Source organism: Pelophylax lessonae (genome assembly GCF_965119305.1).
Source record: "Pelophylax lessonae genome assembly, chromosome: 5".
In the NCBI taxonomy this organism is placed as follows: Eukaryota; Metazoa; Chordata; class Amphibia; order Anura; family Ranidae; genus Pelophylax; species Pelophylax lessonae.
The window spans coordinates 85,986,630-86,130,808 of NC_138772.1; the positions used below are offsets into that span (position 1 = coordinate 85,986,630).

Consider the following 144,179-nt stretch of genomic DNA (forward strand, 5'->3'; position numbering starts at 1 on the left):
TGTGACCCATTTAAGTATTTGAGTGTTGGTAGCGTGGGACATCATATTTATTTTATTTGTACTTATGAATTGTTTGAACACAATTTTGTTCATGCAGCAACCCACTGATTACTATTATATCAATAGTATTATAGTTTTTATTTTATTTGTACTGATGAATTGTTTAAACACAATTTTGTGCATGCAGCAACCTACTGATTACTTTTGTAATAGTTTTTTATTTTATTTTTCTATGATATTTGATATGATTGGCGCACACTTGGTAGCACAGGAGTTATTCACTCACATACTTTCCTATCCAATCACTGTACAGCACTGCGGCAGTGTAATAAAGAGCAGCTGTCAATCAAGGACATTTCTAGGCAGGCAACATGAAAATCTGTGAGATTCTAATGATATCCCATAAATGTCAGAAAGATTTTTTCCTGAAGTCTGTGCTGTGTAACTTTCACTCTCTCTATCTATATTCCCCGCTCTCTCCTATTACATCATCTTATCACTCATCACTTAAGGCAGGTTTGAAACTGATTGGGGACTGGGAGAAACTAGTAAGTACCAACATGTTTTCCATCAGGTTTTCAGTTTAGGGGAAGACAGCGAGGAGCCTGCAGTGAATGTGTTTGGTTTTATATGCTGTATCTTACTTATCTTGCTTCTATCATATAATGTAATAATATCTATAAAGCAGTGTTCATTTTGTTAAAGAAAACATTTTGAAAACAAAACTAAAAGTACACCACATTTTTGTCCACGGACGAAAACTATGAAGAAAATCAATTCCCTTTTCATTAACGAACAGAAATGTGAGGGAGGGACGTTTACCCATGTGCACTTCTGGTTTCCTTGGAGCTCCGCCTGTGTAGAGCCTGTGAATGCTTCCGCTCCCAGCGAGCATGTTCGTGAGTAGCGACTATAGCGTGCTTAGCAGTTAGCACTGTGCAGCTTCACAGCACTCCTCAGACGACCATCTAGAAAACTTTACATTACAAGTCTTCTCAGACCGCCGTCTAGAGCACTGTGAGTGTGTACATTACAGGCCTCCTCTTACTACCGGCATCCAGAGCACTGTGCCTCATAGGCCTCCCCTCTGACCACCATCCAGAGCACTGTGCCTCATAGGCCTCCCCTCTGACCACCATCCAGAGCACTGTGCCTCATAGGCCTCCCCTCTGACCACCATCCAGAGCACTGTGCCTCATAGGCCTCCCCTCTGACCACCATCCAGAGCACTGTGCCTCATAGGCCTCACCTCTGACCACCATCCAGAGCACTGTGCATCATAGGCCTCCCCTCTGACCACCATCCAGAGCAGTGTGCAGCGTTACAGGCCTCTCAGACCACCGTCCCAGAGCACTGTGCATTACAGGCCTCCTCAGACCACTGTCCAAAGCACTGTGCATTACAGGCCTCCTCAGACCACTGTCCAAAGCACTGTGCATTACAGGCCTCCTCAGACCACTGTCCAGAGCACTGTGCATTACAGGCCTTCTCAGACCACTGTCCAGAGCACTGTGCAGAATTACAGGCCTCCTCAGACCACCGACCAAAGCACTATGCATTACAGGCCTCCTCAGACCACTGTTCAGAGCACTGTGCATCATAGGCCTCCCCTCTGACCACCATCCAGAGCAGTGTGCAGCGTTACAGGCATCTAAGGCCACCGTCCCAGAGCACTGTGCATTACAGGCCTCCTCAGACCACCATCCAGAGCACTGTGCAGCATTAAAGGCTTTCTCAGACCACCATCCACAGCACTGTGCATTATAGGCCTCCTCAGACCACTCTCCAGAACACTGTGCAGCATTAAAGGCTTTCTCAGACCACCATCCACAGCACTGTGCATTATAGGCCTCCTCAGACCACCATACAGAGTACTGTGCAGCATGACAGGCCTCTTCGGACCATCCAGAGTGGCTAAATCTGTATCTATGAATTTGTTGAAACCATAAGTATTATAATATTAGATTGTATTTAAACCAGGAATGTATAATGAATGAGTTTGGAAATTCTAGAGAAATGCTTAAACAATGCATTACAATTTAACTAAACACATTTGAATTTAGTAGACTAAAATTATTTTAATTGAGTAAAATGATTTTAATTTTAGTTGACTAAAATGCACTGCAGATTTTAGTTGACTAAATACGACTAAAACTAAAACAATTGCAGATGACTAAAATGGGACTAAAATTAAAATGGCATTTTAGTCAAAAGACTATGACCAAAACTAAAGCCCCGTACACACGTAGCGATTGTCGGCCGTAAATATTCGGCCGCTGAACGATCGGCCGATTGTCGGCTTGTTAGTATGATGCTTCCGACAACCGACTCCGACTTTTCGGCTGAACAGAATCGGGTGTGCAGGCATTAAAATTTTTGTTGGCCAACACCAGAACGACCGATTGTTCGCCAGTCAGTACAGAATTCGGCCGACAAGCAGCAGATTTGCAAGACTGGGCATGCTCAGAAAAGAAAAAAGACACAGAAAGTTAACCATCACATGACATCACTTCTGCAGTCGGCTGTTGTTGGCCGACAAAATTAGTGTGCAGTCTTTAGCACTTTTCAGCCGACAGGACAGCACCGGACAAAAGACGGCCGATCGTTCGGCCGACATTCGGTACGTGTGTACGGGGCTTTAATCGAAATTTGATGCCACAATTAACACTGCTATAATGTTTCCCCACTTATTTGACTGAACCCTGAATCTGTGCCATGTTTCTGCAAAAGTTATAATATTTAGTCTTATTTTGCTTATTTTAACCCTTTTAACAATATTTTCCCATTACCGGAGGACATGTTAATAAATGTCTTCCCACATGTTAGCCAGAAGCCAACACTCTAACAGCCAAGGTTCCCACTGATGATCAGAAACCACTCTGATTGGCTGTCAGCTCTAACACAATGATCACACGCAGGCTGCAGACTCCAAGGAGTAAAATGAAAGTGACATATACTTAATAATGTAACTGTCAGATACAGTTGTACCATTAAAAATAATAACATAATAATAAAATTAGAAAACATTTAAAAAAATAAAAATAAAAAAAACTTTTGCATATGTGTCAGCCTATGAAAAGAGCCCAGAAGTTTTGTTATCTAAACAGTGTACTCAATAAAAACCTTTTATTTTCTTAAAAAGGCATTGAGGACCTTTGGTGAAGATAGGGTTAATGTACACCACTTGGTAATAAATGAGAATATTGCTTAGGAAGAGGAAACACATGTACACATATAAGTTTAGATTAGTGTCAATCTTATTATTCAAGCATTGGAAGGTAAGATTTGTAAAAATCGACCGATATTTACAAACTGTCCATCAATGTAAAGACAGTTGGCAACCCTGCTTCTCAAGCTCAACAGTCCCTACCTTGAACTCAGTCTTCCCATGCACACAGCAGAATACAGTAGCTTTCCATTAAACAAAGGTGCTGACTTTTGACGGCAGAATGGAGTTTCTAGTGTATGCTCCAGTTCAGCCTCAGATCTTCCCCCCTCCCACTAGTAAAGATCTCCCCCCAGTACAGATCTGCCCCAGTACAAATTTCCCCTAGTACAGATCTCCCCTTATACATACCCTCACCCCATTGTGGATTATCTCCAACAATACAGATCTCCCCTCAAAACACCCCCCCCCCCCCAGTGCAGATCTAACCCCCTCTTCCCAGTATAGACCACCAGTTACCAGTATATAAGGTGCTACCAAGAGGTTATAGTTAAACAGTTTTCTCTTGCATTGTTCATGCTCTCCAGCTATGTAGGTCAGCCAGGTGCAAAGTATGATAATGTTTTAGTATTGCTCTATATCCCCAGGGTGACCTGCCAGGCTGGTGGTGTCCAGTTCGGAAGGGTTAAAACTTTTCCTGCTCTTTTTAGCTAGGTCACTATGCCATGCAGATCACACCATATAAAAAGGGCTCACTAAGTTCCCTGTGGGAGCTGTTGGGGAAAGACTGGGAAGATATAGCAGTTACTCTGCCAGAAGAAATCCCCCGTTTTGTAGGGGGGGGGGGAGCTAAGTCGTGGTTCCCAGTGGGGATTAGAGCCTGTGGACCCTCATGAACCGATAGCTGCCACTTACAGACTTTTCTGCCTCCATAGACTCTTGCCTTGAAAGGATTGTTTTTTGGACGTTGCCATCTGCCTAAGGTACAGTCACTTTATTGGGCTCTTTGAGAACTCTGTAGAGGAATGTGTGTGAAGATGTCATTTGAAAACTGTTTCTGTGTAATCCTTAACTTAGTCAGTAAATATCTTTTGTTATTCTGCCGGGTCTGAAGTCCTTTAAAAGGCTGCATGTACAGCTTATCAAAAGAACGGGGCTTACAGCAAGGAAACTGAAGTTAGAGAAAATACAGTACAGAGTCTATGAGCAGAAAGTTGCCCAGAGGAAGCTAGATTGCCATTGGCAATGACTACCATTTTTGTGTTTCTTGCTAATGCAACCAACCAGCCTGCCAGGAAACGGGTGACATAGCAAAAGTAAAGAAGGGGGAGGGGTTATGCTTGGCCCCTTCACTAGTGGCTGGCTCCCCACACACTGGGACTGACCTTGTGACACAGAGTAACTAGAGACGGAGCCTGGAGTCACAGGAAAATGCGGAGCCCCGGGAGAGAGAACAAGCATGGAGTTGAGAAAGAAGTGCATTTCCTGTATCCAGTTGCAACAGTGGGACCAGTCACTGGGAGTTAGGTGACAGAATTGCTTAGTTGGTGGGGACCGGTACATGACCTGCAGTATCAGCTCTCGATCCCAGTTATTTCCACCCTTATCTACACCCCTTTCCAGTGTCCCCTATCTCTGGTGTCCCCCACAGGAAATGCTTGGGTGAAGTCCCCCTCAGAAAATAGTAACATTCTGAGGCACTTACCCCCAAAGGCCGGAGCCTTTGGAACCTGGGCCACCTCCATTATTTCTACTCAGGTTAGAGCCTAAAGCTCAAATGAAAAGATTTTTCCCTGAAACTTGCTTAGCAAATTGATGACAATCTCTCCAGGGACTGGACAACCAACAAACAGGCAGAGTTATTCCATACTACGCTTAGCACTGCACCCTAGAGCCTACTCAACCGCGTCTGGCAGATAATATAACCTAGAAAACACAGCAATCTGATGGAGACTTTTACAAAACAGCAAAATAAAAAATGATTAAAGCAGGTTTTAGGGAACACATCTCTGCACAGACAGCAATATAATCCCATCTCTCAAAATTAATTTTACTTTTTTTAGGCTAAAGCCTAACTTGAGATTTTTGGGGGTTTTCTTTACAGGTTTTTTATTCCCCTCTGTGACTCCACTGGGGAGAATCTCCTTATTCTCTGTCTTTCTTGTGACACCTATACAATATATGTAATGAGCAGTTGTCATGTGAGCAAGAAGGTACAGATGGCAAAAAAACATTGTCAGAAGATCTACCCTTTATGCACCGTACTAAAAAAAAATATATATATATATATATATATATATACTGTACTGTATATATATATATATATACAGTATATATATATATTGTCTTTTGTCCCCTTTGAGAGATTTCCTATCACTTCCAGACTTGTCCCAAGAGAGTTCTGTCAGCTCCTCTATCTAAAGCCTGTTGGCACTATGAGAGTCTCTTTCAAGTTCAAATCTCAGCAGAAGTAGAATATAGTACCATATTAGCCACTGATTTTTTTGCAGAAGGTCTGGAGTTTAGGTGATGCCCTTTGGTCCCTTTAGATCTACACTATATTGCCTTTACACGCACATGAACTTTAATCCCAGTCTTAGTCTGCAGGGTACAATATTGAGTTGGCAGCTATATAAGCTTCAACTCTTCTGGGAAGGCTGTCCACAAGGTTTAGGAGTGTGTCTATGGGAATGTTTTTGACTCTGTGCAGGCCAGTCAAGTTCCTCCACCCCAAACTTGCTTATCCATGTCTCTATGGGCCTTGCTTTGTGCACTGGTTAAAATCATTTGATGGAGAGGGGATTATGGTGTGGGGTTGGCCCCTTAGTTCCAGTAAAGGGAACTCTTAGGGCATCAGCATACCAAGACCTTTTGGACAATTTCATGCTCCCAACTTTGGGAACCGTTTGGGGATGGTCCCTTCCTGTTCTAACATGACTGCGCACCAGTGCCCCCAATGACAAGCCTCCTGCTATGGGGGCACTAAAGCAAGCTCGCTCCTGAGCCCTGCTCCTGTTATTAGACATTGTCCATTCACACACAGAGCGTGGCTCAGCCCCGCCCCCACTCTTTCCTCATCGGCTCACTGGCTGTGATAGACAGCAGCAGGACCCAATGGCTCCCGCTTCTGTGTGAGCTAATGAGGAAAGAGGCACCTGGGAGAGACGCTGCTCTCATGCACATCACTGGATCAAGATGGGGCTCAGGTAGGTGTAAGGGGGGAGCTGCACCCAGAATATTTTTTTACCTTAATGCATAGAATGCATTAAGGTGAAAAAAAAAACCTTCTGCCTTTAGAACCACTTTAATTGGTTAGACAATAAGTTTTCATTCAAAGTGGAGTTCCACCCTGAAAAACATTTTTTAGCTAAAAATACCCCCAGGACAGTCAGGGCAAGTGCATTTCAGCAACGATAGCCTCTGAGCTGTCCCCTTTTTCACTTACCGTTTAGAAGAAATACTTACCTTGAAAATGTCTTGTCCAGCGCTGCCATCTCAGGTGTGGGCAGCTGGAGCCGGAGCGTCCTCTTCGGTGACGTCGGAGTCCCAGAATGCCCTGCACCGGCCCTGCTCGTCACTTCCGGGGCAGGCACGTCATCCCTGCACAGCTTCTGGGCATGACGAGCAGGGCCGGTGCAGGCGCATTGACTCCTGGGATTGATGACGCTCATCTCCCAGGAGTCAATGCAAGCAGGAAGAGACGGCGCGGGCCGCAGAGGGAAGAAGAGGAAGGAAGGTAAGTATATTTTCTTTAAAAACAAGGTAAGTAAATAAAAAAAAAAATCAAACTATCCAATTCTTTTTCAGGTAAAAAAAAGAAAGCAGATGGTGCAAAGTTGTTTTCGAGGCCGGAACTCCGCTTTAAGCTCAAAATTTCCTGCAAGTTCAAATCTCAAAAGGAGACACCAACAGCAATAACATTTTTTTGTCAGAATGGGGAAAGGTTAGAAGAACCCTTGGGAGATTCATTTTTTGTTGTTTATGAGGGTTCAGGATGGGTGGGTTAAGGGAGTTAGAGCATTTGATAAGATCCCTGACCCAACAAAATCCATCCAATATCATTGAATATTATTAATATTCATTAGTCTATTATTACTTTTATTATATTAATATTATGAATACTATTATTTTTTAGTGTAGTTGATTTCTACTGTGTTTATTATTTCATCTGAGATTTAGAAATACATTTTCCTTAAAATGTTTTATCCTGTCTAGTGTAGCAGTAAACGGTTGGTTCTTCGAGGAACAAGGCGAACATTGTAAATGAAAATGTTTTACGAGTTCGGGTTGGAAAATAAAGACGCTCTCGCAGACAGTGCCCAGGGCTGCCATGGGAAATAAGTCCTGGAGTGTAACTTCTGAACACCTCTTCTGCCAGATCCTCCATCACAGCTCTTAAGAAATGTCTGACATAGAAGAGAACCAGTCACTGGAGGGGTGTAACTGATTGAGTATTTGACAAATGAGTGTTTTAATGGTTGTGTCTGAAAGCAAGCTGTCTGCTACAGGTTCTAGAAGGAGCTGTCATTTTAAAAAAAGGCAAAAACGTAAGGTGGACATTTCAGTAATTTCACAATTCTTTTTTCCCCGACATGTCACATGGTAAGAAATACTCTAAAGCCCGTACACACGCTACGAATTTCCGCCGACCGTTTGTCCATCTTTTGTCCACAGTGCGTGTCCGTTGGTTGGAATGTGCCTAGACTGCACACGAATTTTCCCGTACAACAGAATTCTACTTCAGAAGCGATGTCATGTGTTGGTTTGCTTTCTATGTGTTCTTTCCTCTCTGAGCATGCCTAGTCTTGCTCATAAGATTTTTCCCCTTTTGAAATCTGTACTAATGAGACGAAAATCGGACGTGTGTTGACGGAGGACAAACATTTTAATGCCTGCACATCAGGATTTTGTCAGCCGAAAAGTCGGAGTCGGCTGTCGAAAGCACCATACTAACAATCCGAAAATCGGCAGATCGGTAGTCGGACGAAATTTCCCTTCCGAATTTCTTATCGTGTGTACAGGGCTTTATATTTCGAAAGAGCTGTACCTTTTATCAGTAAATGGTCATTGAGCAACAGTCCAGTGATGTTGTTTAGGTTGAGATGATATCAGTCTGCTGCAGGCAGGAGGAAGCTATGTCTTACAAGAGCTAAGCAATTTTGGATGGAGCTTGCACAGTCACGTTCATACCAGCTCCTATTTAAAAAATAAAATCTACCTGCCAACCTACCTACCGGGGGACATACAGTCACCTAGCAGAATATGTTTGGATTGTGGAAGGACACCTTTCATCTGAAGTAAATATTACATATGTACATAGGCTGAAAAAAGACACAAATCCATCTAGTTTAACCAACACATGGTGGATGTCTTCGATGAGACTTGAACCCAGGGCAAGAAGGCTGCAATGCAGGGTAACTCATCCCTTAGCCCAGTGCTTCCCAACCTTTTTTGAGTCAAGTCACCCTTTAAAATTGTGCACACCAATAAGGCACCCCATTCTAAAAATAAATAAATAAATAAATAAATAAATGTAAATATTGCAACAGCTTCCACACATGTGGAACACCCAACATTAAAGCTTATTTATTCTTCCAAAGCAAGCACACCTTTTCACACTGGTACTGACTAGTATTCCAATGTTTCTCTTCTCCTTAAGTTTCTCTCCCTCACTGAGCTAATGTGACCTGAGTGCTAATGGAGAGGGGCAGGGGCAAACAAGGATGCTATGCAGGTGTCCGACATCTTCTTCCGATTACAACATTGGTTGTTAGGATGTCAGCGACTAGAAGGTTGTAATGGTGCACAATGAAAACCTGTGGCTTTATATAACTTAAAGGCAGGCTTGATCCACCTACTTATATACATTTTTGGGTCAATTTATAGGCATTTGCCCAAGGCGCCCTTAAAAAAACCTGAAGGTACCCTGGTTGAAAAAGGCTGCCTTAGCCCACCTGAAAACAATTAGGCATATCTTCAGTTTAATCTTCCCATATACACAGATATAAATGCATGTATTCAGCGCTCCACCCACTTTTATCTTAAATCAGTGGTACTCCTTTGGGTTAAATGGGGCCCATCATCCAACCTCCTTCTTGTGAGCCCAGAGCAGCATGGATACACCTCCTGAGAGGCATCATCATATAACCTTGAGTTTATAGTTCAATGCCGTAAAGACTGGCACTGAGCTCATAATAATGCTTTTCTCTGCAGCATTACCACCCACCATCATAGAACAGGTAGACCATTCCCTTTTGTCACGCGACCACAAAAAAGACACCTGGAAAAAAGTATATATGTTGAATATTTTAAAAACATTATTTGTGGAGAGAGTTATGTTACTGGAGTTTATCTTTAACCAAGAAGAGGAGTCAGTAAAGTCCAGTGGCCTGTTCTTTGAGAATGAATTAATTCATAGTGCCTGCAGCTACAGAGATCAATGAGGGCTTATTGTAAAGCTCATTTACTGTTTGTTAAGAGTATGTAAATACTTCAATGCCCTACACACATATCAAACTTCAAGCATATGTGTATTGGAAATGGACCTTATTTATCTGCCAAAACATTTTTATTTCTGTCCTGCAATTCCTGAGATTTACAGTCCTGCCACAGAGTACAGCTGGTGACTTGAGTTTTCTCCACTACAGTTTCTGTATTAAAGCTAGGTCATTTATTTTCCACCCCCAGCCTGTGATTGGACAGTGAAGGAGAAGAAGCAATGGATGAGTGTTTCTTCTGTCTACCTGTCAACACATGAGCCCTGCAGCATACTTCATTGTTTTCTGTAGCCCCTATTTACCAGTTGTGCTAGACACGGGGTTGCAGGTTGAATCCAATTCATTATTAAGTATTACAATGGCTGCTTTATAAAATACACGTATCAGTGTTATTAATGAATATGCAGCTTTATAATCGATTGGCGCTATTTTAATTATTGCCTAAAGTTCTACATTAAGGGTGAATACTGAATATTGGGCATCATATTTGTCTTCTGGGCTTAGTGACAAGATTTTCCCAGGGAAATCCCTGACTACATTCTCAATTGCTGTGGAAACGTACAGCCTTTTTATATTATGAATCTGTTAAAACCCAAATATCTCTGGAGTCCTCGTATAACATAAATAGTTAGTTGCTGGTTACATTACCCAACATCTATCCATGGCTGGAATATCATTTTGGAGTAGGAGCTTTTTATAAGGGTTAAAACACTAAGGATCTCTGCTTTACCAGTCATTTGAAAAACAAAAACAAAAAAACACCATTAAACTGGAGTACTTTTAAAAATGTTTGAATTCTTTACAAATACAAATCTTTTTTTATTATTTAGAACATATTGGATGTCAGCATTGTATATGACATTTGGAGGAATCAGCTGATAATGTGTATAATTACCATTATCCTTATACAGCATTTTACATCTATATTTATCTTGGATTCTGACCTATGCCAGTGTGTAATTGTTCAGAAAATTATGAACAAAATGTCAAGTTATCCCTTCCTGCTGGGGTCCTGCAGTCCTCATAGTCACAGTACTGAATGTGACAAGGTGGTCTCGACTCCCACTGAATCATTAGGTGTATAAAACAGTCCATCTATTAATGTATGTATACAAGGAAATTGTTCAAGCAATAAATAATATACATATCTTATTTTTTTATGGTGTATTTTATTGTTTTTTGACATTATTTTCACCACAAGAAAAAAGACAGCAAATAAATAAATCATTTAAAAATCGAAATCAACATTATAGGAATAAAAAAACAGCCTAATTTTTCTCAGAATTATTCATAATGCAAAAATCCACATTTTATCATCCCTAAATAAGTAAAATTTGGATTAAGCTTCATGGTAAATTCAGTTAATGGTTCCCTTTATATGGATAGTTACTTTGGTTAGTTACAGTATTGTGACTCTGCGTTACCACAATACATGTACACAGAAGGGTGCAGGGCAGTGCTATTCCTTTTCACTGGTACCCCGAGCAGTGTCACAGTAATGGGCAACGTGTCTGCACTGCAGAATATCACAATGTACATGCCATGTGTTGCCTGGTTAAAAAAAAGAAAAAAGGTGAGTGTCCATGCAACCCATTAAAATTTAGTAAGTTGACTTATTGCAGTGCAATTGCATGTTCTTTAACTGGTGCATAACTACATGTGCAGGGGGCCATGTGAATCAATGTGACAACCAGGTGACTAACATTTTCAGCAATTCAGAATTCAGCAACATCAGCCTCCATACTTAATTTAGTGTTATGGGTTAAAGAGACCATGTCACCAACTTAAAACATTACAGTATGATAAATATGTAGCTTTTTTTCCTTTGCATAAACCATTTTTATTTGCAATAACATGCCCCCGAGTTTTCTAGAGAGTTCAACAACTACAGGAAGAGTCAAATCCCTAGCACAGCCAAAGTTCCCCCTCCCTCCATTCATTTCATAGCCCTCTCCTCTTCTATGAATCCTTAGTTACTGTCTGTGCTGGCCCAGCTTCTCCACCCCTCACTTCCCTATATAATCTTTTATGTAGCGATCAAGGGAGGATCAAATAGGAAAGTTCTAGATTAGAGCATCACTTGAGTTACAGTTCTGAGTTTGCTAGAATTATGGTACTCAGAAGCATTCTCAGGACTATTGGATGACCACACAAGAGAAACCTTTACAGGTAAAGATCAATGAAATACATTAAATGAATGTATAATATTATAGGAAGATTGTTGTTAAAATAAATGTTTTAGCAACAGGGTCTCTCTAAGTACTAAGGGTTAAGTGAAAGTGGTTCTAAGACTCCTTTCACACGGCCGCTCCGTGTGTCCGCAAATCATCCCATCAGTTTGCGGATGATTTGCGGACATAATGTAAGTGAATGGCACTGCGGGTGTCAGCGGAATACCATCCACTGACACCCGATTTTCCTCCTGTCAGTTCTGTTCCGTTTTTACGAATGGAACAGAACCCCATTTTTCCATCCGTGTAAAAAACGGAAAGGAAGGAAAATCGGATGTCAGCGGTGTCATCCGCTGACATCCGCAGTGCCATATACTTACATTATGTCCGCATATCATCCGCAAACGGATGGGATGATATGCGGGCACACGGAGCGGATGACAGAAATGTCATCCGCTCCGTGGAAAAAAAAAAAAAAAAGTCCCGCAGCGGACCTTTCACACGGAGCGGCCGTGTGAAAGGACCCTTAGGGATAGAGGTTTGTAGTGGAACTATAGGGAAACCTATTTTTTTTTCTCATTTAGGATAGAGTAAGGGAGGGTTATAACCCCTGAGAGGTTTATTTTTGCCATCTGTGTCCCATTGAGGAGATTTACATTCACTTCCTGTCCCATAGCCAAACAAGAAGGTAGAAGAAATCCCTGCAAGTTAAGGCAATCTCTTGGGGACCCCCAGATCACCAGAACTAGTATCTCCATTGGAAGATTTCCCCTCTATTACTTTTATGGGACAACCCAAAATTTGGGGTTTTCCTTTTAATTTCTCTTTCAATGATAATGGTAAACAGGACAAATAGAGTGTGGGAATCTCTCTAAGGGGAGTCCAGACAGTAATGAAGACCTAACAGGGGTTCTAACCTTCTCCATTCTAACTAACACTAAAAAAAAAGTCTTGCCTTTAGTTATACTTTAATGCATTCCCTGTATTAAGGTAAAAATCACCCCCCCCTTCCACCCCTTGTATAATCCTCACTCGATCCAGCGCTGTGCCTGTCTGTAGTGGCTTTCTCCTCTCTCTCTGCTCTCACAGGCTTTGCTGAGGCAGTGGGATCCATCGGCTCCTGCTGCTGTCAATCAAATCCTGTAAAGAGGGAGTGGGGGCGGGGCTAAGCCACCCTGCGTGTGTAAATGGAGGCACACAGCCTGGCTCGGGAGCAAGCACGCAGGTGACCATAGGAAGCAGCTTCCCATGGGGGTGCACAGAGAAAAGTAGGAGCAGAGAATATTGGCTGGGGGCCTTAGAAGAGGAGATTCAGGTCAGAATTGATGTGTACAATACCCTTGCACAGAGCAGGTACGTATAACATGCTTGTTATGGTATCCTGCCATGAAGGTCCATGTTTAGGCACTTTTGTCATTGTGCGATAACACGTTATCCCTGTTGCCTAATTGCTCTCTTGTGTGGTCACCTCTTCATATGCTCTGCTAATGGCTACTTCAAGCTGCCGTGCCAACACATTGCACAGCCATGGTCTGTTGTTGTCACCATCAGGAAGCGGATATGCGGCTGTAAAAGGAGTGAAGTGCATACAGACAGGAAGTGGCTGTAAAGATCAGCATCACTTTCTTGAAAGGATGAAAAAAGTAAAACTTTTTCAAAACAAAATAAAATGGTAATTGCTTTTGTTACCTAGTATATCATCCAATTAAGGTTTAAATATACTTTACATATCTGAGCATATGGATGTGTTTTTTTTTTGTATGTGTTTTTGGCACTGAAACCCCTGATTTCTTGGCATTAAAATGTAGTGATGTTTTGTGTATGCTGTATATCTCCGAGGTGTCTGTTTATATTTATATCTATATTATAATCCTTACAATAAAAAATTGAGTGTAAAATAGTGCATAAAAAATGCATAATGTATAAATATTTATTTATATTTATTTATTTACAATTTGCTGTAATTTATTTATTTGTGGAGCATTTTTAATGTAATTATTCATAAAGTTACAACATGTTTGGTATCCTTTACCCTTATCTCTATCCTTTTGGGGACCCTGCATATATTAATGCATTTCTGCCTCTACTGCTTTGTCTATCTGCAGAGCATAAAATCTCCCATGTGAAAAAGATCTGTGTCAGAAATAAGTTTTACAAATACATCATTATCAGGAAACCTTTTTTAGTTGAAAGTTGGGACTATATTGGTATAGCCACAATGTTTTTATTCCAGATAAAAATATATGAAGAAGGTGTCACATGAGATCATCACACAAAATCAATAAAACCAAATGCCATGTCTATACAATATCCCACTACCAGTGATATAATAGTGTGTCATAATATAATTTTCTCCTGGTTGAATCAGGGTTACGTGTTTTCATGGCGTATAGCCATTTATTCAGGACCCAATCTTTTTCTTCACTCTAAAGTTCACATCCACATTGTTACATACGCTCACCGGCCACTTTTTTAGGTAGTACTGGGTTGGACTCCCTATTTTCTTCAGAACGGCCTTAATTCTTCATGGCATAAATTCAACAAGGTGTTGGAAACATTCTTCAGAGATTTTGGTCCATAGTGACATGATAGCATCACACTTTTGCTGCAGATTTGTCAGCTGCATATCCATGATGCGAATCTTCCGTTCCACCACATCCCAAAGGTGCTCTATTGGACTGAGATCTGGTGAATGTGGAGGCCATTGAAGTAAAGTGACCTCATTGTCATGTTCAAGAAACCAGTGGTGAGATGATTTGAGCTTTGTGACATGGTGCATTATCCTGTTGGCAGGAGCCATCAGAAGATGGGTACACTGTAGTCATAAAGGGATGGACATGGTAAGCAACAATACTCAGGTAGGCCGCGGTGTTTAAACGATGCTCAATTGGTAATAAGAGGCCCAAAGTGTGCCAAGAAAATATCCCCCCCACACCATTACACCACCATCTTGAACCGTTGATACAAGGCAGGGTGGATCCATGATTTCATGTAGTTTATGCCAAATTCTGACTCTACCACCTGAATGTGGCAGCTGAAATCGAAACTCACCAGACCAGGCAATGTTTATCCAATCTTCTATTGTCCAATTTTGTTGTTGTGCGTTCAGAGTTGGTATTCTGCATACCTTGGTTGCAATGAGTGGTTATTGGAGTTACTGTTGCCTTTCTATCATCTCGAAACAAGTCTGCCCATTCTCCTCTGACTTCTGACATCAACAAGGCATTTTCATTCACACAACTGCTGCTCACTGGATATGTTCTCTCTAGAAATGGTTGTGCGTAAAAATCCCTGTAGATCATTAGTTTTTAAAATACTCAGACCAGCCCATCTGACACCAACAACCATGCCACATTTAAGGTCACTTAAATCCATTTTCTTCCCCATTCTGATGCTTGGTTTGAACTTCAGCAAGTCCCCTTCACCACATCTAGATGCCTAAATGCATTGAGTTGCTGCAATGTGAATGGCTGATTAGTAATTTGTGTTACCAAGCAATTGAACAGATGCACCTAATAAAGTGTATGTCAGCATTTTCCAAGCTGTTCCATTAAAAAACATATATACAATTTTTCCAAAGTTAATTTATACTTGATTACAACTTGAACATTATTTTCCTAGATTAATAATATTATTTTAGCTCCAAATCTATATCAACCCTTTTAGCTGTCCTTTAAAGCGTATCTCCACTTATGTTGAGAAAAAAACATTCCCCTCTGGAAAATCTCTTACATTGCAGGGATTTTAGCAAGCTTTGTTGCAGATTCCTACCTTTGGTTATTCTGAAGAAATCATTGTTTGTTCCTCTGTGCTGAGTGGTTCAAATGGGAGTGGTTTTATAATTATCTATCAGCTGTGGCAGTTGCAGGGCTCTAATGAAGAAAGCTGCTGGGTCTGTATCCCTTTAAACGTGTTCCTATTGGGAGTATCTCACCAAAAATTACATTTCTATTGCAGGAGATGCCAAAAATCTGACTTGCATCTTAGTGCAGACTTCTGGGAAAATTGGTGAGCCAATCACACAACAGGAAATGATGTTTCTGGGGTGTGGTCAGTATACATTCTGTGTACAGAACACCTCCAGGTAGCCATATTGCATTGCATTTTCAGAAAATACAACAGCTGCAGATTGAAAAGGAAAGGTAGTTTTTAATAACATTCAATTACAATATGATTTGTGTCGCAATTGTATACGCTACAGTAAACCCCCGTTATATCGCGGTTCAGTTTTCGCGGTCCTGGTATATTGTTTTTTTTTCTGTAATGTTATTTTACTAATTAAATCATTGATAATTAAATATTTTTGTGTTTTCCATAGCTCTTGCTCTGTCTCTCTGTATCTTTTATGTGTTTAAATGAGTTTCTATTGTTTTAAAAGTGTGTTTAAAGACCTTAAAATGCTTTTAAAAGTACAGTGAAAGTTATAAAAACATGCCTACAGTGTATTTAAAAAGGGTATTTCTATTTCGCGGATTTTCACTTTTCGCGGGTGGGTCCAGAACGTAACCCCCGCAATGGAGGGGGGTTTACTGTATATTGTTTTTATTCTTTATTTGCTATTTTTCTTTCCCCACGAAAGTGGAGTTACCCTTTAAGTGACAATCTATAGCAGCCATTCTCAACAATGGAACCACAGGGTTTCTTCAGAGGTTGCTAGAGGATTGACCTCCCATTTGGTGGAGCACACATAGCTCACGGGGGGCCAATGCCACCTGGGAGAGCCAGTAGCAAGACACCAATGATTTTATTTAGCTGTCTGTAAGGGTGCCATTCTGACTACCATTATAAGGAGAACAATGCACCAATGTAAGGTGCATTATCCACTAACCCTTGATTCATTTTTACACCTAGAAATTATTTTAAGGGCTCTCTTGAGTTAAAAGGCTTGAGAAAATTTGCTCTCTCTAGTATTACCTTTTCTCCACCCATGGTGCTACATAAAATTTGGAAATGAGGGGGGATACAGAGTTCCTAAAAATGTCTTACAATGATCCTTCACTAATGGCATCAAAATAGTTCAGTGAGTGTAAAAAAAGCATGGTGGTATCCAAAAGGTTCTTTTTTCCCCAAGCCTTTACTAGTTGTCCTGCAGTGTACCCACTGATCCTTCCCTAGAGGGGAGAGTAGGCAGACAACCCTATGAGATCCCTCTCTTGACAGCTCCCCGATCTCAAAGACCCGGAGACCAGCCCCTCCAACCATACAAAGGGCTGCACTGCGTCACCACTTCAAGCAGGGAGGAGTAACCCTTAAGTGGAACCTCTACCTGCCTACAGGTGGAGGAGCTGTACTAGCACAGAAAGTAATTGGACACTTCCAGAAGAGCTTTGACATGCAAGGATGGAGAGTGCTGTGTGCGGGAATTGACTCTTCCTTGAGTTGTCAAATTTTCCAGCCCATTCAAAGGCACATTGCAAGTGAATAAAAAATAATTTATGGAAAGAAAAACAAACTGCAAGTAAGCATTTAAAATACTTGATTTTTCTGTGCCTTTGCCAGCACAAAAAAGTCACCATACCAATAGCAACTAATTTCCATTTACAATGACAGTGCCAATCTAATGCCAATCTAATGCGGCTACTTTATAAAAACTGGAGAGGCAGAAAATGGATCCAAGCAAAAGTCTCCAATGAGACTGTGGCAGAAGATCTTTTGGTCCAGCTACTGCAGTGCAGTACTACTAACCTGTACCAGATTTTACCTAATGTTGTTAAGTAATAGTTCTTCCACATGCCTCCAGAGACCTATAAAAGGGAAGAGAAATGTATCACTACATCAGTAACAGAAAGTCCGCTGACACAAGAGCATCCTACCTTCCCTCCCATTGTCGTGAGTTTCATCCCTTCTATGAGAAGGGGACAGTTGTCTTTTTTTTAGTTCATTTAAAGTGTTACTAAACCCACAACAGTAAAATCATTATGTATAATCAGTAAAGCATGCTTGTTATACTCACTATGGAACCTAAGGGGTTAACCATTTGCATTGTGTATAAAGGCTGTTTGACCCTGTCTCTCTGATCCTCCTCTTCTTTCAGTGTCTCCAAAAAAATAAACCTGGTATATACAGAGCCAAGGGTTGGGCTGCATATGCTCAGTTTGGTATGTATTGCTAGAGAGTTATTTTTGATCAGCAGAGGGCCAATCAGCACTTTCCAGACATGTCTAGACAGAGGATCTTGGGAGAATGAAAACTCCTCCTACAAGCTTTACTAGGAACTGATAGAAGCCACAAGACTGCTATATACTGCTGATGAGAAAAGGTATTTAGCAGTTTATACTTATTAAAATAATTGCATTTCTGTGTTCTGTGTACTGTGAAAGACCAGATATAGTGAAAGCAGGGCCCTGGGTTTAGTAATACTTTAATGATTAAATGAGATGTTCTTTACTTATTACAAGCATTGTTTTAGCTCTGGTTTATGGTTCTCATAATATAGTTATGTAATGATTATTTAATTACCTTTCGTGCCACAAACTATTTTGAATCTAATATGTTGTACTGTAGATATATTTTGTAAACTTATATTTGAGTTCTGCCTAAGGTCCAGGCCCATGATTTCACTTATCAAAGCTTCAGAGTTGGGCAGTACATTTGCTCAAAGCACTCCTCCCCTCCAGGACTGGGGTAAGGTGGAGCATTAAAGGGCCCCGGGCAATGCAGTGCACTGGGGCCCGGGCTACACAATCACCCACGAGAATAAAAATGCAAATTTTTAGATAAGGCGATATTTATTGGTACAGCAGTGCCCGGCTAATGACAGCTTCCAAGTTTGGCGGCTGGGTCCGGTGAACACACACACGGACGGGAGTCAGACTCGGCTGTCCTGTGTGTGCCTGTTCCCGTAGAGGCAGACAGGCATTCCTGCAGTTGTGGGCTCCCCCTCCATGGCCCAAGTGGCATGACAGCAGCGCAGGGCCAACAGGCACTTGCCACCTGCTAAGTTCGGCGGCGGGATGCACACGGGAGTCGGGACTAATGCTTGGCTGGGGCTGAGTTGTTGCCCAGCGTGCCCATTCGGTAAGATGGCCCTGGGTTCATTTTACACCAACTCTGCTATCTGCATGGAGTGTGCAGCTTTAACCATGCTGCACACTGTTGAAGTGGCTTCTACCTTTGCTATGGGCTGAGTACAAATGTTTCAATGTGCTCTGAGCAGTGTTGTAGAATATATCAGCACTTCATTAATGAATTACATAAATCGCTGACGAATGGCTAGGACTCTATTGAATTTATTCAAAATTTCCTTGATTTGAAAGTTAGATCACCTTCCTCTTGAGTACACAGGGCTCACACTTTGCAGTGTTATTTCGGGTGCAAAGTATCAGAAAGAAAAACAAACAATGACTGAAAAGCATAAACAGTCAGCGTAATTACGGAGATTCAGCCATGGATAATTTTCACCACTGATTCTTCCATTTCAACACCTGGAAATTTTAATTGCCCTCTTTTGTCAATGCTAGCATTTTATTTTATTAGGAAAACCATAGAAACGCATGGCAACAAGCTGTGAAATAATCGCATCTCACACATCCACCCCACATGCACACACCTTCTTTTATCTGCTCACAATACATAGCCAGAAACTTCTGTGATTCTCTCATCGCCTCTTCCCCAAAGGAGAGAGAGCGTAGAGACAGCACACTGCTGAATGAATGCATTTGCTGTGAAGACCAGCCAGGCAGGGGGCACAGCTCTAAAAAACTGTGGATCCGTCTGTCCCTCTTTTTCAACAACTTTTCCTTCTTCCATTTCTAGAATTGTAAAAATAATTGTAAAACGTTCTAAAGAAATTATTTTTATTAATATTCTTTTCTTTTTTTTTTTTTTTGGATGGTCTAAATTCTTTCCCTGTTTGTTATCTGTATTCCAGTGGGGTCATTTCCCTTTACTCTTTCAGACAGTTGTCCTTATTGTACCATTGCCCCTCCATGTGTGCCTTCAAGTATGTTCACATATCTTTTTTAACTCCCTGTGTCCCCAAAGACTGAGATTTCCTAATATGCAAAGAGTGGCTTGAGTTCCTAAAATCACAGTTGATATTTCCCCTTAAAATTATTAACAGTTAGTGGGTCTATAGCAGAGGAAGGTAACTTTTAAGAGGTGCAGATCTACCTGGACAACATGGAAGAGATCAAAGATTATCAGGGTGTGTCACTCTTTTTTTTTTTTTTTTTTTTAAGAAGTTACAGTAACTAGCAAGCCCCCAATAAAACGTAAGGACAAGGATGGCATGGAGAAAACTTTGAAAACTCTAATAAAACTAATGTCACTGTAAAAATATAAACTTAGCCTAACCTAAAAGTTAGCTTCAGCAAGAAACTTAGCATTCACTTTCATTCACAATTTTTTCATGCCTGGGGAGGAATTGGTAAAGACAAGTTTGATGCAGGAGTCCATCATGAAGGCAGAACATCTGGTACTGCAGTCTGACTTGCTCCACTAGCTTCAGACTTGACTGGCCTCATTGCTAGACTGGCTGCCTGCTCTGCGTTTTAGTCTGTGTAAGTAGTATGTAGGACAGTGTCCGGGGGTCAGTAAAGGTCAGTAGTAGGTAGGGAAGTTTAAAGAGGTCAGTAGTGTGTAGGGCAGTGTACAGAGGTCAGTAAAGCTCAGTAGTAGGTAGGGAAGTGTACAGAGGTAATCAGTCTGTAGGGCAGTGTACAGAGGTCAGTAGTAGGTAGGGCAGTGGACAGAGGTCAGTAGTTGGTAGGGCAGTGTACAGAGGTCAGTAGTAGGTAGGGCAGTGTACAGAGGTCAGTAGTAGGTAGGGCAGTGGACAGAGGTCAGTAGTTGGTAGGGCAGTGTACAGAGGTCAGTAGTAGGTAGGGCAGTGTACAGAGGTCAGTAGTAGGTAGGGCAGTGTACAGAGGTCAGTAGTAGGTAGGGCAGTGTACAGAGGTCAGTAGTTGGTAGGGCAGTGTACAGAGATCAGTAGAGATTAGTAAAAGATAGGGCAGAGTACAGAGATCAGTAGTGGGTAGAGCAGTGTATAGAGGTGAGTAGTATGAAGAGCAGTATACAGAAAAAAGTAGGGCAGTGGACAGGGGTGAGAAACACAGGGGGTTAGCAGGGCAAAAGACAGGGGGTCAGAAGGCATGGTGCTGGGGGGTCAGGAAGACATGGTACAGGGGGTCAGGAAGGCACAGCACTAGGGACTCAGGGGGGCACGGTACAGGAGGGTCAGGAAGGCATAGTATACTGAGGGAAGCTGCTATAGCAGATCTACCTGTTCTAGTGCTGATCTCAGCCAGCCCTATTCTCTTGCCCATCCCACACGATGTCACCCAGAAGCACCTTGGATTGACTGAAGAGGAGGGTCAGTGGGGATCAGCACAGTACACTCCAGGGATGAGTTCAGGTGCATTCCGACAAGAGCCCGAACCCGCTTCAGTTATCCTGACTGAAAGCTGTCATAGGTGGCAGAGGCATTCCTGGCTGCGCAGATGCACATAAGCGAAGGGTGTGCTGAGGAATGCCTTTGCCAGCTAGGATTGACTTTAACAGTTTCCTGACAGCTCCCCGCTTTCCTGTGCAGCTCTGCCAGTTGAGGGTCAGCAAGGCTGGAACAAGAGTAGGATCTACCCATTACCTGCCTGCGGTCGACTGGTAGATCGTGATCAACAGATTGACGACCCCAGTCTATGGGGTAGGTCATGATGTGGCCTGTTGTAGTGTCCTGGGTTGACCACTATATGTCTCCATAGCTTGAGAGTGAAATGCAGTTTAGGAGCTGTTTGGATTAGGTGCCAGCACTGCCCCTGTTAGGAGAGGGGCAGCCTGGACAAGGGTATATTAGGAAGGCAGAGAGATTCCTAATGTTAGTTGCTATAAGGAAACTGATTACTAGTTGTCTCTGTGGGTGGACCAGACCAAATTAACATGTAGACAGTTTGGCCTTATTCATTTAGCTTCCCTTTCGGAGGGAAGCCTGGATTGGTTAAAAGACTTTATGCATTTATAGGCCTACTAGCATCCCACTATTGCCTCTCCTCTCGTGCCACATCTCTCTGAATTATACTGGATTGTTTGTATTCTGAGTGCTGCCACCTACAAAGGATAGCTGAAGTGTGTAAATATTTTTGCTTCTATTGATTCACAAAGCCTGAAATGAAACCTGTGCCCAAAGGGCAAAGTGGGGTCCATTTGTGTAACCATAACTCCCAACCTTTTGAGATGGGAATGAGGGAGACCTATTAGCACAGTATGCAGGCATAGGACACACCCCCTGCCATGCCCTTCTTAAAGAAGAATTATACAAAAAAAAAATTATTGGGTAAACCCACAAGTGCTCTAAATGCATAAAAAACTTTTGCACCTGAACTATTTTTATCTACATCCATTTCTATCTGTAACACTGGTGTGACCTTCACTTTGCCCTGAAGGGGGTCCTTCTTTCCTTGTACAGAAAGTTACGGAGTTGAGCAAATATCTATCTTAGAGGAAGCATTTTAGAGATTCTACCCTTAAGAGATATGAATCATGACACAGTACAGTGGGGTTGCTTTACTAAAGCTAAAGAGTGCAAAATCTGAAAGAACTAATCAGCTTCTAACTTCAGCTTAATCAATTAAGCTTTGACAACAAAAATAAATGGTTTCTATGCAGAGCTGCACCAGATTTTGCACTTTCAACTTTTAGTAAAACAACCCCACTGTGTGAATTCATACCATGTGATTAGCATGAAAATAATTATTGTAGTAGTGGCATGGCCAGGGGGACAATCATAGTTGATGTTTAGGCAGCACCAGCTTCGAGTCTAGAGTCTGCAATTATTATTAGAAGAATGTATATGTTGGTTTAGCAGCTTTATCTTCCGGCATGATTTTCATTGTTAAGACTGCTCTCTTGAAGAGAATAATTCTTTATACTTACCATCAAAGTTAATATGTACATAGAATGCAGAGCCAGATGGACAAAATACGATAATTACCCAAATGTGTGGAGACACTTGATCTGCTCTTTTTATACTTATTGGAACTTGTTGGGCATCCCATTTCAAAACATGAATGTAGGGTTGGCCTCCCTTTGCATCTATAACAGACTCAACTCTTTTGGAAAGGCTTGCCACAAGGATTTGGAATGTGTCTCTGGGAATCTTCGGATGCTCAACAAAAATATAATTTGTGAGGCCAAGTATTGGCATTGAAAGGAAAGATCTGGCTCATAATCAGCATTTCAATTGACCCCAAAACTGTTTAGTAAGGTTGCGGTCAGGCCTCTGTGTTGGCCATTCAAGTTTCTCCACACCAACGTCATGAAATGATGGGGTGCCCACATACCTTTGTCCATATAGTGTACATACAGTACTGAAGGAAACCTGTTTTTCCTTGTGGTGTTAGCCTTTATCCTTCAGAATAACAGTAGACTAGAGGGATTTTTTCCCATGTTGGCCCTTAAACTGAGAATGCATTACTGACTCTATCATTTTTTTTTTGTGCTAAAATTACCCCCTACACAGTGTTGGGGGTACCGAGTTACAAAGTAACGGATTACAGTAACTACATTACTTTTTTTGGTAACGAAGTAACGTAATTAGTTACAATACTAATATTGGTAACTACACTACTTTACTAGGCTATACACTGCTATAGGAGGTAACTACACTACTTTACTAGGCTATAGGAGGTAACTACACTACTTTACTAGGCTATAGGAGGTAACTACACTACTTTACTAGGCTATAGGAAGTAACTACACTACTTTACTAGGCTATAGGAAGTAACTACACTACTTTACTAGGCTATAGGAAGTAACTACACTACTTTACTAGGCTATAGAGGTAACTACACTACTTTACTAGGCTATAGGAGGTAACTACACTACTTTACTAGGCTATAGGAAGTAACTACACTACTTTACTAGGCTATAGGAGGTAACTACACTAAATTACTAGGCTATAGGAGCGCGCTTTCCTGCGTTACCCAAGCCGTGCGATACAATCGTTATTTCAAAGAATAGAGAGGGATGAAGTTTATGACTTTTTGTTGCACTTTATGTTTTATTCTGTTTTTTCAGGTTTTGTTCTCATGTTTCCCAAAGCCTGTGTTTATACAATAAACTCTATGCAGAAAGAGTGTCATGTATCTTCTTCTACACGGTCAATTAAGAAAGAGGAAAGTAAAGTAATAAGTAGTGAAGTTACTTTTCCAATGCAGTAACTAGTAAAGTAATCTCATTACAATTTACAGAAGTAACTAGTAATTAGTTACATTTTTTTGAGTAACTACCCCAACACTGCACCTACATTTTTTTTAGTTGGCACAGTAGAAAGTGGATGAAATGTTTTTTTTTTGTTATTGAAATCTGCATTCTAGTACAGAGACAACTGTAAAATCCATCAAAATATCCCCAATCCACAGCACTGCATGTGGTGCCTGAGGGCAGTGTATTTTTTTTGTGCTTTTTAAAATGTATGAGTTGGTGTTGCCTTAGTAGAACTATGGGCAAAATAAATGACATATATGATGCAGTTTGTCAATAATAGTAACACAGCAATTTTTGTTTTTCTCAGTTCCCCCTGTAACATCATTATATTACCTGTTGAACCTGCCAGTAAGTCTGTTTTTTTCCAGGTTCCTGTAACATACCAATCAGTTCACACTGATGCAATGTGAGAAACGCAGTTTCTGTGTGTTTCCTGCACTGCATTGAAATTGCATCCGTTCATACAACTAGTGAACACCCATGCCATCTGATTTAGGTGCGGCAAAAAAAGGTGCAGATGCAAACCGAACCGCACAGACATTGCATGTGATTTTCACAGGATGTGGTGTGATTGCTGTATGAAACCCAAACTCAGAGAGTTGAGACAAGCAATTTAAAGTGGAACTAAACCCATTGATTTCTCAAAATAGTTAGATTCAAGACATGCTGTAAATGATAATTGTCACAATTGCTTGTGCTCTCAATCGAACTGCCAAGCCATCAGTTGGCTGGTGTCAGAACTGATCACATGTGCAGCACCATGACAAATGCAGATCAAATGGAGGCTAAAGCCCCGTACACACGATCAGATTATCGAACGATCTGTCCGTTTTTTGTGGCATGCTAGTCTGATGTGGAAAGTGAAGAGGTTATTCTCATACGAATTTTCCCGTACGACAGAATTCTACTTCAGAAGTGATGTCATGTGTTGGATTGCTTTGTATGTGTTCTTTCCTCTCTGAGCATGCCTAGTCTTGCTCTTAAGATTTTTTTCCGTCAAAATCTGTACTAATGAGACGAAAATCGGACGTTGTTTTGACGGACGACAAAAATTTTATAGCCTGCACATCAGGATTTTGTCAGCCTAAAAGTCGGAGTTGGCTGTCGAAAGCACCATACTAACAATCCGAAAATCGACAGATCGGTCATTGGACGAATTTTCCCTACAGATTTTCTTATCGTGTGTACGGGGCCTTAAGGCAGCAGCTTCCTTGGTTATAAAGGATAGGAGGGTTTAGTTCCGATTTGACATTGACAGGGGTGCTTACAATGATCAGAATTTATTTAGTCAAAATCTTATCCCAAAAGGAAAAAAAAAACCTCTATCCCAGAACTTTAAAGAGTGGGGAAAAGTTAGAACCTCTGTAAGGTTTTTATTGTGGCCTCCTGCTCCGCTAGGAGGATTTTTCCTCTAACCTTCCCCTAATGCGGAGTTCCTCTTTACCACAAACCTGGCCTAATTCATTTACATTTTTCACCCAACTACAATTCCTTATTGCATTTTTTTCTCTTTGGATTCCAAAGACAACACTCTTTATTCCTGTGTATATAAAAATAAAATGTAGCAGTAATAATGTGAATGTCGGCTCAGTTTCTGTTGCATGACTTTGCAGCTCAGTCATTAACCTCCAAAATGCCTCTTAGAGTTTCCTGTAAGTAATAGATTTAAAATATTTTAAATGTGTCAGTAATAATGAGACACCTGGCAGAGGGGACAGCCTAAGTGTTCAAACAATGAGCATTGTGATTGAAGATTTTTAATGTTACCCGGAAAGTCGGTCCTGCTTGCAAGTAGAAGAAGACATTGTTTTAGTGTGTTAAAGAACAGCTCACAGTACGGACTAAACTGTATGAACATATACAGTAAATGATGTACCAGGATGCCTTTTATATTGTGGGAGAAAACCAGACTAATACCATGCAAAAAAAACAAAGAGTACACTCAAATTCAAGAGGGATGCCAGCTGTGCAAACCACAGTACTAATCATTTAGCAGGGGGTGTAGCGAGTTGATGGTGGGATAACCATGTATAATATTCCCTTCGCACACGTTCCTGGAAAAGACATGCAGTAAACAGGTGCTGCAGCAACTGTCAGCTGGAAATCGGTACCAGCAGGCAAAGTGTATATTGCCAGCACACCAAGATCATTAAAATAATGTTCAAGCCTTTATTCAGTGATCACATCACAGTGGTAAAGTATAACATTTCAGGGCCACAGAGGACCCCTTCGTCATTCCTGGTGTGATCACCGAATAAACATTTGGACATTATTTCAATGTTCCTTGGCATGCTTGTAGGCAGGTGCCTAAAATATTTTTATGTGTAGCATTTAGTAGTGACTGTTTAGTGATGCAAGGGTTAATATACTGTGGTGTTTGGCCTGTGGAGCTTCCTATAGCAGGATTATTTATTCGGAAGGGGAAAGAACCAGAGTTTGATTGGAGATTGGTCATGAGATTGAGAGGGACCTTATGCAGAGAGATGCAGTGTTGCTTCTTTGTGGGGTTCCTTGTGGTGGGACCCTGAAATGGGAATGGACAATGGCCAAATCAAGCACACAAAGGTATGAGACACCACAGCATATGTTAAAGAGGACCGCTATCACCTTGAAACTGGGGTAGGAGAAGAAAAGCAGCGCCACCTCAGTGTAGATTAAAAGGTTATTTATTACATAAAAACAACGTAGTAACTGTTGCAGAGTGTGATCACTGGGTGCAGCGAAGTCCATTCAGATCAGACATTGTGGAGTAAACAGGAACTGGCTTCTTTATTGGAACATAACACAGAAATCAAATATGTCACCTCATTGTAATAAGAACACAGACAGGAAGAGATAACCAACAAGTACAGTACAGTGTACAGGAAATACACATCATAGAAAATGCATAGCATATCACTTAGCATTAGCGACATCTACTGTCCTATTTGTGAACTGCAGTTTATCGGATAAGCTAAAAGCTGTTGTATCTCCAACACCCCTTCTCAACAGCTAAGGCTTAGTCTATTAAACCCATCTTCTTTGTAAGCCTTGAGTGTCTTTCAGCTGTCAGAGGCTTTGTAAGGATATCTGCTGTCATATCCTCAGTTGGGCAATAAAGTAACTCAAGAAGACCTTGCTCTTGAAGATCCCTAAGAAAGTGGAACTTCACATCAATGTGCTTGGTTCTTGAATTAACTCCTTCCATGCGCGCAAGTGCAAGGCATCCTTGATTGTCCTCATAGATTTCTGTTGGTCCCAACTGTGGTAGACCCAAATCTGTTAATAGCTGTCTCAGTCATATAACTTCTTGGCTTGCCTGCGCTGCAGCAAGGTATTCTGCTTCAGTAGAGGACAGTGAAACAGAGAGTTGCTTTTTACTAGTCCAACTGATGGCACCTCCTGACAGAAAAAATAAGTATCCACTGGTAGATTTCCTGTCACTGGTGTCTCCTGCCCAGTCAGCATCCACATATCCTGTCAAGGTGCTTTCATCACTCGCTGGTAACTTTAACTTGTAGTGCGAAGTCCCTTTTAGATAGCGAATGATTCGCTTTACAGCATTCCAGTCCTTTTGACTTGGCATTGAAACCTTTCTGCATAGGATTCCAACAGTTGCTGCAATGTCAGGCCTTGTAGCAGTGGTAAGATACAGCAATTTCCCTATTGCCTTCCTGTATTTAGTATTAGTAGGTAATGGGTTATCTTGGCAATTCATCTCCTTTAGGTAGTTGTTTTCCATAGGAGACTTTACTGGTTTGGCGTCTTCCATTCCAAATATTTCAATTATTTCTTGTATTTTGTGTCTTTGGTTCAGAAGAAAGCTGCCATCTTCCTCTCTCACGATCTGGATGCCGAGGTAATTCTTTATGTTGCCAAGATCTTTGGTGTTGAAGTTCTGATTTAGTTTTCTAGTATTTCTGCTTCATCCCCTTCTTACTCAAAGCAAATCAGGATACCATCCACATAAATAAGCATATAGACCCATCTGTCTGCCAATTTCTTTGTGTATAAGCAGGGGTCTGCTTTACTCCTCAGAAAGTCTTGATGTGTAAGCACTTCATTTATTTTTATATTCCACGCTCTGGCTGCTTGCTTTAAACCATATATACTTCTGCGAAGTATGCATACTAGGTCTGTTCATCTTTGAACCCTGGCGGCTGTTCCATGTAAATTTCTTCTGTTAGCTCGCCATGTAGAAACGCGGTTTTCACATAAAAATGTTTCACTTGCATTTTCCTTGTGACGGCTACTGTCAGTAAAGTCCTTATTGTAGTGTGCTTGACTACTGGTGCAAATGTCTCGTCATAGTCCTCTCCATATTTTTGAGAATAGCCCTTGGCTACTAGCCTTGCTTTGTATCGCTCAATTGTGCCATCTGCATTGTATTTCACTTTAAAAGTCCATTTACAGCCTATGGCTTTCCTTCCGGGTGGTAGCTCTGTAAGTGTCCATGTTTTAGTATCATGCATGGATTTTATCTCTTCATCAGCAGCCTTTATCCATTTACTTGCTTCTTGTTCTGAAAGCTGAGATATTTCTTCCCAAGTTGCAGGTTCATTGATACTGGCAGTACTTGCTTTGTATGAGAGACGTACAGGTGGTTTACCTCCGTTTTCTCTTGTTGAACGTCTCGGTTTTGTGTCTGAGCCTTCTTGTGTCTGCTCTTCAGTACTGGTAGAGTCTGCACTCACTTTAACTGTTTGTTCAGAAGTTACAGAGATGGGCTGGTCAATGTCAGTTTTCCCTTCTATTCTTTCTTCTACTGTTGTCATTACATTGTCTCTGAAATCTTCAACAAAAGTTACGCTGTTGCTAATGGTAACCTTGTCTGTTTTGGGATTAAGGATTCTGTAACCTTTGACATTGTCACTATATCCAACAAAGATACCTTCAAATGCTCTGTTTTGGAGTTTGGTGCGTTTTTCTTCAGGTATGTAGATGAATGCTTTGCATCCAAAAACTCTTAGGTGTTTTACATTTGGCTTCTCATTGTGCCAAAGTTGAACTATCCTGCATACCTCCTAAAAAGACTACCTACAGCCACAGTTGAAACTTTTTTCATAAGATCGAATGTACTTGACTCTTTCACTGGCACAGGTCGAACGTTGTGTATAATCACCTTGAAACTGTTTACACTTTGCACTGCCATGTAATTATTGGAACACTGTTGAAGAAGAGTTGTATGCCTATGCCAGCTAATCTCAGTAAATGGAGTTGCTGGTTAAATTTATCATCTGGTCTGATTTACTGGAAGTGCAAGGCAAGAGCAAAATTCTACAGTGTATGGGAATGGGGGACAAAGCGTACAGTATGTGCTCCAACTCAGGGGACTCACTATTATAGAGTGAGGACTGCAGTACATTGGGGTGTCATGATGTGGCTGCTGCAGTTTACACATATATCTGCAAATGTGTGCAAACTAAATCCCTTGTTTTTAATGTGAACTGTTAGACAGGGTTAATGTGGTTTGTTGCAGGCTGGCTGGTATGTGAGCTGGGAATTTATGTTTGTTGTTTTTTGTCAAATGTTGGGTTTTCCAGCACATCTCAGTGGTGACCTGCCCTTAATTGGGCCCAACACTGCACCAACAAACCAGTAACAATGCAAAGGGGTTTTCATCAGGGCCAAACCCTGCAAAAAAAAAAAAACAATTGTAACAGCCTCAGTGAGGCTGACATGTTATAAAATGTGAAGTAGAAAGTAATAAGGAGCACAGTAACACAAATAATATTTTTTTTGCCTTACATTGCCTATGAAGGGCCCAGCTGAAATCGCCATATTAAAGAAAAATGCTAATAGAAAGGTGGTCTGTATAGTACTTATTCCTTTTGCACACTACTGGCCAGTGGAAAAACATATATACATCTGCTGGTGGTGGCCCCCTAAACTGTAATTGGATTGGTCACTCTCAATATGGAAGTATTTGTAACCTACAGTAAATTAACCCTGTTGGTAGCAGTTAAATCCCCATAAAGGCAACAAGATGAAACTGTATAAGGGTGGGAATATGCCTTTCACCACTGGTGACCTCTGGTCAGCGGTCCATCCACATGTCCTCCCTGATGGCCAGGTGAGAGATTATGCCATACTGAGGGGTTTCCTTCTCAAGCCTGTGCTTTCTACCTTTATGGTGACTTCAATGCCACTCCTTGGCAGAATCTAAGGGTTTCTCTGCTTGCAGAGCTCAGCACAAACAAAGCCCTCTTCTTCCTCTTGGTCCCCCTCAACCCTATCTCCCCCTGTTTGCACTAGTTGGTGGGGCCAAAGCTCAATCTTATAAAGGTTGCCAATTACAGTCCTACTCTCCTCTGGTCTGCAGCAAAATGGCTGTCACTCTTCCCATACTGAAGACACTTCCACCTCGAGTCTGGTCCTGGGCAGGGCTATAATCCGGCTGAGCTACACATAGCTTCATCATATTATCTTACCGTATTGCAACAATTATGAGTATAGTTACTGGGGTGCTCAGCCAGAGAAATATATTTTACTGCTTTTTAGACAAAAAATACATACAGTACAATAAAAATTGGAATGATAGGAAAATGTTAGAGCGAAGGTAGATGCTTACCTTTGAACTGGACTTTAGCACCTCTCATACGCAATGTAGAGAATAAGGACAAAATCCGATTCTTGATTATAAACACATATGGACTTACATAAAGAGCTGTGCCCTAAAAAGCCAGGCAGTGGGCAAAGGACTACTCATTAGTATTACCTGTGGTCTCCCCGCATCTGATCACTCTCCATTATTGACTTGCCATTCCTTGTTCTGCACTGTAGCTCTGTATAGTGGTGGCCAACTTTGTAGATGTAGCACCCTCCTAGGTAGGTGCTAGAAGAGAGATTATAGTTTTTCAGTCTTTCTGCTTACCAGAGAGATTGCCAGGTAAATTTATATTGCTCTCTGCCTACCAGGGAGCAGGATCTGTGCTCAGGTGCAGCTCAGCTTATCTGAAGTGTTTCACGCTGGTCCAATAGGAAGGCATATTGGACAGTGGGAGGAAACCTGACAAATTATTGCACAGGCATTTAGTACAGCCCTGGGGATTGGCAGAGGATAGTGCCTCTGTGCATGCTGGGTTACTGTATAAATACCAAGGGCATTCAGCTGGAGATCAGGGTCCCGGAGGGAGGAGGCGGCTGCCCCTTCTTTGTAGAAGCTGCCATGTGGCCTCAGGTGGTCGACCTGAGGAACTGAGAGTCAGAGAGAAGCTGAACTGAGAGGTCTTGTAGAGCTGATTGGAAGAGAGACACTGAAAAGGATCTGATTCTGCCTACAGTGAGTACAGATCTGTGTCATGGGGCCTGTCCTGTGAAGGCCACCCCCTTCTACTAGAAGAGTCAGTGGATGGGTGTCAGTCAAGGGGATGCTAGAGAGTGTCCTGAAGATGATGAAGTTCCATCAAGTCTGCTGCTAGAGAGAGTAAGAGGACTTCATTATTCCATACAAGTGGCAGTATGGTTAAAGCAGTGGACTGCTTCCACAAATAACCTGGTGAGGTCAAGTGAGAGTTGTCCTTATCTACTGTGAGTAGTTCAAGTTGGAGTATCCCACTATTCCCTTCTCCCATCCAAGTTCCACAATAAATATAAAACCAAATCCCCCTGGACTGTTTATTGAGTAATGAGCAACTGGGAGTAAGGATGGATGAGTGACTGTCTGCAGGTAATCAGAAGAGACCTGAGAAGTCATCACACAGCAAGCCCTACGGAGACAGTGCTACATAAAGGCAGGGCTTTGATTGCTCATGTCAGAGTTCCAGCAAGCAGAACAGTGAGCAGCACAGTAGTGATGTCACCAATTCTTAGCCGAAATCACCTGGGTCTACCAATATAAAGCAGCAGTGCCTTCGGTCTGACAAAACAGATATCTAGCTATGAGCCTGCAAGCACAGGCGTGCCTAGGTACACTCACTTACTAGGAAATGCATGGCTATATTTCAATAGGAAATCAAAACAAAATGTACATTTTCAGGGTACTGCTTAGGGACATTTAAAGCTTAACTACAGCCAATGCTATTTTTTAAGATTTGGATAGAGTATTGATTGGTTAGAACCTCTATCAGGTCTTTATTTCTATCTGTGACCGTATTATTCTATTTTGTCCTTATCACCATTGAATGCTGTAATGAAAGTGTGGTTAAATCCAATTTTGAGTTGCCACCAGAGCAGGAATAGAAGGAAAATCTTCAAAAAGGGACACTTGTTCCAATGATCGCAGTCCAAGCAGAGAATTTTTCTCACATTGATATTCTCACACTCTCTGTCAAGTCTACAGGTCAGGAAGTGAAGGGAAATCTGCCTTATGAGACACAGATGGCAAACAAACAACAGTTTTAATCTTCCCTTACTCTATCCAAAATGAAAAATAAATGTTGGCTTCAGCCCCCATTCACATCGGTGTGATTTGACAAGTCAAATCCCATGCCAAATTACAGCCTATTGCTGGAAACAGCTCTGTCCCAATCGGTGTTATGCCAACTTTGCGGCGCCGATCCGATTTCCAAAAGTAGTTTCCGCACTACTTTTGGTGACTTTGAGGGCGATTTCAATAGACATCTGTGCATGAACCCAGACAAATGTCTTTTGAACTGCCCCGAACTCGCAATGAAATGCAGGTTTTTAAATTGTGTGAGTTCAGCTGAACTTGTAAGTTAGAAACCCGAGTTCAGTGTAAACGAGGGCTTAGATATACTATAAAGTGATTGCACAGTCTTGTTTTTTTTTTTTTAAATAACAAACATGTTATACTTACCTCCTCTGTGCAGTTGGTTTTGCACAGGGCAGCCTGGATCCTCCTCTTCTCTGGTCCCTCTTCACTGCTCCTGGCCCCTCCCTCCTATCGAGTGCCCCCATAGCAAGCAGCTTGCTATGGGGGCCCCCGAGCCTGAGCTGCAGCTCCGTGTATCCAAACATTCCTGATTGGCTCACTGACTTACTTTGTTTGACAGCCGTGGGACAACCTTCCTGCCTTTATGACTCCTTTAACATTTTAAATGTTTTATGGCACCCATTTTTTAATTCAGATTATTCCTTTTAATAAAGAGTTCTTCTTCAGTGCAGTAACTCTTAGTAACTCATCTGGGATCCATCATGCACCAGGGCCACTGATAGGGGGGGACCACCAGCCCTCTTGTAGGGGGCCCGAGCACACAGGGGGGCCCACACAGAGAGGGGGATTAGTGATGGACAACAAATACAGAAATTTTCCTCCAGCACCTGAATCTGATCTGTCCCTCTCCCTGCTATCAGCTTTTATCTGTTGAGAAAGAGACAGTTGTCCCTCACTAATCCCCCTCCCTTGTGTGGGCCCCCCTCCCAGCACTGGCTCTAATGTTATCTCTGCTCAGGAGTTTATTTGTAAATTGTAACTTTGTTTCTCTCTCTCTGTCTCTCTGATCACTGAGCTCCAACTGCCCAGCCTGTATATTTTTCTCATCTCATCTTCTTTTTTATTTAACATAGTTTTTTTTTTTTTTAGATTTAGCAGGAATTATGCGAGTTATGTTATATTTGTGTCTGATAACAGTGATTTTGTTGTAATTTTAGCTAAATATATCTTTAATATTTTCTTGGGGGGGCCCTGCAAGGTAGTCTGTACGGGGCCCCGCGATTTCTAACAGCAGCCCTGTCCTGCACAGTTCTGACTTCAGTAGAGCGTAGTATTTTTTAAAAATTTCTGCCTTCCTCTGGATTAACTGTGGGTAAATAGTTCTGTATATGGAGATTTCTATTTTCTATTTATTTTTATTTATTGATTGATCTAGCTGGTCATTTTTCAACCTGACAAACTATGTAACTATAATGCACAAATATTATATTACCACTGTAATAAAAGTGGAGTTACATTTAAAATGTTCTTACTTACTAGAGAAGCCGACTCGTTATTGTAGATTGTAGGCAGTCATGGAGAGGCCTGTGTTTACCTCATTATGCTCCATATATAATTTGTGACCTTTTACTTTTTCTGCTGTGCTGAGCCTTGGCGTTTTCTAAATGCTGTGTATTAATCTTAAATGCTGGAGGTAGATTCATCTTTCATGGTGTTGCATCTTGTTACTTGGCTATGCACATTCTCCGTATAATGACTCCCCATAGAGATACCTGCAGTCAGGGCTTGGTACATAAATCCACATTGTACTTGTGTCTAGGATGGAATCTAAGGAATGTCTTAGCAGCAAACCACATAACTGCCAAGAGGAAGATCATCAATAACAAATATAATGTTCCAAGAGGAAAAGTACAAACTATTCCTTGTGGAAGCAAACTTCAACATACAAGTTAAAACACACCTAAAACCAAACCTCTTATTTTGTTTTGGATAAGTGGGGAATGGCCAGAACGTTCGATGGTCTTTTACTCCTGTCTGTATCTTCGGTGTAAAGCTGGCCATGCATTGATCAAAGTTCACCTGGGACACCAGGGACCAGCTAAGTTTCGATCAGTGTGTGGTGACCCCTCCTTCCACTTGACAGAAGTCGATTGTGTCAACAATTCTGTCAAAGAGACATTTTAGAAAATTTTTGATTGATCATCAGCTGCAACTAAGTCTATTCTGACAGCTACATGCTCCACTGTCAGAGTACAATGCCTCAGCCCAGGGGAAATCTTCCATCCACCTCTTTTGTGTGGATGGAGGAATCTGTTGAGGATTTTTTCAGTCAGCCTGCTGACTAAATGACAAAGAAAACAAAACAAATTAACAGTACTTGGCCAGCTTACTTTCCTCACTTTCTCTTAATTATAATAGAGTCAGAATAGGAAATGAGAAAAAAAATCACCACAATGGGGACACAGAAACGATTATACAGAAGTAACCTGTCAGGGAACTAGCCGCATGAATACGCACGCACGTATTGCAAACGCACGTCCGCTAGGGCGAAGACGTGTGCGTGCTGGCCCACAAAGTGGATGTCCAATCCCAGCACCCTCTGGCCTTTAAAAGGATATCTGTGGCACATGAACATTGCTGACTGGTCTTCAGCTTCCTGTTTCCTGCTTCCTGTGTTTGTTGCTGCTTCTGATCACCTGTTGACAACCCGGCTTGTTCTTGGATTCCTCTTGTCTCGCTCCCAGCTCTGACCTCGGATTGTTCACGGATCTTCTCTTGTCATCTGCCCTGTGTATGACCCCGGCTTGCCTAACCACGACTCTGCTATCTGATCTGCTGACCTCTGGCTTACTGACCTCTGCTTCTGTCCCCGACTACGCCTTTGGCTGTGCCTTGTCTGCTGTGATCTGCCTTGGTGCCCACCTGCTGTACCCAGCCTGCAGAACCTGCTTCCAGTACTTACCTGTTGATCCTGCCAGCTGCACTCTCCATTACAAACTACTTCCAGCCGTGTGCAGTCTGCAACTACCACAGCACTCCTGGGTCCTAGTGCTCACCTCCTCTGGTGTTCACCTGCAGAGATATATTCCTACCATCAACCCTCATCTGGGGCACAGCTGGCAATCCCTGCTACTTTGGGCTTCGTGCTTCCTGTTACCACCTTCAGGGACACCAAGCACTCAGCCGCAAGGAGAGCCCTCTCGGCATTTCGGCTTCAGGACCAGGCACGTGACAGTACCAGTCAGCCATAAAATGTCTGAAGCCGACAGAGGTGCGTCTCCGCTAGAGGCTTTGTGCCAACAAGTTACAGCCCTCACACAAGCCGTACAGAATTTACAAGAAGGCTATATGCAACTAGAAGGTCGCCTGCACAGCATACCCTCTACGTCCTTTTCTGCTTGCCAGAATACCGCACATGAGGTCTCTGCTCCAGCCTCTGCTGTTTTTGAACGCACCGCTGTCATACCCACAGTAGTGGTACCTCCACCTGAACCAAGGGTCCCCATACCCGAACGTTTCTCTGGGGACCGAAGAAAATTCAGAGCGTTTAAAAATGCTTGTCAGTTATACCTAGCTCTGCAGCCACGGACTTTCTCCCTTGAAACTGTTAAAGTCGGTTTCATCATCTCCTTGCTGACAGAAGAACCTCAATCCTGGGCCCATCATCTTAAGGGAAGTAACACCAGAGCCTGGGGCCTGCTAAGGCCGTTACCAATTCCTGATTTGCCCTGGAAGATGTTGTCAATGGACTTTATAGTGGACCTGCCTCCGGCTGAGGGATTCACATCCATCTTTGTAGTCATTGATCGATTATCTAAGATGTCGCATTTTGTGCCTATGGTGGGCACACCTTCAGCCACAGACACGGCTCAGGCTTTTATTAAAGAAGTAGTGAGACTTCACGGCTTGCCCAAAAGCATTGTATCAGACAGAGGTGTGCAATTTACCTCCAAATTCTGGAGAACCCTTTGCAAAGCTTTAAATATTGATGTCTGCTTGTCCTCAGCCTACCACCCACAAAGCAATGGTCAGACAGAGAGGACCAACCAGACCTTAGAGCAGTATCTTCGGTGTTTCTCCACCTTTTCACAGGACAACTGGGTATCTCTGCTCCCCTGTGCTGAATTTGCCTACAATAACTCAGTGCACGCGGCCACCAACCAAACCCCATTCTGGGCTAACTATGGCTTTCATCCATGCTTTTTTCCAGATTCTCTGCCAGAAACTGATGTGCCCGCAGTACAAGATAGATTAACCTCCATCTTTACGAATTACCAGACCCTGCAGGAGGCAATACAAAAGGCCCAGGATGACTATAAAAGGAATTATGATAAGAAGAGAAGGGAGAACCCGGCCTTCAAGGTTGGTGACAGAGTGTGGCTGTCTACGGCCAACCTAAAACTCCCCTGTCCTTCTCGTAAGCTGGGACCAAGGTTCATCGGACCTTTCGGAATTAAAAGAATCATCAATCCTGTGGCTTTCGAACTTTCTCTTCCGCAATCTTACAAAATTCACCCAGTCTTCCATGTGTCTCTTCTTAAACCTGCTGTTCCAGATCGTTTCCCAGGAAGGGAGAACCCACCGCCACCTCCAATTACTATTGGCGAGGAAACTGAATTTGAGGTGGAAGCAATACTGGATTGCAGAAAGCGAGGAAGACACATTCAGTATCTTGTTAAGTGGAAGGGATATCCACCTGAAGAAAATTCATGGGAGCCTGAGGTAAATATTCATGCCCCCAGGTTACTGCAAGAATTCTTCAACAGAAACCCTGAGAAGGTGTCACGTTTGGGCATCCGGAGGCTGCCCATAAGGGGGGGGCACTGTCAGGGAACTAGCCGCATGAATACGCACGCACGTATTGCAAACGCACGTCCGCTAGGGCGAAGACGTGTGCGTGCTGGCCCACAAAGTGGATGTCCAATCCCAGCACCCTCTGGCCTTTAAAAGGATATCTGTGGCACATGAACATTGCTGACTGGTCTTCAGCTTCCTGTTTCCTGCTTCCTGTGTTTGTTGCTGCTTCTGATCACCTGTTGACAACCCGGCTTGTTCTTGGATTCCTCTTGTCTCGCTCCCAGCTCTGACCTCGGATTGTTCACGGATCTTCTCTTGTCATCTGCCCTGTGTATGACCCCGGCTTGCCTAACCACGACTCTGCTATCTGATCTGCTGACCTCTGGCTTACTGACCTCTGCTTCTGTCCCCGACTACGCCTTTGGCTGTGCCTTGTCTGCTGTGATCTGCCTTGGTGCCCACCTGCTGTACCCAGCCTGCAGAACCTGCTTCCAGTACTTACCTGTTGATCCTGCCAGCTGCACTCTCCATTACAAACTACTTCCAGCCGTGTGCAGTCTGCAACTACCACAGCACTCCTGGGTCCTAGTGCTCACCTCCTCTGGTGTTCACCTGCAGAGATATATTCCTACCATCAACCCTCATCTGGGGCACAGCTGGCAATCCCTGCTACTTTGGGCTTCGTGCTTCCTGTTACCACCTTCAGGGACACCAAGCACTCAGCCGCAAGGAGAGCCCTCTCGGCATTTCGGCTTCAGGACCAGGTACGTGACATAACCTTTAGAACACCAGTCAAGTTTTACTGCTGTCTGTGTCATCCTGTTCCTGTGATATCTGCTCTAAAATCCTGGTGTCACAAAAACAAGAAGTGAGGTGGAATCTTATATGGGGTCACATACAGCATTAAATCTGGCATTAGGCTCAATTCACAAAGCTAACACACCAGGATACTTATTTTGAAAAACGCAACCGTATTTGCAGTATTTATGCACCTGACTGATATAAGAAAAACAACCTGGTTGAATCATCACCAATCAATCATCATTTTGGGTGTGGAGTTTGTGTTAAATATAGGTGTGAGTTGGCCCCTTAAAGATTTGTGGTAGAAGATATATAGCCTTGTGGTGTGATGCTTTCTTTAATGGGATGTGGATCTGCTATTTTATTTAAACTATACATGTAGGCAGGGGCAGTTTGCTCTCCATCTAGTTGTTGTACAGATGGAGTGGAGGCTTAGAGGAACATTTCTCTTCCTGTGGCTCTGTAGGTGTCTCAGGGGAAGCAGCTGTCTGATTGAACACTGGAGTGGCCATCTGCGGTGGCCATCTTGCACGGGGCAGCCCTTTTCAATAATGGTGCCCAGCTGATTTGGTGTGCTTGGAGTAGAGTGGTTAGATCAGGGACAGATATCCAGCTTGTTTGGGAAAGCCTCAGTGGAGGGAGGGTTCCCATTTAAAAAGGGATAGTGCAGGGACAACTCTGGTTTTCTGGTGACTGGAGCAGCTGTTAGAAGACCCCTATACAGCACATAGAGATGCTATTTGGATATTTAGTCAGCCACCCGTCTTACAGAAGCTGGCTTGGTAAAGGCAGGCCTTGCCTAGAACAGTGCCACTGCTTAGTGTAATACTGCTGCTAAACTGAGCCACTGTGAGTTATCTGCTGATGCAATACTCTACTTTACTCATTATACTACCTCTGCAACATTGTGCCATTAATGACTGTTATCTCACAACTGTATGACACCCACAGTGTGTTACTTAGATCAGTGATACCAGTGCCTAAAACAACAACTTTCTTCGACTTCTGTTAATTGTATTACAATAAACAAGAATCTATGAAATTTCCTGGACTGTGTTTGGGATTTCTCCGAAGTAGTGGGTACCTTGGCCCCTGGTCCCACCTCCATACATGTGCAAATACTCGCAAGTGTGCCTATGGGAGAGCACACAATGGTTGGTCATAAGTTACTATAACCAGGCTGTTAGTGAACTCTTCATATTCTTCACAACTCACACACAGCATCAAATCTTACATGCAGCAATATTTCCAGGCATTGGGCCTGATGTGGGTCTGCCATGGTCACCGGAAACACCAGCAGCACATTTAAGCTGAATACCCAAGTGTGAGATCTGAGTCAAAGAACAGTCCGGCATCTTTGTTTTGTTTATTTTGTATGTGGATGGGAGAAGGGAATGAGTGAGATACTTCTCTGGCTCAACTAGGTACAAATTGGGACTCTTGAAGAAAAATGCCTACTGACGCTGCCTTGACGTTGGCTGAATGCCGGTCAACGCCCGTTGGTGCTTGTGAATCTGACTAGCTGTCTCTGAACTTGAGTTTAACTTCTGACACTTCTGGTTAGCTCAAAAGTCTAGCACTGCTCCCTCCAGTCCTTTCTGACTGAGGTAGCCTTTGTAAACTGCTTCTGCTGCAACTCTCAACACTGTACACTGCATGCTGTACACTTAACACTTCAGGGCCCAACCGCTGGCACCCCTTTTACTCTACTGTACACTGCACGCTGTACACTTAACACTTCAGGGCCTAACCGCTGGCACCTTCTCTACTCTTCAGGGTCCACACTGGCACCCCCTTTTACTCTTCAGGTTCAACACTGGTACCCCCTTTCCTTTTGCTCCTGCATCGGCTAGCTAGCTCCCGAATCCATCTAACCTTCTCCGGAGTGGTCCACTCTCACTAGGCAGACTCCCAGGGGCAGTTTGCAGTACTCACAACTGGGAATGCTTTCCTGAAACTCGACCCCTCTCAGCTCCGCTGGTCCTCTGAACACCGGATCCTCTCTGCAGCTCAGCTCAGCCCTCTGTCCCCTCAGGCTAGCCGCCTGGGACACCCGATTCCTCTTGTGCAGGAGGAGAGACAGCCGTGCTCTCCCTCCTGGGACTCTGCTTCCCACCAAAGACGCTGCGTCATGTGCTTCCCTCAAACTTATACCCACACCCAGAATGCTGTGCGGCAGAATCTGCCTTTCTGGGGTATATACAAGCCTGGGTGAGCCATTGGCTGGGTTTTCTCCACTGCCCAATGAGAAAGCCCTCATTGAGCACAGTGGGGAGACTCCCCAGTCTCAATAGCCACACCTAGGAACTATGACAGACCAGCTGAAAATCATGCCCCTGCCGATAAGCAGACAATACTTTACCTAGCACCTACCTTGTAGGGTGCTACATACAAAATGCCCAGAAAATTTCTCAATGCTCCCTTGGTGCTCCCCATGCTAACCCAAGGTGTTTCCAAGAATAAACCACTGGAGAAAAGGTCATTTTTAGTGGAACCTCAGCAGACCAGTAAAAAACCAACGGGCAGGGAGCAATTCTCTTTACCTTCTATTTGCTGAGTGGCCAGGAGCCTTCTGAATCCAGCAAGATCCCCCATATCCTGATCAGTGACATGCCCCTAGTTGACTGTGGAACATTCTAGCTCTTTGTTCTTGTTTGAAATTGTTTGTTGATTTTGGTGGATTCATTCACTGATCTCCACGTACATCCTTCTGGTGATACTGTATATTATTTTGACAGATATAAGCATGTTAAGTTTGAAAACCATGTCAGAATATTTTAAGGTAAAAGGCCCATTACCAAAACAAACTCACTACTGTGTAAATTCATGATTATTTTCCTTTAAATGCAAATAGCAGGATGAATTATATAGGTTAATGTATGCAAAGAGAAAATATAAATGCATTCAGAATATCCTTCATTTGTGTCCCAAGGACACGTCATGGTAATTTTCTTAACATGTTCTATTTAATTAACATGACTTGTAAAAAAAAAAAGGTGATAATTCTCCTTTAGGGTTACTGCAAATAACCATTGCACTGTTAATCCAAGATTACCCGTCGTTGCCCTTTCCTGAAAGAAGCCTGCTTCAGATAAACAGGCTCAAGTCCAGGATTGCCAATTGATGAGACAGGATTGAAAAAAGAAAAAAAAATCTGAATTAAAAGAAAAAATATGTCAAAGATGCAGTTTTATACTTGGGGAAATGTAATACTGGATTAGCTGTGCAGAAACTAATTTTCTAGAAGACAGAAGACAGAGAAGACTCTTCAAATCCTTGCTCGTTTGCAAATTAGATTACATTAAATACAATTAGCTTAATGGAATGAAGTTGCAAAGTGACAATCGCGCTTCTTCTTAGCCACCTTGGAAGTCACCTGTCTTGGCAAGAGTACCAAAGAGCCATTAGGGTGTTTAGTGTACTGCTTGGGTAATCAGGGTTATAAGCACAGCTGAGAAACAGCAAAATGTGCAATTTGTATGGCTAGAGGTACACAGCATATATTAGTAGCTAAATAGAGCTATAAAAATCTATGAATGAATTGCTAAAAGTAGCATCAACTTTAAAATTATATTGGCCCTAAAGTGGTTGTAACCCAAAAAAAAAAAAAAAAAAAAAGAAGTGGATCCTGTTGCTTTAAAGCATGAATAACAGCACAGTTATAACAGAACAGTGCTGTGTTATTTGGCCCCCTGTATCATATAAAATACCTGGCTGATCCTGTCTGGTTCTGCCCTCCTCTCCATCATCCTGCTGTCTCTCTTCTGACCTCCTCTCCCTCCCCTTCCTGCCTGTCAGCTCCGATCCACTCCTCAGCCCTCCCCTCCCCTCCTGCTGCTGCTATCATAACTGAGTCTTCTTACTACAATCTCCTCTGTTATATTAAATGATGTGCCCAATGTATGCGTTTTTAAAATTAAAAAAAGGCGCTGTATACCTTATTTTATAGCGCCGTTCGGTGCTCACCCGACCAGCTGCCTTTCTCCTCTTCGCCTCCTATCTGATATCTGAATTCTCAGCCACTCCCACTGTAGCTGTCAGATCGAGAGAAGAGAGAGGTGGGCGGGCTTGGCGGGAGCGCCAAGCAGCCGTTATAAAATAAGGTATACAGTGGCTTATTTAAAAAAAACACATACACTGGGGCACATAATTTAATATAACAGAGGAGATTGTAGCAAGAAGACTCAGTGGCTTAACAACCACTTTAGGTGTGGTCCACAACACTCCAAGAGGGCCCTACAATAGCATATTTTCTAATGAGGAGGTGAATTGCGTCAAGTTATGCTGCCCATTCAAATTTAATGGCCTGTAAGGCACTGCACTTTCAGTTCTGCTCCATTTCTTGCAATGTACTGCAACACACAGTGAAGAGAAATTAGGAGATAAATAAATCTAATCATAAGGGCTAGGGGCCACAATAATAACCCTTAGCTTTGGTGTCAGCGGCTGCAATAATAACCCTTAGCGATGGTGTCAATGGCTGCATTAATAACACTCAGCATTGGTGTCAGCGGCTGTAATAATAACCCTCAGCATTGGTCTCAGTGGCTGCAATAATAACTCTCAGCATTGGTGTCAGCGGCTGTAATAATAACCCTCAGCATTGGTCTCAGTGGCTGCAATAATAACTCTCAGCATTGGTGTCAGCGGCCGCAATTAAAAACCCTTAGTGTTGGTACCAGTGGCCGCAATAATAACCCTCAGCATTGGTGTTTGAAGCCACAATAATAACCCTCAGCACTGGTGCTAGTGGCTGCAATAATAACCCTCAGCATTGGTGCCAGTGGCAGCAATAATAACCTCAGCATTGGTGCTAGCGGCCGCAATAATAACCCTCAGCATTGGTGCTAGCGGCCGCAATAATAACCCTCAGCATTGGTGCTAGTGGCTGCAATAATAACCCTCAGCATTGGTGCCAGTGGCTTCAATAATAACCCTCAGCGTTGGTACAAGAGGCCGCAAAAATAACACTAAGTGTTGGTGCCAACGGCAGCAATAATAGCCCTCAGCGTTGGTGTCAGTGGCCACAATGATAACCTTCAGCGTTGGTCCAAGTAGCTGCAAAAATAACCCTCAGCATTGGTGTCAGTGTCAGCAATAATAACCCCTGTGCATTGGAGCTAGGGAATGCAATAATAGCCCTTATCAGTGGGGTTAGTGTCTGTAATAATCACCCGCAGCAATGTTGTTAGTGCCTGCAATATTAGCCAGCATTGGTGTTAGTGTATGCAATATTTCACCCCTCTATTTTTACTGGTGACCATTGCCACCGAGATAAAAAAAAAAGTGGGACAAAATCCAAAATTTTACAGTTGTCTCCAAAATAAGAAGTAAGGGCAAATCTTCCAATGGGGACACCTGTACCAGAAATCGATGGGAATTCCTCTCACTTTGCAAGCCTTTCTCTAACTTTTTGTTGTATCTTCATGCATCAACATTTCCCAATGGTACAAAGACAGCAAAAAAATTACTCAGGGGTTAAGTGGGGGTTAAACCTTCTCCACTATCCAAAACTTAAAAAAAAAAAAGGTTTGAGCTATGCATACACTTTAATGAAGGATCTCTGCATTGTATACCCATGAATTAAAAAAATCATATATTGTAGTTTTCTTGTCCTTGAGGGCTTACCGTGCTTCACAATGCATATTACCTAAGTCCACGATTCAAGGTGGGTGCTGAACCTCGGCTCGCCACCAGGAGAAGCATGAAAGAAGAAAATGGTCGCACATCACCACGGAACGGTAGTGAACAAGCACGTAGCAGTCGTGTGAATCTCGTCTACTGTCCTACCCTGCTGTACCTTGTACCACTTAACTTATGTGAATAAAGAACTTTTCTTCATTGGATTCCGTGGTGGTGTGCGACCATTTTCTTCTTTCATACCATAACACAGCAAAACATGTAACATGCAGTTATTCTCTCCCCTCTTTCTTCTCTCACAAGCTTTACTGAGCGCTGTCAGTCATATCATGTAAGGAAGGAGTAGGGGGCGGGGGCGGAGCCTTGCTCGTGTGTCTATTGCCTCAGACAGCCCGGCTCGGGAGTGAGCCTGTATGTCTGTCCCCATTGCAAGCTGCTTACTATAGGGGCAGCAAACAAAACTGCCTTTACAACCGCTTGAAAACTCATTCCATGTTATCAGATATCTTCTGTGAGCTACAAAATAAACTCCCTTCTATGTAATGGAGATAAAGAGAGGAGGGGTGAGTAAACAAGGGTGACAACCCACAACAGAATAGAATAGAACAGAGGTTATGGGTCTCACTAATGAGGAATATGAAGAGAGATGTGACACTGGGCTAGACTTGTGGTGGGGTCACCAGTGAGAATGTTATCTTATTTGGTGGAGGGTTTTGGATATCATGATTTTAGATTGTGTTTTTTACATATTTTGGATTAAAATGTAGCAAAACTTTTTCCACTGCATGGTGGCCCTGTTATGTCCTACTGGGCCATGACCATGCCTGAGGTCCATGGAAATTAGTATTTTGGAGAAGGCTCAGAACCACGAAAGCTAGTACAGAACACTACAACCAGGGAGCTAACAAACCCAACTGATATTTCCTGGTGAGCAAATTGGGTTAAAAACCAGATGAATCAGCAAACTGCAAATGTTTTAAATTGTTCTCAACCCATGTATGCAGATGTGTCCAGTCTGCAGATAATCGTAGAATTTATGAATCACAATTACCTGGACTCTTGAATTACACCGTTCTCTGCAGCTCTCACAGATCTATATGGAAATATTCAGGAGAATCAAAAAAGAGCTGAAATGGCTGAATTCATCATACCTGTACACGTTACATCAATTCCCCACACTGTCCACTGAAAGCCAATAAAATGCCTTGTTTACTTTAGTATTGGTTTGCTGACTAGACATCTATATATCAAAAGTAAGTATAGTAGACTTACAGTTGTGTTCAAAATTATTCAACCCCCAATGCTGTAAAGGGTTTTAGGGAATTTAGTGTACATTTGTAATTGTATTCAGAATGAAATCCTACAAGGACTTCTTAAAGAACCATATGCAACTAAAATGACATCAATTGGTTTTGTAATACAGTAGTAAATGTTTATTTTGTGAATTCTTCATTGACATAATTATTCAACCCCTTAAAGACTACCACTCTGAAGAACAGAGGTTCATTGAAGTGTTTTCAATCAGGTATTGAAAACACCTGTGGATGTCAGGGAGCAGCAATAAAGCCTAATAAGCACCAACTAGGCAGCTTTAAAATGACTGTGATACTCAGCTCCTTCTAGACATTTACTGGTGTGGTTACAAACATGGTGAAGTCAAGAGAATGGTCCAGGAAGACAAGAGAAGAGGTGATTACTCTTCACAGGAAGGACATATAAGAAGATTGCAAAGATGTTAAACATACCAAGAGACACCATAGGAAGCATCATTCGCAAATTCAAGGCAAAGGGCACTGTTGAAACGCTACCTGGTCGTGGCAGAAAGAAGATGCTGACTTTGATTGCTGTGCGCTATCTGAAGCGAAGAGTGGAGAAAAGTCCCCGTGTGACTGCTGAGGAACTGAGAAAAGATTTGTCAGATGTGGGTACTGAAGTTTCTGCTCAGACAATACGGCGCACACTGCGTAATGAAGGCCTCCATGCCAGAACTCCCAGGCGCACCCCCTTGCTGTCTCCAAAGAATAAGAAGAGTCGACTGCAGTATGCCAAAAGTCATGTGGACAAACCACAGAAGTTTTGGGATAGTGTTCTGTGGACTGATGAAACAAAATTAGAACTGTTTGGGCCCATGGATCAATGCTATGTTTGGAGGAGGAAGAACAAGGCCTATGAAGAAATAACACCTTGCATACTGTGAAGCATGGCGGGGGGTCAATCATGCTTTGGGGCTGTTTTGCTTCTGCAGGTACAGGGAAGCTTCAGCGTGTGCAAGGTACCATGAATTCTCTTCAGTACCAGGAGATATTGGATGACAATGTGATGCAGTCCGTCACAAACCTGAGGCTTGGGAGACGTTGGACCTTTCAACAGGACAATGATCCCAAGCATACCTCCAAGTCCACTAGAGCATGGTTGCAGATTAAAGGCTGGAACATTTTGGAGTGGCCATCACATTTACCAGACTTAAATCCGATTGAGAACCTCTGGTGAGACTTAAAGAAAGCAGTTGCAGTGCACACGCCTAAGAATGTGACTGAACTGGAGGCTTTTGCACATGACGAATGGGCGAAGATACCCGTAGATCACTACAAGACACTTGTGACAAGCTATGCTTCACGTTTAAAAGCTGTTATAACTGTAAAAGGATGTTGTACTAAGTACTAAGATTGAATGTCACTTGGGGGTTGAATAAAACTGATAATGATGTGAGCACAGAAAAGACATTTGTGGTTATATCATTATAAATGTTATGTTATATTTGTCTGACCTACATGTGCCTCTTTGATTTAATTGTAAGCAGGATGACTGAATGATCAAAATCAATGTCAAACTGGCCAAAACAATCAATTTCAGTGGGGGTTGAATAATTTTGAACACAACTGTATATCCCAGTGTATTCCCTCTATTCCTCAGACAGGATAATTCTGTTTATTCGTAGAATCCAGCTTCTTACACTCAGCCCATACACAGTGGAACTCACTGTGACTTTGAAGAGATCCTGTCTATCCATTTCAGCAGCAATTGTCCCATAATATATATATACACCCCCACACCCATCCATCCAATTGGTTTTATGCATGGTATGTACCTAGAAAAGCCTCCATTGTGTAGACATCCAAAAGCCCTGAGACTATTGCTGGAAGCCACCATCAAGGATATGATATCAACAGCTCCAACAAACTCAGAGCTGTCACTAAACGGATTTGCCTTTACTCCCTCGCCTAGCAGCTACATTAAAGGTTATATAGGGGAAGTACGGGTTTGCATCCTACGGTTCACGGATACCTATTTTGACCAATATGGCCCCCCTTTTCTGTTGGGTTGGCCTTTAACCACCATTTCTACCTATGACACTGTTGATCTATGATCACCATTTCTGCCCATGTTGCACAGTACTTCATTTTTTTTTTCTTTTGTGTACCCTTACGGTGATTTGAGACATGTTATAACTACTGTATATGCTTTGATACGCAACAAACTGCAGATGTTTATGGTTAACTTGTTTTTTTGTATCCTATATACAGTACATTTTTAATTAAAAATTGTATATTGAAAATAAATAAATATATATATATATATATATATATATATATATTTAACAAAAAGGGAAATACAGAGGGGCTGTTATAGGGAATTGACCCCTCCTGGAGGAGCCAAATTCCTTATCAAGTTCAAAGTCACATTGAATGTCAATAAAAAATAACTTATGGAAATGAAAAACACTGCAAGTAACTGTTTAACATTTTGCTGCATTATCATTAGGGCCAACCACACTTTGCATGCATATTGATTGGTAAGCCACATGCATAGGTATGAATTGACCCTCCTTCATGTATCTTGTGTTAAGGTATCCCCCTTTATTATGAAAGCAACCAATCAGATTTCATTTCCTTAAAGGTAAAGTATGATGTATGTTCCGTGAGCGCATATTTTGGCTTATTAGTACAGTGTTTATCTTAAAGTACTGTTTAAGCCTTATGCACACAGGATGTTTCTGCAGCTGCTTCTAGGGGCGTCAGGCTCCCCCCCCCCCCGCTTCTAAACTCCCCTCCATGTTAGCCTATATATCCATGCACACATAAGCTTTTAGCAGAATTCAGTGGCAGAAAAAAATCACTGCCAGTGTGTCCAGGAGCATCAGAGGCTTGGCAGAAAAAACACTTGACGCTTGTAGACATGTATAAATGCGTGTTAGAGCTAGGAGCGTTTAGTGCTTGAGCGTTAATTCAATTCAATGACAAAAATAAACTATTATTATGGCCAATTAAATGAATTAACCACTTACCACAAAGTGACGTAGGGCTACGTCGGCAAACTTTGCGGTGTTATACCAGGGTGATGCCTCTAGCTAGAGACATCACCCCGGTACCGTTGTTTAGAGCTGGCAGTCGGCTTTCCTATGGTAATGACCGATGCGGCCAGGGAGCCGCTCGGTCGTTACCCCGGCGAGCGGGAGGGGACGTCCCCCCCTCCTGCCTGCCTTCCGCGGCTTTGCCCGGGTCTCCCGTCCCACCGGGAGACCCGAGCACCCAGTAGGCACGTCCGCCGGCTGGATGGAGTCCCGATCAAAGCCGGAAGCGGCTTCGATCGGGTCTCCGTTGACGTAACCCGGAGGCGGCGTCCATGACGTCACGTCCGGGTTACTCTGCTGCTAAAGGCGGCAAATTTAAAAAAACGAATGTATTTAAAAATGCTGTTTGCAGCGTTTTTAATACATAAAAGTGTAGTGGAGGGGTATAGGGTCTTTTAGACCCTCGATCCCTCCATAAAGAGTACCTGTCACTGCATATTGCTGTCAAAAGGGATGTTTACATTGCTTGTGACAGCAATAAAAGTGATCAGATTTATTTTTTTTTAAAAACCTGTGATAAAGTTAAAAAAGAAATAAAATAAATAGGGAAAAATTTTTTTTTTAGCCGCCCCCATCGCCGTTAGCTCGCGCACTAAAGAAACCGCATATGGAAGTCGAGCCGCAAATGAAATTGCTGTTCAAACCACACATGTGAGGTATCACCGCGATTGCCAGAGAGTGAGCAATAATTTAAAAAAAAGAGCTACACTCTAACTCTAAACTGGTAACCGTTTAAAAAATTTTAAAAGCGTCGCCTATTGAGATTTCTATTGACCATAGTTTGTCGCCAACCCACGGGTGTGCGCAATTTTAAACCGTAACATGTTGAATATCTATTTACTTGGCGTGACATCATCTTTCACAATATACAAAAAATGGGCTAACTTTACTGTTTTTAGTATTTTCTAAATGCAGTAAAATGGGATTTTTCGTAATTTTTCCAACAAAAATGGCGTTTTAAAGACCGCTGCGCAAATACCGCGTGACAAAAAATATTGCAATGACCGCCATTTTATTCTCCAGAGTCTTTTCTAAAAAAATATATATAATGTTTGGGGGTTCTAAGTAGTTTTCTAGGAAAAAATACTGATTTTAACTTGTAAACAAAAAGTGTCCCAAATAGGCCTGGGGCTTAAGTGGTTAACGCCCAATCGCTTGACAGCCGTAAATGAGCCTAAACCCACCTAAACTTGTTACACACTTTTACAAGGGTCAGGTTTTTTTTCTGCCAAAACGCTGCTGCCAACAGGAAAGGCTTCTGGGAGAGTTTGCAAAACATCCTGTGTGCATGAGGCCTTAAAGCAGGGGTCTCAAACTGGCAGCCCTCCATCTGTTGCGGAACTACAAGTCCCATCATGCCTCTGCGTATGGGAGTCGTGCTTGTAACTGTCAGCCTTGCAATGCCTTATGGGAATCGTTGTTCTGCAACAGCTGGAGGGCCACCAGTTTGAGATCCATCCTTAAAGCCTTTGTTACCCCAACATTTTATTTTCCTGATATGTGCCTGCTGTATCCTATTCTCTTTGTATTGCTTCCTTTATGTAAAATCCCTGGTGTTCTTGCCAGTCACTCTACAGCTTTCCTAATAAAAACTGACCACACTAAGCAGGAGAACACATCGTGGTCAGGTCTCTAGCTGTGCTGGGAACTTAGCCTGCTCTCCTCCAATGATCAGAATTGTCCTGACACGCCCCCGCTGCGCAGCCATTCAGTGGGAATCTTAGTGTGCTGCTGTTTCTCCCTCCCCCCCCCCCACAGCTCATATGCAGCTGAGAACAGAGGGAATGTGATCACTTATAAAAATAGGAAAAAAGTATTTATAATGTTTTTTTTTAAATAGGCAAAAATATTTTGCTTTTCAATTCTATTTTAACTGAATGGGTTGTTTTACAAGGTGATCGTTTACAATAACTTTAATGTGACCGTGACATTTTATTCACACTTATCTCCCCCCCCCCCCCCCCCCAAAAAAAAACTTAATCGCATCTCACCTACCCGGTCCAGCTCTTGTACCTCCCAACAGTGTAGGTGGCTCTGCCTCTCCCTCTCACTTGAAGGGAGATCATTGGTTGGTATCTGTGTACCCAGGCACAGGTGGGGATCTCAGTGCAGCTTACCACGTGATGCCCCATTCCACACTTCACCTGTATCTACATCTCCCTTGTCCCCACCAAGAGTGCAGGGCAGGCAGGGAATCTTTGAGAGCTGCCGAGAGGAAAGTTACCCTTCTAAACACTAAAGGCTTTTGTGTTTAAAAGTGACAGTGGTGAGCGGGGAGAGGAGGGAGAGAGCTGAAGGTGGTAGAACACTAGAGATGGCCTTGCGGTTCGCCCGGCGGTCGGTTCGCGGCTAATTTTGCTTGTTCGCTACCCGCCAAATTTGCTAACACATGGCGTCGTTCGCGGCGGCCATATTTGTTTACATTGGGGAGAACTTTGACCCGTGACACAGCCGTCAGGTGGAACGGGACAGCCAATTGAAACATTCCAGCACATGGACAGTCCCCCTACCCTATAAATAGACCCGATCTGGTGGCCATTTCACATTTCGCTTTTTGCCAGTGTAGGGAGAGGTCTGCTATGCTTATCAGGGAGAGTTTGCTAGACACATATAGCGTTGTGAAGATCCACAAAAGTCCTTTTCAGGGCTGGTATTTCGGTATAGGCCTTCTACAGTCTCTTTTCAGGTTAGGGACAGGTATCCAGTGGTTGCTTTAGGGGCAGTTATAGATCGGCTGCAGTCACAAATCGCTCTGTCAATGTCCACAAAAGTCCTTTTGAGGGCTGGTATTTCGGTATAGGTCTAGTATCTTTAGAGCTTAGGGAGAGGTATCCTGTGGTTGCTTTATGGGCAGTTAGAGATCGGCTGCAGTCACACACAAATCGCTTTGTCAATGTCCACCAAAGTCATTTAAAATGCTCCAATATCATTTTAGGGTCCATTACAGTCTCTTTACTATAGGGCCAGGTATCCTGTGGTTGCTTTAGGGGCAGTTAGAGATTGGCTGCAGTCACACACAAATCGCTTTGTCAATGTCCACCAAAGTCATTTAAAATGCTCCAATGTCGTTTTAGGGTCTATTACAGTCTCTTTACTATAGGGACAGGTATCCTGTGGTTGCTTTAGGGGCAGTTAGAGATTGGCTGCAGTCACACAGAAATCGCTTTGTCAATGTCCACAAAAGTCTTTTAAAATGCTCCAATGTTGTTATAGGGTCTATTACAGTCTCTTTACTATAGGGGGAGGTATCCAGTGGTTGCTTTAGGGGCAGTTAGAGATCGGCTGCAGTCACACACAAATTGCTCTGTTAATGTCCACAAAAGTCATGTAAAGGGCTGCAAATTTTTTGGTATTGCTGTGCCGTGCACTAAAAAGGGGGGGGGGGGGGGAGGGGGTAATCCACAGTATAATATACTTTGTAGAAAGCATATTATAGTGGATTGGTACTATTATTGTGCACTGTGCAGCATTGTGACTGACAGGTGTGGTGGTGAGACTGAGCGTTTCTGCAGCAACTCTACACACAGTGACAAAAGCACTTATAATGTATTATAACTGGTGTGATAGACCAATTGCCCCCCCCCCCCCCCAATGCCACATATTGAAGTGGGGTGTTTTCTGAGTAAACTTTTTCAAGTGTATTTGTGTCATTCAACAATATTGCCTAGTTTGCTGAGTGAAGTCTGGTACACACAGCGCCATACTCACTGGCCAATTTTTTGAACTGGTGTGCTACACCAATGCTCCCCCCCAATGCCACATATTGAAGTGGGGTGTTCTCTGAGTAAGCTTTTTCAAGTGTATTTGTGTCATGCAAAAATATTGCCTAGTTTGCTGAGTGAAGTCTGGTACACACAGCGCCTAACTCACTGGCCAATTTTTTGAACTGGTGTGCACACCAATGCTCCCCCCCAATGGCACATATTAAATTGGGGTGTTATCTGAGCAAACTTTTTCAAGTGTATTTGTGTCATGCAACAATATTGCCTAGTTTGCTGAGTGAAGTCTGGTACACACAGCGCCTAACTCACTGGCCAATTTTTTGAACTGGTGTGCTACACCAATGCTCCCCCCCCAATGCCACATATTAAAGTGGGGTGTTATCTGAGTAAACTTTTTCAAGTGTATTTGTGTCATTCAACAATATTGCCTAGTTTGCTGAGTGAAATCTGGTACACACAGCGCCTAACACACTGGCCAATTTTTTGAACTGGTGTGCTACACCAATGCCCCCCCCCCCCCCCCAATGCCACATATTGAAGTGGGGTTTAACAGTATAAATTTCTAAGAGTGTATTTTAGTCCTGCAAAATTTTGGCCTCTCGCTGTGTAAACAGTGCTACACACAGTGACAACAGTTACTGGCCAATTATTTGTAGAACTGGTGTAATAAACCTGTGCCCCCCCCCCCATGCCACATATTGAATTGAGGTGTTATTTAACAGTATACTTTTCTAAGATTGTATTTTAGTCCTGCAAACATTTGGCCTCTTTTTCTGTGTTAACTCTGCTACACACAGTGACAACAGTTACTGGCCAATTATTTGTAGAACTGGCGGACTGACGGACCGGCAGATAGGGAGGAGAGGCAGGCAGAACTTGCATTGCAGAAGAGGTAGAAAGCAGACTGCAAATGTATCAGGAGCGAGCCATACACCATGTACAGTCACATCTGGCGCTCCCAGGACGCCGACACATGGCTCCGCAGTGTGGGCTTTTATTAATGTGTCCGTTGCTGACACCAGTGTTGCCATCTGCAGCCTTTGCAGTCAACGCATAAGTCGCGGTAAGCCCAACACTCACCTACTGACAACCGCCTTAAGAAGGCACCTTAAATTCTATCACCAAGCCCAGTGGGAGCAAAACTGTCAGAACCCACAAACCCACACTCCATGCTCTCACCGTCCAGCCTCTTCTCCTTCTCCTCCCCCTTCTCCTGTCTTCTCACAGTTGTCCAACACTCCACCTTCCATGATGCCGTCGTCACGTTTTTCTGGAAAAAGACAGGCTTCTGTGGCTTGTCTTGTCCTTGGCTTCGCTAAATACAGTGGCATAAAAGGCATTTCATGTCCATTGAATGGCTAATTTTTGCAGCCTATACAGGCCGACACTTACTTTTCTGTGTACAGTGAACGCCTACTGTACCTCTAGCCATCATATACTATGTTCTTTGCTGTCAGTTCAACCCATGTGAGCTCATGTTTGCGGCCTAAACAGCCCGCCACCAACTTGTGTATACAGTGAACGCCTACTGTACCTCTAGCCATCATATACTACGTTCTTTGCTGTCAGTCCAACCAATGTGAGCTCATGTTTGCGGCCTAAACAGCCCGCCACCAACTTGTGTATACTGTGAACGCCTACTGTACCTCTAGCAATCATATACTACGTACTTTGCTGTCAGTTCAACCCATGTGAGCTAATTTTTGCGGCCTAAACAGCCCGCCACCAACTTGTGTATACTGTGAACGCCTACTGTACCTCTAGCCATCATATACTACGTTCTTTGCTGTCAGTTCAACCCATGCAAGCTCATTTTTGCGGCCTATAGAGGCCGCCACCTACTTGTGTATACTGTGAACGCCTACTGTACCTCTAGCCATCATATACTACGTTCTTTGCTGTCAGTTCAACCCATGTGAGCTCATGTTTGCGGCCTAAACAGACCGCCACCAACTTGTGTATACTGTGAATGCCTACTGTACCTCTAGCAATCATATACTACGTACTTTGCTGTCAGTTCAACCCATGTGAGCTCATTTTTGCGGCTCAAACAGCCCGCCACCAACTTGTGTATACTGTGAACGCCTACTGTATCTCTAGCCATCATATACTACGTTCTTTGCTGTCAGTTCAACCCATGTGAGCTCATTTTTGCGGCCTAAACAGCCCGCCACCAACTTGTGTATACAGTGAACGCCTACTGTACCTCTAGCCATCATATACTACGTTCTTTGCTGTCAGTTCAACCCATGTGAGCTCATTTTTGCGGCCTATAGAGGCCGCCACCTACTTGTGTATACTGTGAACGTCTACTGTAAGTCTAGCCATCATATACTACGTTCTTTACTGTCAGTTCAACCCATGTGAGCTCATGTTTGCGGCCTAAACAGCCCGCCACCAACTTGTGTATACTGTGAACGCTTACTGTACCTCTAGCCATCATATACTACGTTCTTTTCTGTCAGTTCAACCCATGAGAGCTCATTTTTGCGGCCTAAACAGCCCGCCACCAACTTGTGTATACAGTGAACGCCTACTGTACCTCTAGCAATCATATACTACGTTCTTTGCTGTCAGTTCAACCCATGTGAGCTCATGTTTGCGGCCTAAACAGCCCGCCACCAACTTGTGTATACAGTGAACGCCTACTGTACCTCTAGCAGTCATATACTATGTACTTTGCTGTCAGTTCAACCCATGTGAGCTCATTTTTGCGGCCTAAACAGCCCACCACCAACTTGTGTATACTGTGAACGCCTACTGTACCTCTAGCCATCATATGCTACGTTCTTTGCTGTCAGTTCAACCCATGTGAGCTCATTTTTGCGGCCTAAACAGCCCGCCACCAACTTGTGTATACAGTGAACGCCTACTGTACCTCTAGCCATCATATACTACGTTCTTTGCTGTCAGTTCAACCCATGTGAGCTCATTTTTGCGGCCTATAGAGGCCGCCACCTACTTGTGTATACTGTGAACGTCTACTGTACCTCTAGCCATCATATACTACGTTCTTTACTGTCAGTTCAACCCATGTGAGCTCATGTTTGCGGCCTAAACAGCCCGCCACCAACTTGTGTATACAGTGAACGCCTACTGTACCTCTAGCCATCATATACTACGTTCTTTGCTGTCAGTTCAACCCATGTGAGCTCATGTTTGCGGCCTAAACAGCCCGCCACCAACTTGTGTATACTGTGAACGCCTACTGTACCTCTAGCAATCATATACTACGTACTTTGCTGTCAGTTCAACCCATGTGAGCTAATTTTTGCGGCCTAAACAGCCCGCCACCAACTTGTGTATACTGTGAACGCCTACTGTACTTCTAGCCATCATATACTACGTTCTGTGCTGTCAGTTCAACCCATGCAAGCTCATTTTTGCGGCCCATAGAGGCCGCCACCTACTTGTGTATACTGTGAATGCCTACTGTACCTCTAGCAATCATATACTACGTACTTTGCTGTCAGTTCAACCCATGTGAGCTAATTTTTGCGGCTCAAACAGCCCGCCACCAACTTGTGTATACTGTGAACGCCTACTGTACCTCTAGCCATCATATACTACGTTCTTTGCTGTCAGTTCAACCCATGTGAGCTCATTTTTGCGGCCTAAACAGCCCGCCACCAACTTTTGTATACAGTGAACGCCTACTGTACCTCTAGCAATCATATACTACGTTCTTTGCTGTAAGTTCAACCCATGTGAGCTAATTTTTGCGGCCTATAGCGGCCGCCACCTACTTGTGTATACTGTGAACGCCTACTGTACCTCTAGCCATCATATACTACGTTCTTTTCTGTCAGTTCAACCCATGTGAGCTCATGTTTGCGGCCTAAACAGCCCGCCACCAACTTGTGTATACAGTGAACGCCTACTGTACCTCTAGCAATCATATACTACGTTCTTTGCTGTCAGTTCAACCCATGTGAGCTCATGTTTGCAGCCTAAACAGCCCGCCACCAACTTGTGTATACTGTGAACGCCTACTGTACCTCTAGCCATCATATACTACGTTCTTTGCTGTCAGTTCAACCTATGTGAGCTCATGTTTGCGGCCTAAACAGACCGCCACCTACTTGTGTATACTGTGAACGCCTACTGTACCTCTAGAAATCATATACTACGTAATTTGCTGTCAGTTCAACCCATGTGAGCTCATGTTTGCGGCCTAAACAGCCCGCCACCAACTTGTGTATACTGTGAACGCCTACTGTACCTCTACCCATCATATACTACGTTTTTTATTGTCAGTTCAACCCATGTGAGCTAATTTTTGCGGCCTATAGAGGCCGCCACCTACTTGTGTATACTGTGAACGCCTACTGTACCTCTAGCCATCATATACTACGCTCTTTACTGTCAGTTCAACCCATGTGAGCTCATTTTTGCGGCCTAAACACCCCGCCACCTACTTGTGTATACTGTGAACGCCTACTGTACCTCTAGCCATCATATACTACATTCTTTGCTGTCAGTTCAAACCATGTGAGCACATTTTTGGAGCCTATCTGAGTATACTTTTACAAGTGTATTTGTGTCCTGCAACAATATTGCCTCTTTTGCTGAGTGAAGTCTGATACACACAGTGCCAAACTCACTGGCCAATTTTTTTAACAACTTGTGTGATAAACCAAGTTTATCACACAAGTTATCATGGCTGCTACCATCTCTTCTCCTGCGCCACCCAAGATCCCCAGAACCTATTCCACATGCCAGGTGAGACGTTGCCATGCTGTGCTGTGTCTGTTGTGCCTGGAAGCCAAGAGCCACACTGGTCCTGCACTCCTTTCAGCTCTGCGTTTACAGGCAGATCAGTAGCTGAGACCGCTGAATTTGTCAGTTGGTAAAGTGGTGTGCGACAACGGTGCCAATCTGCTGAGCGCGCTGAAACAGGGCAAAATAACACACATGCCATGCATGGCACACATCCTGAACTTGGTGGTGCAGCGATTCGTTGCCAAATACCCTGGGGTCCAGGATGTCTTGCGGCAGGCCAGGAAAATCTCGGGCCATTTCCGAAGATCTTACACAGCCATGGCTCGCCTTGCTGAGATTCAGCGGCGACACAACCTGCCCCTCAGGCGTCTTATTTGTGACTGCCCGACGTGATGGAACTCAACATTGCGTATGCACGATAGGCTGCTCCAGCAGAAGCGTGCAGTTAATGACTACCTGTTCGAACTCGGTGGCAGGACAGGTTCTGGGGAGCTTGGGTTTTTTTCACCTCGCCAGTGGCTGCTCATGCGGGATGCATGCAGACTTCTGCGGCCATTCGATGAGATCACCAAACTGGTCAGTCACGGCCAGGGCGCCATAAGTGACATCATACCTTATGCCTTCTTTCAGGAAGATCAGGAAGTCATAATGTTGAATGAATTCCCAGGGGGTGCTACTCCATCTGAGACAAATCAACAGCAGGAGTCTGAAGAGGAGTCAGAGGAGGAGGATTGTGCTGGGGGGGATGAGGAGGAGCAAGAAGAGCATGCTTTAAACCTTTCTGGGATCCCTGGTGTTATCCGTGGATGGGGGGAGGAGAACAACATTATCCTGGATGATGAGCTGGAAGCAGGCCACTATACCGCTTCCAGTTTAGTGGGAATAGGGGCCTACATGCTGCAGTGTTTTAAGGGGGACCCCCATATAAAACGCATAAAGGTCAAGGACCAGTACTGGGTGGCAACGTACTTAGACCCCTGGTACAAACACAAAATGGCGGTAATGTTACCACAATCACAGAGGGCGGTCAGCAGTGGCGGCCGTGCATAGGGGGCGCCGGAGCGCCGCCCCCCTAAAAAAAAAGAAAAAAAATAGAAAAAAAAAGGACAAAAAAATAAAGTTTTGAAAAAAAAAAATTGGGTTTGCAGGCCTATGCGCTCGGCCTGGTGGATATGGGGGGGTGGGGTTTACGACCCAGAAGAGGCGCCGATTGGCTGCCTTCTGGGGGCGTAACCTGGGCGCAGCAAATAGCGCTGCGCCACCCCACCTTCGTGATATCCTGGCTGTGATTGGTCCAGTCTCCAGCCTGGACCAATCATCATCCAGGACATCGCTGACTCGTAATGGGGGCGGTGCCGGTGTGTGCGTCAGTCACGCACCGTCACCGCCCATCTCCTTCCCGCCGCCCGGACCGGAACTGAAGACAGAAGACTGGAGAGGAGGACGTCCACGGCGCTGCTCGTGTCGGTTCCCGGAATCCCGCCATCCCGCCACTGTCAGAAGGTAAGTGATTGAAGCCGGCCTGTACCATCCCTATGCCATCACCTGTGCCATGCCTATGCCATCACCTGTGCCATCACCTGTGCCATGTCTATGCCATCACCTGTGCCATCCCTATGCCATCACCTGTGCCATCACCTGTGCCATGCCTATGCCATCACCTGTGCCATGCCTATGCCATCACCTGTGCCATGCCTATGCCATCACCTGTGCCATCACCTGTGCCATGCCTATGCCATCACCTGTGCCATGCCTATGCCATCACCTGTGCCATCACCTGTGCCATGCCTATGCCATCACCTATGCCATCACCTGTGCCATGCCTATGCCATCACCTGTGCCATGCCTATGCCATCACCTGTGCCATCACCTGTGCCATGCCTATGCCATCACCTGTGCCATGTCTATGCCATCACCTGTGCCATGCCTATGCCATCACCTGTGCCATGTCTATGCCATCACCTGTGCCATCACCTGTGCCATGCCTATGCCATCACCTGTGCCATGCCTATGCCATCACCTGTGCCATGCCTATACCATCACATGTGCCATGCCTATGCCATCACCTGTGCCATGCCTGTACCATGACCTCAAAGTCATGCAATTTTTTTGCCGCGAAGCAATACCTATTACATTTTTCTTTTTGCGCCCCCCCCCCCCCAAAAAAAAAATTTTGAGCACCAGCCGCCACCGGCGGTCAGAATGCAGCACTTCCAGGCCTTGCTGCGGGAAATGCTGCATTCTGCTTTTCCGTGCGCTGGCAGAGGAATTTCCAGTCACAGAGAGACAGTTGCGGGTAGCAATCCAACAGCGCCTGCAAGAAGAGGGCGGTCGGAAGATGTCTTGGTCACTTCAGATATGAGATCCTTCTTTCAGCCGAACCATCGACAGCTGTATTCCGGATCCAGCATGAGGGAACGCCTAGACCGTCAGGTGTCTGAACCCCTGGACTACTGGGTGGGCAGGCTTGATCTCTAGCCAGAGCTTGCACAATTTGCAATGGAAATGTTGGCTTGCCCCCCATCCAGTGTCCTGTCCGAAAGCACGTTCAGCGCAGCAGGGGGGATTGTGACCGATAAGCGCATTCGCCTAGCACATGACAGTGTAGACTACCTCACATTTATAAAAATGAATGAGGCATGGATCTCTGAGGAATTCAACACATGTGACCAGTAGACCAGGTTTCATGGAAATTCCTCCACCCACAACAATTCCTGGTCCTTGGCTTCGCTACATACAGCGGCATAAAAGGCATTTCATGTCCATTGAATGGCAAATTTTTGGGGCCTTTCAGGGCCGACAATTATTTTTTCTGTGAATGCCTAATGTACCTCCAGCCACCAAATACTAAGTTCTTTGCTATCAGTTCAAACCATGTGAGCTAATTTTTGGAGCCTATACAGGCCGACACTTACGGTTCTGTGTACTGTGATCGCCTACCATAAATCTAGCCATCAAAAACTAAGTTTTTTGCTGTCAGTTCAAACCATGTGAGCTAATTTTTGCAGCCTATACAGGCCAACACATACGGTTCTGTGTACTGTGAACACCTACCATACCTCTAGCCATCAAAAACTAAGTTTTTTGCTGTCAGTTCAAACCATGTGAGCTAATTTTTGGAGCCTATACAGGCCGAAACATACGGTTCTGTGTACTGTGAACACCTACCATACCTCTAGCCATCAAAAAATAAGTTTTTTGCAGTCAGTTCAAACCATGTGAGCTAATTTTTGCAGCCTATACAGGCCGACACTTACTTCTGTATACTGTGTGAATGCCTAATGTACCTTCAGCCACAGAATACTACGTACTTAGCTGTCAGGTAAACCCATGTGGGCTAATGTTTGGGGCCTGGAATGGGCCACACTTACTTCTGTATCCTGTGAATGCCTAATGTACCTTCAGCCACAGAATACTACGTTCTTAGCTGTCAGGTAAACGCATGTGGGCTAATTTTTGGAGCCTGGAATGGCCGACACTTACTTCTTTATCCTGTCAATGCCTAATTTTTCAGACTGGAAATGAAAAACAATGGGTCTGTAAAGGTTCCGCCAAATTGTGGAATGGATGCGGACCCATTTTACAGATGTGTGAATGGACCCTATATGTATTAGACAATGTATTTACCGGCTGCTGTCAGTTCTGGCTGATTTATGAAAAAAATACATATATTTTTTGCTGTAAAAAAACTCACGGTTCGCAGACTTTTGAGAAAATTTGCGGCTGGCGTTCGCGAACTGCCCCGGCTGATGTTCGTCCATCACTATAGAACACCATTCTGCCACATTCTGGCTGAAAAAAAGTTCTGGATATGAAGGCCACATGTAATGGCCTGGAAGGCTGGATTTGGCCCTGGGCCTTGTGTTTGACACATGTGCTATAATAGATAAAAAAAAAAAAAAAAAACACTGACTCATTACTGTTGCTTTTACTGCTTATAAAGCACGACAATAAAAATAAAAGTTTTATTTTGGATTTAAAGTGTTACTAAACCAACAACAGTAAAATCAGTCTGTATATGCAGAAAAGCATGCTTGTTACACTCACTGTGGAACCTAAGGGGTTAATCCTCTGCATTGCTTAAAAAGGCTGTTTGATCCTGTCTTCTCTGATTCTCCCCTTCTTTTACTGCTCCCAATCCATCTGCTGATAGTACAGAACCTTGGAGGCACTCTGCATATTCTCAGTTTGGTGTGTATTGCTAGAAAGTGTTTTTTTTTTTTTTGGGAGGGCACATGTGATCAGCACGGTACCAATCAGCACTGTCCAGACAGAGGGTCAGTTGTCATGCATCCTCATAGGACAGTCAGAGGAGAATGAAAGCTCCTCCTACAATCTTTAACCAGTGCTCGGCCATATACTGATAGAAGATGCAAGACTGCTATATACTGCTGTTGAGAAAAGGTATTTAGCAGTTTATATTAACTGAAATTGCATTTCCATGTTCTGTGTACTGTGGGAGACCAGATAGAGTGAATGCAGGCGCATGGGTTTAGTAATACTTTAATTTATCTGACTGCTCTTTTAGGGTGAGTTGGGTCTTTAGTGCAATAGTAGCATTTTCAGTAGTGTGTTATTCACCTTCAATTCATCTCCAACTTCCATATGTTAGTTTGACTCTAGGGGGCGTATGTATGTGAGAAAATGTCTTGCAGCTTTAGTGCTGCTAGCCCCCGGAGGGGCTGCTGGAAATAGCCCAGGTCATCCTTACCTGTCAAGAGGCTGCCAGCCCAGGTACCAGCTACGGAGCTGACAACACTCAGCCAGTCTAGGGGTTTCTTTTTGAAGATATACTGCAGTACTTGAACACAGAAGGGTAGAGAGATCAGGGTCTAGGGTACTACAAAACACCAGCAGGTACGGAAGACCAAATTCTCAAGTAAAGTTCCTCTGTAGCAGCCTTAAAGTGTTTGTTACCCTAAAAAAACAATGGATCCTGTTCCTTAAAAGTATGAACAGCAGCACAGTGCTTCTGCCGTGTAATTTGGCCCCTTGTATCATATAAAATACCTGGCCTGATCCTGCCTGGTTCTGCCCTCCCCTCTGTCTGTAAACTGACCACGGTTTATCATAGCTGCTGATTCCTGAAACCGTGGTCAGTTTACGTGTCTCCATCATCTGCAGCTCTCCTCTGTCCTCCTCTCCCCCCTCCCTGCCTGTCAGCTCTGTGTCAGGGCCCGCCCCTCCCCTCTGGCTGCTGAAATAACTGTGAAATTTGTAGGTAACCCCTTGTGTTTGATAACATAATGTGCTTTATTTTTAAAAAAATGCCGTTCTATTCCTTGTTTCAGAGTGCCGCTCGGTGCTCACGTGACTGCCCGCCTCTCTTCTCCTCTCCTCTCCTCCCCTCCTCTTGACTGACGTCAGCGGGGGATTCTTTGCCCCTCCCGCTGTAGCTGTTAGATTGGGAGAGGGAATGTCGGTCGGTCACATGAGCGCTGCTCTGAAAAAAGGTAAAGAAAGATATTTTGAAAATTAAGCCCATACACAGGTGCACATAGCATTATTGAACACAAGGGATTGCCTGGGAATTACAAACTGGGGTACAACCACTTTAAGTGTTACTGGAAGTAGAGGGTACAGCCAGCTAGTCTGAGACTTTGTATGAGCAGTCACAATTTTTGTAACAACCTCTGGCACCTAACCCTCCAAGTACTGTCATTCCTGGAGCTCTAGGCGAAAAGTTCTACTCACAATGTGCAGAGACAGCTCCCCAACCAGTTTCCCTCTTCAGTGAAAGAGTTCCCTCTCCAGCTGAGCTTTCACAGTCAGTGTCTTCCAGCAAATTTATTTAAGTCAATGTTCCTCCAAGGCCCGCAGCCAAGTACATGCTGAGGCCCAACGGCAATACCTCTTCTCTACCACACAGACTGCCTCCCAGGGAAAGGCCCCAGGAGAGGGAGACCTCTGATCACTTCCCCCCAAACATGTATCTTCTCCTTAGCCACACGATCTGGGCCTCCCTATCAGTGATTACCAAATAGTCATAGCCCAGTGGTTAACTCTCATACTCTATTTCTGGAAGGTTTTATAGAGGTAGGCAGGCAGGCAGGAGCAATCAACCACCAGGCTTAGGGATAGACCTGACCAAAATTAAAAAAAAAAAAGCTGCTCAACTGACTACAGCAGAGCCAAGAGGGACATTTATCCAGCCTAGGGCAGGGCTCTACACTGCCCATAGCCACCAGTTAGGATCCTTGATTTATTTTCAACTCAAGATTTTTTTTGGCAAGAAAATTAATTTTGGAAGCTGATCAGTTGTTATAAGCAATAGGAAACTTTCCTCTGAGCAGACTTTATGTGTATATCCGGAGGTGGATACATTTTCTCATCCTGCCCCATGACAGATTATGGTAATGCCTCTACTTTTCCTCCCAGGAATACAAAATTTCTTACCCATTGTGCTATCAAGAGTTTAATCACAATTAATCTACAATCTTTTCTACCTAACGTGGACAATAAAATCTGCAATTTACATATAAATAGATATAAGAATCAAGGCAGGATTTTTTTCAATAACACACATGATGGGCTTGATAGGATCAGTAATAAGCCCTATGTGGTGCTATCAGCAGTATCTGATCAAAGCTTGTTTTCTTTGTCGCACTTGTAAGGTTAAGCGAAGGGTAAAAATAAAAGTGGCACGCCAAGGAATAAAAAATTACAGTCACAGTCTGTGACAGCATCGTCATGTACTACCTGTAACATGTGTCATTTATATGTCATATTCTTTATGCCATTTTATAAATTATATCCTACTGTATAGCTAGAACAGAGTGCAACTTTACTCAAAACAGACAGGGTGGGCACACCATTTGTGTGCAGTCTGAAGCTGAAGAAGAGCCCACTGGGATTTAGGGCTCCATTCACAGAAAATGGGGGTCAGGAGGGTTCTAAGACCCCCTTCCCACCATCTACTGATCCCATGTCCTTCTGATGCTTTTTTGGATTAGAAGTGAGGTGGGTGTTGAATGTCTGACCACAGTTGTAGATGCCAACTGTCCTGGATTTGCTCACACAGTCCCACCTTTTGGTCCTCAGTCCCGATGATGCAGTGCCCTTAGTGATGTCCGGGGATTACAGTGCCACTCACTGAATTACTTTGTGATAAATAATTCAATAAGACATTCATTACAGTGATCCAGGGCAGAAAGTGGGCTGTCCCAGCATAATTAGAGGTTGGGTTTGGGAAGCCCCTCCAATGAGAGGGACAGTCCAGTAACTGGGCAGGCCCAAGGTGTTTGTACTTGCGCATATAATTCAAAACGTGATCTCACGCAGGAACCCATTGCTGACTATGTCCATCAATGAGAAAAATCCAGTGTATGTTCTCCCAAAGATAACCATGGACATTCTGATTGGAGGATTTCTGTAGAACCTCCTTTGGATATACCAGTAACTGTGTATTGTGATGACCTACCCAAATAATCTATTACATTTCTAATATATCAGACAGCACCTTGGGATATCCTAAAGGTGACCATAAATTAGACAGTCTTGCACAATTACCTTTAGATCCACCATCCACTATGTAGTTCAAAGTCCTGCCTGATTTGATATAAATTAATTATATTGTTTAGGTTGTCCTTTTATTACAAATCTAAAAGAGATTGTGCATTGTGTAGTCAGATTGTATCGTGTATAGCCAGATAAAGACTGCAATTAGTATGGTCTGTTTAAGATCTGCTAAGGACTGTGTAAATCATCACACAATCTATTCAGTTATTATCCAGTCTGGCAGGCCCGTACACTACATAGTTTTTAGTATATCTAAAGTAGATTGTACAATCATATTGTATAGTCATCCTCAGGATATACTAAATTGTAATGTGTGTGGCCAGTTAAAATGGATCATTAATAACAAAGAAGAAAGACTGATCTGTAGAATTGGAATTTGTGAGCTAGCGTTCCTTGGACCATCTCTTCAGTTGTTTGTTTTTCCATCCTAATATAATGAAATGATCAAATAAAATGAACATGCAAATTCCCTACACCTGGATGAAGCAGCTACGTATTTTCAGCCAATGTCGTGTGTATTTATTTGGAAGTACATTTTTTTTTTTGTGGAAAAAATTGTTCTAGAGTAAAAATCATTCTTGCACACCATGATCCTACTCTGCCTGGTGATCTGATTACCCATTTTACGACTAGGCCTTTTCTGGCACTTTTTGATTACATGTAATAAGTCGGTATTTATTGCTGGAAAATTACTTGGAACCCCCAAACATTATATTTTTTTTTTTAAAGCAGAGGCCATAGAGAATAAAATGGTGGGTGTTGCAATGTTTTATGTCACACTGTATTTGTGCATCGGTTTTTCAAATACAATTTTTTGGGAAAAAAATACACTTTTGAATTTGAATGCACAAAAACACAATATAATGCCAAATTGTTTCATAAAGTATAAAAGATTATGTTACGCACAGGAAATAGAAATACGAAACCTGTCACTCTTTAAATTGTGCACACTTGTGCAACGGCAACAAACGGCGATAAATTGTACTACCCATAAGCGATATTTAAAAGCCTTTACGGGTTACCACTTTAGATTTACACAGGAGTTCTGGTGCTAGAATTTCTGACCACGATATGACGTTCATGGTGATACCTTATATGTGGGGTTTGTGCGCATACTGGACCGAGGAATGCGTTTGCCATTGCGCATGAGCACGGGGAGATGGGTGCACTTAAAAAAAATATACTTAATTATTTATTTTATTATTTTGACACTTTCAAAATCATTTTTTTTATCACTGTTATTAACACAAGGAATATACGGTAAATATCCCCAGTGATATCGGTACCCTTTAAGGAGAGCTCTGGGGTCTATTAGACCCCAGATGCCTCCTCTGCCCTTAAAAGCATTTGATCGCAGCAAGATTGGTGTGATCAAATGCTTTCCCTATTTAAAAATGGTGCTCTTCTGGTTTCTGATTACCTTTATGGGCAGCCGGCAGAAGGACCGGCTGGTCGCTTGGGTCTCCAAGTGGGAAGAGCCCAAGAAAGCCGCAGAAGGCAGCAGGGAGAGAGATGGACATCCCCTTTCGCTGCTTGTAAAAGCAAATCAACGGCTAATTAGCCACTAGATTTCTTTTACAAGAAAGCCGACCATTGGCTCTCAAAAAAAACAATGCTGGAGCTGAAGTGGTTACTGTCTGGATGCACCTTACAGCTCACTTTGATTGGCCTCCCACACCACATTAATCACAGAGCAGACTGACCATTTTTCTTTTTGGGCTAGCTTACCGAATATTCCATGTACCCCTATCTTGTCACCTGAAGAGGCAGTAATGGGGATACAGCAATAAGATTATTCTATTTAGTAGAGTCGGGGATTGGTAGAACCCCAGTCACCTTTTTATTGCTGAATCCCAGTTGGAGATTTTGCCTCACTTCCTATTGTGGTGACAAGTCCACATCCGGACAAGAAGCAAACGAAGCTTTCCCCAATGGGAATATAGAAAGAATTCCTAAACTAACGTTCTAACTCTTTCCCACTCTGTACAAAATGAAAGTTTTTGTTGGAGATGAACTTTAAAGGATAACTATACCCAAGAACAAAATTGTAATATTGCAGCTTAGCAGTCCTTAGATGCAGGTGTTGTATTAGCTTTCTTTTTTCAGGCCTACTTTTTTCTTCTTCCTCCTCCTCTTTTTTTTTTTTTTTTTTCACCTGTTGATCCTGCAAATAATACACTTCCTGTCCTTTTTCTAGGCTCTTTTCTCCTCTGTATGTATGGAGGGGGTCATGGTTGCCACCCAAGCTATATTCAAAATATATGTAGATCAATAACTTTTTCAGCAAGTTCAGAAAACTATTCTTGCCAGAAATTTCGTATCATTGTAACGTCCTGTGAGTTGAACTGGAAACATACAACAATGTTATCTGCCTTCTGTCAACTACTAACCTCCCCCAAGTGCTGAAGAAAAGAAGACATATTTGAAGTGACTTTAAGGTTCTGTTTGTCGCCTTGATAAAGAGGACTGCCATATCCCAGAAATACTACAGTGGTCTTGAATGGAAGTCCAGTAAGGTACTTAAAGCGTAACTCCACTTTTGTTGAGAAAAAAACATTCCCCTCTGGATAATCTCTTACATTGCAGGGATTATAACAAACTTTGTTGCAGATTCCTTCCTTTTGTTATTATGAAGAAATCATTGTTTGTTCCTCTGTGCTGAGTGGTTCAAATGTGAGTGGTTTCATAATTATCTATCAGCTGTGGCAGCTGCAGAGCTCTAATGAGGAAAGCTGCTGGGTCTGTATCCCTTTAGACGTGTTCCTATTGGGAGTATCTCATCAAAAATGACATTTTTGTTGCAGGGGATACCAGAAATCTGACTTGTATCTTAGTGCAGACTTCTGGGAAAATTGGTGAGCCAATCACACAAGCAGGGAATTATGTTTCTGGGGTGTGGTCAGTACACAGTCTGTGTACAGAACAGCCCCAGGTAGCCATATTGCATTTTCAGAAAATTACAACAGCTGCAGATTGAAAAGGAAAGGTCATTTTTAATAACATTCAATTACAATAGGATTTGTGTTGCAATTGTATACGCTATATTATTTTTTTCTTTATTTGGTGATTTTTTTCCCCACCAAAGTTGAGTTACCCTTTAACTCTTTCCTCCCCAGCCCTGGCGTGACCACTGTGATTGATTGTTACAGTTGTAACATGATTGGAAGCCAATTTCCTACATTCCCGCTTATTAGTACAGACCGAGAGCTGTCTTTGACTGCTCAATCACTGTGCTGGGAGCACACAGCTAGCACGCTTTCAGCACAGAAGGTTTTGCCACCCATGGACCCATATGTGCGGTGTTAAAGACCACCCTATTTGTCTTCACACATATGGGTGGCAAGAAGATAACTGGAATCTGATGAGCGAGTTTCTGCCTTGGTGGCAACCATGACTCCTTCCATAGATACAGTGGAGAAATGAGCGTAAAGACTAATGCAACCTCCACATCTTAGAACTAGTAAGCTGAAATATATTACATTTTTGTTCTTGGGCTTAGATGCACTTCAAGCAGGAAACAATTCACTGAAGCAGACTGCCTCTGCTCTATAGCTGGGATACGCAGGTACAGGCTGCGGCCAGGGAAGCTTTTGTTTTGCTTTAAAGGTAACCACGGTCATAACCGCCATTCCATCTCCATCCTGTTACCTGATTGCTATCCTGTCCAGGTCTCTGTTCATTGCTGGCTATTGGAGGAAACTGTCACCAACTTCCATCAGGACAAACATCCTTCCTGAGCAGGAGCACCATTGTTAGCAGAGGTGAATGTCACGGTAAGAAAAGGTTCGCCTATTATTCCTTGTCTCGCACGCGCGACAAACTGCCTTATCTGCAGAAACATTTCCTGACCTGCATTTTCATCCCACCCTGCATGGATTAAGCAATTTCCCCTTGTTGTTTTTTTTTTCTCTTACTGTTTCTAATTTTATGGTTGCTTATAAACCGTCTCTAAATTTTGCAAAATTCAGATGTCTTATAAAAGCCCCCCTTTCTTTTTATAATGACATCCTTTGGTTATTATTGATGTTTCTCATCCCAGCTAAAAATTGGGCTTATCATGAAAGGCAAAGAACAGGATGCAGTAACCCAAAGTTTCCAATCAGGATTTACTGAAATAATGGAATCTGATTGGTTATTTTAGGTTTCACTGAACTTTACTTTGATCCCCATGAAAATGATACAATCAATTCAAAAAGATAAAAACACCATGATAAGATTCCTTATTTACAAAGAACAGATTTTAAAATGATTAAAAAAGCATAAAAACTGAAGCCAAAAACACATTTCTGCAACTTCCTTCAACATGCTTCTTCATACTGAATATAAATAATCATTTGGAAGTGCTTACTGCTTATGTGATGGTGCTCCAAGTCGCCTAAACCATTAAGAAAAGTCATGGTATGCCAACACATCTGTAGTCAGAATTTCAGTGTTGTCATTCACAGTAATTTGGTGCCCTCTAGTGTTGACATTTTTCCTGCATGCTGGTGGGCGGAGGGCTCAGGCACAGCAGATGAGTTTGTGTTTGTTCTAGAGAAAGTAAAACTACACCGAAAAATAGCTTACTTCCTCCTCTGGCAGTCCCTACCCTCTTTAGGTGCCCCCTGTAGCAAGCTGGGTGCTAAGGAGGCCTGTCTGTGATTCACCCGGACAGCCCAGGTTTTGAATCATGTCTGGGAACATTATTCAGACAGAAATGTGGCTGGGAACAGGCCTTGACAGGAGGGTGAGGGACAATGAAATACTTGCCAACTGTCCCGTTTTTGCAGGGACAGTCCCGGCAAATAGGAGCCTGTCCCGGGTAATTTACATTGTCCCGGCAAGAGCCCGTTAATGCCCGTTATGGGCAGCCCGTGCCCGTTTTAAAAAATGGTTGCAGGCTGACATCGTAATGGCGCATGCGCAGTTCTGACGCCTGCCAGGCTCGGGAAAGCTTGTACAAGCTCGGCCGGGCGAGCGCATTCGCAGTTATGTAATGGCGCCACCATTAAAACCTAATTATAGTATAATTAGATAGTATAATTAGGTTTTATCGTACTTATTTACACCTTGCACTTTATTTATATTTACACATTACTTTTTTTTATGGTCACACCTGAGCACATTTGACACTTTAGAATTGCAGGGAATTGTGATGAGAATTTTAAACTTTAGGCAGAAGTAGTGCAGCTGAATGGGAGAAGTATTCCAACTCTGCTACTTTGGCCTTAAGTTTGAAATTCCCTTTTCAATTTCCTGTAATTCTCTCTTTATTGATGAATTATGTGGAGTGGGTGGAGCTTCAGGGAAGTGGGTGTGGTAAGTAATTGATAGCTGTGCTGCAAAGTGTCCCTGGAAATTTTTTTCAAAGGTTGGCAACCATGCACTGTGTGCAGCATTACTGTTCTCTTTGGAGTGCCCAAAGGTGTCCCAGGTCTGTTACAATCCTATAGGCTCCATTCACACCTGAGCGTATCGGTTTCAGGCATTTTTTCAGGTGCTTTCAGGCGTTTTTGCAGGTGTTTGGAGGAAGGCATTGACATCTAACAAAAACGCTTGTAATCTGCCAAAAAAGAAGCTTATGTATTTTTTTTGAGCTTCAGGCATTTTGCTTCAGGCGACAAAATGCTCATATGTGAACAGGGGCCATTGAAATGAATTGCATTTTGCTTGTTGGGCATTTTGAGACTTCAGAGATCAGCCTTTTACGAGCTGAAAAATGCTCAAGTGTGAACAGGGCCTTAATGTATACTTAAAAAAAAAAAAAAAAAATGTATTGTGCGTCACCAAAGGGTTCGGGTTTGGCTTGGAAAAAAAAGGGGCAACCCTAAAGGAGGAGCCCATGTGTGCAAGCTACTGCTGGGTCCTGAACCAGGCTGTTTGTGTCTTTAACACTCACAGCACCAGTAAGCCACACCCCCCTCTCCTTCCTCACAGGAGTCTGAGAGACGGCAGCAACCTATGGCTCTGCTGCCCTCAGTTTCTCCTGTCAAAGCAGGAAGGGAAGGGAGCGGCGCTGGAAGTGAAGGGAGCGGCACTGGAGACCGCACTGGAGCAGTGATATGGGGCTAGGTAAGTGTTTAGTGACAAAAAAGGTAGGACAGGTAGTGCAATTATTTTTACCTTAACCACTTGATCTCTGGAAGATTTACCCCCCTTTATGACCAGACCACTTTTTGTGATATGGCACTGCGTTACTTTAATTGACAACTGCGCGATCATGCAACGCTGTACCCAAATGAAATTCATGTAATTTTTTCCCACAAATAGAGCTTTCTTTTAGTGGTATTTGATCGCCACTGTTTTTTTTTATTTTTGTGCTATAAATATAAAACATATCAGGAGCAAGTGACACTATTACAGTGATCCGTGCTAAAAATATGCAGTCACTGTATTAATGACACTGGCCTGGGAAGGGGTTAAACATCAGAGGCAATCAAAGGGTTACCTGTGTATCTAGCCAGTGTTTGTGTTTACTATGTGCGCTGCTTTTACTAGGGGAAGAGATGGGACTCGAGTCTCTGCTTTGCAGGAACACAGAATCCGTCCCTCTCCCCTTGTCAGAATGGAACTCTGCATTGTTTACATAGGCAGATCTCTGTTCTGAGTCTCTGCCTGATGATCAGTGGGTGCCAGAAGACATAGAGTGCCGGCACCTGCAGATCGGCTTCTGCTGTGAACAATCACAGCAGAAGCAGCGTGCGCCCCCCGCAGGAAGAAGTCCTTGATCACGTGTGTGTATGTGTGTTTGTATATATATATATATATATATATATATATATACTGTATATATACACAAACACGACCTGGCACACAGCTGCCACCCTGTAGCAGTAAAACTGCTATAGGGCGGTCTGCAAGTGGCTAATACAGGGAATGTATTACGGTAAAACATGTTGTTTAGACTTTAGAACCCCTTTAAAGCGGAGTTCCGGGCACAAAATCGACCTAATCGATTTTTTGCCCATCCGCTGGATCTTCTTCACCTGAAAAGGAATTGGATAGTTAGGCATATTTTTTTTTTTTTACTCACCTTGTAATTGTAGATAGAAAATACTCACCTATTCTGCACTTCCTCCCTCTGTGCCGCGGCTCCGCCGTCACTTCCTGTCTTGCGATGATTCCTGGGAGCTGAACGTCATCGCTCCCAGGAATCAATGCGACGGCACCGGCCCCGCTCATCACTTCCGGGGCCAGAAGTGACGAGAAGGGCCGGTGCAGGCGCATTCTGGGAGAAGAAGACACAGTAAGTAAGCTGAAATAGTCCTATAGAAGTGACCCAATACCCCATTCACATTAAATTTGGCTTTAAAATTGTGCTACTTCAACACGATTTCAAAGCCACCAGTCAGTGAAATTTCATGTGCAGCTTGCCAACCACAGTGCGACTTTATACATAGATGTCTTTGCAAGTTACACTTGAAATCGTCAAGTCGGAGTCTCAGCGATTTGAACGGTTCCATAAGCGCAAATAGGGCGCGACTTGTCACGCAATTTTAAACTGGTAATCACATGACAAGTTGCACCATCGTGAACGGGGCTAAGAGTGTTTAAAATGTTTCCCAAATATAAAACAAAGTTCCATAGATGGGTTTAGGGGGATTGCTGTGCATTGGCAGTAGTCAGCTAGAAAACTGTATACTAATACCCTCAGCACATAGACATGAGGACTTTTGGATGCACATAATACACAATGTATTCTAACGGCGGTATTAAAATCAGTGTTGCGTGGCCATTATGTGTTATGTTTTCATCATTTTCCAGGATTTCATTTAACCCAAGAAAAACACCTATTTTCTTTTAATCAATACTGGTGACTGGAAGGCATGCTGCATCACCACCAGGTTTCATTTCCATCTCTCGATTCCTGCTGGAAAATATGTTTACTACGTACAGCCAGGCTTTGTTCAGACTCCGCTCTGTAGTGTGAAGTACACAATCTCTGCATGGAACTGTCCTGCAGACTCTCAGATGTGGCACTTGCCAGAGAGGGGCTGAAAGGCTGAACATATAGCAAGCTAGCCTATGCCCCTACGCCCGAAACTGTCATTAAAGTTTTCATAAAAAAAATAGAAAACAAAATAAATGCACATGATTTTGCAGGTAAAAAAAGTGCATTTATCATTTTTTTCTGAAGCCTGCAAGGAATGGCACCCGTGATCAGCATCGGTGGTTACACGTTACACCCTAACGCCTCTGTTGCAATTCAACCACTTCCCGCTCGTGATATAGCAAATATGGTTAAATTATCCTGACTGGGCATCATATGACGTCCAGCAGGATGAACCGCTAATGCGCTTCCCAACTGCGATCATTGCGCCGTGGTGAATGGGGATTTTGTGTTCTCTCGGACACAGACCATCCCCAATCATTGGCGGTTTACCACAGGATCAGCTGTGTCCAATTACAGCCGGTCACAACTGTCAACACAGGAGCCCTTAGTAGAAGATCCTGGCTTCTTCTTCTCACACACTGATTGTGTAAGGAGGAGAGCAGGGATCAGTGAGTGAGTTACTTTTTTCTATTGAAACACATAATACTGTGCACCATATGCCCCCCCCCCCCCCCATAAAGAGAAGCAGTCACACAGTCCATCTGGATCTGTCACACAGCACATCTGGATGTGTCACACAGGCCATTAGTACCGCCATCAGTGACCAGTCACACAGGCCATCAATACCGCCATCAGTGACCAGTCACACAGGCCATTAATACCGCCATCAGTGACCAGTCACACAGGCCATCAATACCGCCATCAGTGACCAGTCACACAGGCCATCAATACCGCCATCAGTGACCAGTCACACAGGTCATCAATACCGCCATCAGTGACCAGTCACACAAGCCATCAATACCGCCATCAGTGACCAGTCACACAGGCCATCAATACCTCCATAAGTGACCAGTCACACAGGCCATCAATACCGCCATCAGTGACCAGTCACACAAGCCATCAATACCCCCATCAGTGACCAGTCACACAGGCCATCAATACAGCCATCAGTGACCAGTCACACAGGCTATCAATACCCTCATCAGTGACCAGTCACACAGGCCATCAATACCGCCATAAGTGACCAGTCACACAGGCCATCAATACCCCTATCAGTGACCAGTCACACAGGCCATCAATACCCCCATCAGTGACCAGTCACACAGGCTATCAATACCCTCATCAGTGACCAGTCAAACAGGCCATCAATACTGCCATCAGTGACCAGTCACACAGGCCATCAATACCCTCATCAGTGACCAGTCACACAGGCCATCAATACCGCCATCAGTGACCAGTCACACAGGCCATCAATACCCCCATCAGTGACCAGTCACACAGGCCATCAATACCGCCATCAGTGACCAGTCACACAGGTCATCAATACCGCCATCAGTGACCAGTCACACAAGCCATCAATACCGCCATCAGTGACCAGTCACACAGGCCATCAATACCGCCATCAGTGACCAGTCACACAAGCCATCAATACCCCCATCAGTGACCAGTCACACAGGCCATCAATACCGCCATAAGTGACCAGTCACACAGGCCATCAATACCCCTATCAGTGACCAGTCACACAGGCCATCAATACCCCCATCAGTGACCAGTCACACAGGCTATCAATACCCTCATCAGTGACCAGTCAAACAGGCCATCAATACTGCCATCAGTGACCAGTCACACAGGCCATCAATACCCTCATCAGTGACCAGTCACACAGGCCATCAATACCGCCATCAGTGACCAGTCACACAGGCCATCAATACCCCCATCAGTGACCAGTCACACAGGCCATCAGTACCGCCATCAGTGACCAGTCACACAGGCCATCAATACCCCCATCAGTGACCAGTCACACAGGACATCAATACCGCCATCAGTGACCAGTCACACAGGCCATCAATACAGCCAACAGTGACCAGTCACACAGGCCATCAATACCGCCATCAGTGACCAGTCACACAGGCCATCAATACTGCCATCAGTGACCAGTCACACAGGCCATCAATACCGCCATCAGTGACCAGTCACACAGGCCATCAGTACCGCCATCAGTGACCAGTCACACAGGCCATCAATACCCCCATCAGTGACCAGTCACACAGGACATCAATACCCCCATCAGTGACCAGTCACACAGGACATCAATACCGCTGTCAGTGACCAGTCACACAGGACATCAATACCCCCATCAGTGACGAGTCACACAGGCCATCAATACCAACGGCCATGTCGAAAAGATTTTTTACGTCTGAGGAGGCATATACAATCCTTACTATGTCAGATGATGAGAGCAGCGGGGAGCACTCATCATCTAATTCTGCTACGGAATTCAAGCCAGTAGAGAGTAGTGAATTGGGGACCGAATCAGAGGAGGAAACAGTCTCTCCTTAACCACTTCAGCCTCGGAAGATTTTACCCCCTTCCTGACCAGGCCCTATTTTGCGATTCGGCACTGCGTTCCGGACAATTGTGTGGTCGTGCGATGCTGTACCCAAACTAAATTTACGTCCTTTTTTTCCCACAAATAGAGTTTTCTTTTGGTGGTATTTGATCAATAAACAAAAAAAGAGCGACAATTTTGAAAAAAAACAAACAAACAATATTTATCACATTCTGCTATATGACATTCCCAAAAAAAAATTAAAAAATCAAATTTTTTTAACATTTTAGGCCCATTTGTTTTCTGCTACATATTTTTGGTAAAAAAAAAAAAAAATCGCAATAAGTTTATTTTGATTGGATTACGCAAAAGTTATCGCGTCTACCAAAAACGGGAAATATTTAGGTCATTTTTTATTTTTTTTTTATTTTTTACTCGTAATGGCGGCAATCTGCGATTTTTGGAGGGACTGCGACATTTCAGCGGACAGATCGGACATTTTTGACACTTTTGGGGGGACTAGTGACATTACTACAGTAATCAGTGCTAAAAATCTGCACTGTTACTGTAATAATGCCATTGGCAGGGAAGGGGTTAACCGTGTTGGTGATCAAGGGGTTAAATGTGAGCCTAGGGGAGTGATTCTAACTGTGGGGGAGCGTGGCTTCTGAGAGGACCATAGAGACATGTGAATGGGCGGCTGTGTTTACAACAGCCGACCGACCTTCTCTGTCAGCGGGGAACGATCGTGGGTGTCAGGCGGCAATCGGAGCCGCCTGACACAGGCATCGGCTTCCCTGCTGACGAGCGGGGGCTGGAGTGCGCCACCGGTGGTGCGCGCTCGTCCCCTAGACTCCCCAGAGCGAGTACATTTACGGCGATTTGCCTAGGAGCGGCTGTCTGCCGCAGTACATCTGCGGCGGGCGGTCGGGAAGCAGTTAAAGAATAAGGAAAACAAAATCAGAAGACCTGCCTCCCACCTCAACAGCACCAACACAAACGGAGCTAGACCCCAGGAAGAGGAGCCCAGTACCAGCACTGGAATAACACACCAAACCAGAAGAATCTGGGCCCAAACCTACCTTCCTGATGCCCTGGCAAACCACTTATGGCTGCCTGCCAGCTCAGTGTCAGCTATAATCCCCCTTTCACAGCACAGTCATATGTGTAGCACAACACTACTAATTGTTCGCAATTAGATTATTTTTATTCGTTTTTTCCCACAAGATTTGCTGCAGTATATAGTGGACCAAACAAACCTCTTTGCAGAGCAATTTATTGCTTCCAACTCCTATTCGTCCTATGCCCGTATGTTCCATTGGCGTTGTCTCACACTAGAGGGAATTCAAATTGTTTTTGGGCCTTACATTTAATATGGGGCTTATAAAGAAAAATTAGTGCATGCCTACTTGTCCACCCCCCCCCCCCCCCCCGTCCACGACATACTGTACCCATTTATTCTGCTGTCATGTCCAGGACATGCTATGACATGATTATATGCTTCCTACATTTTAATGACAACTCGCAGTGCCCTCCCTGAGATCATCCCAACCACGATAAATTTAATAAAATACGCCCCCTAATAAATTATTTTTCCAAACGATTTGCTGAAGTGTATGTCCCAGACCAAAATATTTGTGTGGATGAATCCCTTATCCACTTTACTGGCCAGCTGCACTTCAAACAGTATATTCCCAGTAAGAGAGCCAAGTTGTAGGTTAAAACTAAACAAACTTTGCGATAAAGCAACTGGATATGTGCATGCCTTCCGTGTTTATGAAGGCAAAGACTCCCAGCTATAGCCACCTGAATGCCCAACATATATCGGATATTTCATTTGCGGGAAAAAAATTTACAACTTCAAAAATCTCTTACTAAATAACTTGAATTATCTACTTTCCAAAAAGTCATTTGGGGGGTGCTTGTACCGTCCTGACATTTCAGGGTCTCAAGAAATGAGATAGGCAGTCAGTACATCCGGTGTGATCAATTTTCAATGACTGGCACCATAGCTTGCAGATTCTAACTTTCACACAGACTAATATTATATACTAATTTGGACTATTTCTACCAAAGATATGAAGCCATATAGATTTTGTAAAGTTTTTTTTTTTTGTAAAGTTTGTATGGAGAGAAAGGGTCTGTGGGTAAACTGGCACCATCCCCCATAATAAATTTGTAAAATATGTAGAGCCAGGTTGGTAGATGACTGATAGGGATAGGGAAGTGGGGAGGGAAGGAAAGAGAAAAGAGCGGAAAAAAAAATTCTACCAAACACTGGAAATGGGGATTTAATTGTGCCTTTATATCAATACTAGAAATTAAAAAATATATATATTGTCTGTTTATTGAAAATTACATATACTGTATATACAATTCATAAAATCATGGGAATAGAGCTTTTAAGATCAAATGCATCACATAATCCGCTTGTGGATCGACGCATTTCGCTATAACAGCTTCCCCAGGATCCAGATATAGTGTACAAGTCAGACAGATTCTTACAATCATGATCTCTAAAACAAACAACAATATAATTCAATATTCAACATATACAAACATGTAAGATAGACAATGATATTATCTCAGGAAAAGAAAAGAAAAGAAAAAAAAAAAGGGGGGTAGTGAGGAGTCAGGCTGCAGCAATTAAAAGGGAGGGAGGACTTCAAAAAATTGAAGGACGGGAAAAGGGGAAAGAATCACTATCACAAATCCTAAATGCAAGCATGTCTGTCTGTTCTCACCAGTCAGTAACAATTAAACACTAGACTACATCGATAGATAATAGCAGGTGACAACACCTAAACCTATATGTATAGACAGGCTAGAGTATACAGAAAATTTTGAATACCCACAATATGCGAGAGAGGAAAACGCAATGGTGCAACAAAGATAGAGTGCTATATATAACAGTGAGAAGGCAATAGTCGCTGAGGAACCCACAAAATGGGTCATATAAGTGATGGAATTACTGAGAATTTGTAAATTAAAAAAAAAAGGCAAGCAAGGAGGAGGAGGAGAAGAATGATAAACCCAAGGTGTGAACCAAGCGCTATTAGAGTGACGTGCCAGAGATCGTGAACAAAAAAAGAAAAAGAAAGAGGGGGAAGAGAAAACACCAACACCGGTAACTAAAAAAAAAACCCAAAAATGCCACAGGGTAACCACAAACTTGTCACACAAGATTTTTGCCCAAATTTATGAAGAAAAATTACTTATTGGCAAAATTTTATAATATAAACTAAAACAAGGGTTTGTTTGTTTTTTTTCAAAATTGTCACTGTTTTTTTTGCTTCTATTGCAAAAAATAAAACCCAGCGGTGATGAAATACAACCAAAAGAAAGCTATTTGTGTGAAAAAAATGATAAAAATTTTGTTTGGGTACAGTGTAACATGACTGAGTAATTTTCATTCAAAGTGTAAGAGCACTGAAAGCTGAAAATTGGTCTGGGCAGAAAGGGGGGTATAAGTGTCCTGTACTGAAGTGGTTAAAAAGAGAATGGCCATGTGGGCACCTGCCTGCACCCCTCCAGGCTCCAGGGGAGGCGCTGAAAACTCTTGCTTTTAAAGTATACCTAAAGGCAAAACTTTTTTTTTTAGTTTTGCATAGGGTGGAGTTGGATTAGAATACTAGACAGTTTTTATTGCTGCCTGTACCCGTTAAGGAGATTCACCCTCTCCTATTTGTCCTGTTTACCATTATCATTGCAAGTGAGAGAAAATCACACATTTTAGGTTGTCCCTGGAAAAGTAAAAGAAGCAACCTTTTCCAATGGGGACACTAGTTCTGTTGACCTGGGGGGTCCCCAAGGAATTCTCCCAATTTTAAGGTATTTGCTCTCACTTTCTGTTTGGCTATGGGACAGGAAGTGAAGGGAAATCTCAGCAATGGGACACAGATGGCAAAAAAAAAAATATGACAGGGGTTAGAATCCTCGCTTGCTCTATCCAAAATAAAAAAAAAAGTTTTGCCTATAGTTCTACTTTAAGTGGGTGTATATCATTTTTTTCTGATTTAGGATAGAGTACGGAAGAGTTAAAACCCAATGGTTTATATTTTGCCAGCTATGTCCCATTGTGGAGATTTCCCTTTACTTCCTGTCCTGTAGATGCAACTGGAAGTTAGAATTGGAAGTTTGAATATTAAAGGCAATTCTTTTTTTAAATAACAAACATGTTTTACTTACCTGCTCTGTGCAGTGGTTTTGCACAGAGCAGCCCCGGTCGTCTTCTTCTCTGGTCCCCCACCAGTGCTTCTGGCCCCTTCCTCCTGACCCCAGAGCAATCGGCTTGCTGGGAGGGTGCCCAAGCATGCTCACCCTTGAGCCACTGCTCTGTGTGTCTATTGGCACACAGAGCAGCAGCCCGGCCCCATCCCCTCTCTCTCCTCATTGGCTCACTGGCTGTGATTGCCAGCAGTAGGAGCTAGTGGCTTCCACTGTTGTCTCAGCCACTGCCCTTCCAACACTCCTATCTCCTCCTGTTTGATGAGTACACTTATAGAAAGTCACTTACTATGGGGGCACCCATGTGGGCTCAATCCCTGAGCCGTGACACCTGCATCCTGGTGATCTGGCCACTCTGAGTGAAGGAGCACAGCAGACAGCATTTTTTAATCCGGGGGTAGTGCAGTGTTTCTCAACTCCGGTCCTCAGGGAACACTAACAGGCCAGATTTTAAGTATTACCCTGGGAAGATCCTGGGGAGATGCAGACTAGAATTCTGCAATCACTGAGCAGAAAATGATATCACCTGTGATGTATTTCAGTTTTCTTGCAAACCTGGCCTGTTAGTGTGCCCTGAGGACCGGAGTTACATTGTTAGAAGCACTAGCAGATTTAGATACACTAACTCATTGAATCTAAACTCCAGTTCACACCATTACACAAGCGGTTACAGCAACATTTTTTTTTCTTTTGGGATAAGGGTTTTACATGAAAAAATAAAAGCTGATCACTGTAAGCACCCCTGTCAGTGTTAAATGGCTTGCCACAACACTGATAAAGATTACATTTGCAGGAAAGCGTGTTCTTTTGAAAAACAACAGACTTACTGGCTGGTACACCAAAAAGAAAAAAAAAAAAAAACCACATTGCAGCCATCACATCTAAGCATTAGTAGTAAGCTGCAATATAAATATATTTGCTTTTGGATTTAATACCACTTGAAGAAAATAACACCAAGATTCAGGCAACAAAGAAAATCATTTCCAGCGCTCCTTCAGGGGCTAAATATACGCTAAACAGTGTTTTTGCTTTCTGATCACCAGGCGTGCTGTACATGGCTTATAATTATAGTGACAATGACGTGTCAGTGGCTGGGTGTCAGGCAGGTGAGGGATTCTGTCCTTGTGAAACAGTGTCACCTAGTGGAAGAATTGCAGGAACTGCAAGTCATCTGCCAAGTCATTAGGACCCACCAAGGCAGCTTATCATAACTCTTCAGAGGGACTGGGGCTGGCAAATTGATCTAGATTAGGACTTGGAATCCAAAAGATGAAGTCAAATGGAATACCTCTGACACAAGTCTGCCCTTATATATACACATATATATATATATATATATATATATATATATATATATATATAGGACTGTACTTACCAGCCTAATTCCTCAGTTCAGTCCCTTAAAAAACACTTTTTGACCATTTTTAAGAAAACATTTGCACAAAATAGTCAGGGAGCAGTGTCACATAATACTGAAATCATGCTTCACAGTACAGTAAAGGCAGCCTATTACTATAAGATGGCAAAATAGATGTGGGAAAAAAAGATTGTATGACAGAAAATGGATAAATGATATCCACATGTGGATTTTCTTAAAGCCACACTCCAAGAAAACAGCTATACACAAATAAAATACATACATAAGAGCTAGTTTACCTGTAAATTGATTTCTCTGTTCATCCAGTTATGAGATTTACACAGCTCTGCCACACAGTACAGTCCTGTCTGGCAGGACAGGGGAATTTTTTCTCCACTGCAGTTAGGGAACACTTATAGGTCAAGTTCCTCTCTTGTAATTGGACAAGAAAAGAGAAGCAGCAGTGTGTGATAAGCGTATCTCTCTGTGACTCTGCTCTCTTAGCCTATCAGCATGCTGCCCTGCCACACTACATTTACTGTGGTGGGGAAGCATGGGCAGGCTTAGTCACACATATATACATGATTGAGACTGTTCGGGCTGCGCATTGCGCTCCCCCTGTTACTGCTGTGTCTACCGAACATGGCGGATTACTGTTACCGGTAACCGGGTATCATGTGATTACTATGATTGGTTATATCGGTCACATGATAACAATGAAAACAACCTGTCATGAATGGGTTTCCATTTATACTCAGCTTGCTTACTGTTGCGATTGGCCCACAGCAATAACATGGTACCTGGCTACCTGTACCAAGTGATTAGCTGTAGCCAATCACAGATCACAACCAAAAGGAAACTTTTCATGAATGGGAAACCCATTAATGACTGCTAAAAGTATTGCTTATACAGTGATCATAACTGTATAAGCAATAAGAGTGCAAAAACTTACTCCATCAGATCATGCCCTGCCGCTATTACCTTTAATACCACCTTCCCCTGCTTTTAGAATAGATTGTAAGCTCTGTGAGCAGGGCCCTCCTATTCCTTCTGTATTGAACTGTATTGTAATTGTACTGTCCCCCTTTATATTGTAAACAGTGGTGGCTGGTGAAGTTTTAAGATGGGAGGGGGGGGGGGTGCAAGACCCCGCCCTTATATTTTGACCCCTCCCATGTCTCAGAAGCCCTGCCCCTTATAGACTCCACCCATTTTGTCCCCTGTATTTTGCTTGCGTGAACAAATTATCCCAATATATCACATATTAAGGGGTCCATCAGTACTAGTACATCCCATAATAGGGAGCAGGGGCCCTATTATGGGATATACTGTATGAGACATCCTATTATGGGATACACTGACAGAGAGTGGCACAAACCCCACAGTACAGGCCCCCTAGCACAAACCCCACAGTACAGGCCCCCTAGCACAAACCGCACAGTACAGGCCCCCTAGCACAAACCCCACAGTACAGACCCCCTAGCACAAACCCCACAGTACAGACCCCCTAGCACAAACCCCACAGTACAGACCCCCTCGCACAAACCCCACAGTACAGGCCCCCTAGCACTAATCCCACAGTACAGACCCCCTAGCACAAACCCCACAGTACAGACCTCCTAGCACTAATTCCACAGTACAGACCCCCTAGCACAAACCCCACAGTACAGACCCCCTAGCACAAACCCCACAGTACAGGCCCCCTAGCACTAATCCCACAGTACAGACCCCCTAGCACAAACCCCACACTACAGATCCCCTAGCACTAATCCCACAGTACAGGCCCCCTTTCAATGTAGTGACCAGCGTACATGCCCCCTTTCAATGCATTGACCAGCGTACATGCCCCCTTTCAATGTAGTGACCAGCGTACATGCCCCCTTTTAATGCAGTGACCAGCGTACAGGCCCCCTTTCAATGCAGTGACAAGCGTACAGGCCCCCTTTCAATGCAGTGACCAGCGTACATGCCCCCTTTCAATGTAGTGACCAGCGTACATGCCCCCTTTCAATGCAGTGACAAGCGTACAGGCCCCCTGTCAATGCAGTGACCAGTATACATGTACCCTTTCAATGTAGTGACCAGCATACATGCCCCCTTCAATGCAGTGACCAGCATACATGCCCCCTTTCAATGTAGTGACCAGCGTACAAGCCCCCTTTCAATGTAGTGACCAGCGTACATGCCCCCTTTCAATGTAGTGACCAGCATACATGCCCCCTTTCAATGCAATGACAAGCGTACAGGCCCCCTTTCAATGCAGTGACCAGTATACATGTACCCTGTCAATGCAGTGACCAGTATACATGTACCCTTTCAATGCAGTGACCAGTATACAAGCCCCTCAATATAGCGACCAGCATACATGCCCCCTTTCAATGCAGAGACCAGTGTGCGTGCCCTCTTCAAAGCAGACAGTACTGGGGTAGTGGGCTGGCAAGTGGCAATGGATGGAGGATGGTGCTGGATGGTAGAGTGCTGCGGGAGGTGCATGCATGGCTGCACTGTGCACAGTGCAGCCATGCATGCACCTCCCGCAGCACTCTACCATCCAGCACCATCCTCCATGGCTGCATCCATTGCCACTTGCCAGCGCTAGTGCAGCCGGTCCCTACTCTTACCTTCGCGGAGACGAACGTTCCGGTCCTCCGGTCAGGTGGTCACCTCGCGTCAGACGACAGGTCACCGTCAGCTCAGCTTCTTCCGGCGGCCGATGCAAAACTGCTTCGGGCGGATGTACTCCTGTGATTGGTCCAGGCTGGAGTCTGGACCAATCACAGCCAGGAGTCCAGTAAAGTGGGGAGTGTCAGGGCGCATTGCTCTGTGCCCCGACACTCCCCCAGAAGGCCGCCAATCGGCGCCTCTATTCGGCTCACGTGGGATCAAAAACCCCACCCCCCCCATACCCACCACTAGGTCCGGCGCCCCTAGTGGCTGAAAAAACACTTTTTTTTTTAAATCTCTTTTTTTCTTCTTTTTTTTTCTTGGGGGGGGGGGCGGGCGGCGCCCCCTATGGGCCGGCCGCCACTGATTGTAAGGCACTTGGTAAACTGTTGGTGCTATATAAATACTGTAAAAGAAAAAAATAAATAAAATAAAAAAGTTAAAAAAATCTAATTAAAAAATGATTTATTCATTTTTTTTTTACCTACTGTCACTAGCCACTATGCCTGATAACAGCCACACCAGTCAGATGATGCTTTACTGACAGTATGAATAAAAAAATAAATACATTTTGAAAAAATATTGCAATGTCAAAAAACTTGCCATGCCCCTTACTGCATACCTTGGACTGTGTTTCCAGTGAGGGGAATTTGTACTGTCCTGGCATTTTGGGGCCTCAAGAAATTAGATTTGAAAAGAGGCTATCAGAACATCAGAATTGATCAATCTCCAAATATATACTGTATCCCATAGTTTGTAGATGCTATAAATTTCACACAAACCAATTAATTTACACTTATTGGGATTTATTTTTTTTATACCAAATACATGTAGCAGAATACATTTTGCCTTAAATTTATGAAGAAATTTGATTTTATTGGATATGTTTTATGACAAAAAGTAAAAAATATATATTTTTTTCAAAAGGTTTATTTATTTTTTCGTTTATATAGTTCAAAATAAAAAAAAAAAGGAAAGCTCTATTTATCTGAAAAAAAAATTATATACATTTATTTTGCGTGCAGTGTTTCATGACCGCGCAATTGCCAGTGAAAGTTGTGCAGTGCTAAATAGCAAAAAATGCTCTGATCATGAAGGGGGTTAAACCTGCTGAAGCTGAAGCTAGCCTGGTCCCGGCTGTACAGGGATGCAAGATGTTGAGAAAAGTTAAATTCAGGAACTTACATTGCTTTTATTTAAACTTAGATTTAAAACATTTGTAACCCATAAAAAAAAAAAAAAAATAGATCCTGTTCCTTTATCTACTTAAGGACCGGAAGGATTTACCCCCTTTAATGACCAGGCCATTTTTTGTGATTCGGCGCTGCGTTAATTTAAATGACAATTGCGTGGTCATGCAGTGCTGTACCCAAATAAAATTGATGTCCTTTTCCCCCCCCCCACAAATAGAGCTTTCGTTTGGTGGTATTTGATCACCTCTGCGATTTTTATTTTTTGCGCTATAAACAAAAAAACGAGCAACAATTCTGAGAAAAGCAATATTTTTTTACTTTTTGCTATAAAATATTCCCAATATAAAAAAATGTAAAAATTTATTTTTGTCATAATTTTAGGTCAATTAGTATTCTGCTACATATCTTTGGTAAAAAAAAATCCCTATATATATATATATATATATATATATATATATGTATGTATGTATATATATATATTAATGGTTTGCCCAAAAGTTATTGCATCTACAAACTAGAGGAAAGATTTATGTCATTTTTATTTATTTTTTTACTAGTAATGGCAGCGATCAGCAATTTGTAGTGGGACTGCGACATTGCGGCCTTCTAGATTGTAAGCTCTAACGAGCAGGGCCCTCTATTTCCTCCTGTTCTGAATTGTATTGTAACTGTATTGCCTTCCCTCAAATTGTAAAGCGCTGCGCAAACTGTTGGCGCTATATAAATCCTGTATAATAATAATAATAATAACAGTTTGGACACCTGACATTACTACATTGACATTACTACAGTAATCAGTGCAGGTCATGACACTGGCAGAGAAGGGATAAGACCAGGGGTGTTCAAAGGGTTAAGTGTGTTCCTAGGGGGTGCTTTCTAACTGTGTGGAAGATGGGCTTGCTGGATGAACAGAGAGACCAGTGTCCCTAAATAGGAGGATCCCTGTGTTCATTACTGACAGAACAGTGATCTGCCGTGTTTACATTGGCAGACTGCTGTTCTGTCTTTATGGGGAGCGGTCACGGGTGCCTGGTGGACATTGCGTTTGCCAGAACCACTGATCGGCTGCCCCTGTGGCTAATCCGCAGGTGCACGAGCCCGCACTAGCTGTCTTACGAAGTCACGCAGTGAAAGTACGGCAGCTGGTCAGCAAGTGGTTGGAGAATGTTATACAGCACAGTGCTTGTGATGTGTAATTTGGCCCCTTGTATCCTATAAAATACCTGACACTGTGGTCAGTTTACATGCCTCGGTCATCCACAGCTCTCCTCTGTCCTCCTTTCCCCCTCCGGCCTGTCATCTCTGATCCCCGGCTCTCCCTTCCTGCTGCTATAACAACTGAGACTTCTAGCTACAATCTCCTCTGTTATAGTAAATGATGTGCCCAGTTTGTTTTTTTTTTTTTTTTTTTTTAAATAAGCAACTTTATGCCTTATTTTATAGCGCTGCCTGGCGCTCTCATGACCGGCCACCTCTCTCCTCCTGGCTGAGATCAGCGGGGGATTCTCAGCCCTGCCCGCTGTAGCTGTCAGATCTCGAGAGAAGCGGCCGGTCAAGTGAGCGCCAAGCAGTGCTATAAAATAAGATATATAGTGGCTTATTTTTTTAAAAAGCACATACACTGAGCACATCATTTACTATAACAGAGGAGATTGTAGCATGAACACTCAGTGACTTAACCACTTTAAGCATATGTTATGAACACAGAGCTGCATTGCCTGTATCTTTTATATATCCCTGGAGTCTAAACCCTGCATAAAATGAATTATATTATTACTACAATAAATGTATATATGAGTCAGTGTTATTACTTATTTTTATTTTCGTTTAATATGTTTTCAACCTGTTTATCCATTTTTTTTTTTGTATATAAGGTGCATACTACTGTGTTTGCAGAGCATGCTAATTAGAAAGCCCAGCACCAGTAATTGTTACCTATTTAGGATCACAGGTCTCTGTGTTGATTCCACAAGCCCATCCCCCTCACAGTTAGAAAACACCCCCTAGGTATACACTTAACCCTTTCATCGCCCCTGGGTTAACCCCTTCCCTGCCAGTGTCATTATTACAGTAACAGTGCATATTTTTTAGCACTGATTACTGTAGTAATGTCACTGGTCCTCCCAATAATGTCAGTTAGGGGTCCGATCTGTCTGCCGCAATGTCGCAGTCCCGCTAATAACCCCAGATCGCCGCCATTACTAGTAAAAAATAAAAATGAAATAAATCTTTCCACTAGTTTGTAGAAGTGATAACTTTTGCACAAACCAATCAAAATACGCTTATTGGGATGGTTTTTACCAAAAATATGTAGCAGAATACAAATTGGTCTAAACTAGTTAACTAAACTAATTAGGGGATTGGAGGACCTTAATTATGAAGAGCATCTACAATCGCTTAATTTATTCTCCCTGGAAAATAGATGCCTGAGAGGGGACATGATAGCAATTTATAAATACCTCAATGGTGATCTCAGCATAGAAAAAAAGCTATTCAGTCGCAAGGATTGCATGAGGACTCGAGGGCATACAATGTGATTAGATGAGAAGCGTTTTAACCTCAGGAAACGCAGGGGGTTCTTTATTGTTAGTAGTTTCTGCTGGAAGTATGGCTACTTTTAAAAGACTCTTGGACGTACATCTCAAGGATCAGAACATTAGGGGGTATGAGAAATGATTACGGCCACGCGCGCCTACACGGGTTGAACTGGATAGAGCAGGGATCCTCAAACTACGGCCCTCCAGCTGTTGCAGAACTACACATCCCATGAGGCATTGTAAAACTCTGACATGCACAGACATGACTAGGCATGATGGGAATTGTAGTTCCTGAGCAACTGGAGCGCCATAGTTTGAAGACCCCTGGGATAGACTATTGTCTTTATTCAACCTCACCTACTATGTAACTATGTAAAATGTTAAATTTGATTTTTACATTTTTTTTTATTGGGAATGTTATATAGCAGAATTTGAAAAATATTGTTTTTTTTCAAAATTGTAGCTCTTTTTTTGTTTATAGCGCGAAAAAAAAAAATAAAAAAAATCGCACAGGTGATCAAATACCACCAAAAGAAAGCTCTATTTCTGGAAAAAATATCAATTTTATTTGGGTACAGCGTCGCACGACCGTGCAATTTTCCGTGCTGAATCGCATAAAATGGCCTGGTCATTAGGGGGGCAAATCCTTCTGGTCCAGAAGTGGTTAAACTCTGATAATCTCACCTAGACGGTTTTGAAAAAAATGCAGCTTAGGTGAGTTTATAAGCGGATTTTCCCCTGTCATGATAAACAGCATTTACAAAAAAAAACAGTGTGCATGAAGTCTAAGTGTCAAATTAATACTAAATGTAATGCTTCCTAAAACCAAACCACTCCACTTTACTCTATAAGGGCGGATGTCTTATGGATGTACATGAATATGTGTGAGCATTAATATGACCACCAAGTAATAAACATCCATTTAATTAAGAATACAAATGGTGCCCTTAATTGGATTTTCAGGAGCCCTTGGAGGAAAGAGCAGGAAAATCCAGGTCATTCTGTAGCTTCATCAGATAGAAAAAAAAAAACCAAACACTAACTCAGCAGCTTGATGTCAGGCGTAATTATTGTTTACGGATAATCAGCGTTTTTCTACGCCAGTGACTATGGCAGGATGACGAAGTGGAGGAACCGGGAACCCTACAGCTTTCAGCTGTCTGCTGCGATAATTACACAATGTCATAACACCTCTGGGAGTCCGTGTCCACGTATCCGCCGTAATAATGCTCCTTGGCGCAAGAGACGTGTAGGACGCCACACCCTGCTTTGTATCATAAGGGTCAAGGTGGCTGGAGCCTGCACAAGAGGATTGTTCTGGCCTGCGTTCAAATATACTGCACTAATGGATTAATTGGGGTTAAAGTAAGCCACAACCTCCGAAGGAAGCAAGGAAAAAAAAAAAACCCCACTGAACTACTTAATCTTATATATAAACAGGAGAGATACAGCATGAGGACGGAATAATAATTGGCTCAAGGGGGGTTACTATGGAGATTAATCAACACACGGGCTCTGGGCACCGTTGGCTGGCTACTTTGCATTCACACTCCAATGGAGAGGTCTCTAAATTACAGACTGAGGCCCATTTATTTATTTATTTGCTTCTAAGGAAATCAGGATAACCTAATTCTTACTTTATGCGGCCAAAAATGAAAGAAAGAAGAAGAAAAAAAAAAAGAAGGGAAGAAAATCAATAGGCAAATTAATCTGTAGCCTGAAGGATGTTTGCATTGAATGGATAAGAGAAACAGTCAGATTTGATTAGGGCATTTGTGTTAAACAAATCTGTGCTTTATTGACTTTTAAAAAGAAAATTAAACATGAATGAGGTTTGATATACAATAGAATTTAAAAAAAAAAAAAAACAACATTTACAATCTTTCCTGCCGTAAAAAGAATCAATGAGATTTTATATATATATCAAAAAAACCTAAAATATTATTTTGTTCTAAAGTATGATAGAATCAGCAAGAGCTGCACCTATATACAATGCGAATACCAGGAATGATTTAAATCATACAGTGGGGGAAATAATCATTTATTCCCCTGCAGATTTTGTAGGTTTGCCCACTTACAAAGAAATGGTGGGTCTATAATTTTTATCATGGGTGTATTTTAAATGATAGAGACAGAATATCAACCAAAAATCCAGAAAAAAAAGACATGATACAAATGTTATAAATTGAGTTGCAGGTTCAGTGAGTAAAATAAATATTTGATCCCCTACCAACCAACAAAAATTCTGGCTCCAGTATGTGCTCATGTGGTACACAGATTAGTCCTGTCAATTTAAAAAAGTGCTCCTAACAACTCATTATGTGCATAAAAGACACCTGTCCACAGAATTTCTTTCTTCCATTCCAGCCTCACCATCAGGTGAGACCAAAGAGCTGTCAAAGGATGTCAGGGACAAGACTGTAGACCTGCACAAGGCTGGAATGGGCTACAAGACCATCAGCAAGAAGTTGGGTGAGAAAGAGACAATTGTTTGAGAAATTATTAGCAAATGGAAGAAATAAATAAAAAAACCAACAATCGCCCTCGGTCTGAAGCTCTAAGGTTCCGCCTCATGGGATAAGGATGATCATGAGAAAAGTGAGGGATCAGCCCAAAACTACATGGGAGAAGCTTGTGAATAAACTCAAAGCAGTTGGGACCACAGTCACCACACAAACCATTGGTAACAAAACACCCTGCCATGGATTGAAATCCTGCAATGCCCGCAAGGTCCCCCTCCTCAAGAAGCCACATGTATAGGCCCATCTGAAGTTTGCCAATGAACATCTAAATGATTCAGAGAAGGATTGAGAGAAAGTGCTGTGGTGAGATGAGACCAAAATTTAGCTTTTTGGCATTAACTCGACTCACCGTGTTTGGAGGAAGATAAATGCTGACCATGATCCTACTAGTATCATCCCTACAGTCAAGCACGGAGGTGGAAACATTATATTTTGGGGCTGTTTCTCTGCTAAAGGTACAGGTCGACTTTGTCGCATTGAGGGGCCAATGGATGGGGGCCATGTATTGTAAAATCTTGGATTAGAACCTTCTTCCCTCAGCCAGAACACTGAAGATACATCTTCCAACATGATAATGACCCAAAACATACCACCAAGGCAACAAAGGATTGGCCCAAGAAGAAGCACATTAAAGTCATGGAGTGGCCCAGCCAATCTCCAGACCTTAATCCTATAAGTTGCCAAGCGACAGCCAAGAAACCTTAAGGATTTAGAGAAGATCTGTAAAGAAGAGTCAACCAAAATCCCTCCTGAGATGTGTGGAAATATGGAAACCAACTACAAGAAACATCTTACCAAAAAGGGTTTCTCTACCAAGTACTAAGTCATGTTTTGCTTGGGGATCAAATACTTATTTTACTCACTGAACTGCACCTCAATTTATAATATTTGTATCGTTGTTTTTCTAGAATTTTGGTTGATATTCTGTCAATATCATTTAAAAAATTATAAAAATATATAGACCCTTCATTTCTTTGTAAGTAGACAAACTTACAAAATCTGTAGGGGGATCAAATAATTATTTTCCCCACTGTAAATACAAATATCGCGAGCTTCTCAACAAAAATATTAATTCAATACAGTGAAAATGGTAATAAATATAGAAAATACATGCTAAATTTCAATCCATGCAAATGTATGAATAAATAAATAAAAAAATAATCTATATGCAACAAATAAATGTGTCCTGAATGTGTTAAGAACAAATAGTCCATTTATTCCATCATGTAATGGTGCACTCCAAAGCCACCAACAGCGTGGAAAGTACCGAATATTCCAACACAATCACGTGCCATCCACCACACTAAAACCTTCTTACTGGATCAATAGGATCCCCAATTACAGAGAGGAAACAAGCATGATACACTGGCACCTCCCAGTTTCTTGTAGTTAACTGAATCTGGTCCAATAGATCTTGGCCTATGGTATCCACTGTTTCCTAATGCCTTATTCCCAGGTCACCTGAATCTCACAGCCGCTGTAGAGGAAGAGGGACAAAGGACGCACATAGCGTGAATATGGGTAGATGTGTATTTATTTATTAAAAGTGAAAAGGTACTAACATTGATAAAATTTGACACAAGCAATCAAACAGCAGACACCTCGCTTGTGTCAAATTTTATAGACATAGAATACCGTACTAACATAACATGTATTAGTACAGCAATCTGTACACTTTTTTTTCGTTCAGGTTGCAAAAAAAAAAATGATAGTGCGTACCCCGCATAAGTCACTTGATCCATTGTTCCTGTTAGAACTTGATATGGCAATCGCATTTGAAAAAAATCAGCAGAGTAGCACCAGAGAGGTTAGTAGAAAGTGGCCACTTTTCACCGGCACAGTGACTCTGCCCTAAGGGTGACAGTGTCTCTTTAAGATGCATGCTACCTGAGATTCCTGAGACACTAAGCCAGGGTCTACCTGGTGCTCTCCGACAAACGAATTGGTCTGTCTAGGGACTGGATTGAGTTGTCCTACATTCATAGAATAGCCTTTTTCAACCAGGGTGCCTTGAGGTTTCTTTAGGGGTGCCTTGGCAAAATGCCTAAAAATTGACAAAAATTGTATACAAACCAGTAGATGGATTAAGCCTGCCTTTCAGGTACACAAAACCACTGGCTTTCATTGTTCACCATTAGGACCTTCTAGCCGCCGGTGTTCTAACAAACAATGACCCTCCCCTGCCCCTCTGTGTCAGCACTGGGGTCAGATTAGCTGAGTGATGGAGAAAAACAGAGAGAAGAAAAACATTGGAATACTAGTCAGTAACAGTGTGCAAAGGTGTATTGGATTTGAAAGAATAAGTCACCTGTAATGTTGGGTGTCACACGTGTGGATGTTGATGTATTATAAAACCATTAGAATAGTTTTCTACATTTTAGAATGGGCTGCCTCGAGACTGTCCATCATTGTAGAAGGTGCTCTAAGATGACACATATTTTTTTTTTAAAGAAAATATATTGAATTTCAAATAATCATTACACAATGCAATAGACATGTTATATAATTTTTCCAGAACAAGTAACAAATAACATTGCTGTTCTTGTGGTAAGGAAGAGAAAGTAATTCAGGGTGTGTGTGTGGGGGGGGGGGGGAGCATAAAAGGGGAAAGGGAAAGGAATAGGGTTGAGGTTAGGGGGGAGGCCCGAGGCATCACAATACAATGTGAATATAGAGCCTAAAATGTTTAACAATATGACAGTTAAGCCAGCACAAAACCTAGGGAGAAGAGTTGCAGATTAGACAAGCAGGATATATTCATCATAATACTATAGGCTAAAAGGAAAAGAAACAAAACAAGGGTATGTCATGCCCAGGGCCGGTGCAGGGATTTCTGCCTACACAAGCGAAGCTCCATTTTGGCGCCCCCCTGTATAGGCCAGCGGCGCGGCGGTGGGACTACAAGAGAAGCTTTCAGCTCCACCGCGCTGCTGGCCTGCTCCTGCAGTAAGTGTGCCATGGGTAATATTTTTTTCGGGGGGGGGGGGCAATTGACCCGATGCCCATACCTCCCAACTTTTGAACTTTGCAATGAGGGACACTGAAAGAGAAACAAAACCAAGCAAATTGTGGGTGTGGCCAATTGCTTAGCAGTGGGGGGGGGGCTTAAGGGATAGGGTAAACAAAACCCAGACTTCCTAGTACTCATAAAATATGCTTTGATTGCTCAACCTACCTTAAAGAAGAACTTCATTAAAATAGTCAGAGACTGCATAGCAACCAGCAACTGTTGAGACAATGAAGACTTTGGTGAGAAGTATATAATGTACATTATTGTGTATATAGTGCAAGAGAGTGTAATGTACAGAGTGCAGGAGACAGGAGAGTGTAATGTACAGAATGCAGGAGACAGGGGTATGTAATGTACAGAATGCAGGAGACAGGAGAGTGTAATGTACAGAATGCAGGAGACAGGGGTATGTAATGTACAGAATGCAGGAGACAGGAGAGTGTAATGTACAGAATGCAGGAGACAGGAGAGTGTAATGTACAGAGTGCAGGGGACAGGAGAGTGTAATGTACAGAATGCAGGAGACAGGGGTATGTAATGTACAGAATGCAGGAGACAGGAGAGTGTAATGTACAGAATGCAGGAGACAGGAGAGTGTAATGTACAGAATGCAGGAGACAGGAGAGTGTAATGTACAGAATGCAGGAGACAGGAGAGTGTAATGTACAGAGTGCAGGAGACAGGAGAGTGTAATGTACAGAGTGCAGGAGACAGGAGTATGTAATGTACAGAATGCAGGAGACAGGAGAGTGTAATGTACAGAATGCAGGAGACAGGAGAGTGTAAAGTACAGAGTGCAGGGGACAGGAGAGTGTAATGTACAGAATGCAGGAGACAGGAGAGTGTAAAGTACAGAGTGCAGGGGACAGGAGTGTGTAATGTACAGAGTGCAGGGGACAGGAGAGTGTAATGTACAGAGTGCAGGGGACAGGAGAGTGTAATGTACAGAGTGCAGGGGACAGGAGTGTGTAATGTACAGAGTGCAGGGGACAGGAGTGTGTAATGTACAGAGTGCAGGGGACAGGAGTGTGTAATGTACAGAATGCAAGGGTCGGACTCTGCACCATCCACCACCCCCCCCCCCAGCTCTATACACCCCAAATGCCCACCCAGCTCCATACACCCCAAATGCCCCCAGCAGCTCCATCCACCCCAAATGCCCACCCTAGCACTATCTATCCCAAACACCCATCCAACCTCCAAATGCCCACCCCAGCTCCATCCACCCCATATGCCCACCCCAGCTCCATCCACCCCAAATGCCCCCTTTTGGAGGGGGCAAACAGAAAAATGTAATAGGCATTGCTTTGCGGCAAAAAAAACGCTGTTAAAAATTTTGTGACTTTGAGGTCACAAAAGTGTGAAAGGGGCCTTCAGTAATCAAGGTAGAGTGTGCCCCCTTCAATGCAGAGAGACCAGCGTGCCTCCTTTCAATGCAGAGGGAGGGAGGGATGACGGAGGGAAGAGAGAGACAGACAGAGAGACAGAGAGAGAGAGAGAGAGAGAGAGAGAGAGAGGACAGGGATGGGGGGGGGAGAGAGGACAGAGATGGGGGGGAGAGAGAGGACAGAGATGGGGGGGAGAGAGAGGACAGAGATGGGGGGGAGAGAGAGGACAGAGATGGGGGGGAGAGAGAGGACAGAGATGGGGGGGAGAGAGAGGACAGAGATGGGGGGGAGAGAGAGGACAGAGATGGGGGGGAGAGAGAGGACAGAGAGAGGGGGGGGCAGAGGGGGGTAATGGATGGGAAGGGAGGGAGGAGAGAAGAGAAAGGGGGGAGGAAGAGCTCCTCCTCCATAGACATGCTGGATATTGTAGTCTGAGATCAGTATAGCCCCCCCCCCATAGATCAGTATAGCCCCTCATAGATCAGTATAGCCCCCCATAGATCAGTATAGCCCCTCATAGATCAGAATAGCACCCCATAGATCAGTATAGCCCCCATAGATCAGTATAGCCCCCCATAGATCAGTATAGCCCCCCATAGATCAGCATAGCCCCCCATAGATCAGCATAGCCCCCCATAGATCAGTATAGCCCCCCCATAGATCAGTATAGCCCCCCATAGATCAGTATAGTCCCCCATAGATCAGTATAGCCCCCATAGATCAGTATAGCCCCCCATAGATCAGCATAGCCCCCCATAGATCAGTATAGCCCCCCCATAGATCAGTATAGCTCCCCATAGATCAGTATAGCCCCCTATAGATCAGTATAGCCCCTCATAGATCAGTATAGCCCCCCATAGATCAGTATAGCCCCTCATAGATCAGTATAGCCCCCCATAGATCAGTAAAGCCCCCCCCATAGATCAGTAAAGCCCCCCCATAGATCAGTAAAGCCCCCCAATAGATCAGTATAGCCCCTCATAGATCAGTATAGCCCCCCATAGATCAGTATAGCCCCTCATAGATCAGTATAGCCCCCCATAGATCAGTATAGCCCCTCACAGATCAGCATAGCCCCCCATAGATCAGTATAGCCCCCCCATAGATCAGTATAGCCCCCCCATAGATCAGTATAGCCCCCCATAGATCAGTATAGCCCCCCCATAGATCAGTATAGCTCCTCATAGATCAGTATAGCCCCCCCATAGATCAGTATAGCCCCCATAGATCAGTATAGCCCCTCACAGATCAGTATAGCCCCCCCATAGATCAGTATAGCCCCCCATAGATCAGTATAGCCCCTCACAGATCAGTATAGCCCTCCCATAGATCAGTATAGCCCCCCCATAGATCAGTATAGCTCCTCATAGATCAGTATAGCCCTCCCATAGATCAGTATAGCCCCCCCATAGATCAGTATAGCTCCTCATAGATCAGTATAGCCCCCCATAGATCAGTATAGCCCCTCATAGATCAGTATAGCCCCCCATAGATCAGTATAGCCCCCATAGATCAGTATAGCCCCTCACAGATCAGCATAGTCCCCCATAGATCAGTATAGCCCCTCACAGATCAGTATAGCCCCCCATAGATCAGTATAGCCCCCATAGATCAGTATAGCCCCCCATAGATCAGCATAGTCCCCCATAGATCAGTATAGCCCCTCACAGATCAGCATAGTCCCGCATAGATCAGCATAGCCCCCCATAGATCAGTATAGCCCCCCCATAGATCAGTATAGCCCCCCCATAGATCAGTATAGCCCCCCCATAGATCAGTATAGCCCCCCATAGATCAGTATAGCCCCCCCATAGATCAGTATAGCCCCCCATAGATCAGTATAGCCCCCCATAGATCAGTATAGCCCCTCACAGATCAGCATAGTCCCCCATAGATCAGTATAGCCCCTCACAGATCAGCATAGTCCCGCATAGATCAGCATAGCCCCCCATAGATCAGCATAGCCCCCCATAGATCAGTATAGCCCCCCATAGATCAGTATAGCCCCCCCATAGATCAGTATAGCCCCCCATAGATCAGTATAGCCCCCCCATAGATCAGTATAGCCCCCCCATAGATCAGTATAGCCCCCCATAGATCAGTATAGCCCCCCATAGATCAGTATAGCCCCCCCCATCGATCAGTATAGCCCCCCATAGATCAGTATAGCCCCCCATAGATCAGTATAGCCCCCCATAGATCAGTATAGCCCCTCACAGATCAGTATAGCCCTCCCATAGATCAGTATAGCCCCCCCCATAGATCAGTATAGCTCCTCATAGATCAGTATAGCCCTCCCATAGATCAGTATAGCCCCCCCATAGATCAGTATAGCCCCTCATAGATCAGCATAGCCCCCCATAGATCAGTATAGCCCCCATAGATCAGCATAGCCCCCCATAGATCAGTATAGCCCCCCATAGATCAGTATAGCCCCTCACAGATCAGCATAGTCCCCCATAGATCAGTATAGCCCCTCACAGATCAGTATAGCCCCCCATAGATCAGTATAGCCCCCCCATAGATCAGTATAGCCCCTCATAGATCAGCATAGCCCCCCATAGATCAGTATAGCCCCCATAGATCAGTATAGCCCCCCATAGATCAGTATAGCCCCTCACAGATCAGCATAGTCCCCCATAGATCAGTATAGCCCCTCACAGATCAGTATAGCCCCCCATAGATCAGTATAGCCCCCCATAGATCAGTATAGCCCCCCATAGATCAGTATAGCCCCTCACAGATCAGCATAGTCCCCCATAGATCAGTATAGCCCCCCATAGATCAGTATAGCCCTCCCATAGATCAGTATAGCCCCCCCATAGATCAGTATAGCTCCTCATAGATCAGTATAGCCCCCCCATAGATCAGTATAGCCCCCATAGATCAGTATAGCCCCTCACAGATCAGTATAGCCCCCCCCCCATAGATCAGTATAGCCCCCCATAGATCAGTATAGCCCCCCATAGATCAGTATAGCCCCTCACAGATCAGTATAGCCCTCCCATAGATCAGTATAGCCCCCCCATAGATCAGTATAGCTCCTCATAGATCAGTATAGCCCTCCCATAGATCAGTATAGCCCCCCATAGATCAGTATAGCCCCTCACAGATCAGTATAGCCCCCCATAGATCAGTATAGCCCCCATAGATCAGTATAGCCCCCCATAGATCAGTATAGCCCCTCACAGATCAGCATAGTCCCCCATAGATCAGTATAGCCCCTCACAGATCAGTATAGCCCCCCATAGATCAGTATAGCCCCCATAGATCAGTATAGCCCCCCATAGATCAGTATAGCCCCTCACAGATCAGCATAGTCCCCCATAGATCAGTATAGCCCCTCACAGATCAGCATAGTCCCGCATAGATCAGCATAGCCCCCCATAGATCAGTATAGCCCCCCATAGATCAGTATAGCCCCCCCATAGATCAGTATAGCCCCCCCATAGATCAGTATAGCCCCCCCCATAGATCAGTATAGCCCCCCCATAGATCAGTATAGCCCCCCCATAGATCAGTATAGCCCCCCATAGATCAGTATAGCCCCCCCATAGATCAGTATAGCCCCCCATAGATCAGTATAGCCCCCCATAGATCAGTATAGCCCCTCACAGATCAGCATAGTCCCCCATAGATCAGTATAGCCCCTCACAGATCAGCATAGTCCCCCATAGATCAGCATAGTCCCGCATAGATCAGCATAGCCCCCCATAGATCCGTATAGCCCCCCCATAGATCAGTATAGCCCCCCCATAGATCAGTATAGCCCCCCATAGATCAGTATAGCCCCCCCCATAGATCAGTATAGCCCCCCCATAGATCAGTATAGCCCCTCACAGATCAGCATAGTCCCGCATAGATCAGCATAGCCCCCCATAGCTCAGCATAGCCCCCCATAGATCAGTATAGCCCCCCACAGATCAGTATAGCCCCCCCATAGATCAGTATAGCCCCCCATAGATCAGTATAGCCCCCCCATAGATCAGTATAGCCCCCCCATAGATCAGTATAGCCCCCCATAGATCAGTATAGCCCCCCCCATAGATCAGTATAGCCCCCCCATAGATCAGTATAGCCCCTCACAGATCAGCATAGTCCCGCATAGATCAGCATAGCCCCCCATAGATCAGCATAGCCCCCCATAGATCAGTATAGCCCCCCACAGATCAGTATAGCCCCCCCATAGATAAGTATAGCCCCCATAGATCAGTATAGCCCCCCCATAGATCAGTATAGCCCCCCCATAGATCAGTATAGCCCCCCATAGATCAGTATAGCCCCCCCATAGATCAGTATAGCCCCCCCCATAGATCAGTATAGCCCCCCGTAGATCAGTATAGCCCCCCCATAGATCAGTATAGCCCCCCTCATAGATCAGTATAGCCCCCCATAGATCAGTATAGCCCCCCATAGATCAGTATAGCCCCTCACAGATCAGTATAGCCCTCCCATAGATCAGTATAGCCCTCCCATAGATCAGTATAGCTCCTCATAGATCAGTATAGCCCCCCATAGATCAGTATAGCTCCTCATAGATCAGTATAGCCCCCCATAGATCAGTATAGCCCCCCATAGATCAGTATAGCCCCCCCATAGATCAGTATAGCCCCCCATAGATCAGTATAGCCCCCCCATAGATCAGTATAGCCCCCCATAGATCAGTATAGCCCCCCCATAGATCAGTATAGCCCCCCCATAGATCAGTATAGCCCCCCATAGATCAGTATAGCCCCCCCATAGATCAGTATAGCCCCCCCATAGATCAGTATAGCCCCCCCATAGATCAGTATAGCAGTCAGTGTACCTGTCACTGTAGCTTGAGCACTGGAAGCAGAAGCACATTGCAGGGGGCGGGGAGCTCAGCATTTAGTGAAGGCGGCACCAGAGGAAAAACGTACAGTGATAGGAGGACAGGACTCGGAGGACATTTCTGGGAGTGCAGCAGTGATGATTGATAGCAGCTCCAGCCAACCAGCAGCCTCTTATCAGCCGCCTGTGTGAGACTTGACTCCACTCAGAGGAGCCGACACTCGCACCCTCAGCACACTGTGAATTTCAGTGTGGGCTGGGCAGACGGCATAGGAGCCTGACTGACTGCTGGAGAACAGCAATGAAGCTCTGTGTGCACCAGACAGGGGGATCTGAGGAGCCCGCCGATGCCCCCCCCTGGATCCGCCACTGCACCGGAGCGGGACACCTGGCGCCGGCGGGCGGGCGGGCGGGCGGCGGCAACTAATATAATAATAAAGCATAATAAAGTATTTAAAAAAAAAAAAAAAAAAGTTTAATTTTTCCGCCCCATCCCCAGCTGCGGACCTGCCCGCCCCAAGCGGCCGCTTGGTCCGCCTGGTGGTTGCGCCGGCCCTGGTCATGCCTGGTGATGACCTAACTGATGTTTCTACCATCTGTGTGTTCTGTCAAGGTCTGCTAGCGGTCTTATGTAGCGACCTTGAAGGTCATCTGGGCTGTCCATCCCAGGTTGATGGGGAAGTTTAAGAGATGCATCCAAATACGGATAGCCTCCGAAGGGGAATAAGAGATGTAGTTGTCCGTTAGATTTTAAGAAGGTAAATCTTGTGTTGGTAATATAATAGAGGTCTGGAGATCCTAAGGAACAGAAGACTTTTCCAGAAAGGAGGACAACTTATGGATAAATCAGAGGTGGTCTCGTTGGTTGGAGAATAATAGGTCCAGCCTTTCTTTCTTACATAAATTTATCAAATCAGTTTTCAGGTCCTTGACAGTAGGGGGGAGTAGAGGAGATCCACTTTTTAAGGATAGACCTTCTAGCTACCATGTAGTAGGTGATCAACCAAGCTCTGTTCTGAAGTAGTATCCTGGACTGCGCCATAGAAATGTTTTGAGTTACCATATCGAAGGAACCAAATAGTAAAAGGGATTGATTTTTGTGGGGGATGATGCCTGTTATTAATGCTGCGAATAGTTCCGCTTGAGTCCAAAAGGATTGTATGGATGGAAAGACCAAAGTTTATGAAGCAGAGATGGCTTAAGAGTGCCACAAAGAGGGCAATTAGGTTGACTCGGTCGATCTTTAGCGTGTAGATGTGGGATATAGCTTCGGTGTAGGATCTTGAACTGTTGTTCTCGCCAAAATGTATTTGTTATGAACGCACATGTGGTGTTGTAACATGAGAGGATAATTTTATGGATCTCCGAGGAAGGAAAATCTTTGTTCCAGGTAGAGAAAAAGGAAGGTGAAATGGTGGGTGTGATAAAAGAGTACAAATGTCTGTATAGATTGGATGTTTTGTGGATCTGTCTTTCCAGGAAGGTGTCAATCATTGAAGGTTTAAAGTGTAAGAGCCTGGAGGAGCCCATCTTGGCTGCAAAGCTCGTGGCTTGTAGTATGTACAGCAGGTGGCTGTTAGGGAGGTTGAATTTGCATACGATTTGAGTGGGTGTGAGGGGTTTCCCTGAGGATGTGTCAAATAATTGAGCAAATCTGAGTAAACCTTTCAAAGCCCAGGTAGCAAATGGAGGGTATTGTTGGGCCTGTGGAACAGAGGGTGTCCTCGGATGGGAAGGTGGTTCGACATGTGAGGAGATATACCCAGCTTTTTTGTGATTTCCCTCCATGCCACTGTCGTGTCACGGATAAGGATATTGTGTTTCAGATGAGGTGGAGTGTCTCTGAACCCACAGTGCAGCAAAGAGGAAAGATCATAGGGACTAGCCATATGGGATTCTATATCATAGTTGGAATATCTAGAGGTTTTGCAAATCCAATCTAACCCGACTGTTAGCAGGCAGGAGAGGTTATAGAGTCTTGCCTTGGGAAATGTCAAGCCTCCTCCTTGTTTGGGTAGGAATCATTTCTGTAGAACTATATGTGGCTTGAGGCCCTTCCATTTAAAAGTTGTTACTGCTTTGTATAGTTTTTGGATGTCTTTATGTTTTATTAGCATGGGAAATCGTCTGGAGCGGATAAAGCACTTTCGGGAAACTAACCATTTTGTAAAGATGACAATGTCGTAAACGGAAAGTGGGAAACCCAACCAGTTCCCCAGTTCTGGTATGAATTTTTGAATAGTTGGGGAGATATTTAGATGATAGAGAGAAGATGGGGTTTTTCAGATTTTTATGCACAAATATGTGATGTGACTTTTTGCAATGGGGAACAATGACGTCATGGCCTACGGTGGGCTACGGGAGTGAGGTAGTGGGAGCATTTCGTTTATGGAGAAGTTTATCTTTAGGCCCGAGCACGAACAAAAAGTTGAAAATTTGTTGATTGTGACTAGCGTCTTCAGAAGGTTTGCAGGTAAATATTAAAACATCATCCACGAAAAGTGACGTGCGGAGTTCCTGCGAGCCTATCATAATTCCATGGAGTTTGGGATGGGCTATAAGAAGTCTAGACAGGGGTTCCAACACTAAAATAAATAGAAGAGGCGAGAGTGGGCATCCCTGGCCAGCAGCTACTATGTTGTCCGATGGGGTTGAGTACATCGCACAAATGAGATGATTGAAAGGGCCTGTAAATCCAAATCTAGATAGGACTAGGTGCAACCATTGGAAACTGACCCTATCGAAAGCCTTTTCGGCGTCGAGGGTGAGAATTGCCATATCCGTTGAGTGATCTGCTTGGGCCTTTTCCAATACAGTTAATACTTTTCTGATGTTGGAGGCAGCTGATCTGCCTTTTGTAAAACCAGCTTGAGCGGCATGTATAAGGGCAGGCATGATAGGTGACAGCCTGTTAGTGATTATTTTGGAGAGAATTTTGGCATCTATGTTCAGGAGAGAAATAGGGCGGTTAGAGCCCTTATAGGGAATACGTTTAATTTAAGCCTGTAGGCCCGTGAGAAGGTATTGGTGTCCATCCAAAATACAGTGCCTTGCGAAAGTATTCGGCCCTCTTGAACTTTGCGACCTTTTGCCACATTTCAGGCTTTAAACATAAAGATATAAAACTGTAATTTTTTTTGAAAAATCAACAACAAGTGGGACACAATCATGAAGTGGAACGAAATTTATTGGATATTTCAAACTTTGTTAACAAATAAAAAACTGAAAAATTGGGCGTGCAAAATTATTCAGCTCCTTTACTTTCAGTGCAGCAAACTCTCTCCAGAAGTTCAGTGAGGATCTCTGAATGATCCAATGTTGACCTAAATGACTAATGATGATAAATAGAATCCACCTGTGTGTAATCAAGTCTCTGTATAAATGCACCTGCACTGTGATAGTCTCAGAGGTCCGTTTAAAGTGCAGAGAGCATCATGAAGAACAAGGAACACACCAGGCAGGTCCGAGATACTGTTGTGGAGAAGTTTAAAGCCGGATTTGGATACAAAAAGATTTCCCAAGCTTTAAACATCCCAAGGAGCACTGTGCAAGCGATAATATTGAAATGGGAGTATCAGACCACTGCAAATCTATGAAGACCTGGCCGTCCCTCTAAACTTTCAGCTCATACAAGGAGAAGACTGATCAGAGATGCAGCCAAGAGGCCCATGATCACTCTGGATGAACTGCAGAGATCTACAGCTGAGGTGGGAGACTCTGTCCATAGGACAACAATCAGTCGTATACTGCACAAATCTGGCCTTTATGGAAGAGTGGCAAGAAGAAAGCCATTTTTTAAAGATATCTATAAAAAGTGTAGTTTAAAGTTTGCCACAAGCCACCTGGGAGACACGCCAAACATGTGGAAGAAGGTGCTCTGGTCAGATGAAACCAAAATCGAACTTTTTGGCAACAATGCAAAACTTTATGTTTGGCATGAAAGCAACACAGCTCATCACCCTGAACACACCATCCCCACTGTCAAACATGGTGGTGGCAGCATCATGGTTTGGGCCTGCTTTTCTTCAGCAGGGACAGGGAAGATGGTTTAAAATTGATGGGAAGATGGATGGAGCCAAATACAGGACCATTCTGGAAGAAAACCTGATGGAGTCTGCAAAAGACCTGAGACTGGGATGGAGATCTGTCTTCCAACAAGACAATGATGCAAAACAAAGCAAAATCTACAATGGAATGGTTCACAAATAAACATATCCAGGTGTTAGAATGGCCAAGTCCAAGTCCAGACCTGAATCCAATCGAGAATCTGTGGAAAGAACTGAAAACTGCTGTTCACAAACGCTCTCCATCCAACCTCACTGAGCTCGGGCTGTTTTTGCAAGGAGGAATGGTCAAAAATTTCATTCTCTCGATGTGCAAAACTGATAGAGACATACCCCAAGCGACTTACAGCTGTAATCGCAGCAAAAGGTGGCGCTACAAAGTATTAACTTAAGGGGGCTGAATAATTTTGCATGCCCAATTTTTCAGTTTTTTATTTGTTAACAAAGTTTGAAATATCCAATAAATTTTGTTCCACTACATGATTGTGTCCCACTTGTTGATTCTTCACAAAAAAATAGTTTTATATCTTTATGTTTGAAGCCTGAACTGTGGCAAAAGGTCGCAAAGTTCAAGGGGGCCGAATACTTTCGCAAGGCACTGTATGTTGGTAAACCGACTGGAGGACGGGGGGCCACAACATCGAGAAATAATTTGTAGAAGTCTAATGTAAAACCATCTGGACCTGGGGCTTTACCATGGGGAATTTTTTAATCGTCTGTTTGATTTCATCCAGGGTGATGGGGGCGTTTAGAGAAGATAGTAGGGAAGCATCAATGGTGGAAAGATATATTTTGTCTAACCAAGAGTTTGCCGCTATTTCGTCAGGTGGGTCCTCACTGTACAATGAGGTTTAGAACTCTTCTAGGATAAGGTTAATTTCTGGCGTAGAGGATTTGATTTTACCAAGCTTGTCTTTTGGGGCTGTTATATGCGATAGAGTGTGTGGGCCTTTGCATAGGCACGCCAGGAGTTTTCCTGGTTTATTACCATATTTGTGGTATTTAAGATCATGAAAAGGTTGGTGTATTCTCTCCTGTGCCTCCCCCCAAGATTCAAAGCTTGCCTTGGCCTCGCGCCAGGCTTCCCTATGGTTGCGTGAGTTGGTTTGGGCCAGATTCAGCTGGGCTTTGTGTAAAGCCGTGCTTGCCTCAATGTATGCTTTGCGAATCGCCTTCTTTTGTCCAGCGGCATAGGAGAGGATCCTTCCACGTAATACAGATTTGCCTATGGGTATTTGCTACCCAGAACACATTGGGGTTACTGGTGTGTTCCGAGTTTGTGGTTGTATATTTTTCCCATGTAGTCCTAATGATATGATTAGGAGTAGCATCACGGGCTAGAAAAGAAGGAAATCGCTATATGTTCAAAGAATGTTGGGGGTTAGACCTAAAAGTGTAACTGATATAGGTGAATGATCAGAGATAGCCATATCATGGATGTAGGTTTCTGAGAACTATAAAAGGAGGGTGTTCAGAAAGGTGTAATCTATTCCAAACAGAGAGTCATGTGGAGGTGAGAAGAAGATGAACTCCCTGCCATCGGGGTGTGAAAGCCTCCAAGCATCCGTTAGTTGAAGTCTTCCGCAAATTGTGAAAGTTGAGAAGGAGTGTGCTGGGTATATGAGTCAGAGAGGTGGACTGCGCAAGATTGGTCTTCCCAAAAGTCCATGACTGTGTTGAAGTCTCCTGCCAGTAGTAAGGGAAGCTGCAGGAATGGTGCCAGGTGAGTTGATAGGTGATGGAAGAATTGTTTGTTGGGGGAATTTGGGGCGTAAACGTATTGCGCATTCGAGATTGGCAGTTTTTAGATGTGATACGAGAAAGCGACCATCACCATCTGTGTGCGTAGCAATTATCTCACACGGGAGGTTTTTATGTATTAGAAGGAGAATTCCAGCCTTCCCCTTAGAAGAGGGGAGCCAGCGACTTGACCGACCCACATTGTGCGCATGCAAGCAAAATCCAGTTCAGAGAGGTGGGTCTCTTGTAGTAGGGCTTTATCCACCTTTTAAGCGTTTCAGATGGCGTAGGATAGCCCTGCGCTTGTTAGGTGAACGCAAACCTTTCACATTCCATGCAATTATTTTCATGAATTGGGAATATAGAATGGAAGACTAATGTCTTGATAGGGGGCGATAAACATGTTGTGCGAGGCGAGAATAAATTTGGTACGTGTGGTGACACCTAGGGGCGACAAAAGCATATGAAAGGGGACAAAAAATCTAAATAAAAAAGGGGTGGTGTTGGAATGGCAAAACCAAAAGCATTATGTGAAAAACAAAGTTAAGGTAAAAACATACCCAATTGAGTCTGTACTTCACTTTTTTTCACATGCGTTAGCCACTGTTCGAAACAGCGTTACCGGGGGATGCAATAGTCTGTGCCCGCAGGGGGAGTATGCCTCCTCCATCCTGGTTCAATTCGAGACAGAGGGCAGATAGATGATCTAAATGACCAGAAGCAGAGTGGGCTATAATGGACGACAGGCTACAGCGTCCCACGGCAACGATGTGACTGAAGGAAGAAAAATGCATAAGAGAAAAAAGGGAACTGCTCAAAGATTAAGTTAACAATATAACATAGTAGTTTTAGGCCGCAACAATTGGATCCTGACATAGAGATCTAACACATAATTGAAAACTTTGAGTATTGTAAAACGATAGGTTGAAATGCTTTGCGCCTCTTAGAAACCTCTTGTGAATAATCTGCAAACAAAATAAGTTTATGGCCGTCTATTTGCAGTGATTTGGAGTTTCGGAAATATTTCAGGATATTAACTATCTGCATTGTTCCAGTAACGCACTATAACAGGTCTGGGTGTGCGTCTCTCATTGGAGGGTGAGCCCAGGGGATGCGCCCTTTCAGCAATACAGGTCACTGGGATACCTAGTGCATTAGGGATGCGTGTGGAGCATATGTCCATCAAGGAGTCAGCATTAAAGGATTCTGGGAGGCCTATAACTCGCGGGTTGTTTCTTATGGATCTGTTTTCTAAGTCATCCAATTTCTCTAGGATATATTGTTGATTATGCTTAGATTGTTAATCTGATGTGAAAGATGCCTGTACTTCTTCCTCAATCTCTGTTACTCTGCTCTCAAGCTCGGTCAGCCTCATGGAATGGTCTCCCAAATCCTTTCTCAACTGTGCTATTCCTGCAGCTATGGCCCTGTCGACCGCTGCTGTAATAGTAGGAGATAGGAGAGCACCTACAGTTTGAGCTATCCCCGCATACTGATATTCCGGCGGTGGGGTCAGCTGTGCTGCCGAAGGTGCCATGGCTGCTGGGGCTGACTGCCCGTGAGGCGAACCTGCGCCCTCTGCCATGTTAGCAGTGGGAGGGCTGAGTTGTGTTCTGTCCATGCGGGGGGGGGGGGGAGGTATGTCGCCGGAGGAGCCGTGGATGATAAATTTGTCCATGTAGTCGTGTTCCCTGGTGAATGGGAGGAGGGGGGAGTGAACACTCACCGCCCGCGGGTCACTGATACAAGCTTTATATGCGGGATGTCCCAGAGCTGCCACTACGCGCTCCCTTGCATGAGGTGCCGGAACCAGAAGTGTTTATAATTTTAAAGAGTACCTTGAGATTGTCCATAATTTTAAAGGGTGCCTTGACTGAAAAAAGGTTGAGAAACACAGTCATAAAATGTTGCATTGCAAGAGGTTTTCAGTGAAACTGGACAAATTTGACTTTTTCTAAGGGAGCTACCATAAGGTCCAAGAATCTCATGCAAAAGTGGAGGGTCAGGCAACTTCTGGATTGGAAAATTTTAATCTGAAACTGAAGAAGGCAAGCATGTTGGTGAACACTCGAGGTGCAGACAAGAGGCCGAAGGGCAGGGCTTTGAACTGGCATTGTAGGGGCCTCATATCAACATATGATACACTGGAAAGATCAGGACATGCAGGTAAACATACTTGATGTCCACAGTAGCCAGAAAGCATCCCTAATGAGTGGTGAAGTTGATGACAGATTTGGTGGATTTCATGCAGAGTTTCAAAATGGTATTTGAAATCCAAGAGTGGGCAGACACCCCCTTTGGGTTTGGGAACTACGAAAATGTTTGGCCACAGGAACTGGAGCAATGACACCCTGATCCAGAAAATAGTGGATATCTGCTCTGTGTGTAGTGACACAGGAAGGTTGGAGGTGAGAAACCAAGGAGGGTCAGGGAGCGAATCTCTCATTTGTAGTCCTGGGATATCACCACCTTCACCCAAGGTTCACAGATTAAATCTAGCCAAGCATCAAAAAAGTTTAACAAATATCCTGCCACTCTGGAAAGTGGGGATGCACCTTTATGCAGAGGAAAGCTTGTCTGAGGAATTTGTAGACTTTTAGTGTGATCTTGCAGGTGGACTTGGAATTAAGACATTGAGCGTCTCAACAAGGAAATTGATGGAGTGAAGAAATAAAGTAATATCAGAGACATTCGGCAGGGGGGTAGGCTTATGAGTCTGTTCCTTAGGCTTTTTCTGCTGGAGAAGAAATGTGCTCTTGCCACCAGTAGCCTATTGATAGTATCAAGAGTTGGTGCAAAGAGACACTGTCCCTTCAGGGCCATGTTGAGCAAATGCTTCTTTCACAGCCCAGCACATCCAATAAAGTGCCCTATGCATATGTACTGACCTACACCACACACAACAGATGAGATGGGAGACTTCCAGCGGACCATCACAACTGAAATTTAAAGCTTCAGCCATCTGCTCCACACATTTAATAAGCAAGGTATCAACTGCCGCAATTATTTCTTTCAAAGGATTTTGACCAATCAGACATGCTTTGACAAGGAAAATTCAAAAGAGAATAGATATCTAAGAAAGAGCTTCCAAACACTTGTCTGTCTCCTTGAAGACAGGCATATTTTCCACCCAAATAGTATGTGCCTTGTTAAGGTGGGACACTCATGGATCTACAGTGGGAAAAGATTTATTTTGTACAAAATCTTCCCCAGATGGGTACAAGTGCCTAGGGGAGCAAACAGCTTATTTATTTTACTGTTACAGGTACTTATATGGCGCAGTCAATTTACACAGCCTTTATATGTACATTCACATCAATCCCTGCCCTCAAGTTTACAATCTAAGGTCCCTAATTCACATTCATACTGTACATACACATACTAAGGGACAATTTAGACAGAGGCCAATTAACCTACCAGCAGGTCTTTGGAGTGTGGGAGGAAACCGGAATACGCTGCTGCTAAGTGGAAGTGCTAACCACTTAGCCACTGTGCTCCCCTTGCTTATTAGGATGTTTCTGAACTAAATAGTGGAAGAGTTGGTAAAGTGGGTGCAAAGAGACCCAAGCCTGGAAACAGCACTAGTAGAAGCAACTGGCAAATCCTCTAGTTTTAGAGTGCATCAATAAAAGCCGAAATATTCTCCTTTAACTTGAGAGTAATACCAGTAGACTGTGACTCCTAAGGGGTAAGCTCATCGGTCAGGGACTGCAGCCATCACAATAAAAGTCCCTGCATCTAATGGTTCAGAAAATGCTCATGCCGAAGCAACTTAGATAAAGAATCTGCAGGAAAGGAAGCAGGAGCACCCTTGCTATCAGAGTCAGCAAATAACTGGGTGATTTGGGCCTTAATGTCTAGCATGGCTGTGCATAACTGGAGGTGAAAGCAGGGCTTTTGTTAGAAAACACAGGGCCCCATACAGCCAACCTGACAGTAGGGCCAGACTGGCCTACCGGGATAATGGGAATTTTCCCAGTAGGCTGGCAAGTCCGCCTGCCCTGGGGCCGCATTGAGGGCAACGGCGCCTGTAAAGAATATGGCTGCAGGCCCGGGCTGACAAGGCAACTGCGCATGCGCCATTCCGAAGATTGCCGGGCTCGGGAGAGCCCGTACATGCTTTGCCATTTTCTGGCAGGCGGCACGTGTGCAGTGACGTAATGGTACCGGGGGGCCCAATTTTGTACCAGGTCCGCACAGCCTACAACCTCTCCTGTACAATGTCCGCACAGCCTAGGACGTCTCCTGTACAATGTCCGCACAGCCTGTGACGTCTCCTGTACCATGTCCGCACAGCCTGTGACGTCTCCTGTACCATGTCCGCACATCCTACGACCTCTCCTGTACCATGTCCGCACATCCTACGACCTCTCCTGTACCATATCCGCACAGCCTACGACGTCTCCTGTACCATATCCGCACAGCCTACGACGTCTCCTGTACCATATCCGCACAGCCTACGACGTCTCCTGTAACATATCCGCACTTTTAACCAGAATTTGCGCATATATATATATATATATATATATATATATACACATATATACAGTATCTCACAGAAGTGAGTACACCCCTCACATTTTTGTAAATATTTTATTATATCTTTTCATGTGACAACACTGAAGAAATGACACTTTGCTACAATGTAAAGTAGTGAATGTAAAGCATGTATAACAGTGTAAATTTGCTGTCCCCTCAAAATAACTCAACACACCGCCATTATTGTCCAAACCGCTGGAAACAAAAGTGAGTACACTCCTAAGTGAAAAGGTTCAAATTGGGCCCAATTAGCCATTTTTCCTCCCCGGTGCCAGGTGTGTTAAATTTGGTGTTATCGCTCTCATTCTTTCATATTGGTCACTGGAAGTTCAATATGGCACCTCATGGCAAAAAACTCTGAGGATCTGAAAAAAAGAATTGTTGCTCTAATAAAGATGGCCTAGGTTATAAGAAGATTGCCAAGACCCTGAAACTAAGCTGCAGCACGGTGGCCAAGACCATACAGTGGTTTTATGCCCCGTACACACGTTCAGATATTAAAATAATCGCTTTCGACTTGATCGCACGATAATCTGATCGTTAGTACACAGCTTTCGACAGCCGATCACGACAGTTCATCCAACAAAATTCGAAGGGACAAACACGAAAACTTCTGTAGATCGACAAAGACCGCGCATGCTAAGAAACACTAAAATAGCACGGAAAAAGCCTGGCTGCCATTGTTTTTGTTTTGCACCATCTGATACGTTGCTAAGAAACCAGGAAGCTTTGTACGAAAAAAATCCTACGTTTATATGCATTGTTGAATTCGATATTAGTATCATGCAACAAAATGCGAACGATAAGTCGTCCGATTATCTGAACGTGTGTACGAGGCATAATAAGACAGGTTCCACTCAGAACCGGCCTCGCCATGGTCGATCAAGGAAGTTGAGTGCACATGCTCAGCGTCATATCTGGAGGTTGTCTTTGGGAAATAGACGTGTGAGTGCTGCCAGCATTGCTGCAGAGGTTGAAGGGGTGGGGGGGTCAGCCTGTCAGTGCTCAGACCATACGCCCCACACTGCATAAAATTGGTCTGCATCGCTGTCGTCCTAGAAGGAAGACTCTTCTAAAGATGATGCACCAGAAAGCACGCAGTTTGTTGAAGACAAGCAGACTAAGGACATGGATTACTAGAACCATGTCCTGTGGTCTAATGAAACCAAGATAAACTTTTTTGATTCAGATGGTGTCAAGCGTGTGTGGCGGCAACCAGGTGAGTAGTACAAAGACAAGTGTGTCTTGCCTATAGTCAAGCATGGTGGCGAGTGTCATGGTCTGGGGCTGCACAAATGCTGCCAGCACTGGGGAACTACAGTTCATTGAGGAAACTATGAATGTCAACATGTACAGTGACATACTGAAGCAGAGCATGATCCCCCTCCCTTCAGGGACTGGGCCGCAGGGCATTATTCCAACATGATAACGACCCCAAACACACCTCCAAGATGACCACTGCCTTGCTAAAGAAGCTGAGGGTAAAGTTGATGGACTGTCCAAGCATGTCTCCAGACCTAAACCCTATTGAGCATCTGTTATACCTGAAGGGTTTCACATGTAGTGTTACTTTAAGGCTGGCTCCACCCAGGAGTGATGACAAGGGTCAAGGGGCAGAGTGGCCATCTTAGAGACATGTAAGAGATGCACTGATATACAGAGCTGTCCTGTAATGCATGTTGGAGTGTACAGTGAGTCCTGAATAAACATCCGTTGTTCTAGACCAGAGTCCTGTGTCTCTCACAACACGGAGAATATAACAGTGGCGACGAGGATGGGATTTACAAGGTTACTATCCGTGTGAGAAAAGAAAAGAAGGAAAAAAACTCTGGATTGTCACCTGGATACAAACACCCACAGAGCCCAGCAGGAAAATGTCATTGATCGGGACATTAAGTGAATTTGATGGAGAACAGACAACCTGGAGTTCCTGGATTGAGAGACTGGAACAGTATTTTTGTGCAAATGCCATCCCAGGTGACAGGCAAGTAGCAGTATTTCTGACAGTGGTTGGTGCTAGGACATATGACACTCTTATGGATCTCCTTTTCCCTGAAAAACCAGCAACTAAGACTTTGGCAGAGCTCCTGACACTGTTAGGGAATCACTTCCAGCCTAAACCACTAGAGATTGCAGAAAGATTCCGGTTCTATCAGCGGCAGCAGCAGCCGGGTGAAGATATTAAGGCTTATGTGCTCGCCCTTCGCAGACTAGCCTCAACCTGTTCTTTTGGGGAGTATTTACCGACTGCACTGAGGGATAAGTTTGTCATGGGACTAAATAGTGAGTCTAGCCAAAAGAGACTGTTAACAAAGAAAGACCTTACCCTTACAAAGGCAATTGAGATAGCTTCAGTGATGGAAATGGCTGTGAAAGATACAGAGGCATTGAACCCCCAGAGCAGAAGGGAAGAGGTTAAAGAGGAAGTTTTCAGCACAGCAGTCAAGCCAACAGCAGCTAACTGTAAATATAGACCCTCACCAAGCCGGGAGTCAGCTTGCTACCGTTGTGGGAATACAGACCATGATCACATAGTCTGCTAGTTTAAGGCTCAGCTCTGTCAAAATTGTGGTAAGGCAGGCCATCTGAAACGAGTCTGCCGTAGTAAGAAGGTGCGAAATAAACAACCTCTGAACACCAGGACAAATGCATATATGGTGGGAAGATATACATCGATATCGGAATCAGAGGATGAGGAAGTGCTCCACAGATTGGACATACATCATATGCATTCAGCACCCTCAGCAATGACTGTAGAGGTAACTGTGGAAGGAAAGAAACTCAAGATGGATGTAGACACAGGAGCAGCAGTTTCAGTTATCACCCAGAAACAATGGAGAAAACTTCTGATCCGAACAACTGTCCGTCCAACACCAATCAAACTGCAGACATACTCAAAGCAGATACTCCACCCACTGGGGTACGTGAAAGTACAGGTTTCCTACAAGGGTCAGACGAAGAGAATGCCATTATATATCCTAGAAAATGGGGGACCCCCTCTCTTTGGGAGAGACTGGATTGCTCACTTTGGCATGCCAGACATCGCCATTAACCCCTGCAACACCGTGACCATCCCATCAGGGGATAAAGAGGGATGGGTGGAATCCCTGAAACAGCGATTCCCACTAGTCTTTGATAACCATTTGGGGAAAATAAGCATGACTGTGTGAGACTCAGGCTGAAACCCAACGCCCAGCCTAGGTTCTTCAAAGCTCGGACGGTACCTTTCGCACTCCGAGCAGTGTGGAAGCTGAACTAAGCCGGCTGGAGGAATAAGGTGTAATCTCAAAAGGTAGAGCACAGCGAGTGGGCATCACCAGTTGTACCAGTAAAGAAAGCGAATGGGGACTTGCGCATTTGTGGCGATTTCCGCATGGCACTAAATTCTCAACTGGAGATAGACCAGTATCCCCTACCCAGAGTAGATGACATTTTTGCCTCTCTTGCAGGAGGTCAAAAGTTCACCAAGCTTGATCTCAGGCAAGCTTATTTACAGTTTGAGGTCCACCCTTCGTCCCGCAAGTTTCTAACCATCAACACTCACAAGGGACTGTATGAATACATTCGGATGGTGTTTGGTGTAGCCTCCGCCCCCGCCATTTGGCAACGCAAAATGGATGAGATTTTGGTGGACATTCCTTTCACACAGTGCCTGTTAGATGACATGCTCATTACGGGCCTGACGGACCAGGAACACAAGCGTAACGTGGAGCTTGTGTTGGCGAGACTCCAAGAACAGGGTCTAAAAGTGAACTTAGCGAAATGCCAATTCATGGTTCCTAAATTGGAGTTTTGTGGCCACCTTGTGGATGCAGAGGGTATACACACCACGGAAGCCAAAGTTGATGCTTTAGTAAAAGCTCCAGCCCCAACCAACGTCCAACAGCTGCGATCATACCTTTGGCTTGCTGAACTATTACCACAAATTCCTGCCAGATCTAGCACACACTTTGTTTCCGTTGAACAAGCTTTTGGAGAAACACTCCAGATGGAACTGGTCGGCTGCATGCCAACGTGCTTTTGAAGTTTCTAAGCGAAAGCTGTTGGCGTCACGCATGCTCGTGCACCAAAGGCCTCTCACCTTGGCTTGTGATGCCTCACCCTATGGTCTAGGGGCTGTGCTATCTCACGTTTTACCAGATGGGTCAGAGAAACCAGTGGCATTCGCCTCCAGGTCCTTGACAAAAGCAGAAAGCAAATACTCTCACATTGACAAAGAGGCTCTAGCGCTCATATGGGCAATTAAGAAGTTTTATCTTTACCTCTATGGTAGGGAATTCACCATACTGACTGATCATAAACCACTCCTTCAGATCTTTAGCCCTGACAAAGGCATCTCCCAGACGACTACGGCCCGTCTTCAATGCTATGCCCTATTCTTGGGAGCATATAGCTACAAAATCCAGTATCGCAGCAATGATGCCAATGCTAATGCGGACGCCATGTCCCGTCTGACAAGGACTTTAACAGACTCTTCTCCACCAGTCAAGAGTTGTCGTCACACCAGCCTGTCCTTTCTGTCTTCTGGGGAGGTAGCAGCCCATACAGCCATGGATACCTTCCTTAAGACAATACTCTCCTGGGTATGGTACGGTTGGCCTGCAACTGTCACACAGGATTATGAACCTTACTTCCGAAAGGCGTCTGGAATTAACTGTGGCTGGCAACTGTGTTTTATGGGGAGACCAAGTGATCGTTCCACAGACCCTCCGGAGACACATTCTGGACTTGCTACATACTGGTCATCCCGGGGGCACACGTATGAAACAAAAGGCCCGAGGCTATGTGTGGTGGCCGAACCTAGACTCCGATATCACGAAATATGTGAATGCGTGTGTTGGATGTGCACAAACTGCAAGAGACCCTCCTCGAGGGTGCGTCCAGTCCTGGACTTGGCCCACGGTTCCCTGGTTTCGCCTACACTTGGACTTTGCAGGCCCGATCAGGGGACACACCTTTTTGATCATTATTGATGCCCATTCAAAGTGGCCTGAGGTCATTCCTGTAACCCAGCCGACGACTAAGGCGACATACTGTTACATCTCACTGCTACGTTTGGATACCCCAGAGAAATTGTCACAGACAACAGTGCACAAGCCAGGAGTTTCAGAGTTTCCTGACTGCCCACAACATCAAACACAAGTTGACCGCACCTTACCACCCGGCTACAAATGGTCAAGCAGAAAGGTTTGTACAGACCTTCAAACGCTATTTCAAAGCTACTGTGGCTACAAGTAAACAACAGTCCCTGTCACCCCAGAAGCTGGACTCCTTCCTTTCTGCTTACAGAAACACACCACATGCAACCACTGGGAAAACTCCAGCTGAACTTTTGGGTCGGCAGCCATGGACTGTTTTGGACATGCTCCGCCCTCAAACGGTCCAGGAACATGTATGGCAGTCCCAAGACAAGAGGGTCGAACACGACGAGATTCCCCGGTTTACAGCCCAGCAAAAGGTATGGGCCCGATCTTATGTCGCTTCCAACACACGTTGGCTTCCTGCTATCGTCGCAGAGACTTTGGGACCCAAAATGTATAGGGTCTGCCTGGAAGATGGTTTCATTTGCAGACAGCATGCGGACCAATTGCATCCTCGTTCTCAGCTGCACCTCCAGTGTCTCAAGGATCTGCTACTACAAGATCAGGAAGCATTGAGACTGATACTTGGGGGGACTCTGAACTTTTGAACTCAGCTCCAACAGAGCCCTCCAGCCCTGGTCAGGAGGTCTGTTCACCCTCTGAGCTAGGGGATCCCCTCTTGGCAACGCCGGTGTCCATTCCAGCCAGCCCTGCTTCCTCCGGCCCTGGGTGCCCGTCCTCAACGACGCTGTCGCCCTCCTGACCGGTTTCAGCTGCAAGACCGGTTATGAGACTATCGACGGGCCCGCCGAAAAGTGATCCGCTGCCATGTTCTCCCCGTAGCGTTCCTGGAAGTTGTTCTCAAATCCGGACGTGGAAGAAGCCATGTAAATCTCCTGAGTTGGAGGACTGTATGGGACAATTATTAGTTACTGTTTTATGCCTGTTCTCGTTTTGTTGTGTTTTTTTTGTTGTTGTTTTTTTTAGGGATGGATGGAAGGTGTTATACCTGAAGGGTTTCACATGTACTGTTACTTTAAGGCTGGCTCCACCCGGGAGTGATGACAAGGGTCAAGGGGCAGAGTGGCCATCTTAGAGACATGTAAGAGATGCATTGATATACAGAGCTATCCTAGTAATGCATGTTGGAGTGTACAGTGAGTCCTGAATAAACATCCGTTGTTCCAGACCAGAGTCCTGTGTCTCTCACAACACGGAGAATATAACAGCATCTGTGGGGCATCCTCAAACGGAAGGTGGAGGAGCGCAAGATCTCTAACATCCACCAGCTCTGTGATGTCGTCATGGAGGAGTGGACGAGGACTCCAGTGGCAACCTGTGAAGCTCTGGTGAACTTCATGCCCAAGAGAGTTAGGGCAGTGCTGGAAAATAATGGTGGCCACACAAAATATTGACACTTTGGGCCCAATTTGGACATTTCCACTTAGGGGTGTACTCACTTTTGTTGCCAGCAGTTTAGAAATGAATGGCTGTGTGTTGAGTTATTTTGAGAGGGCAGCAAATTAACACTGTTATACAAGCTGTACACTCACTACTTTACATTGTAGCAAAGTGTTATTTCTTCAGTGTTGTCACATGAAAAGATATAATAAAATAAAATAGTTACAAAAATGTCAGGAGTGTATCCACTTTTGTGAGATACTGTGTATATATATATATATATATATATAGCATTATGTGCTTTCATATCTGTCTTATCTATATATAATACACTCTTCAAATGTGCTTTAAAATGCATGGTTTTCCCTTTTATGAACAAGAAAATAATGACGTTATGCTGTTGGGTTGGTATAATAATGCTTTGGGGCTGGTATGAAATTATTTCCAGGGCTGAATTTTATTCCCAGTCCAGCCCTGCCTGACAGGGGTTTTAACATATTCCAATCTACAAAAACTAAACAAAGACGACTTTTTTTTGGCTTTAATACAGTTTGTTGATCTTTTGTGCATTTATAGCTTTGAAGCACTGAAATAATATAATGTCTTCTATCCGCACGAAAACAAATTAAAGCTATATGCTCCATACTTTAGGTAACATTACTGATTTTTCTTTTATTCTCTGCAAATAAGCCTCAGTATATCTATGGAGCAAGAGAGCCTATGGTAACCACTGGATCATAATATTGTAACTTGGGCATAAAAGGATGATAAGATACAACATGAAATCTATAGCAGCTTTTATTTTCCTTCTTGACTTTATTACCATCATAAACCATATAAGAATGCTGAGTCCTTTTTTGTGCATTTTATGAGTTCTGCCACAGTGAGCACTTGGCTATGATTTGTGTGTTGCTTTGTCCTTCCCAGATAATGCAGAAAACTTACAGTATGTTCTTTGTCACAAGAAGCTAAGCTAAGGACTAATTGTACTTCTATTCCTTCCCACCCTTCCAATCCATGCCCAGGAAACACTAGTATGCTTCACACAAACCTTAGTTGTGGATCCCAAAATAAAACAGAAACTGGTTTACTGTTACTATAAACCCTTAAGCACCAAAGTACACACTAGATGCGCAGACCTTACCATCACCAAAGTTGTCACCAATCTCTTCCTAACAGATACAGGGATAGAGCCTCCAAAACAATGGGCCTTTCAATGTAGAGGCGCTTGAGGGCCTGGTGACCTTCTTGACCTTTGCCATTTTTTTATGCATAGGCAGGCCTACCACATCATGAATGCAGTATAATTAGTGAACTGTTGCAAAAAACCTCAATAAACCAAGTATAGGAAAGTGTTTTTACTAAGTAGAAGACAAAAACCATGACTGTCAACTAGTATAAGGACCAATATATTGTCAGAGGCTGTAAAACGACATGGTTAACCATTTCAGGTTCTTATGTAACTCAACCAAGTGATGTGCTTAGATTCAACTATAGGCAGATTCTGGGACAGTGCTCTATGGATTAACCACTTGCCGACTAGGCCAATTCTGACATTTCTCACATACATGAAAAAATTCTACATTTTATTTAGTAGAAATTTGTAAGAACCTCCAAACAGTATACATTTTATGAAAGATAGCCTATAATGAAAGTCCTTGGAGGATGTCGCAATTTTTTTATGTCAAACAATATTTGCACAGCGGTTTACCAAATGCTAATTTTCAGGAAAAGTACAATTTAATACATTTTAGTGTGCACAAACACAATAAAGTACCCAATTTTTTGTTAAATTATAAAGGATCTTACGAGTCGAGTAAATAGAAACTTAACATAACACACTTTTCAATTGTGCACGCCTGTGGAATGGCAACAAACTACGGTACATTAAATTATCCATAGGCGACACTTTAAAAGCCTTTACAGGTTACCAGTTTAAAGTTACACAGGAAATATGGCACTAGAATTATGGCTCTCACTCTGACTTTCAGGTGTGTTAAGTTATTTAAAGGGGAATCCTAAGAAAACAGATAAACAATTAGGTTAGTGATTTGTCTTTTTTCTGCTCATCCAATACTGGGATTTACACACCACGGCCCTGTCAAGGCATAATACCTGATTTGTAATTAATTAACACTTACGGGTCTTGTCCTAACCCAGCCTGTGACTGTACAGTCAAAGTAGAAGCAGCAGAACATTCATTTGCTCTCTCCGATCATCATGATCCTGTTGACATATAAGCACTGCAACACAACTGACTGGCTCCTTGTGCGGCATCTTCCTTTGAGCTCTGTTATGCAGGAATAGCAAGAGATTGACAGCAAGTCAAATGCAAAGAATAACGCTGCTTGCATTAAAAAAAAGAAAAAAGAATGTAATGATTTTTGAAGGAATGCAGAGTATTATTAATTATGTGATTGCAATACAAGGGGACAGCGCTCAAACAACTAACAGGATATTAGCAAACAATATCATGTGCGACAATATACAAAATTAAAGTGACTGTGATTAGAATTGGAGAATTAATGTAAACAATACAAATAAATTCATAATAGTCCCAATAATATGTGCAACAATATGCAATGTGCTGAAAAAGGATAAAGTGGCCGTGCTTGAAAATACAGTTTGTAAACAAAAATCCTTATAGTGCCAAGTGCAAATAATTTTGCCACAATCCTTAGTGCCAAAAAGTGCAAGAAGTGCTGATGTGAGATAATCTTCACTATTATTTAAACAGTCCTTATATGTATTTTCTGAGAAAGTGCCAGTGCTCAGTAAGACACGATTCCGCATGCAGACATAGGGAGGAATCCTTCACCAAATGTGTAGCCCACTTACCAGACGACCCCTTGGGGTCTAGCATAGGTAAGTGGTTCCTTAGGCTGGTCACAGATCCCTTGTGGGCTTAGGATATGTGTTGCAGGATCCAATCCACTATAATGGAGGGGCTGTATAGGTGTCCTCTTATGAATTCATCGGAACCCTGGTGGTCTCAGTGAGCCGCATTAAACAAAAAGGGGATGCTCATAGTGTAGTATGCAAAGTTATTTTAATGAAAATAGTAGTCACATCACAGAACTGAAGTATCGGCTGGTACATGAATAGCAGCAGTGACGCCGGCTTGCGTTCCGGAAGGCGGAAGTGATGTTAGGGCGTAACGTGTTTTTTAGATTTGCCTGGATTCCAGCTTTAAAGTAGAAGTAACAGTTCTTGTATGACAGTCAAAACAAGTGCCAGCAAAGGGAGGCTTCCTGATCCAGGCATAACCCCCTCCTAGCAGACTTTATCCTCAATTTTGTAGCAAACATTGAGAAACAGAAAGAGAAGGGAGGGATCCCTGGGTACTGTGACATACTCCAAGAAAAGGATTTAACATGTAATCTAAAAATACTTATTTCTTAATTGTACATTAATTATACATCAGAGTACACATAATCCTGGTCCCATTGGGATGTCCAAAAGCTCCAAAAACAGAGGGGTGTGCAACATAGCAACAGGCCCTAAACCCAAAAACATCAGGGGAACCCCAACTACAGAGCCGCCTGCAAGGTTTTCCGCCAAAAACTGGCATCTGCAGAGGTGTAAACACCTACCTAGTAAAACTTAGTAAACAGAGCACCAGGTAGCAGTCTTACAAACTTGTTGAATCTGGATTCCAATAGATCTGCATCCTGTAACCCCCCAGTGCTGACCGATATGAACAACTCTGGTCAAAGGGAGCTCTTACCCCGATTTAGCGGTTGCCGTCTTAGAAAGTCTGCCTGCTAATTTTGCACTCTTTCAATGTGCACAGTTTTGTCTAGACCACCCCCTAGCTCACGGACATCGTCGAAACATTCTAAGAAGCGATTTCCCAGTATCCACATGGAAGATCAATCATTTCCAAGTCGACCTGGTCTTGGGAGACAGACTCATGGGCAAGCACAGGGATTACTGCACTTGTTTCACACCAACAGGATATTGAATTGTGATGCCCTAGAATGAAACTGGAAATACGGGACTGCATCGAAAGCGACTACAATCTTCCATAGCACTCACGTGGAAGCACATTTGAAGGACGCTTCATAAACCTCAGGTTTTTTCTGGTTCTCAAACTGCACCTGACAACATAGTGACAGACATAGGAAAGCATCGTCTCCTGTGAAATGTACAGGACTAAGCCCAAATATTTTAGGCATTATTGGAACCAAGGGCAACTTCTGAAGGTACAGTGTTCAACTGAACCCTTCCAGAACCTGCACTGCCTACGAACATTTGACTATAAGATCTGAGATTGTTCTTGAAGGCTTATTCACTTATTCCATTGAGGGGATACTATTGGTCCTTAACAACCCCAGAATTGATGTAAACACATTGGAGCTGTGAAAATACCAAATGGCAATCCCCCAAACTAGTGGCAGGTTTTCCTGGATCAGAGTCCCTGGAATGAAGCAGTTTGCTAAAACCTTGAGCGCTTAGCAAACACCCACTGTCTGCTACACAGCTGCTCCAACCAGAAAAAGGTTTCCTTAAAAGGGGGCCTAAAAACCACCTGTAAGAAGCGTCTTTAAAGAGCGGGCCCTTATCCTTTGGGACTGTTCAAGTCTTATTCAAACAGGAAGTAGCCAGTTCAGGCTGGCACCCTCTTGTGGGTGGCTTGCTAGCACAGGGGCTGTGGGTGGCTGACACCCAGCTGTGGGCGGCTGTCTGGTATCCTGCTTTGGGTGTCTGGCTGGCACCCTTGCTGTGGGTAGCTGGCTGGCAGGCACCCTGCTGTGGGTGGGTGGCTGGCTGGTACCCTGCTGTGGGTGTCTGGCACCCTGCTGTGAATGGCTGGCTGGCACAGGGGCGGTGTGTGGCTGGCTAGCTAGCACCCTGCTGTGGGTGTCTGTGTGGTACCCTGCTGCTGTGGGTGGCTAGTTGGCTGGGACAGGGGCTATGGGTGGCTGGCTGCTGGGTGGCGTGTTCTCTCTGGTCCAGCAGTTTAGTTCCATGCACTGTCTGAGGCGAGGGAGGCGGACTATCCGGGTAGAAGCCAGAACGTGCAGGCCCAGTGCGCAGAGGTGCAACATATGAAAAGACGTTGTGCGCACCGCATAATATTGGTCATATTGGTAAGTTTTATGACCAATAGTTTAAAAATAGTGAATATCGGCCTCCGATAATCAGTCAATTCCTAGATTGTTGTTGCATGTGTACCACCAAACCAGTCCTTGCCAGATATTCCTGCAGCTCCTTCAATGTTGCTGTAGGCCTCTTGGCAGCCTCCCTGACCAGTTTTCTTCTTGTCTTTTCATCAATTTTGGAGGGATGTCCAGTTCTTGGTAATGTCACTGTTGTGCCATATTTTCGCCACTTGAGGATGACTGTCTTCACTGTGTTCTATGGTATATGTATCTATTGGCTTTGAAAATCTTTTGCACCCTTCTCTTGACTGATACCTTTTAACAGTGAGATCCCTCGCATGCTTTGGAAGCTCTCTGAACCACAGCTTTTGCAGTAGGATGCGAGTAAACGTCAGGAAAGACCTACAAGAACTGCTGAACTTTATTTGGGGTTAATCTGAGGCACAAATAAATGATGGCAGGTGTGTACTGACTCCTATTTAACATTAGTTTGGATGTGATTTCTTAATTCTGCACATAGCTACATCCTCTGTTACAAGAGGGTGTGCACACTTACGCAACTACATTTTCCTTTATTTTTTTTTTACCCCCCCCCCCCACAAAAAAAAAAAAAAAGGATTCAGTTTGTTTTAAAACTGAGTTGTACAGTTTATAGGTTACATTAAAGGTGGGAAAAGTTCTGAAATGGTTCATCTTTGTCTCATTTTTTTTACATCACAGAAACGGGGTGTGCAGACTTTTTATATCCACTGTAAAATGAGCAATTCTTATTTTATACTTGGTCTGAGATGGTTATGTCCACCACCTCTGAAAATATTTCTCACGTGTCTACTTTAGAGTGAAGCCTGTGTCCAAGCCAATTTTTGAACAAAACACAACCACTGTTTGTTTTATTGTGGTCTAGGTCACCCTGTGTGAACATTCCTATCACACAAAAACAAAACAATCCTATGGGTCCCTTCACAGTTGTGATTCTGTAACATACTCGCTGTAATACTCCCATCTTCTTCAGTTAGGACACACTGCATTTAGGTAACCCCCATGATTTTGAATAGGCTGGCAGCACAGCACCTCAGTAGATGAAAAACTGGACCTGCATCATTTTTAGGGAAGCGATGCATCACGATATAGACTATGTGCATTGTACTGCAGGTGCATTGCCAGATACTGAGATACTGACAATGTGTGCTGGGGTTCCATTCATGTGTGCTGCAATGCAACACATATGTACGTTTAGCCAGACAGCAATACAAATCTAAAGGAAGATTTTGGACTTTTCCTACTCTAGCATTTTTTTTTTCTGTCTTTGTTGCTGTTAAAGGGTTCTCACTCACTTCCGCAATGGTAAAACATTGTTAGCAGGACAGAAGTGAAGTTAAATCTCCCTAATGGAGCCCCAATAGCTGTAATTCCCAGACAGGAGTCTGGGGAGAAGGCAGAAGTTTTGGCTGGATGTACATTTTTCTGTGCTTTACTGCAATGCGTAGGTGTGAGGCCAGTGTAAAACAGGCTTTACACTGATCAAAATTGGTCAGCTCAGCAGAGACCAGACAGATTTGTGATCAGTGTGTAGTCATCTGCGCTTGACAGAAGTTGATTTATCAACTTCTGTTGTGGGGACACACTAGAAAATGTTTCTTGGTCAGTGGCCATTGATCAGTGTATTCTAACAGTGGCAGATAGATGGAGTAATAAGACTTTCTGGCTAATTACACCTTAAAGCAGAGTTCCACCCAAAAGTGGAACTTCCACTCATTTGCACCCCCCCCCTCCAGTGCCACATTTGGCACCTTTCAGGGGGGGGGGGGGAACGGGTACGTGTTTTTGACAGGTATCCTTCCCCACTTCCAGGAGACGGCGCCGCAGCTCCGTCCCTCGGAAGTTTGGCCCCCTCCTCCTTCCCACGCCGCTAAGCCAATCCAAATGCTTCGCGAATGCGCATTAGGGACCCGCTCGTGTAGCCACAAGGCTTCAGTGCCAGGTTCCCTCACCGGCAATGGTGGCGGCAGCACCCGACAGCTGATGGAAACATCAGCCGCGGTGCCAACATTGCTGGACTCCAGGACAGGTAACTGTCCTAATATTAAAAGTCAGCAGCTACAGTATGTGTAGCTGCAGACTTTTACTTTTTGGATGGGGAGGGGGTGAGGCTGGAACACAGCTTTAACCACTTCAATACTAGGCACTTTCACCCCCTTCCTGCCCGTGCCACTTTTCAGCTTTCAGAGATGTTACACTTTGAATGACAATTGTGTGATTATGAAACACTGCACCCAAATTAAATTTGTATCATTTTTATCACATAAATAGAGCTTTCTGTCTGTGGTATTTAATCACCACTTTGTTCGTTTATTTGCAAAAAAAATAAAAAAAACACAAGTTTTGCTTCGTTTGTTATAACATTTTGCAAATTACCCACTTGCCGCCCGCCCACCGTCAAATGACGGGCGAGTGGTGCGGCTCTCGTTCTGGGCCGACATCATATGACGGCAGCCCATTCAAGCCGAGTAGGCAAGCGATCATGTGCGCGCCGCCTTACACCGTCAGTGGCGACGTGTGCCCGAGACACAGTATGACAGCAGGTAAAGAGCCAATGAGCATGGCTTTTTACCACGTGATCGGCTGTGATCCAATTACAGCCAATCACATAGCTCTGCCCATGATTTAGACTGCGCATGCACGTTCGGGAGCGTGCTGGGCAGTCATGTCGGTGGCGGCGTGTTCCCAGGAACACAGCTCGTCACCGACAGTGCCTGTTTACCATGTGATCAGCTGTGATCTATTCACAGCCGATTACAAATGTAAACACAGAGCAGTAACATACTGTTACCAGCTCTTCTCTCCTCACACATCATTTCCAGTGTGAGAAGAGAAGAGCCAGAAGCAGTGAGTTACTAATCTGTGTCTTTTGCCAGTTTGCAGTGTCCCCATACTGCATTAAGCCCCCCCCCCTGCACCTGTCACCATCAGAGACTGCCATCAGTACAGTCAGCAGTCCGCCTGTCACCCATTAGTGACCGCCGCCTTTCACCCATCAGTGACCGGCTTCAGTCGTCTATCAGTGCTCGTCACCTGCCACCCATCAGTGACCATCTGTCAACCGTCGCACAGCCCATCACAGCCACCATGTAAAAAAAAAATGTACAGCAGCGAGGAGGCGTTTCAGATCCTCTCCCTGACTGATGAAAGCAGCGGGGAGTTCTCATCAGATTCCGATTCCAAGTATCAGCGCAGAAATTTCAAATCCCCCAACTACCAGCACTGGAGTGTCACATCCCCCAAGAGCCAGGGCCACTACATACCCAATTTATCATGGACCAAACCAATCTCTATGCCCAGCAGTATATTGCAAACAACCCCCAATCATCCTATGCCGTCCGTTTGAGTGAAGAGATTTGAATTTGGAGGAGTTCAAATTGTTTTTGGGCCTCACTATAAACATGGGGCTTGCAAAAAGGAAAAAAAAAAAGACATGTCTGTACACCACTTTCCCATGTATTCTCCTGTAATGTCCAGGTCCCAATATGAGATGATAATGCTCTTCCTTTACTTCAGCAACAACACCCAGTGCCCTCCCCAAAAACATTCAAATTATGACAAGTTATGTAAAATTCGCCCCCTCATAAATTTTGTTTTCCCAAAGATTTGCAGAACTTTATGTCCCCGACAAGAACATATTTGTGGATGAGTCCCTGGTACACTTTACAGGCCGGCTAGAAATAAAACAATATGTTCCTAACAAAAGGGCCAAATACGGGGTCAAAATCTACAAATTAAGTTAATGAGCCACGGGATATCTATATGCATTTTGAATATATGAAGGAAGATATTCCCAGCTCAAGCCCCCTGAGTGCCCAACCTACATTGGCAAAACTGCAAAAATTGTATGGGACCTGGGGTACCCACTGCTGAACAAAGGTTATCATATATACCTAGATGACTGCTATACCAGTCTGCCCCTTTTCAAACACCTATACCTTGCAAAAACCCTGGCCTGCAGAACCACCAGAAAGAACAGGAAGGGCTTCCCACAATCCTTGGTCAATGAAAAAATGCGAAGGGGGGGGGGGGGGGAAGCAGCTTTGAGAAGCAACAAAGTGCTGGCCTTGAGGTGGAAGGATAGTAGAAATGTATATAGGATGTCCACTATCCAGAATGACACCACAGGTGAAGTTCAAAGAAGACGAGGTCCCAGTCAAAAGCCAACGTGCGTCCAGGATTAGAATCTTTACATTGGAGGGGGGGGGGGGCAGTTGGGGTGGATTTTAATGACCAAATGCTTCAGCCCTACTTAGCAACAAGGAAGTCCCATTTCTGGTACAAGAAAGTCACAATTTATTCAATTCAATTGGCCATTTAGAATGCATATATGATCTACACACCAAATCCACGGAAAGTCCCACCCCCTTTGTTCCCAGTGTCCCTCCCAACCCGGCCTGTGCCTTGGAGAATGCTTCTGACTATCATACATCCATAAAATATTAACCCATATTTTAATAATTTCCCCGTTTTAATCTGTGCTGACCATTTTCCATGTTTCCTCATATAACCTCTATCTAAGCCTCTACCTACTGTTTGGACTTCTTCCCCGGGAACTGACCCTGGCCTGTTTTACCCACTACGCTTCTTCCTACCGTTTGGATTGCTTCCCTGTTAACTGACTGTTGGCCTGTTTTATCAACTACGCTTCTGCCTGCTGCTTGGACTGATCTGTTGCCCTGCTACTGTAGTACACAGGGGTTCCACATATGTGAGGGACTCCAGAATTGTTTTCCCGAATGGTGAAAACTATTTTTTTGGTTCTCTCCGGGTTTCGTAATTTCCGGATTAGAGTCTGGAGTCCGGAGGCTTCAAAGAGATTTGGGTGGGTGAAGCCTCTACCCCTGTCCCCAGGTCTTACCTGACTGAGGCCCTCAGCCTGCTGCTGACTTACTACCATCATGCCTCTGCCTGCCGCATGAAATTAGCTGTAAGCAAGAGGCAGTATGTTTATGAAGGGCTGGAGAACGGTACAACAAGTGTCTGCAGGCAACAGTGTACAGGGACCAATATTATGGCTGTGCTTACCATGTCTCTGCCTGACAATATCCCAGTATTGACTATAGACGATATTACTGCCTTCTGCCTGGAAAATTACTAGTGTAGTCGCTAAGCATGTCCCTGCCTGCTGTCTGGACAACTGCACTACTAAAACCACAGGTGTCACGGTCTTGATTCAGATGGAAGATCCCAACTGCTGGACAGCGTTACCACAGAGATGATGGTCACTGATAACCAGCCATTTACAATGGTGTCTGACTCAGGATTTATGCGGTTGATGTCCATATTTGAGCTAAGCTACACACTGAAGAGTGAGAAGTATTATCGACCTGAAATGCTGGGAAAGATTCACCTAAAGGTCGTTGAGAACGTAAAGGCTATGCTACAACCAGAATGCTGACAACTCACTCTCATTCATGACTGACTGCTGATTGTCAGGACAAACAGAGTCAGAGTCATTAATGATTCTTACATGCCACTTGATTGACAGCGGATGGACAAAAAGGCAATTGGTGTTGAACACAAAAGTGATGCAAGGATCCCACACTGAGTACAGTAGAGAAATGTTTCTAGGCATGCTTGAAGACTGGGGAATCAACAAAGACCGAGTGATGCTTGTGCTACTTCGAGACAGTGGAGCAAACATGCAGAAAGGAATGAGGCTTGCTGATATGTTAGACCTCCGTGTCATGACACACAACACCCTCCAACTTTCAAATGATGGTCTGTCAAGCCAAAGCGCTTTGATTGATATAGGTTTTGAGAAGCATGAAGAGATTAAAAATGTTGTGCTTGCAAGTCTTTTAAATCCTCAATACAAGAACCATGCTTTCTCTTCTGATGATGTATTGGCCAAGGCAAAACAATTGCTGACAGAAGATATTCAACAGGAGGTGCAAGAGGTTCCTGCAGAAAAGACAAGTCCAGGACAGCATTTTTATAATCTGAAAGAGCAGCACCCTGCAAAAACAGATAAATGTCCACAAATATGGCAACAAACAGAAGAGAATCTTCTTCATCATGGTCGAATTGATCAGGACATTTTCAGTGTTTTATTGGGGCCTCATGTGGAGGATTTAATTTCTTCTGAATCTGCAATAATGAGCCTGGATGATGAACTTCATCTCAATTTGAAGGAACCAGTAATTGACAGAAGTGGTGATCCTCTTCAGTGGTGGAAAGAAAATGAGCCACGCTACAAAAGACTTGCTTCCCAAGCTGGAAGATACCCCTCTTGCTCTGCTCCTCTGTCCTCCTGTACCAATTGAGCATGTTAATGAAGTGGCAGCTTTATATGAACAAAACAAGCCGTTTGACAGGTGATCATGGACATGCTGAAATGTTATGCTTTCTGCAGTATAATATTGTTCTACTTAACTGGGAATATTGAAATATATAGTAGTACTAGTCCACTCCAATCCACTGTCTAGCTGTTGCATATTTTTTTCTAGCAGTTTTGCACTGACTGCAGTAGTTGCAGTGAGTGCACTACTGCAGCGGTAGTCCACTGACTCCTCCAATCCACTGTCTAGCTGTTGCCTAGCTTTTTTATAGCAGTTTTGCACTGACTGCAGTAGTTGCAGTGAGTGCACTAGTGCTGCAGTAGTCCACGGACTCCAGTCCAATCCACTGTCTAGCTGTGCTGTTGTCTAGCTTTTTTTCCTAGCAGTTTTGTTCTGACTGCAGTAGTGATTTAAAATCATTGCAGTGACTGCACTACTGCAGCGGTAGTCTACTGACTCCAATCCACTGTCTAGCTTTTTTTATTAGCAGTTTTGCACTGAATGCACTGCAGTAGTGCACTACTGCAGCAGTTTATGCATCATTCACAATCAGATGATGTGAAACTGATGTCCCTGCAAGTGCAGTTTTCCTATCAGTTTTCATGCAGTTAAGGTGTGAAGAATGAGCCCTTAACCATTTGCCGACTGCCGCACGACTATATATGGCGGCAGTCAGCCCCTCACAGGCAAAGTGACGTAGGGGTACATCACTAGCCTGTGAGGCTCTAGGTGGCGAGCGCGCACCGCCGGAGGCGCGCTGCCGCTCGTTCCCGGACCTCCCCGCGCGTGACCGGCGGACCCGATGTCCGCCGGTTACTCGCGATCGTCGGGTGGAGAGGGAGAAAGGCAGGCGGCTAATGTAAACAAAGCCGCCTGTCATTCTCCCCTGTGTAAGAACAGAGATCATACGGTCCTGCTATGTAGGATCGTATTTCTCTGTTACACAAACAGCCACATCCCTTCACAGTTAGAAACACGCCCCTAGGGACACACTTAACCCCTCCTTCTCCAATAAAGTTAACCCCTTCCCTGCCAGGGTCATTTTTACAGTAACAGCGCATATTTTTAGCACTGATTACTGTAGTAATGTCACTGGTACTCCCAAAAGTGTAAAAAATGTCAGTCAAGGGTCCGATCTGTCCGCTGCAATGTCGCAGTCCTGCAAAAAAAAAAAAAAAATTGCAGATCGCCGCCATTACTCGTTAAAAAAAAAAAAAAAAAAAGACAAAAATCTTTCCCTTAGTAAACGCAATAACTTTTGCGCAAACCAATCAAAATACGTTTATTGAGATTTTTTTTACCAAACATATGCAGCAGAAAACAAATTGGCCTAAATTGTTAAAAAATTTTGTTTTTTACATTTTTTTTGGGGGGAATTTCATATTAAAAAATGTGAAAATTATTATTTTTGCAAAATTGTCGCTTTTTTTGTTTATAGCGCATGACAAAAAAAAATAAAAAAAAAAAAAATCGCACAGGTGATCAAATACCACCATAAGAAAGCTCTGTTTGTGGGGGAAAAAAGGACGTCAATTTCCTTTGGGTACAGCGTCGCACGACCGCGCAATTGTCCGTTAAAGTCACGCAGTGCCGAATCGCAAAATAGGCCCTGGTCAGGAAGGGGGTAAAATCTTCCGGGGCTTAAGTGGTTAATGTTAAAAATGTTAATAAAGATTAACATGTTCAGTAACAGATTGTGTCGAAATTTGTCTTTATTTTGCAGAATTTTAAATGTACAAAAATATCAGCCAATATTGGCCGATACCGATATGTGATCGCCAAAATATCGGTATCGGCAACAAAAAACTGATATCGGCCTTTTTTTGAAAAATTAATAAAAATTAAAAAAAAAAAAAAAAGCCACACTTTTTTTTTTTTTACATTCTGTCACTAGTGCAGTACAGAATCCTCATAACTGGTGTGGCTATAATAGGGCTCAAAATTTTCAAGTCGTGAGCTACTAGCCAGGCCTTAAGGGTTATTTGCCACCAGTTGCCCCCCCCCCCCCCCAGGCCTACCCTCCCCCTCCCCTAATCAAGCCCTCATAAAATGACACTGTTAAATGTTTTTGCATGAATGCAGAAGTTACAAAAATATATATTAATAACTTCATTCAGTGCCCATCAATGCAGCCTATCAGTGCAGCCTCACCAGTGCAGGGGAAGAGAGGAGAGGAGAGGAAGAGGAACGCCAGTCGGATCATCAGAAAACGGGGATTGCCCCGCTGTAACAGGTTTAATTTGAATTGCCGGGCGTTCGCCATCACACACAGTCCCGCCTCTTGGATCGGCTGCTATGATAGACGCCACATGCCCAGACATTGGACCTTTGTTCGGTCTATCAAAGGAGCGGGGCCTGGAGGCGGTGCTGTATGTGATGGCGAGTGCCTGGCAATTCAAATTAAAGCCGTTACAGTGATGTTGATGACGTTCTGTGATGATCTGGCTGGCTTTCCTCTTCCTCTCCTCTCTCTTCCCCTGGGCGATCACTGGGAGAATGGCTCCCAGGGAAGCCCCACATTCGCTCCCAAAATAATTTTCCACTCGCAAAATGCGAGCAGGATATTGGAAAATTTGAGGGCTGGGCTATAAGCAACCATTTTTTCTGAATGAAATACATTCATTCAGTGTTTGCGATTGGCCTTGCCAAAAGTACAAAATGAAAAGGCATGGATGGAAGCCATTCATTCTCTACAATTGTCATGTAATCTGCTGTGATTGATCACATGCTACCGGCTGCGGGCCAGAACACAGATCTGTCATTGGCTGTGTCCGATGGACACAGTGGGTGACAGATCCCCCCGCAGCAAGGCCTGTGGGACCCACATGCCAGGCACGTTTTAGGGAGGACTCATATGACCTCCACCCAGAACGAGAGAGCTTCTGCCAGATTTCCTCCGCCAAATCACTTCCGGTGGAGTCCCCTTATATAGCGGTTGCCGTGTTAGACGCCGATCCCTGGAGGAGACGCTGCAGCATTGGCTTATTTGTGGAAGCATGTATTAAGGCAAGTAATGATACTCGATGGGCATCATCATATATGGGGCATCATGTCTGCTTCATCTCTGTACACTTTAGGTGCATGCCTTTGAATTGGTCTTTTTCCCCCCTTTTTGGTAATAAGCGATATTTTCCTTTTCTTGTCATCTGGCTTTTTACCTTGACATTGCTATATGGAGATGTCTGGGCAATGGGGAGTGGGCTTTGCTGTATTGCCGTAAGGGGATGATAATCTGATCCCCCGCAGCACCCCCCCCCCCCTCATGTAGAAGACAACCCCTGTATTTTAATTCTATTTTGGATATTTTTGGACATGCTTATCTGACCAAACGGGATGAGACCGGCATCACCATAGTTTAGTCTATATTGGGTAAATTCCCTTTGTGTTGTGTCTCTCTGAGGTGGGACTGCACTATTTCATGCTTGAATTCACACATTATATGGAAGTGTAGGAACTCCTTACCACATATCTAGGGTGGATCTCAACTTTTTATCCCTGTAATTTCTTGTGATATATCAGGGTGGTTCATCATTGTACATCATTGTGACAATATGTACCTTTCCATTTTAGATTTCATCGAGTGACCTTCTTGATCACTATATATTGTAGTGGCTTTAAATTAAATCAATCCTTCCACACATCTTTGCTGCAAGTATTGACGCAGTGGTTTTCAAATCTATAGTAAGGGGATTCAGCACCCCCCATGTGTGAGGTACCTTGGACTCTTGGGAATCCTCTACATTTGGTTGCCTGTGACCATCTGCAGCGTTTCATAGGGGCAGCTGCCAGCTTGACTGGCGTGAGTGGGTCAATCCATTTGTATCATATTGGTGAGCATAAAATACATATGTGTGTGTGTATATATATATATATATATATATACACACACATATATGTTAAATAATTGGTCATTGTATTTTATGATGTATAACAAAAATGTTCTCTATATAATGTTGTTTTATGTTTTTCTTATATGTTAAAGTCGTCTAGTTCTGAAACAAGGGTCTCTGAGGAAGCAGATCTCTGAACTAAATTGTTCAAGCGAAGCGCGTCAGTCTGTTTCAATGCGACTGAACTTAATCGACTTTGTTTACAGAGGTTTCTTTCATCTGTAAAAATAAAAAATGTCTGTATGTATGTTTACATGGCCTGATCCAATGATCAGTGAACTTTTTAATGTTTGAATAATTCAATAAAATATTATATTTTTTATGTATATTTTGTGTTGACTACCTTGTTCTAAATATTGCATCCTCGCATCCTTTAAAGTCCATCTTTTTTACTAGGCGTGGTTGGGATTACTCACCTGAACCAATCTACGCATGTAGTTTTATTTGTTCTCTATGTCTATTGGGATGTGGATGTGATTGGATGCAATGTAGTATTTACACCCAAAGAAATCTATTTATTCACAGCTTCTGCCAGACTGTCATTTATCTATAGGCCGGGCAGAAAGCAGTTAAAGGAATTTAAAAAAACATTTATCTGCAATTTAGGGGTGGAACTGGTAATACAAGACAGTACATTTTTGTACTACATAATGTAAACTCTGTGCTGATGTCTTTATTAGCAACAGACATAAAATACAACATACCGTACTATAGATAGACTACAAAAATACATTTGGGGGAAAAAATAAAGTTCACACATTTCCTGTAACAAAAATCTTCCAAATTCACTTTTATTTTACAAATTGGTCTACATTGTCAAATGTAAGAAATACTCCAGCTTCACAGGTTATTATTTTGTTCTTTTACCAGTTCATAGGGGGCACCATTTTCTCACCCACAGGCACAATGAAATAGAAGTGTTTTTTTCATCCCTCTGCAAACTTTTTTCCTTTTAAAACATACTGTACATATTAAATAACTCACTGGTTTGAGAATGCAGTTTAAATTAATTCCAGTACCTTTACTTAAAAATGTTTACCTGCAAATAAAAAAAAAAAATCATGATCTAAAAGTGCTCACAGACAACATACCCACAGGCATTAGATGAGAGTTAAAGTAAGATGATTCCAAGGGGACCTGTCAAAACTAAATTTGGGAGCTTCTGTCACATACTTAATTATGAAGGTGTAAGAATATCCTTTTAATACTTATCCTTGCGTCCCTACATAAACCCTAACAGGATGAAATTTGATTTACTAAAGCACTGTGCTTTATATATAATGGCCACGGTTTTTGTAAATATACTAGCTTTTCATCTTTCCCTTGTTCTTTGTTGCATCTGAGTACTGCTGATCTCCTCTAGCCTAGCTTTTCAGCCACTTCCCTCTATCAAGCTCTCTCCAGCTCCACATCATTACTCTGGATTGGCTAAGAGCAGCAACAATGGACCATGTCTGCACAATCTGTGTTTGGATGTCCGCTTAAAGTCTCTACAAGGGCTGCATATAACAAGACGACAATGGAGAAGCAAAAATCGGAGACAGTTGCAACCCTTTAACAGGAAGTGCCTGAACAAGTATTTTCATGGCAGCATTACCCAGTATTCGTTTGCTGAAAGATGCAGGTTTAACAAGATTAAAAACAACTTTTGGAATCACATTAACATATAAAAGGCTCATGCACACAGGGCTTAAAAAATTCTAATTTTTACAGGCGTTTGGCATTCTTTTTTTCACCCTGTAAAAGCGCCTTTAGGTTAGCCTATGTGTCCATGCACCCATAGCCATTTAAAGATGTATTAACCACTTGCCGACCGCCGCACGACTATATACGGCGGCGGTCAGCCCCTCACAGGCAGAGTGACGTATCGGTACGTCACTAGCCTGGGAGGGTCTGGGGAGCAAGCGCGCGCCGCCGGCCGTGTGACTGGCGGACCCGATGCCCGCTGGTGTAAACAAGCTGCCTGTCAGTTCTCCCTGTGTAGAAACACTGATCATACGGTTCTACTATGTAGAACCGTTGATCAGTGTAACTACACCTCAAGCCACAGCCAATCACAGTAAAGCCCCGTACACACGTACCGATGGTCGGCATACAAATGTTCCTCTTTTCTCCCCGGGATGTCGGTGTCTGCTGAAAAGTGCAAAGACAGCACAAGGACAGCACAAGAATTTTGTCCGCCGATTGCAGAAGTGATGTCATGTAATGGTTAACTTTCCCTGTGTTTTCTATTTTCTGAGCATGCCCAGTCTTGCAAATCTGCGGTCTGTCGGCCGAATTGTGTACTGACAGGCGAACAATCGTCCGTTCTGGTGTCGGCATACAAAAATTTTCATGTTTGCAAGAAAGACTTTTGTCCGCGGATTGTGCGCAGACATCTGTCGGAGGCACCATACTAACACGCGTACAATCGGCAGATCCTTCGTCCACCGACGTTTGTATGCCGACGATCGGTACGTGTGTACGGGCCTTTAGAATCATGCCCCTAGGGACACACACAGCCCCTCCCTCTCAAATAAAGTTAACCCCTTCACTGCCAGTGTATTTTTACAGTAACAGTGCATATTTTTAGCACTGATTACTGTAGAAATGTCACTGGTAACCCCAAAAGTGTCAAAAATGTCAGTCAAGGGTCCGATCTGTCCGCCGCAATGTCGCAGTACCGCAAAAAAAAAAAAAAAAAAATCGCAGATCGCCGCCATTACGCGTTAAAAAAAAAAAACAACAAAAATGACAAAAATCTTTCCCTTTGTTAGTAAACGCGATAACTTTTGCGCAAACCAATCAAAATACACTTTTTGCGATTTTTTTTACCAAACATATGTAGCATAAAACAAATTGGCCGAAAATTTAAAAAAATTTTGATTTTTACTTTTTTTTTGGGGGGAATTTCATATAAAAAAATTTGAAAAATATTGTTATTTTTGCAAAATTGACGCTCTTTTTTTGTTTATAGCGCGTGATCAAAAAAAATCGCACAGGTGATCAAATACCACCAAAAGAAAGCTCTGTTTGTGGGAAAAAAAGGACGTCAAATTCGTTTAGGTACAGCGTCGCACGACCGCGCAATTGTCCGTTAAAGTCACGCAGTGCCGAATCGCAAAATACCCCCTGGTCAGGAAGGGGGTAAAATCTTCCGGGGCTTAAGTGGTTAAAAGACTAGCGTTTAGAAGCAGGAGAAAAAAAAAAAAAAATATATATATATATATCACCAGCATGCTCAGGAGAGGAGCTTTTGGGCAAATATATGCCTATATGCACGTAAACGAGCCTAAATGATAGACGCGTTTAGCACTTAAGCGTTCATTCATTCCAACGGCTAGAATAAATTAATTTTCTGGCCCATGGAATCCAACAACACTCAAACATTTGACACACAAACACGTGTGCAATACGTGGCTATCGGCGCATTTTTATTCTGTTTTAATTGTTATTTAAGATTTTGACAAAAAAAAGAAACAACAAAGGATAGACCATTCCCAAAAGGTAAGCTGGAGGCAAGAGAACTTAGAATAAAGCAGATCCTCCATTGTATAGAATACATGCATAAGGAAAAAAACGGAAAAAATATAAAACCAAAGACGAGAGTACCTAGGTACTGTTCAATCTTTAGGCAAGTAATTAGACGCCCAGTGTGCATTAACCTTATATGAGATTTTAGTAATTGAGTTTCGATTTTTTTTTTTTAATCACTAATCTGTAAACAAGTATATGGCCACTACAGTATTGTCACTCTTGACCTGCATACTCATTCAGGGTAATGGCTCAAAAATAATGATGGCAGTTCGGGAACCTGCATCTCAACACTGCCAAGATTCAAACCTGACAAGTCGAGCGCTGTTTATCAAATCTTTGGGGTTATATCTATTCAGGATCACCACATACTTAATAGTTGAAGGTTGTGGAGTAAATCACTAACTTCTTAGGCCTCATGTACACTGCTGCTGATAAACGGACGTTTAGGAGCAGTTTTTTTTCAGCAGTCCCTGAAATCTCATCTATGTTATCTCATCTGTCCATGTACACTCGTTACTAGTCGTTACGACAAACTAGTCGTTTACAGGCAGTGGAGTTTAGTGGCTATTTTTTAAAAGCAAAATAATGCGTTCAGAAGGAAGTTTATTGGTATTTAAAATGCCACATGCTTGTAACAGCGTGCAAAAACATCTAAATGGGGCAACTCCCATTTAGAAGTGTTTAATTTGTTGGGGTTTTTAATGGGGATACTTTTCTGACCACTTTACAATGTAAAAACGCTTCTAAACGCAAATGTTTTTAAACGTTGGTTACTAGCTGTCAAGTTCCAGCGTTCAGGAGAGGTTTTCAAACGTCCCGTGTACATGAAGCCTGATACATTGTTGAGCCCTTGCTCTGCCCCAACATACCACAGGATCTGACGACTTCTTGCTGGTATACTTCTACATTCTGCATAATGTAAAATAAATGAAAGGGCCAATAGCAAAGGTGAGAACCCCGGTTTTAAGAGCAGCAGGTGGACAAGGAATGAAGCTGATAAAGGGATCTGTGTTGGTGCCTCTGAAAGATGTATAATGTTGGCAAGTGGGCCAACTCACTGATATTCACTTAAATTAATGGTTTTGTTTAAATTTTTTTCTTTAGCACGCAGACTAAACATTTAGACCGCATTCACACTAGTCCGACTTGGACCGCAACTTGTCAGCCTGACAAGTCGCGGTCCGTCACGCTCCCATTGTGCGGTACAGGAGCCGTTCTAATAGGAGCGACACAAGTCGCTCCGACTTAGAAAAAGGGTCCTGTACTACTTCGGGGTCAATCTGGAGGCGACTTGCATAGACATTGATTTTTTGAAGTCCGTGCAAGTCATGCCGAAGTCGCAGTGCACGTGACTTCACAGGTCGCCCCCTAAGTCGGAGCGACGTAGTGTGAACCGAGCCTTAATGTTGGTTTATTTTAATTTTTTTACCATAGGCCCCATGAGCACACAAAGAACAATGGGAAAAGTGCAATAACCCAGAGCAATTAGTAAGCATTCATCTTGGTTATCATGGGCTACTATCCTCTTTATAACATTACTTCTCTTCACAATGCTTTAGTAACTAAATTCAAATTTAGGATCTGTACATTTGCTATAAACACAGCTTCAGCATTATAACCGGAAACAAAAATGATATCAGACATGATTATCTGTACCCCACTCACTGTCAGCAAAAAAATTCATCCTAAACTGGCAATGCACATTATGACTAGGGCCTAACACTAAAAGGTTCCAGCTTATAAGATAAAGATGGCACTTACAGGAAATGTCAGGCATCAAGGCAATACTTTATTGTTCTTCAGGGAAGAAAGAGCCCCTTCTCTGAGAATAACCAACAGGACACGGAATGCGGCATGAGTGTGGACCAGAGCTACAGGCTATGTGGATTCTTTCATGATCTTTTCAGAAGTGATACAATCCTTTAAATGTGCACCTGTCTGTATTAGGCAATTTGATTCGATGAAGATAAATACTGACAGTCTGTACTAATTTTCAAGGAACATTAACCAAGGTCCTCCATTAAACACTTAGATGCATGAGGCCCTATAACGTAATCCAAAAAGTCTTTAGATAATCGAGAATCTAACTTTGTGTACCAAGGTCATGTCTTATGTGTGCTCATGTCCAAATCATTTGTATTACACACAATACCAATTCTTGTTTTAAAATTCTGAAATTGCTTGAGTCCAGTACACTGTGTATACTGGAGTGGTCTTTGAAAAGGTAAATTTCTAGTTTAAAATTGACTCAAACTTTAGGCAGATATTAGGGAGACAGGTTAGGAGCAGTAAAGTCTTCAAACACATACGTGTGAGCTGTAAAATGATCTCATGGTTCTCTGGCTGCTGGTCAGAGGCCCTGAAATCACAATGGCCCACACCATGGGTGTTCAATCTGCGACCCTCTAGCTGTTGTGGAACTACAGGACCCATAAGGCATTGCAAGGCTTACAGTTGCGAGCATGACTCCCAAAGGCAGAGATATGATGGGACTTGTAGTTGTGCAACAGTTTTCAGGCAGCAGAATGGACACCCATGACCTACACTGTGGTGCCAACATCAGCTGCGCCTTTAGTGAATAAACGCAGCTATGCAGAGATGGGCCAGGTCATGTGTTGTCTTCCAATCATGCGAGCTGAAGTGCCACAATTCCATCTTTTTATATCTTGGGGGTAATGGTTTCATGACCTTCCTGCCTCTCTAATGTATGGGCAGTCTACTAAAGCGGACCTAACTCTACACTACAGGGCCACTTTAAAGCAAAGAATGGTTTCAGATCTCTGACATTAGAATATTATCTGATGTCTACACGTACCTTTATTTCAGATCGTTTGGGGTTTATCTGAAATGAGATTGAGGAAAACCTACCTGCATGGCAATAGATAAAAAAAAAAAAAAAGCAGAAAAGTTCAGACTATACAGCTTTCTTTATATACAGTACGCCAAAGTCTATGCTGCCCTTTGGCTTCTATTTACATAAGTGTAATATTTTAATACCACAGAATTAGCATGACCACAGTATACAGTATCAGCGCTCAATGGAATCTTCTAGCTGCAGGTTAGCACACAGTTAGCAATTTCATAGAATACTATGGTTATATGACTTACACACACAATCAAAATTCAGTCAGAGAGAATGCACTGATTAAAAAAGTCCAGAATATGATTTGGTGGCTTAAATAATATTTAACACCAGTGTACAGCACTGCAAGGGCGAGAGAACAGAAGCTCAATTTTTCCAGCAGGGAGAGCTTGGGAAGGAATCGAACACAATGCTGTCATACATCTCTGTGCAGAGCCGAGCATTTGTCAGATGTTCTTTTGACCATTTTGCTGTATATCTGCACAAGAAGCCATTGGCTGCTTTCAACACATACCAGATGCATTTTCACTAGAAAAATAAAACTGAACTTCAAATAGTTCAACAGCAAGTACAAAGATCAGCTTCAAACACTTCAGGACAAGTGACAGTGGTTAAAGGTTCATATCTATGGCATATTAGTAGTTTTAATCTCCAGTAAATCCAGTGTCTTTGTTAAACTTGCAGTTCTGTTAAGAAAAAAAAAAAAAAAAAAAAAGAAGGATCCGAAACGTAAAACCCCCAAAAGATCATAAAATGTCAAAAACAGTCAATGGAGAATTGAGAAGAGATATGTAGGCCAAAACATTTAAACTCCAGCGCTTTTCAATCATCTTCACAGAAGTGCAAAAAGAAACCCAAGGTAGTTTTGGTCTAAGATAGACAAAAAAAAAAGCAAAAGGTGGTTGGTGTCCTGACTGAGATGGTCGTTTAGTGGCTGTCAGAGATGATGGCTCAGCGGCCGAAGATCGTGTTATACTCCATTAGAATCAGCTCTACTATTTGACTCTGGTATACTGTATGGATGGCTATATTACCAGTTTCTTTTTCCGGCTTTAACAAAGTTGGACCGAATACTATTGCTAAACTTTGAAAATTCATTCTGTTTTTATCTCCAATTTCCACAACACTAGAGAAAGAAAAACAAAATATTAGACAATGTAAAAGTTGATTTCTTTACTTAAAATTGATTATGTGCATAAAAGTAAACTAATAGTTGGTTTGCAGAAGCAGATTAATAACATTTTCAACAAACTGTAGACAGATTTCCAATAATAGGACTGAACATTTAAAGATTAACTCCACTTTTGTGGAGGAAAAAAAAAAACCTTCCCATCTGGGTGATCCATGTATGTTGCAAAGATTTTAACAAACTTTGCTGCAGATTCCTACCTTTTAATATTCGTAAGAAATAGCTGTTTGCCTGTGTCCATGTTCAAAGTGAATCTGTATGGAAGTGGTTTTATAAATATTAATCAGCTGCTGTACCTGCATGGCTCTAATGAGGAAAACTGCAGGGTTTGCATCCCTTTAGGCGTGATTTCTAATTGGGAACATTTTACAAAAAAACCCAGCATTTTTGCAAGAACTTACCGTAAAATTATTTTCTCTGAGTCCTCTGACAGTTGCCGCCCGTTCAGTTAGCCTTCACTAGTGGGTAATGGCGCCCTCTGCAGGAGCAGGCTAGGCAGTAAAAGGTTAACAAACAAATGCCTTAGGGGAAAATGAAGCATCCGCAGATGCCAACACATCCACTTTATAAACATCTTATAAAAGTGTGCACCAACGACCAGGTGGCCACCTTGCAAACCTGCGTCACTGACGCTTGATGACGGAAAGCCAAGGAGACACCAAGCGCCCTAGTAGAGCGTTCTTTGACAGGGAAATGAGGAACCTGACCCCTGATGCAATAGGCCTGAACCACCGTCTGTCTGATCCATCTGGAAATGGTCGCAGAAGAAGCGGATAACCCTTTGTGAGGTCCGTCTGCGAGCACAAATGTTGTCTGACTGATGTTTTGCCTGGGACACAGGGAATGCAAAACAATGTCTTCATTCAAATGACAGTCAGAGACCACCTTAGGAGGGAATGACGGACAAGGGTGAAGCATCAGCTTATCCTTGTAAATCACCATATAAGGTGAACGATAGGATAACGCCACCAGTTCCGACACCCTGTGCACAGAGGTGATATAACCACCCAAAAAGGCCACCTTCAGGGGCAGGGAAACCTCCCGAGTATTTTCAAAGGGAGGCTTTGCAGAGCTGAAAGAACCACATTAAGATCCCAGGGCGGCAACAGAGCCCCGCACTGAAACAACCAAATGTTGGACACGATGAAGAAAAGTAAACACCAGGGAGTGTGAGGCCAAAGGTCGTTTGAAGTTGGCTACTTACCGAGCCACCAAGACACTGCCACATACCGATAATGCTCCTTGCCCACGGCAAAATGAAGGAAGAGTCGGTGACCCCCTGACGCAGGGACGCCACTACCGTGTCAATGGACTCCACGCAGGGCTTCTGTACTCGGATCAGCAGTTTAGTGCCTTGAGGTCCAGAATTGAACGTACCTTATCTTCCTGGCAACTGTAAAGAGGTTAGAGTGAAAACCCCCAAAATCTGAACAATCACCTCTTGAAGGAACAAGTCTTGCACTACCCCCGAAGTGATCTGGGGACAAGTGCAGGCTGGCAAGGAAGAACCTTTCCGGAGGATAAGACCGAACTCTATCTCGTAGCCTGACCAAATAACTTAGTGGACCCACATGTCCTATACCAGGGAGGTCTATGGATCCAGAAACCAACAAAGACATCCCCCACCCCAGAAATGGGTGAGGGCACCCCTTCATGCAGAGGCAGCCTTGTCCTCATGTCTGAAGAGCCCGCTCTTGGTTTGTCAGACCAGGTCCTCTTGAAACCACCGGTGGAAGCCCTGACTTTTGATCCCTTGTCTTGAGACCCTGAAGGATGAAAAAACCTCTTCTGAGCAGAGGAGAATGGCCCACGTCTACGATGGGGCTCCTTGCCCTTGGTGGCCTGCCTGTGGAAGAAGAGTACTTCCCCCCCCCCCCCCCAGTGAGACCCTTAATGATGTCATCCAAAGAAGTTTGAAACAGGCAATTCCCTACAAGGTGGGGGGGGTCAGATAAGGCCTTCTTAGAAGTCTGGTCCGCAGACCAGTATTTCAGGCAGATAATACGGAGGTCGCCAACTGTGATTCCGCAAAAGAGAGACCGACCAAGAGCCCACGAACGGAACACCTTTTGGACCCCGCAAAAAAAGTGGGGTAGCCCTTTCAGGCCTCCATAGAGAGCATAATAGGAATTACAGCTGCAAGAAAAAGTGAACCCTTTGGAATTATATGGATTTCTGCACAAATTGGTCATAAAATATGATCTGATCATCATCTAAGTCACAACAATAAACAATCACAGTCTGCTTAAACTAATAACACACAAAGAATGACATGTTGCAATGTTTTTATTGAACACACCATGTAAACATTCACAGTGCAGGTGGAAAAAGTATGTGAACCCCTAGACTAATGACATCTCCAAGAGCTAATTGGAGTGAGATGTCAGCCAACTGGAGTCTAATCAATGAGATGAGATTGGAGGTGTTGGTTACAGCTGCCCTGCCCTATAAAAAACACACACCAGTTCTGGGTTTGCTTTTCACAAGAAGCATTGCCTGATGCGAATGATACCTCGCACAAACGAGCTCTCAGAAGATCTACGATTAAGAATTATTGACTTACATAACGCTGGAAAGGGTTATAAAAGTATCTCCAAAAGCCTTGCTGTTCATCAGTTCATGGTAAGACAAATGGTTTATAAATGGAGAAAGTTCAGCACTGCTGCTACTCTCCCTAGGAGTGGCCGTCCTGTAAAGATGACTGCAAGAGCACAGCGCAGACTGCTCAATGAGGTGAAGAAGAATCCTAGAGTGTCAGCTAAAGACTTACAAAAGTCACTGGAAATGCTAACATCCCTGCTAGCGAATCTACAATACGTAAAACACTAAACAAGAATGGATTTCATGGGAGAATACCACAGAGGAAGCCACTGCTGTCCAAACAAAACATTGCTGCACGTTTACAGTTTGCACAAGAGCACCTGGATGTTCCACAGCAGTACTGGCAAAATATTCTTTGGACAGATTAAACCAAATTTGAGTTGTTTGGAAGAAACACACAACACTGTGTGGCGAAAAAGAGGCACAGCACACCAACATCAAAACCTCATCCCAACTGTGAAGTATGGTGGTGGGGGCATCATGGTTTGGGGCTGCTTTGCTGCGCAGGCAGGGTACCCTGATGGTCCCGCAGGCGCTAAAAGGGGCAGGTACCCCACACAATAATGGTGGCAAGGCTGTCATTACAAACTGAAGCTTCTCCATAGTGCCACCCCTTCCACATGGCCTAGCAGGCCACAAGCCAAAAGACCCACAGTGACCAACGAAATTTTAAAGGGGGCTGGGGGGGGGGGAAGGAGGAGAACCTGGGGGTCCCACATCCACCCCCAAAACCCTCCAGGAGTAGTGGGGGGACATCTACTTATCAACCAGGAACGGGGTGGGCACCGCTCCAGACCAACCACCATACCATCATAATGTTGGTGCTGTTGGCCAGGAAGAAACGCTGCAACTCAGGCCGCAGCCAGTATGTATGTGCCCTCACAAGATGTTTAACTCGCAGGCCAGCCCCCGTCCAGTAGGGCTATGTCGCGGCCGACCTAGTGCGGAGCTGCAGTCTGCATGCGCTCACTGGTCGGATTCTAAGGATCTAGATTATCCAGTTAGTCGCCAAGTCCAACACTTGATTGTAGATCACACAGAAATAAAAATAAAAGAGGAAAAAAAGTTCCATTTAAAAATAAAAAATTGCCAGGACAAGAGATCCCAGGACTGAACTAGGTCATTACTCCTGATTAGGCAGAAAAATAAATGAGTGCCTATAAGCTGAGAGTGGGTGCATATCCCCTGGGACTGCCCATAGGCGTAGTCAAGTTTTTTCCTGCCTAGTGACCTACTCCTGTAGGGGACAGTATAACCAATAGTTAAGAAGAATCAGAAGCTGTGTCCGTCAATGAACGAAAGAGAAATTACATTTTTGTTGCAGGGAATGCCTGAAATCTGACTTGTATCTTAGTGCAGACTTCTGGGAAAACCAGTGAGCCAATCCCACCAGCAGAAAATTATGTTTCTGAGGGGCCATATTGAATTTTCCCAAAAATTCAAGCAGCTGCAGATTGAAAAGAAGGTAATTTTTAATAACATTCAACTACAGTAGGGACTTGGGTCGCAAATGTATATGCTATATATATTTTTTTTATTTGCCATTTTTTTCCCACGAGTGTGGAGTTACCCATTAAGTGTATGCCTGGACGAGGACCATGTTTGCCCATACAGGGATGCACAGGCATTCTGTGCATCCCCATGTAGGCAGTCCCATGTCACATTCAGGCCAAGGGAGATACAGCAGCTAAAACAGACAAAGCTGCTGCTCCCAATTAGACATCCGTGTGGGTGCAGGTGCGTGTTTTCAAACACATGCTTAAATATGCCCATGTGAATTAGTGTTGATAGTACTAAAGTGCTAATAATTCACAATAGGCTGGGCAGTAAACAAAGATTTGCATTATTATGAAAAGTAAGATACATACTCATAGCTGCATAACTGTGTTACTATACACAGTGTACTTCTAACCACTAATTGAGACTCAGAACCAATACAGTTTCTGGGGTATGGGAGAGAGGAAATTCCTTCTTCCCTGTTCAAGAGGGCTAATCTCTATGAAGCATACTATTTAACCTTACATTTTAAAGTGGTTCTAAAGTGTTCAGAAAGTGTTTTACCTAATGTATTCTATGCATTAAGATAAAAAAACTTCTGTGTACAGCAGCCACCCTCGGCCCCCCTAATACCTAGCTGAGTCCCATCTGTATCCAGTGATGTTGCACGAGAGCCTCGGCTGTCCGGTGACTCTCCCTTCATTGGCAGAAACAGCAGTGAGTGCCATTGGCTCCCACTTCTGTCAAAGTCAGTGAGCCAATAGGACAAAGGCACACAGAGCAGTGGCTCGGGAGCGAGCCTGCTCCGGTGCTCCCATAGCAAGCTGCTTGCTCTGGGGGCATTGGCAGGAGGGAGGGGTCAGGAGCACTGGTGGGGGACCCGAGAAGAGGAGGATCTGGGCTGCTCTGTGCAATACCATTACACAGAGCAGGTAAGTATAATAGATTTGTGATTTTTAAACAAAAAAAACCCCAAGAATTTAATATCACTTTAACACACTTTTCAAAGGAAAACACTTTCAATTAAAGTATGTTTTAATATTTGCAGTGGGAACCTCCTTTTGGATTTGTTCTCTGTTGTTCATATCATCATCGCACATAGTACCTTTGCGCTATGTAATTGTGCATTTTTCTTATCGTTTCTAAAAAAACGAAGATAAAGAAAATATGATGTTGTAGTGGCCAAGGGTCAATATCGACATAGAGTGAAGTTCAACCAGCCAGTCAGGAAAAACCTAACTGCACAACCCATATCAGTCCACAAAGTCACCTGTGACTGGGATGTGGAAAGATACTGAGGCAAAAAGGTACACCATCTGTAGACCAAATCTGGGTAATCAAGTGGCTGGAGGGGGTTCTCTAGTGTTTTGTTCTAAAAAGTATACCTGTCTTCTAAGGGGCATATTTCTAAAAGCCAGTGCTTCATTGCTGTAAACAGCATATTATTACAAAGAGTAACAATTAATGTAAATTAATAAAATTAAATAAAAAGGGGATGTTACTGCAACCTGGATTTCCCATTGAAAATTTAAGATGATATTGAACATCACTGAATGCGATAGGCAAATTTGGTTATGGTGCGAACATAAATTTAATGTATGCACCATAAGACTTAGGCACCGCACAGTAAGGCTGTTTGCGAAGACATGACAACATCTTTGTCCATAATCCAGACGCTAGGTTGGTTCTGGGACTCCAATGCAGCACAGCAAATTACATTTTTACCTAAAACCATATTTTGGCCTGGCATTTGCCACTTCAAAACTACATACTATTTTTAGAAAATGAGGACAAAAGTGGCTGAATCCATGCAAAAATAACAGATATTATGACCAAACTCCTACCATAGCACAACCCCTAAGGTAACTGCAGTAATCAGGTATATGGCACAAACCAACAATACAAGAATCAGGTCTCGGCATCTCACCCTGGTGACGCAGTTTTATTGTTCTTGCATGAACACCAAGATACTTGCTGTGGTAAGGATTTATAATTTTTGCCCTAATAAAAGGCCACTCATGGTCACAAAAGGGTGGTATCTTGTAATGCACCTTTATGTAAAGGGAAATAAAACAGACTCCGTGAAGGTGTACTAAGAAGATGTACGATTTCTGTGGCAGAATCAAGGGAAGCACCTTGCCAATGTGCCTACATTGTATTTTCTGTTTTTGTTTTTTTTTACCAGTCTCCATATAACTACAGGCTTCAAAGAAACTCATAAATAGTTCAACAAAGCAGTCATTAAAACAGTTCATAGTTAAAATACGGGTCTGTTTTAATTTTAAATGATGGAGTCACTAAACAGAAACAAAAAATACAATTACCGTATATCAATATCTTTGAATAGGCATACCAAAGTAGCACAGAGGGCCAGATGAACTGAAACAGCCAATTTA

General features: G+C 43.6%; 1 protein-coding gene across 5 annotated transcripts in view; it reads right to left on the reverse strand.

Annotated features, from left to right (window-relative positions):
• Positions 1 to 137,393: 137,393 nt before the first annotated feature.
• The window catches only part of ARHGAP12 (Rho GTPase activating protein 12), a 238,373-nt gene continuing 231,587 nt past the window's right edge, over positions 137,394 to 144,179 (reverse strand). For all 5 annotated transcript variants that reach the window (XM_082258392.1, XM_082258391.1, XM_082258390.1 and 2 more), the window contains one exon: positions 137,394 to 137,622. In XM_082258392.1, coding sequence (XP_082114518.1) covers positions 137,448 to 137,622 — 175 coding nt within the window. In that variant the 3' untranslated portion in view covers positions 137,394 to 137,447. The remainder of the gene's footprint in view (positions 137,623 to 144,179) is intronic.